The 109,996-nt window shown below is 43.9% G+C and overlaps 12 protein-coding genes, 1 long non-coding RNA gene and 1 pseudogene across 19 annotated transcripts; 10 read left to right on the forward strand and 4 right to left on the reverse strand.

Moving 5' to 3' along the window:
- The first annotated feature begins 6,977 nt into the window (after window positions 1-6,977).
- LOC4335803 (transcription repressor OFP13) lies at window positions 6,978-8,390 on the forward strand. The gene is made up of 2 exons (XM_015779688.3): window positions 6,978-7,647; window positions 7,736-8,390. Exons 1-2 carry the CDS (start codon window positions 7,048-7,050, stop codon window positions 8,168-8,170), a joined length of 1,035 nt encoding a protein of 344 aa, XP_015635174.1. The 5' UTR covers window positions 6,978-7,047; the 3' UTR covers window positions 8,171-8,390.
- Window positions 8,391-13,985: 5,595 nt separating this feature from the next.
- Window positions 13,986-16,138, forward strand: LOC4335804 (putative HVA22-like protein g). Its single transcript, XM_015777949.3, has 6 exons — window positions 13,986-14,156; window positions 14,293-14,391; window positions 14,734-14,790; window positions 14,878-14,941; window positions 15,213-15,419; window positions 15,820-16,138. Exons 1-6 carry the CDS (start codon window positions 14,125-14,127, stop codon window positions 15,937-15,939), a joined length of 579 nt encoding a protein of 192 aa, XP_015633435.1. The 5' UTR covers window positions 13,986-14,124; the 3' UTR covers window positions 15,940-16,138.
- Window positions 16,139-21,750: 5,612 nt separating this feature from the next.
- On the forward strand, window positions 21,751-22,776 carry LOC9269583 (copper transporter 6-like). The gene has a single exon (NM_001424301.1). It carries the CDS (start codon window positions 21,971-21,973, stop codon window positions 22,523-22,525), a length of 555 nt encoding a protein of 184 aa, NP_001411230.1. The 5' UTR covers window positions 21,751-21,970; the 3' UTR covers window positions 22,526-22,776.
- Window positions 22,777-31,325: 8,549 nt separating this feature from the next.
- Window positions 31,326-32,363, forward strand: LOC4335805 (non-specific lipid-transfer protein). The gene is made up of 2 exons (XM_015779563.3): window positions 31,326-31,758; window positions 32,049-32,363. The coding sequence occupies exons 1-2, from the start codon at window positions 31,425-31,427 to the stop codon at window positions 32,063-32,065; spliced, it is 351 nt and encodes a 116-aa protein (XP_015635049.1). The 5' UTR covers window positions 31,326-31,424; the 3' UTR covers window positions 32,066-32,363.
- Window positions 32,364-35,026: 2,663 nt separating this feature from the next.
- On the forward strand, window positions 35,027-36,185 carry LOC4335806 (non-specific lipid-transfer protein 4.1). Its single transcript, XM_015779768.2, has 2 exons — window positions 35,027-35,467; window positions 35,887-36,185. Exons 1-2 carry the CDS (start codon window positions 35,125-35,127, stop codon window positions 35,913-35,915), a joined length of 372 nt encoding a protein of 123 aa, XP_015635254.1. The 5' UTR covers window positions 35,027-35,124; the 3' UTR covers window positions 35,916-36,185.
- A 554-nt stretch (window positions 36,186-36,739) lies between these two features.
- Window positions 36,740-37,807, forward strand: LOC4335807 (uncharacterized). The gene is made up of 3 exons (XM_015781624.3): window positions 36,740-37,073; window positions 37,152-37,343; window positions 37,435-37,807. The coding sequence occupies exons 1-3, from the start codon at window positions 36,861-36,863 to the stop codon at window positions 37,591-37,593; spliced, it is 564 nt and encodes a 187-aa protein (XP_015637110.1). The 5' UTR covers window positions 36,740-36,860; the 3' UTR covers window positions 37,594-37,807.
- Window positions 37,808-37,826: 19 nt separating this feature from the next.
- Window positions 37,827-43,024, reverse strand: LOC4335808 (transcription factor E2FA). 4 transcript variants are annotated; one of them, XM_015781623.3, is made up of 14 exons: window positions 42,663-43,024; window positions 41,367-41,556; window positions 41,186-41,239; window positions 40,932-41,023; window positions 40,755-40,843; window positions 40,631-40,682; window positions 40,456-40,508; window positions 40,329-40,379; window positions 39,859-39,907; window positions 39,670-39,735; window positions 39,390-39,466; window positions 39,104-39,314; window positions 38,561-38,627; window positions 37,827-38,449 (listed from the first exon to the last, which is right to left on the reverse strand). In XM_015781623.3, coding segments are annotated over exons 1-14 (1,242 nt in total). In that variant the 5' UTR covers window positions 42,852-43,024; the 3' UTR covers window positions 37,827-38,447. The 4 variants fall into 4 exon arrangements, with proteins under 4 accessions (XP_015637109.1, XP_015637107.1, XP_025880640.1 ...); XM_015781621.3 differs by having other exon boundaries at window positions 37,882-38,452; window positions 40,938-41,023; XM_026024855.2 differs by having other exon boundaries at window positions 37,882-38,452.
- A 4,810-nt stretch (window positions 43,025-47,834) lies between these two features.
- LOC4335809 (2-Cys peroxiredoxin BAS1, chloroplastic-like) lies at window positions 47,835-51,524 on the forward strand (annotated as a pseudogene).
- Window positions 51,525-51,692: 168 nt separating this feature from the next.
- Window positions 51,693-52,650, forward strand: LOC136356274 (uncharacterized). The gene is made up of 3 exons (XR_010740973.1): window positions 51,693-51,832; window positions 51,965-52,087; window positions 52,293-52,650. It is a non-coding gene; the product is annotated as an uncharacterized lncRNA (long non-coding RNA).
- A 2,912-nt stretch (window positions 52,651-55,562) lies between these two features.
- On the forward strand, window positions 55,563-59,121 carry LOC4335810 (protein SMAX1-LIKE 3). The gene is made up of 3 exons (XM_015781160.3): window positions 55,563-57,007; window positions 57,451-57,694; window positions 57,778-59,121. The coding sequence occupies exons 1-3, from the start codon at window positions 55,731-55,733 to the stop codon at window positions 58,888-58,890; spliced, it is 2,634 nt and encodes an 877-aa protein (XP_015636646.1). The 5' UTR covers window positions 55,563-55,730; the 3' UTR covers window positions 58,891-59,121.
- An 8,093-nt stretch (window positions 59,122-67,214) lies between these two features.
- On the reverse strand, window positions 67,215-68,382 carry LOC4335811 (NDR1/HIN1-like protein 12). The gene is made up of 2 exons (XM_015778444.3): window positions 68,078-68,382; window positions 67,215-67,990 (listed from the first exon to the last, which is right to left on the reverse strand). Exons 1-2 carry the CDS (start codon window positions 68,285-68,287, stop codon window positions 67,538-67,540), a joined length of 663 nt encoding a protein of 220 aa, XP_015633930.1. The 5' UTR covers window positions 68,288-68,382; the 3' UTR covers window positions 67,215-67,537.
- Window positions 68,383-74,894: 6,512 nt separating this feature from the next.
- LOC4335812 (digalactosyldiacylglycerol synthase 1, chloroplastic) lies at window positions 74,895-81,849 on the forward strand. 4 transcript variants are annotated; one of them, XR_003242028.2, is made up of 9 exons: window positions 74,895-75,572; window positions 76,109-76,141; window positions 76,684-76,771; window positions 76,856-77,337; window positions 77,435-77,701; window positions 77,771-78,120; window positions 78,220-78,807; window positions 80,846-81,267; window positions 81,334-81,849. XR_003242028.2 is itself a non-coding variant. In XM_015778075.3 (7 exons), the coding sequence occupies exons 1-7, from the start codon at window positions 74,997-74,999 to the stop codon at window positions 78,749-78,751; spliced, it is 2,328 nt and encodes a 775-aa protein (XP_015633561.1). In that variant the 5' UTR covers window positions 74,895-74,996; the 3' UTR covers window positions 78,752-79,041. The 4 variants fall into 4 exon arrangements, 1 of the variants encoding a protein (XP_015633561.1); XR_010741037.1 differs by having other exon boundaries at window positions 80,942-81,267; XR_001544915.3 differs by having other exon boundaries at window positions 80,942-81,267; window positions 81,373-81,849.
- Window positions 80,691-84,024, reverse strand: LOC4335813 (aluminum-activated malate transporter 1). Its single transcript, XM_015778076.3, has 6 exons — window positions 83,528-84,024; window positions 82,636-82,776; window positions 81,995-82,267; window positions 81,613-81,725; window positions 81,345-81,494; window positions 80,691-81,251 (listed from the first exon to the last, which is right to left on the reverse strand). Exons 1-6 carry the CDS (start codon window positions 83,862-83,864, stop codon window positions 80,898-80,900), a joined length of 1,368 nt encoding a protein of 455 aa, XP_015633562.1. The 5' UTR covers window positions 83,865-84,024; the 3' UTR covers window positions 80,691-80,897.
- A 12,614-nt stretch (window positions 84,025-96,638) lies between these two features.
- LOC4335814 (E3 ubiquitin-protein ligase PUB23-like) lies at window positions 96,639-98,408 on the reverse strand. Its single transcript, XM_066309308.1, has one exon. The coding sequence runs from the start codon at window positions 98,311-98,313 to the stop codon at window positions 96,961-96,963; it is 1,353 nt and encodes a 450-aa protein (XP_066165405.1). The 5' UTR covers window positions 98,314-98,408; the 3' UTR covers window positions 96,639-96,960.
- Between the last annotated feature and the right edge of the window lie 11,588 nt (window positions 98,409-109,996).

A 109,996-nucleotide genomic window follows, 5' to 3' on the forward strand; every position in this document is an offset into this window, starting at 1 on the left:
CGTTGCAACGGGTGAAAAAATGTAATGATAATATACATTTTTCATGCATAACCATGTTGATGACAATCAAAATATTAGAAAATTGGAATATCATAAATATAATAGCCCAACCTCGATGATGGCAACTTTACGATATTTGCTTTACCAAAAATAATTGGATTATTCATATGACAACATTCATATAATCTAAAATATTTTTTTAATTTCATTATTGCAAATAATCAAAATCCTATACTGCCTCACATGGTCAAGTCTACACAAAATAGAGTCACCGTGCACTCTTCTCTAAATAACAATTAAAATATGTTTATTTTCTAATATTATTTCCATATAATATAACAAAACAAAAGCCGTGTAGGAGATGGAAAAAAAATCGATGGATCCTATTTGACCAAGCGTTCATCAATTTAGCATTTTTTTTTCTGACAGTTTTTTCCTCGTATGATTTTTTTTATAGACGATGGAAATATTTTTTTCTCGCATGTTTTTTTACAAACTACTAAAACCTTTTTTTCTAGCGCGTTTCTTTTTGCGCTTTTTTTTTTACATTTTTTTCCTCATGCGTTTTTTTAAACTGTTTTTGTTTTCTCGCGCATTTTTTCTTTTTTAATATACGATGGAAACTTCTCTTTTTAGTTAGATTAGATTAGATTAGATTTGAGATAGAGAAGAGATATATATATGGAAAACTAAAACGACGAATAGAAATTAGACTTTTTTGCCGCGCTTTTTCCGTCCTTTTTTTTTCTCGTGCGTTTTTTTACGAACTGTTTTTTTCGCTACTTTCTTATAGAGTCGGACCTTTCTAGATGTTTTTTTGGGTTTTTTTTTATTTTTTACCGATTTTTTTTTGTTTTTCACTTTACAGGAATCAGACTTTTTTCCCTGTTGTGGGAATCGGATCTACGTTTCTTTTTTGTTTTTTTTTGCCAGGAAATGGACCTTTTTTTTGTTTTTCCTGTTTTAGGTGGGAATCGGATCTGTTTTTTTAATCTACATTTCTTTTTTTTCGCCAGTTATCGGATTTTTTTTTGCTTTTTCCCGTTTTAGGTGGGAATCGGATCTATATTTTTTGCCAGGGAATCGGATTTTTTAGGTTGTTTTTTCGCTGTTTTTTTTATATTGACGGACGGTGGAAACAAGTTAAATTTTTTAAGAGAAAAAAAAGTAGTCTGAACATAACTAGGTAGAAATATTTTTCTTAGCAAGTCTATTGATGCTGCTTGCACATATAAAATCTTATTGCTCCTATATATATTGGTGATTCAAGATTTTTAAGTTGAACGTGTGATTCCAAAACATGACGTCCGAACAAAAATATTTTTATATGAACGATATTCCCACTGGTCATAAATATTTAAGTTTAGGATGAAACTTGGTTACATTTTAAACTTTGACCATTAGTAACTTCTCAAATTATTAGTTTAAAAGAAAAGGCAAAAAATTGTTTAGATTTATCTTGAAAAGTACTATATAAACTTATAAGATTTTAGAAACTTACTATGATATAAAACTGATGGTTATTTTTTAAAAAAAATTGATCAGATCATGTCTTAAATGTCAAATATTCATTTATTTTCCAAGGACAAACATAAACTGAAGTTTTTTTAAGAAAAACGAAACGAAAGATCAAAATGCACCGAAGTTATAAACTAACTTATATTCTTGAAAGAGTTGAGAATGCTAAAACGCCTTGCACTTGTACAGCAAGGCCTTCTGTTGAATCCTTTGAACAATCACCAAATCCTCTGCCATTCCTCTATATTTGTACTATCGCCGTGTTTAGGTTTCAAAGTTGTTCTTTAAACTTCCAACTTTTTCATCACATCAAAACTTTTCTACACACACAAACTTCTAACTTTTCCGTCACATCATTTCAATTTTAACCAAACTTCTAATTTTTGTGTGAAAGCCTATATTCAAAAGAAGCATATGCAGGAGTCACAGGGACTGAAGGAGTATATAGGAGTCGAAAGGAGAGAGTGTGTATGGCAGTATTGTCCTCTTCCGGCCAATCCACACACCTATCAGCGACCTGTCAACTCGTAGCACATTCACACGTGGCAGATCAAATGACACGTCAACTTCGCAGCAATACCATCGTTCCCGGAAAATAACAAAATGTAATCATAGACAATATCTCACAGTGAAGAAAATGATTCTCGACAGGATCAGTTAGCTACAGGGCAAGCAGGTCGTCTCACTCTCCCTGCAACATGTGAAGGTTCGCCATGAAAAAACAATCAAGCTATCATTGACATGCAAAAGACAGGAAAGAGAAAAAAAACAATCGCTCACAAACCTACAGCTACAACCACCGTTGATTTGTTTAAGTCACACCTGTCGGGTTAAGTTCTTCGTGTACATTTCTCACGGTGATCAATCACGCAGCTCCCTATGTATATGTATGACAAGTTCAGTGTTCATCCAGGCCAAAGAGTAGATAATTAGGCAGTTATTTGATGGTGATCATGCACGCATGCCTCCTGTTTCGATCATGGATTGGCTCTAAATTCCAGCCACTGTCTTGAGCGATTAAACATTTCTCGAAGGTGATGATCAATGGGAATCCCAGGGTGATACATTGATGCTACTAGAATTAGTATGCTGTCAAGTGTCCACGCAAGAAACAAGCAAGGAGTCAACTTCGCATGTGCTGATGGAGAATTACTGAATCAGTTGCTAATTTACTCTGTTCTTCCGTAGAAATTCTAGCTGCAGTGGAGAAATGGTAATTTGGTATAGAACCAAAAGTTGCTGTTACATATGTCAAGAGATGTCTGAATCTTCTGCTCCCCATGCTCCAAATCTGCTTCCCATAACTATGTGCAGCATAAAAGGGAACCACCTGCTCTTTGTCCTTTTGCGTTAAGTAAATTCAGGCATTCTGCTGATGCCTGATGCATCTTCTTCGACATGAGAGGTTAATGATCAAAATGCCAACAAAAGTCTCAATTATTAGCTCTGTTTTTTTTACTCTTTTAATAAGATGCCATCGATCCAACAACACACGCATTATAAGGCTCTTTGCTCCTGACCCTCCATAACATGAACAAGAACTACACAATCAAGAAGAAGAGCAGTCGCTACAAGAGAACAAGAAGATGGCTTCCAAACACAACCAAGAACCTGGAAGAAATTAAGGATTAAAGCAAGATGGCCATGTAGGCCATTTTTATTGTCGGTTTATAATTTGCCTCAGCCTTTCTTTCCCCCTTTTTTTTAAGGGGACAGATCATTAGGCCCTGAAAAGTGCAGGCACTGCCTCCCTTTAAGCACTAACACTTTAGGTCAACCTTTATTAGCCTTTAGGATCCACTTTTTGTTGAAACAAGTTGATGCATATTCCAACCTTTTCTTGTCCTAAGGTACAGGAGAACCTGATAGGGGACATCATGTCACATTAGGGGGAATTCATAGCCATTGGCCCCTCTATTTTGTTTCTGTTTGGACACAAGTTATCTCTCAAAGTTTTGTTCTCTTGTCAAAGGATAATCTTAAATTTGCATAACCTAACATTGCCACATGTGGGCGTTGGATAACTGGCAAACTACAAGTTTTATTTATAATCTACTATTCAATGATAGAAAAAAAGGATGATCCAGATCAACCGAATGGTAGAACAATAATGCCAACATATGCGCTTCATTGTAGTACGTTGGACTCTCAATCTAGACCATCGAATGCACGATCTGACGGTCGTCTACGCCCCATGAAGCTAGCTTCTCCACGTGCAGTTCTCCATCTTTCACACGACACGAAACTTACTCCGAATCGAAAACAAATACTCTTCCATGTATTTTAAGTTCTAACCAAGGCACGAACAGACAAAGGCTTTTCCTTCTCAAAAGATGCAACGGTCGATGCTTAATTAAGCAATCAAGCTTAAGCGTTCGGTCTTGAGAACGGTGACACGCTCGCGCGCGTGGAGGTTAAGCTCGTCTCGAGGGGAGCTAAGCTTAAGCCACCAAAAACTGCAGCAACCCAAGAAACTCGCATGGTTATTTGCGAATGATAGTACAGGACAGGGAGTGTGGCAACTATGCGTTGTTTATTTAAATCAGCAGAGAGAGAGAGAGAGAGAGAGAGAGATTCTTGTTTTTTCATATGACATGTTTCAAATTTGTCACATTGCCCAACCCATGATTGTCTGTGATCCCTTCTCACTCCTCCCTCACTCACCAGGTGATTTGAAACCCATCCAGTTTTGATCAACAGAAAGATACATCCATGCTGCACTTCCAGCTCGTCTTCTTTCTTCAGATGAATGTTTTTCTGGCTGCAAGTCTTGGCCATACCAGGGTCTTTGCAGTCTCCCAGAGCAGAGCAGAAAAACATAAATGTGACATCTTACAACCTGCTACCTCGCATTCAATAGCTTGCAGATTGTGCCAGGCACATCTACTAGTATAGATTTTCTTTTTTTTTATCTCTATTTTCAAAAATCCGGCAGGGAACAGTGACTGTTCAGAATGAAAGTGAGGTTCAGAAAGTGATTTGATCAGTTTCCAATTAAAAAAAAAAGAGAGGATACTGCGAGCAAAATTCGGAAGAGATATAAATGTAAGTGCTCCAATAAGAAACGGAGTGCAATCCAAAAATAAACAATGAACCCAATGTGCATTAGACTTATGATAACAACACTGCACCAGCACAGTGCACAGCTATTAGATTTGATGCTGTTTTCTTTTCAAGTATTTGCTTATAGCACAAAGCCAGAAACAGCTATCAGATAAAATATCAGAAAGTGGCTTTGCAAGACATAAAAAATAATCAGGAAAGCTGTTGATCCAGCCAGAGAGCAAGGAACATGATGAGCATACCACAATCCTCGCAGCAGACATGGCTATCTAAAAAATGTCAGTTGTTAATAAGCTTTCCTCCAAGGACTTCTAAATTTTAAAATCTTCTATATATAACTGAAGATTAAATTGCAACGTTAGGTGGAAGCCATGCTTTTGGCAAGTTATAGCATACAAATGTTGCGGTGGTTCACAGGTTGTTAGCACCAAACTCTAATTTTCTTCTGTTTAAGGTTATGATACAGTATTACAGTGCATAACAGTATGCAAACTTTGAACAGAGACGGCATATGTGTTGTTTTCTGAACTCGATTTTGTTTTCTTCATAAATGGACACTGCAGATAATAAATATTTAACATTCATAGATAAGATTTAGTTCAATTTACGGAACTTTGACCATCAACGACTTCCCAAATGCTTAATTTGAAAAAAAAAAGGTATACGTATATTTGAAATGTACGACTATCATAATGACAAAAATTCTTTATATTTTGTACACTCAATATAATAAATTATTAGATTTTGTAAACCTATTATAACAAAAGTAGTGATTACAGTTTTTAAAGTTTTGAATTTTATCCTAAATATCCGAGAGGAGTACCTAAAACGCCTATTTTATTTTCAACGGCAATTAATGGAATGAGGGGTATGTTTCTAGATCAAAATCTTGTTTCAAAAACCATTAGTTCAAGGTGTTCTGATCTCTTTTTTTTTTAGCAGCGGCCACAAAATTCCTAACTTATATCCCAATGATGTGTACGTAGTTAATACTCCTTTCGTCTACAAATATAAGGAATTATGGATTCAATTTTATCTGCAAATCCTATATTTCTATAAAGTTCATCCTCACCAAGTGTAGTTAATGCTATTTTTTTCTCATTGAGCCACATCATCTTAATTATTTCTAACCCTTGAATGATTGATCTATGGTTCAAATTATGTCCCTCCTTTCCTTCTTCTAGGAAATCATATCATCTTTCTTTTGTCTTTGGATGATTATTCTATATCATTTCCCTTCTTTTCATTCCGTCATTGAGGTATATCACCTTAGTTTTGCTTTTGAATAATCTATTTATATATGATTTACATTGTTATAAACCATATCATTTTAATTGTTTATAACTTTTTTTCTTCCATGGTTGATCACAGATGAAAATTATATAAAGTATATAAAGTGATGTCGTGTAGCTATATGCATGTTATTTATACTATTATCATATATAACTCCCACAGCAACTCGCGGGGTTTCATTTTGAAGTGGAGTACTATTTTCCCATTTCATCCAACCATTGCATTTATTGCTACTAGGCATGACCTTTCCATTCAATTAAACTCACATGGAAATTACTTCGAAAGTAATTTCACCTCAACACTTAACTTTGCTAACCAATCTAGAGTCTACTCCTTATATTTGTAGATGGAAGGAGTATCATCAGTGATGATGAGTAGAAACACTCCTTTCAAGTAAATATTACAGTACTATTTTTTAGCCTTTTAATGGTCATGATAATACCATTTTTTTTCTACTCTCTCTATCCACAAAAGTTACACATATTACTTTTGACACCAAGACCAATAAGAAATTAAATCACATTGGATGTTAATCAAAGAGCGAATATAAACATGCAACTAATAAGTATTTAGATGACTCCTTGAGTTTTAATGAAGCATGTAATTTATCTCTTCATTTAAATCTTGAATATATAAAGACTATAAATAGGAACAATTTATTTAGAAAAACTTAAATGTAAAATATGTGTAACTTTTATGGATGGAGAAAGTAACTTTCACAGAAGGTGCAGTAAGCAGGTACAGGGACCATCACTCCTCAGTCAAATAAAAAAGAACTAAAATTGATGCTGAGAAAATGAAGCAAATAGTGGATGGGGGAGTGAAAGGCCAAGTTTAGTTCCAAAATTTTTCTTCAAACTTTCAACTTTTTCATCGTATCCAAACTTTTCTACACACACAAACTTTTAACTTTTCTGTCACATCGTTTTAATTTCAACTAAACTTCTAATTTTAACGTGAACTAAACACACCCAAAGACACACCACATCAAATCTTGTGCTAGTCATTGGCCAATAGACCATTCAATGGCGGTATTCAATTCCTCTACTGAAACCCTCTCCAACCCTCTCGTAAATGTGCTGCAACCTCCTCTTTCTCTTCTCCCTCTCTATAAAACACAAGCGAAAATAAACGCCACGCCACGCCACCGCCTCCGTCAAACACGGCGGCGCAATGCCTCCCCTGAACCCTCCCCACCTCCACTTTGGAAAGCTCAGGAAGCGGGCGCGCGCCGTGGCCGCCGGCGGCGGACGCCAGCCGGCTGCTGCCATGGCCAAGAAGGGGCTCGTTGGTATCCTGTACAAGCTCCGCGACGTGCACCATCGCGCGCCGCCGACGCCGACGTCGCCCTCGTCGTCGTCGTCCCCGCACTGCCACGGCCGGCATCAGCTCTGCTACCCGCCGGCGCCGTCGTCGTGGCCGTGGCCGTCGTGCCGGCACCCGCGCACCAGCTCGTTCAGGTGGCCGACGGCGCCGCAGCAGGGGCAGGCGGACGACGACGCCGCCGCCGCCGCCGGCTCCGTGTACCGCACCGTGAACACTGTCTACGACACGTCGTCGCTGGAGCACTTCAACCCGCGGCGCTCCTCCCTGGACGAGGCGTCGTCCTGCATTGCTGACCGGAGCTTCTTCGCCGTGGAGTCGGAGGTGGAGGTGGAGGAGGAGAAGGAGAAGGAGAAGGAGCTGCAGCTGCGTGAGACGGCCGTCGTGCGCGGCGTCCGCTCGGAGCGGCTCTTTTTCGAGCCCGCCGGCGCGGAGTTCTTGCCCAAGCAGGTAATGCGGCGCACGTCGCGCACTACGATTAAGACGCGCGACGACGCGAGAGCAATCGATCTTGTTATAACACGAGAGAGGATTTCAGGAAATGGCGCGAGGCAAGAACGACGACGAGGCGACAGCCATGGACGTCGTCGCTCGCAAGAACGACGACGTCGACGAGGCGACGCCGATGACCACGCCGCAGACCGGCAAGAACGAAGCGGAAGCGGCGGAGGCCGCCGCGCTGAAGGGCGGCGCGGTGGTGCTGACGGTGGAGTCGGAGGACCCCTACGGCGACTTCAGGTCGTCGATGGCGGACATGGTGGCGGCGCACGGGCTGCGGGACTGGGAGGGCCTGGAGGAGCTCCTGGCGTGGTACCTCAAGCTGAACGCCAAGGGCGTCCATGGCGTCATCGTGGGGGCCTTCATCGACATGCTCGTGAGCCTCGCGTCCTCGCCGATCCCGTCGCAGTCGCCCTCGTCGTCGTGCATCACCTTCGAGGACTACTCGTCGGCGACCATGGAGGAGGAGAGCTAATTAAGCTGTTCTCGAGGAAGACGACGACCACGTTTTGTTTTTCTTTAGCCTCATCAAGAGATGACAATCTCTTTTTCTCTTTTTTTGGGTGCTAATTCTTTTGTGTTTCCACGAAGGAATGGCAAGTGAGGGAATTATTGTACAGTTGCTAAAAACTAATTGATGCTGATCATTAGTGTAGATTAATTAATTAATTAATGCTGAGATGGCTAATTGATCACTTTGCTCTGCTGTGATCTCTCTTCCTAGCGTAGTGTGGGTCAAGATGTCAAATTTTCAATGGCTGACAATTTTTATCACAATTTTGTGAAGATTTTGATGACAAGATTCAGAGGAATGATGGGTCAAACCCTGTTCCTTGGTCTGCAGGTCCATGAAGGCAATGCAGGTTATCTGGGATATATTAATGAGTCACCAACAGCTCATAAATATGTGGCCTTCATGCCATTGGTTTCTTTGGAGTAATGCGGTACCAGATGATTTTAATCCAAGAGATTGCAATGTTATCAAGCTGTCACGTACTCTACCCTGCGGCAAGTATTAGTAATTATTTTGGTCACATTGACAGGGGGCTGTGTGTTTAGTTCTTTTCAAACTTCCAAAAATTCTGTTACATCAAATGTTTATGTCTTTGGACACATGCATAGAACATTAAATGCAAACGAAAAAAACCAATTACACAGTTTATATGTAAATTGCGAGACGAATCTTTTGAGTCTAATTACGCCATAATTTGACAATGTGATGTTACAGTAAATATTTGCTAATGACGAATTAATTAGGCTTAATAAATTTGTCTCGCAGTTTACAGACGGAATCTGTAATTTATTTTGTTATTAGTCTACGTTTAATACTTCAAATGTGTGTCTATATATTTTAAAAAAATTTGGACAGGGAACTAAACACGGCTAGGGTCAAGAAGGCACTATTTGACCACTAATTCCCATTTTCTACATAATAACATAATATGTTGATAAATATCAGATTTTAAAAAACGCACACTACATAATTTTATAACGAATGTAGGAATGCTATTGTCGTGCAGCCAAGCTAGACACGGTTTATATACTATGGTCAAACCTAAAAAGCTGTTAAACCACATTTAATTTTCGAGATGTTTTACAATGGTTTTTAATGAAAGTAGAATTAAGTTAGACCGTTTATTTTTTTTCTAATTCAACAGATCATATATATTTATACTACCATCTCTATGTAGAATTTTTTTTACTGCTACTAGAACTCATATATCAACGACTGAGATAATTTTATTGGTGATTATACTGGTAGTAAAATGCTATAGTAGAAACCGCTTCAAAGATTCTGGTATTTTGGCTGAAATTATTGGTGTTTAGTTGGAAGTTCCTTCCAAATACCAGTTGATGAAAGTTGGATTTCTGTTCAGTTTGAGTAAAAACATGTTGAAATTTGCCTCGAAATTCTACAAGAAAATGTCTGTTTCATGAGAAATGTTTGGCCTTGGATTCTTATCTAGGATATCCACACATTAATCCACGCACATATTGCAAGCATGATACTTCCATTTTCGCGAGCATAGTCAGTACAAACACTACTAGGACTGTTTAAGTTTTGTCCATGAATAAGCCTTACCCACAGTCCTCCACGATCATAAGTCCCTTTCAGTGTTTTCGACTTGAATGCGTCGAGTAATAACACAGTGGGTCCATGAATTTATCAGTGCTTATCATGAAGCTTAACTCTTACGGAACAGGACAGACTAGTAATATCAGCTAGGCCCCGGCAGAGTCCTTTTAAATCTACTACTAAATGACTACTTACTCTAATCAAGCCTCATGTTCAGCAGTCTTCAGGAGTTACCAGGACAGTCTAATCAAGGGACAAGAGTTTTTCACTGCCTGGAGTAGAGACTGCAAATTTGGTCGGTAAAGTTTATGTAAAATGGAGTAGTAACTGGGTTATGAACCTTGCAGAATTCAGAAGCCATTTGTGCCATTTGTAGGTTAGATCAAGCAGAAACATAGTGGAACTGAGTGCCATATCTTATCTTAGCTTAGACAACACTCGTAGTAGTAGCTCCTAAGGCTAGCTTAAGCTTTGTCCCTAACCACCTTGTGAAACTTAATTTATGATGCTTAAAGGTTCAAGCATTCCAAGTTGTTCTTTTACCCTGCAACACTGCAAGTTTGCAGCTTCTAGACTGCTCGCTGAGACATGTTCGTTCAATCCCAGTAAACTGTAGGCTCACAACGAGCGATCTTTGCGTCTCTATTCTTAGGTCAGATTGACATCCAACGCTGGATCATGCAACGCATGGATACCACCAAACAGGAACACATTGTGCAATGCAGAGCACTTGATCGATGAGACGTACTACTCCAGAGTCCAGACAGATTTAAGATCGAACAGGGTATTAATTACTTCTGCAATTCTGCATCCTCTTCACTGCTACTCCTACGTCCGGGACAGCGATCGATCGATCGATCATGCATGCGGCTGATGCATCACATCTCGCCAACATGCAGATGCAAACACATCAGGCGTAGCCCAACCAACCGGCAACTACAAGCATCGCATGCATGCCAATCCATCTGATCACTGATGATTTACATGGTTCGCGTATCTTTGGGATCACAGGCTTCGACTGTTTTTTCGCAGCATCTTCAGTGGGTGCCGTTTTTTCTGTAGTTCAGAGATGATAAGCACAGTAAACAGGATGTGCCGTGTTCCTGTTCAAGAGATCCGGGCATGTTTTGCGCTAGTGGAGTGGATGATGATTGTGATGCACAACATCTTTGACTATGAATTGCAGATTTGCAGGTTGGTGATGCGTGATGTACATACATGTGGTTGTGGACGGCATAAATTGGAACTTCTCTGTTGTGGATTTGTATGATCAGTCTTGTCTTGTGGAATCATATGCTTTGTGTTTTGTTTGAAAGTTGTGTTGTTATTGGAAAGTTGATCTCCCTGGTATTTCTCTTTTAGATTTTGTTTAAGAGAGTCAGAGTGAAAGAAAGTTAAGACTCACCGTTTTCTTTCTTTCTTTCTTTCTTTCCTTTTGTTTGACTGAAGACAAACCTTCTTTTTTAACTGAAGACTCACCGGTTTGTTCTTTCTTGGTTTGCCTATAGTGCGATCTTCAACACTGAAAATAAATCATTTCTTCACTAGCTGGAGAGATAAAATGAACTTGCTCCTTCTTCTCTATCCATAGTAAAATTCAATCCTTAAATATGAAGTGCTAATAGTAAATATACAGATGGAGCTGAAACATGTAGTGCATTTCTGACGGAGGTTTCTGAAGATCGCTCTAAGGAGTAAGGAGTGCATCATCGATTTCAGGCCAAATTGCCAAGGCATGCTCGTTCCAACAATGTTTTGACCGTTTTTATTTTCAGATCAACGAAAATTGTGCCGGATTTGTCACGTTGTTCATTAGCCTCGCTTCTCACGAACCTGACGGAAGTTTCAGTGACAGGGGGCAATTATCTAAGCCTCCCGAGCCCAGCGCCGAGATCAAATTGACTAACTAGTTAATTTCCCCTGCTTCCTTAGCAGAGACGGTCAGACTTGCCAAACCCAATGCACAATGCAAGCTGCAATATTGCAACACACGAGTCACAAGATGTTACAGCATAGTTGAAACTCTCATCAGGATTTTTAGAGCTAAAAGATATCTAGTGGTTCCTGCTGCAACTTTGACAGGGTTAAGTTAAGAAGATAGGAGCAAGTAGTAGTTTGGATTTGCTAATTTAGTCGCCTGATGCAGCACATACTTGCAAACTCTGCAATCGTTAGAGATCTGAGGAAAGAAAAAACAATGCATTATACTCCGGTTCTCCTTAAATCTACAACAAATCGATAACTCCGTAGATTTTTTTTTGACAGTTTTAGTGCTGCTCTCTGTCTCCGGATTATTACTGTGGATTATTTTATTTATCTATTCTTTACTATTATAAAAATTGAAGATATTTTTGCCGGTATTTTGGTACGTCATCCGTGTATGAATTGATTTTTAAGTTTGTTTGCTTTTGGAAATACATATATGTATTTCAGCCGGTTTTTAAGATCGTTCACTTTCGGTAATACAGAGGGAATCACATAAGAATTTTGTTTAAAAAAAACTCATATGCTAACTTGACATTATCGGACTCCTAACTGTAGTTCATGATTTTATATATATATATATATATATATATCCAAGCGAACTCCCACAGTAAATTTCATCTTAACTAAACCATATAATAATAATAAGATTAAAATAGACTTTACCCATTGCAACGCACAAGCATTTTTTCTGGTTATAAAATAAATTAAATATGTTGAAAAATAAATTTAATATATATAGCTTAGAACATATCATCTAAGTAATACAGTAGAAGATTGTGTTTTAAGAAAACATATTTTTAGAGATGATGAACAAGTAATTTGCAACGGCATTAATCTAGGGAAATGATATCTAAGCGAAAAAAAATAAATAGCATTAATTGTTTGTTGTAGCTATAGCGGACTTCTACCACTACCACTATAAGGTAGGGGATCAAAGATAGTCTATTAGATCTTAGCGGTCGCTATAGCTTAGTGACTGTTATAGCAGTAAACTATTAGCTTTGTTGGGTTGTTACTGTACTTAAACTACGTTCTCTATCTATGGATAAGAGAATTTAACGCCATGTGCCTTTTTATCATATTCATTAATATGTTATTTATAAATTTTATGCTATGAAATGTATAGGTAACTAGATATGCTAAATTTTTAAATTTTAAGTGAATTTTGACACTAGTATTAATATATAATCTAAATGTATAGTAATTTTTAAAATTCCGCTATTGGAACTTAGCGCCTAGAAGGCTACAATAGCACCCTTTATCAGCAACCATCTACTCATACATTAATCCGTGACCATTTGCTATTCTATATTTATTACCTTAGGTGTAAGCATATTTATATTTGTGTATATTAGTTTATGCATCTTCTATTTAAATAAAATATCCTATGCTAGCTTTTTTTTTCCTTTGGAAACTTATTCCGATACTAGTATTTTGTTGAATCCAAGCTAGGTAGAATTATTGAGATGCACAACCAACAAGCCAAAACAGAGGACATTCGGAGTATCAGCCCAATAATTATCATCTCACCGTCACCTTTTAGCAGGTTTAGTGTCACATCTCCTCCCAGATAAAACCAAACTAACCCTAAATTATTGATCCTAACAAAGCTCACTTTTTTTTAGGCTTTATTGCTACTAGTATATTCGCAAATCGCTTGCTCGATCCAGTTCATCACGAGTCCTTAATTCGGTGGGCCCCACTCGTCATTGACCATCAAACGCAACCGGACAAGGGCAAAGCCGTAATTACCCCCTCCCAAAACCGCCACGCGAGATACCTACCGCCAGAGAGCGGCGGAGAAGCAGCCGAGCATAGCAGTCTGAACCCTCCACCGAAGATGATGTCTATGGCATTAGCTATATTGTCACTTTTAACTTATTTGGCACTATATTAATTAAGAGAGAGAGTGAAGGAAGGAAGAAACTGGGTCTCATGCAAGACACAGCTTCAACACGAGAATATATGCACTAGACACTATCAATTTTTGTATTAGAAGAGAATAGTGTCTTCATAATAGATGAAGAATAAATATGATTGGTAGAGAAGAGAAATGATGTATTTATTAATGGTCCACTTTAAGAAACCATGGGTTGTAGAGTGTAGTTTCTATTGTGATGTCTTATTGACATGGCACCATAGACACTACTTATATATACTATGGGTTGGGATTGCCCTAACCACCTGATTTGCCTTGTCCTCAGCTAACCACCTTGGGCAAGTAAGCGAGCAAGTCAGAAAGCCACCGAACAGAGCAAGGTCACTTCACGCCATTACCTTCTTCTCTCCAAGAACTCGAGTAGATTGGGCAGGAGATTAAGATCCTGGCCAGCTTCGTCTCCAAGAATTCGACGCTCTGGTTCAGGATGTCGGTGGAATTCCTGACGAAAGCGCTCACGTGAGTGTGCCCCCCCTCTTCCCGCTCGCCAATTCTCCCAATTCTGGTGGGGATTTCCGGTGCCGCCTCGCCGGCGCCATGGCCCATGTGCTATGGAGATTATTGATTCATCTGCTTGATTGTTGGGTGGGTGCAGGGCGCTGTTCGGGTATGCTATGCCGGCGTTGGAGTGCTTCAAGGCGATCGAGCAGCGGCCTGGTCGGACGGACCATCTCCGGTTTTGGTGCCAATATTGGTACTGACTACTGACTCAGAAACCCCTTAGCTTGGAGTAATTAGTTCATTTGGTGTGTTCAATTTGATCTCTGGGTGATAGGCTGATGCTTAGAATTCGTCGTAATTGAGTGAATTGGGTAAACCATACGGGGATTAATTTCTGCTATCTGGGTACAGTTAGCTGGATTAGAGCATTAGAATTGGTGCTAATATGTTACTGCATTGCTGTGGAATTCAGTACCAAATCCTCACTTTCACCTTTCTGAAGTGCTTTGAATATTGGGGATCTGAAACACCGTATCTACTGTTTGGAGATCTGAAACACCTTGCAAGAGTTGACCAATTTCAGCAAATCTTGCAGGATCATACTAGTAATCCTCGTCATATTCGATGATATCGCTGGTGTCCTCACCTCCAAGTAAGTAATAATCACACAACCACAACTCATCAGCTGTTCCTGTAATCTGCTCCCTGTAACCTGGCAATCCCCTTCATTGAATGACAGGATACCAATGTACTCTGAACTCAGACTCGCCTTCCTCGTCTACCTGTGGTACCCCCAGACAAGGGTATGTAATGCTATGTCTGCAACGCTTGGTCCAGCAACAAAGCTGCAGCTAACTGCATGTCCTGATCATTGTCTGAACTAAACAAGATTTGCCACAAAACTGCAGCTGCACATAACTGCATCTCCTAATCATATCTGAAATTCTGAACTAAAAACGAGATTTAATCTAATTTGCAACACTGAGTCCAGCAACAAATCTGCAGCTGCACAAAAAGTGCATCTCCTGACCACGTCTGAATTAAATAAGATTTTGCTTTGTCACTCTGAACCAGGGAACTGACATCGTGTACGACACCTTCCTGCGGCCGCTGGTGATGCAGTACCAGCCCAACATCGAGGAGCGGCTGCGCTACCTGCGTGCCAATGCCGGCGACATTCTCATCTTCTACCTCAAGAACTTCACCGATAGGGGCTACGATCTCTTCCTCCGGGGGATGGAGTACATCCGGTCCCAGACGTCACGAGGCTCAAGAACGAGGGTATGTTACCAGTTACTCTCTGTCCCATATCGTAAGGTGTTTTAGTTTTGTTCTAAGTTAAAATTCTCTAACTTTGATCAAATCTATAAGAAAATATATTAACATCTACTCTACCAAAGAACACTATCAAGACATATTTCATAGTGTATTTTAATGAAACTAATATGATATTGTAGATGTTAGCACTTTTTCTTTTACAATCTTGGTAAAGTTAGAAAAGTTTACCTAGCACAAAAGTAAAACACCTTACAATATGAAAACAGAGGAAGTAGTAGTACACATGTTGGGAACCATGGTCATCACAGGATTCCGGAAATGTAACAGTGCAGTCAAAGAATTCAGGATATGTAACAGTGCAGGTGTGTAACTATGTTGGCAATGGTTTGTTTCTGCTGTGCAGCGGTGGTTCTCGTTCGGAGGCGACCGGGCAGAGAGGTCGAGCTACGTTGATGATTATGTCGCCGGCGGTGGCGATCGGAGGAGCACGGCGAGGCACCGGCGACCCCGCGACGATTACTAACGGGCTGGACCGGCGCCATAGGGATTCAGTAGAGAGAGGTGCACAGGATTGGAAACTAGTTGATTAGGAGTGACAAAATTTAAAAGGCCCAAAGCAAAACTTCTCAAAAACATGATGTGTATATATATATAGACAGGTGATCACTGATCCATACTCTGGTATATATAGCTCCTCACAATTTGGCGTTGCAGGTTGGCTAGTTTGTTGGTTTTCCTGTTGTGATTTGTGCACCCGTCTTCGATAGACTACATGATTCATTTTTTGAAACCTAAGGCGAAACTTTGTTCCACTTTTATATTTAGAAGAAGAGAATTAACCCAGTTTATAAGGAAAACCGGGCCCAAAAACCACACAATTGCACGGTTAATTATAGGAAAACCGGCTGAAACCCACCGCTACACAACTGACAACGACGGCGGAGCCCAAAAGCAGGATGTCACCGCCAAGCTAAACACAAAAGCGATATAACAGCTCCCACATCGCAGAAGAGGTGTTATCGTTGCCGAGCTAGCCGCCCAAGCGACCCAACAGCGCCGACTTCACAACTGCAGCGACACTGAAGACACGAAAGTCGCCAAAGCGAAAAGCAGCTCCGACATCCAACAATAGACATCAGCCAAGCCATCGAGAAGCCACTTCCTTCACGCGGCCAGCACCCCACCAGAAGGAACGAAGTGGACCCAAGAAGACAAAGGCCTCACCGAGCACAAGGTATGAAAGCTTTTGAACCGAAAAAGACCATCAACGGTCGTCGATGCATTGGAACTTCTCCGAAGCGACGCCCCCAAGGAGGACACGACGTGTAACGCCGCCGTCGCTCGTCTGAAAGCCGGAACAAGGTTTTCATCTGGAGATTGTGGGGGATATGAAAGAATGCCATGACAATGCCTCCAAGAAGGGAAATGACGCCCACGAGCGCCGCCGTCGTCGAACCGGCCAAAGGCACGGCAAGGCTTTCGCCAGCATCTTCACATCACCCACACAAGCACCCCCACATTGACGGCCACAGAATAGTCCATGACGTCTCACAAGCACCCATACCTCAACCGTAACCAACGGCAAAGACGGACCCTTGGCCACCAACTCCTACAGCAAGCCGAAGCCTCCGCCCTCCCCCTAGCGTTCCCCACGACCAGAACAAGGTCCGGCCAAAGAAGGGAGGGAAACCGAAATGAGGGAGAAGACTCGGTCGGCAACGAGGAAGTCGCCACCGCGGACGTCAAGCCCAATTCCTGCTTCACGCCAGCATAAGCCATCGTCCCGCCAACTCCACATCCGCACATCGCCGCCCATCCGACGCGGAGGGGACGGATCCAGCCGCGGACGGCCAGATCCAGCTAGGACAGCGCAAGCCGGCTCGACGTAAGCGCCGCCGCAGCACCGTTGTCGTTGCGACCACCACGCCGCCACAGCCTCTGCCTGCGCAGCGCTAGCGCCGTGGCCCCGCGCGGACGACGCCGAGGCCAACGCCGCGACAGGCGCGAGCGAGCCGCCGCTGCCCGCCCACCGCGACGCCGCCCCTGCCTGTCGCCATCTCGAGCCCCGTCGCCGACTTCTCCCTGCCGCCAGCCGCCACCTCACCAGTGTTGTCCTCCGCTGCTCCTCGTTGCGCTGCACCGCTCTCCGCCGTCGCCGGCTGCCCCTCGCGCGCGAGCCAGCCTCCGCCGTCGCCGGCCACACCTCCGGGAACGCGGCCTCCCCCGCTGCCAGCCGTGCCTCCGCGAGCGCTGGCCTCCACCGCCGCGGCCGCGCCTCTGCGAGCGCCGGCGTCCACAGCCGCCGGCCGCCCCTCCGCGCTCCTTGCGCGCGCCGCATCCGCTCCTCTCCCCTCCGACTGCCGTCTCCGGCCGGATCCGGCGGGGGCAGCGCCGGATCCGCCGCCTCCACGCCGGGATGAGTCGCCGCCGCCGCGTCCTAGCCGAAGACGACGCGCCGCCCCATCGCCACCGTCGCCACCACCTCCCTCCCGCGGCCATCCTCCACCGCCGCCTATGCATCGCCGCGTCCCCTCGCCGGATCCGCTTCCAGGGGCGTCGGATCCGCCGCGCCCTTGCCGTCGCCGGCCGCCGGAGCCCCCCACCGTCGCGCGCCGCTCCGTCCTCCCGCGCTGAGGAAGAGCTTTGCCAGTTCTCTTGGCCCCGCCGCCGCCTTCCCGACTGGCCGCACGGCTTTCCGGCGGCGAGCTCCGGTGGCGGCGAGGTGGTTAGGGTGGGCGGGGGTGGCGGCGCGGGCGGCTAGGGTTTTGCCCCCGAGCCGCACGCGCGAGAGCGACGCGGAGGACCCCACTAACAAACTAGACTACATGATTCATGCGATGCAACCCCCACTAACAAACCTTTTGATCATTGTGATGAATACATAATGGAAACAAACCAAAGAATATTATACTGTTGATGATGGATAAAAAAATCAATACCATACTTGACGATGGATAAAAAAAGGGGATTTTTTTTTCATGAGACTCCACACAAGTGGCAAGCCATCCAATAAGACTCTCCACGAGTGACAGGTCATACAACTAGTTGGAGCAACCAGCTGCTATTTATAGATTTCGCATGCAAATCTATTCATCAAGAATACGCATGCAAATCTATTTGAAAGAATTATGGGAATAATAGATTTCGCATGCAAATCTATTCAAGAATTATGAGAATCAGTAACTAACTAGTGCTATTTATAGATTTCGCATGCGAATCTATGCAAGAACTCATAGGAATATTTGACTAACTAATTAATAAGTTAACGCTGGATATTCCTCCTCGACCTGATCAACCTGTTTCACGCCGATGATGCCGGCCACGAACCCTAGGCAAGGGCAGACGTACCTCTTGACGAAGCGGTATACCGCGCCGCCGCGCCGGGTCCCGAGCGGCCCCGGCGATCGCCGGCGGTGGAGCGCGGGGTGGGGCCTCGCGTACAGCCGCGACGTCGCGCGCAGGAGCGGGTCGCTGATGCCGGCCTTCGGCGGCCGGCGGGAGCTCTCCTCGAACTCCTGCGAGCCGATCACGTCCTCGAAGCTCACGTAGCCGGGCGTCGTGTGGCACCGCTTGAAGTAGGCGTCGTGCGCGGCGGCGGCGGCGGCGTGCACCAGGTCGTCGTAGGAGTGCAGCCGCCGCGAGATGGGCGGCAACCGCGCCTCCGCCCCCGCCGGCGCGGCCCCGGAGGAGGAGAAGTTGTCGCTGCCATTGCTGTCGCTGGTGGCGGCGGCGCTGGTGGAGTGGTGGGAGAGGAGGGGCTGCGAGTAGGATGCGCGCATGGAGAAAACTGGGGCGACGTACGAGACTTACGAGTAGCCGATCGAGGGAGAGATTATAAGAAAGAAAGTGGTTAAAAGATGGAGGGCGGTATTAGGGTTTGATTATGAGAGAGCATCACACCCAACTCGTATTCGGTGAAGGGGGCGTAGAAACGTATTCGGTAAAGGGGCCGTAGAAATAGTGTATACAGTTATACGCACCCGGTTTGCCGCGCGCCGTCCAGAGAAGATTGAAACTCAAAATCGATTGAACTCACTCAACTCAACCCAAAAGATGATTGTAAATAGATGTCAAATCGAAATAGCTAGGTTTCACCAATCATCCGCGGACGGTTTGAGGAAGCATCGATCTCCATCGAGGACTCGTGCGGAGCTCGCCGCCGTCGAGCCGTCCAGGTGCTCAGTTTGCTGCTGCCGCGGTTGACGAGGTCGCGCTAGGATTGGGAGTTTGAGAGGCTGGCTGGAGAGCCCGGATGGCCGGATCTAACTAATGAATTGTTATGGGCTTTGGGGCTGAGAGATACATGGGCTGCAGGCCGAACCAACCTGTGGGCTGAGCAGCTAGCGGAGGCGCTTCCGCTTCGGTTCGTTTGCGGCCTGGAAACCGCGCCGAACAGGCTACTGGGCGAAGTGGCCAACACCTAAAACTGGATTTAAAAGAAAAATAAAGCCAAGCATAACAATACTAGTATTTAGATTCGGTGTAATGGATCAATTTACGGTGAATTTTGGATTTTTACTCTGTTCGGTAGAAACTGGTAGTAATATACCTTAGGATTTAATTTGTCAAATACTTTTACTTATGTTATGGTGGGTTTACACTCGTCCCTTGCTAATATCTTCCATAGTTGGCTTGGTGGTTTACAACGTAGAATAAATGTTAACTTTTTATAGGTGCCGTAGCTTTGTGTTGGACGGTAAGACTTTGTAGTAATGATATAATCTTCAATGGCTTAAGTACTAACTCCCCTCTTTGTAGGTAATTTTCAGGTGAACCCACTGCGCTAGTGGTCATTGTTGCTTAACGAGGAGAATAGCGATGTGGTTAAACACATGCACAAGTTACCGGAGGCTAGAGTTTGGGATTTCTTTTCCAGATTTGCGTGGAACTTGAGTAAGCGGTTGGAGACCTAGTATCCACTTTTGTCATCTTTTGTTAGTTGGCTTCTATTCACGAGACGACTTCGTTGTGAGGTGTTGTAGTCTAAGTACCCTTGTTTTATTTGGTCGGTGGTGTTGTTCTTATGCAAGGTGTGATGCTAAGTACTATTGACAATGTATGTTTGGCTATGTACGTATAGTTTGGATGTAGAGGATAGGTTTTTAATCATTTTTTTAAAAATAAATTGACATTTTCTCCCTCTACATGTTTATCTATGTTTTGTTAGTATTGTTGTATTGCTCTCACTAAGCCTAGATGCTCGCTAGATATAATGTATTTTTGCTTACTTGTACTCCCCTCCGTACGTTCAAATTTTTTTTATGAGATAGAACACAACCTATATACAATAGGATGTGTTCCATCCAATCGAACAATTATATTTTGAAACGGAGAAATTGTAAGAATTACAAGTTGTCCTAGCATATCTGCACTCTTCCATCCATCCCAAAATAAATAAAAGAAAACTTTTGCAAAACCATAAACAGAGTAAAACGGACCGAGACGAGAATAAGCCAGCGGAGCACACGCGCAACAAGACAATTTTTTTGTTTGGCATTCCTATCAAAATATTCCCAACATAGCATAGCTTCTAGTGGAAACTGTGAACCACTGAACCACCACCATAGACGATAGCGTTTGTAGCTTGCTTGCAACGGACAAACCAATTAAATACCCCCTCCGTAACCGCGAGATTCTAAGTTTTCAACGAAGGCTGTATTTAGTTCCATGTCAAAATTAAAAGTTTGAAAAAATTAGAACGATGTGACAGAAAAGTTGGAAGTTTGTGTGTAGAAAAGTTCGATGTGACGAAAAAGTTAAAAATTCGAAGAAAAAAGTTAGAATCTAAATAGGGCCAAAGCGAGAAAGCTTCCTTGCAAATCCTGGCTGTGTGCATATGTATCAGTACTTCCTTCGTCTCAGTAAGTTAATTTTTTTTTATTTTTTTTATTTATTCCAAAATAAATTTATTTTAAAAGTAATAATTGTATCAAAATTGATGAAAGTAGAAAATAATTATATTGAAAATAGATAAATGAGAAATAGTTGCATTGACATTGATAAAACAAAGGTATTTTAGTTTTTTATTGATGATATGTGAAAGAAGATACTTTCTCCGTTAAAAAAATAAATCTAAAACGGGATGTGACACATTCTGTACAATAAATATGAACAAAGATATATATTTAGATTTATACTAGCACACTGCACACGACACACACACCAGCAACGGGGGCACACGACACACACACACCAGCAACGGGGATTAGAAGTTGACACGACTGTCTATCTGGAATCCTAGCTGTGCTGCGGTAGCAACTGTCCTCAGATGCTGATACTCCCTGATAGCCATAGCCACGACGCGATGGGGTCCCCATCCATCCTCCCCTCCTGCTCGGTTGTTTTCGCTTCAGGTTCAGTGCAGTCACGAGCGCGGACGCCCCCAAAAAACTCGCCACGCTGTGTGCGCGCGCGCCCACCGCGATCCCCCTGATCCCATTAACGTTTCACCCGCGCGCGCCCACCTGCCGCTGCAATATATTTCGCCGCGCCCCGCGCCACGCCACGCCACGCCACCTTGCGCGCGCGCGCGCACACACACCCCAGCAGCAGAGATGAGGGGGATGGGCGACGACGGGATGGGGCCGATGGCGATGGCGCCGCCGCGTTCCGGCCACGCCACGGCGGCGGCACCGCCGCCGCCGCAGCACAAGATGGCGATGATGATGCACATGACCTTCTTCTGGAGCGACCGCGCGGTGGTCCTGATCCGGGGCTGGCCCGGGGAGCGCGGCGCCGGGATGTACGCCCTCTGCCTCCTCTTCGTGCTCGCGCTCGCCGCGCTCACCGAGGGGCTCTCCGTGCTCTCGCGCCGCCTCGCCCGCCGCGGCGGCGGCGCCGCCTCCTCGGATGGCGGCCGCCCGGCGCCGGCGCCGGCGTCGTCCGCGGCGCTGCTGACCGCGGTGCACGCGGCCAGGATGGGGATGGCGTACCTGGTGATGCTGGCCGTCATGTCGTTCAACGTCGGGGTGCTCCTCGCCGCTGTCGCCGGCCACGCCCTCGGGTTCCTCCTCGCGCGGAGCAGGGTGCGGCCGGCCGCCCGTGACGGCGGCGGCGGCGTGGCCTGTGAGCACGGTGGCCTCCCTCCCGCGGATGGATCCAAGACTTAGTCCCCATCGATTCCGTTAAACGAGTATGTCCAAGCGCCTTAGCCAGTAGACACTATGCACTGTATCGGATCCAATGTGAAAATTTACCTTGGATATCTCGCTAAAATAATTGTATTTTGTCGACTTGCTTGATATCTGTTCCCGTGCAGTCTTCTCTAGTCGTTTTTCGTTTGTACTCCTATGTTTCAAGATGGAATGATACTACTACTAGCTAGTATTGATGTGAGTTCTCTACTATGCTAACTTTAGATGAACCAATGATTTGTTAGTACTCTCCTTCCAAAAATATCCTTTTTTTAAATGGAATCCTTCCAAAAATATTAGATTTATTTCATATTTTGAATTAGCTACATTTGTAGTTTTCATGTATTTAAAACTTAAATGAATAGATAAATTAAATGATTAATCGGAACCCGATGAGTCATCTTAATATTCATTGGCTGCGTACATGCATACACTAATTGATCTTTGTTACACCTTATCTCCACTTAAATTATTATTATTTAAATCCTTCACCCTTAAGATTTCTAATTGTATTGGGTGCATATATTGTATTTATTAGAGTGATAAAGATGATAATAATTGTTTTTGTTCTTTCGATTAAATGTAGCTGTGTCTTATATTCGTTTCATATGTTGATGAAACCAACCCTCTAGTATATGTTTCATGCTCATGGTAACATATACTAGGGTATTCTTTTTAAATTCCTATTTTGTGATAGTGTTGTCATCAATCACCAAAAAGGGGGAGATTGAAAGATCTATGCACTAGAATTGCCTTGTAAGGGGAGATTGGAATATCTATGATCCTAAGAGCGCGGTGATTGTTTTGGTGATTAATGACAACCCATTGTTGGAACTAACTATTTCCATGAGTTGGTGAGATTAGGTTAAGTTTCAGCATCAAGTTAAAAGATTGAAGCTAGAAGATGGACATTATACCTTGATGAGGAGCAAGTGAAGGCATTGATGATGCGGGGTATGAAATGGCTATCTATGGCAAACCGGTGAAGAGAAAGCAAGGCTCGGCTAGAAGATGGACATTATACCTTGATGAGGAGCAAGTGAAGACATTGATGATGCGGGGTATGAAGTGGCTATTTATGGCAAAACGGTGAAGGGCAAGCAAGGCTCGGCTACAATGGACCATGTGGGGGGTGAAGGGCAAGCAAGAGGCTTGGCGCCGATGGACTGAATCCGGTGGTGAAGGGCGAGTGAAGGCTTTGTCATGATGGTCATGATGGACCGTATGAGGCCATTTGAAGCTATGAGTAATCCGTATCAATTATAAGAAGACCGCAAGATGGAATGCCGAGGATCAAGAGGATGTGGTTCTTCGATGAACATCAAGTCAAAATCCAAAGTGGGCATTGATCAAGGCAAAGGTATAATTGATTTGGGACTAATATGCTTAATGAGTGTAGGTGAGAATAGTCCCAATAGTGAAATGGTGTTGACATAGACAACCCTCAAGGTGAAGCAAGAAGATGTTCCTAGTGGTGTATTAGTCCCAGGTTGCTTAGGAGTGGGCTAGGATGCTTGGAGATCCCCCAAAACATCAAAATCAAAGTGGCGAGAAGACTCGGAGCCGAGTTAGACTAGTTTACTTTTTCGCTTTGAGTTTAGGAAAAACCGTACTATTAAAAGGGGTTCCAAGTATGGTTCTAAGATAACACAAGTGCTCTTAGTGGTGTCCAAGTGTTGAAATATTTTTAGGAGCTGTTTTTGAAAATGACTCTACTCGGGACAGAGAGTCCCACCCGGAGGTTCTGTCCGGAACTTCCTGGCGCCGAGGTGAGGTTGAAAATTTTCCTAAGTGTTGCCCGGAAGTTCCTGGCACCCAGGTCCGGAACCTCCTGGCAACCCTCCAGTTCAAATATGTGAGTAACGGCTAGATGACGTCACCTAACCGTTATATATAGCCAACTCGACCCCAGCTCATTCTTTGGCCATTCCACTTTAGTTCTTGTGTTCCCTAGCTTGTTCTAGCCTCTCCCAATGTGATTTTGCTTCCTCCACCCAAATCTTGTGCACTTATTGAGTGAGAGAGTGAATTTGAGGGTGGTGGTGAGGATTGGAGAAGGTTTTGAAGGCTAGGATGACTTGAGCACTTGGTGTATCTCGTTGGGCTATCACTTGAAGCTTGTTACTCTTGGAGGGTGACCTCCTAGACGGTTAGGTGTCGCCCGCAAGTTTCCAACAAGGTTGTGGATTGACCCGGGCAAGTTTGTGAGAGCGTTATTCCACCTCCGAAAGAAAACAGAGGTGAGGTTTAGGAGGTCGTCTTGGTAGAGCAAGCCTCACTTGTGGTGTTCTTTTGGTGTTTAAGTTGGGGATCTTAGTGGTCACTTGAAACCAAAGAGAAGTACCTAGGGGTGTTGGCTTGAAGACCGGAGACCTCTTCCTAGGCCTTTTCTTGGCGAGGCAAGGTGTTAATCAAGACCCGGCTCTTTGGAGCTCCTCAACAGAGACATAGGATTCTCGGTGGAGAATCCGAACTTCGGGAAACAAATCATTTGTCTCCTCTCACTCTCTTTATCTTTGTGATTGTGATGCTTATCTCCTTATTTGCCTAGTTGTGCTATCATGTCTCCCATTGTATGATCACTTGTGATATCTTGTGTATTTTCATGTGTATTACTCTTGTTTGAGACATGTTGTACCTCTCTATGGTTTAGGCTTCCTTGTGATTTAATTTACTTGTTGTGAGGTGCTTGAAATAGCAATTCACAACTGCCCGGAAGTTCCTTGGAAGAAAGAGAGGAAGTTGAGCAAGAATGAGGATCTTGCTCATAAGTTCTTCAAATCCACCAAAGAGGGACACTTTGCCTCAAGTTGTCCTTGCAAGATTGATGATGAAGCCACACTTCCAAGAAAGACATCAAGAATCAACAAAAGGAAGTGCTACGGTTGCAATGAGAAGGGGCATGAAATCGGATTTTGTCCGCACAAGAAGGATGATCATTGCAATCAATCAAGCAAGAGGCAAACCGGTAACAAGCAAGTCAAGAAGCAAGATAAAAGCAAAACTCAACTTTCCTACAATTGCCGGGTAAAGAGACATATTGGTAAAAATTGTCCCATTGGTAACATTCCTAAGCCAAACCTCTCATTTCATCACAATTTGCTTAGGAAGGCCAAAAATGGCACTTGTGCCACTAGGGTGATTAGTTCGCTACATGCTAGCACAAAGGCCATTTGGGTGCCGAAATCTCTTGTGACTAACTTCCATGGACCCAACATTATTTGGTGAGGCAAGGTGTTAATCAAGACCCGGCTCTTTGGAGCTCCTCAACGGAGATATAGGATTCTCGGTGGAGAATCCGAACTTCGGGAAACAAATCGTTTGTCTCCTCTCACTCTCTTTATCTTTGTGATTGTGATGCTTATCTCTTTATTTGCCTAGTTGTTCTATCATGTCTCCCATTGTATGATCACTTGTGCTATCTTGTGTATCTTCATGTGTATTACTCTTGTTTGAGACATGTTGTACCTCTCTATAGTTTAGGCTTCCTTGTGATTTAATTTACTTGTTGTGAGGTGTTTGAAATAGCAATTTACAACTGCCCGGAAGTTCCTAGGAAGAACCCCGGAAGTTCCGGGCAGCTTTCTCTGCTTGTGAGAAAAAGCTGCCAGGAAGTTCCGGACCTTTTGCCAAGAAGTTCTGGGCCCTGATTTTAACCGCTACGATTTGAAGTAAATTTTAGGTGCGCCTATTCACCTCCCCTCTAGGCGACATCAAGGCCCTTTCGGTAAGCAACTATTGTATGATTGGCTATTAGAGCAAGGTTAATAGTATAGCCAACTACTAGCTCAAATTCATCTATAGCCAATCTAATAGCTAATTTATACAATAGTTGCTTACTATACTATTAGTATATGGTCCTACTTGTCATACACACATTGCGTCTTGGAGTCCGTGCTGCAGCTGGCTACATCTCTCTCATCTTTTATCTCATTAAAATATGTTTGTAGCTGGCTAATAGTTTGTTATTGTACCTGCTCTTATATTGACTATATATGATTTGGAGTTAGTAGTGTGCTATACTATTAAACTTGCTCAAATTGTTTTTCGGGTCAGAAAAGAAGCTTCGGATCATTAATCTTTCATGTAAAAATCATGTAAAGAAATACCGCTAAGGTCTATTCAACCGGGCATCAACCATGTGGAGGTCTGAAAATATGAAAACGACCTTGCAGGGTGGCACCGTGGCATGTGTGGAGGTAGCACTGTGGCAGCGGCAACTACCTGTGCTGTGCATCTCTCTGACTCTGTGTGGTGGCGAAGATTTGGAAAGGCAGCAGGAAGAATCTTGCAAGATCATTGGGTCCCGTTCTTTTCTCTAAGCAAAAGTTGAAAAGATTTTCGTGGCACGCTTTTTATATGAAAGTTAAACCGTATACTTCGTACAAAAATTTTATATATGAAAGTTGTTTTAAAATATCATATAAATCTAGTTTTCAAGTTTGTAATAATTAAAACTCAATCATACGTTAATACCACCTTATTTTGCATATAAAACTTAATTTTTATTTTTATTTTTATCTTCAGAAGAAAAAAAACACCATCTAAAAATCGAGCGTCCAGAACCTCTTATTAAAAAAAGGGGACGAAACAGAGGGTTAAAAAAAAAAGCTTATCAGGCCTATTAGCAGTGGCAGCAGGGATGAAAAAGGGATGCTTACAAGAAACAGTAGCATCTTTCATCTCTTCTGAAACGACGGATTGTCAGGACCATATTTATCAATTTAGCTATTTAGTAAAAATAGCAATATGATGTTAAATAGAAAATTAAAAATTTATAAATAGGTAGAACCAGAAACGGTAAAAAATAATACCACTCATATGGAAATGGTGCTCGGTCGACCCGGAATTTCCGTGACTGTTTTCATCCCCAGTGGCAAAAAGGGAACAAGAAAAAAAATTAATTTGATTTTTTTCATATAGTTTGTAGATTAGCAATTGAAAAAAAAAATACTACAGTTTTAGTTGAACTGAGCAGATTATTGGCTATGTATTGGTCGCAAACTTGCTTCTCATTTACCATTCTTAAGAGCCCCACCGACCGCTCCCTTCTCCATCTCTGATGAGTATGTCGCTATTGATGCATCTTCTCCAATTGTCTCCAAGTACGACACAATCCCCCTTCTCCTTCGTCTCCGATGGTTCATGCCATTGCCGCCTGCTTCCTAACAACATGACCTTCTTTGTTTCCGCGGTTGATCCTATGCACTACTCTCGTTCATCCCTAAGCCTCTGGTGCTAACGCTTCTGTCTTTCCCTCACCGGCCCACCGTCTCTGCCACTCATTGCTATTCCTCCATCCCTCTAAACCTGCTCTCATCGAAGTCCTCGCCATCTCCCTCATTGACGCCTCCACCTCTTGGCAGGCCATGGATTTTGATCCAATGACATCCATTAGTGGATTCAGAATAGCAAAGCATAAAATTAAAACCGTTTATCATGTTGTCTATTCGTAAACTTATGCGTGAAGATTGATGAACTGAACCAAATGTGAAAACCCCATATACAAGACTACAAATTACAGCACTATTTTTTTTTTTTGAAAATCCCTGATATGACTATGCCTATAGAAAATCCTATGACGTAAATATGAGGTGGCTTTGCAGTATTGAGACTCTGAACAGAACCTCTCTCAAAGAAAGAACTAAAATACGTACTTCAAGAGAACTCGATTGAATCATGGCCCAAGGCCCAAAGCCCAGTCGACGCACATAAAATCCAATCTCTCCCGGTTGACGGACCGATCCCCAGTGGAAAAAGTCTTTGACTGCTTCCACTATCGCCCGAGTATGATTTATTTCCTCCAACCACAAAACCGGTATATCGACTTCTCTAACTATTAAAACCGGTGCAAACAATATCCCTCGGTAGTTTTGGAGGTGGGTTTGGCTGATGTGGTGGTATTGACTAAGTCTTTCTCCTACGTGGCGCTTACGTGGCATTAAAATAAAAACAAAAATAAAAAATATGTGGGATCCATATGTCATTAAAAAACAATTATAGGACCCACTGATATGTGGGACCCACCTGTCATCCTCCCTCTTCTTCCCTCTTCCTGCCCCTCTCTCCCTTGTCTCTCTCTCCTCCCCGGCCTTTCTCTCCTCGGGAAGACGACGGTGTGGAGAGGCGGTGGGGAGCGGCGGCGAACGAGGGCGGCGCGGGAGAGGAGGTGGACGAGGAGGTAGTAGGCGCGGAGGGAGTGGGGGATCGACGACGACGGCGACGAGGAGGCGGCCCAGTAGAAGAAGGTGAGCGCATTCCTAGCAACGAGCTCCGGGGAGGAGGAGGAGTGGCGGTGCTTGGCAAGGGAGAGGAGGACGACGTCGACTTGGTCGGCAGTGGGGAAGGCGGTGGAGAGCGCCTCCCATGTCGCTCTCGGATGGTGCGCGAGGTAATGGGAGATGCGCTGAGGCGTCGTGGCGGCGGCGACAACGATAGCGCACGGGGGAGGAACTCACCGGCCGTCCGCGCGCGGGGGAGTGGCTCGCCGGCCGTCCGCGCGCAGGGGAGGTGCTCTCCGGCCGTTGGCGCATGGGGAAGGCGCTCGCTGGCCGTCCGCGCATGGGGAGGGGCTCGCCAACCGTCCACGCACGGGAGATAGGCTCGCCGGCCGTCCACGAACTGGGGAGAGGCTCGCCAGCCATCCGCGCGTGGGGGAGAGGCTCGCCGGGCGTCTGTGCGCAGGGGAGGGGTTGGAGCTCGCCGGTGGTAGGGAGCGGCGGTGGGGGCGGCTGTCGGGAGCGGCGGCGGCGTCCGTGGCCATGGGCAACAGCGACCACGACACCACCAGCAAGGCCGGCCTACACGAGCAGACCACTGGCTGCTTCCCGTCGACCAGGCCGCTGCCGCTCCCTTCCTCTGTCCCCACCGCCACCGCCGCCACTCCCCACCGCCGCTCCGGCCGGGGTGAAGAGAAACGCTGGGGGAGAGAGGGAAGGAGGGAGGAGGAAGAAGGGAAGCCGGGAAGGAGCTAGAGGGAGGATGACATGTGGGTCTCACATATCAATGGATCCCACAATATAATTTTTTGTGTGAGTGACATGTAGGTCCTACCTTTTTTTTATTTTTATTCTAATGCCACATAAGCGCCACGTAGAACAAAGACTTGGTCAATACCGCCACGTAGGCGCCACGTCAGCTAAAATCACCGAGGGATATAATTTGCACCGGTTTTGATAGTTGGAGGAGTCAATTTACCTGGTTTTGTGGTTAAAGGATATGAATCATACTCGGAGCTATAGTTGAGGGAGTCAAAGTATATTTTTCCATCCCAATTGTCCCACCCACCTGATACTACCATCACGCGACGCGACGCCCCACGGCCGGCGGCGGCGCGAATCGCCTACCGCCCGCTGCACAGGGGCACTAGACACACATGGGCTGATGGGCACATGACTTAGCCCAGCATTCTCGCTTACATATCTTATGTTGTTTTTTTTATTAAGACGTGGATTTTACCAAGGATTTTATTAGTATGTTTTCTAAACCGCTAAACAATATGTTTTTCAAAAAATTATATAAAAATAATTTTAAAATATCAAATAAATTTATTTTTAAGTTTGTAACAATTAAAACTTAATTAATCATGTGACTTTTTCATTTTACGTATGCTAACTTAATCTATATCCAACTCTATTTTAATTATATGTTAATGGCTTTTTTATTTTAGGTAGACTATCTTAATCTTCGTCCAACTCTATTTTTTAATTTTTAAGTTTGTAATAATACTGCCCAACACGGCCAGGATGAAGCGTCGATCTGAATTTCTTTTTCAATTTTGAGGGCACTCTCCTTCTAGAGACACTCCCTTATGAACGGAGCATCGAATTTGGGATTGTGGCAAATGGCAATGCACCGTTGCTGTGCACAGGTGCCGGCCGGGCGCGCTTACACGGCTACACCTAACACGCCTACACTCTTTTTTCTCATCAGTCATCAGAATACTTACACGTTTACATTTGTGCTTTTGACAATCCTAGTAGGTTATAATTAGTACTAAGTGCTTAGCCGATGAACGAAATGATGACCAACACCACCGACACACCACCAAAACTCTTGTATGGATGTTTTTCTGTTGTTTGCATATCATTTAAATAGTTACAAATAAATTAATAAAAACTAGAAGATATATTAATATGTGATATATCACTTCATAAACACGTAACTTAACATTTAATTTCTACTTGTAAGTTTAATTTATTTTTTGTTGTCATATACAGAAGTTAAATTTTAAGTTGTATGTTTGTAGAGTGATATATCACATGTTAATATATTTTTTAAAAGCTTTTTATAACTATTTGAGTAGTATGCAAGTAAGGAGTGGAAGTAAGGAGTGGACGTTCAAAACTAGTACTCGCTAAACTAGTCGAGATCTCTTTTTCTCTACCGCTGCGCAACAACATTTGATTGAACCATCTTACGATGCTTTTTCTCAGGCTCATGCAGCCATGCTTGGATGCTTGCGTTGTTGAGACTTGAGAGCACGGCACGTATGCGAACTTGATCAGGTAGGTCGTCACAAACGCGGCGCGCGTCGACGAGAGGCCGAGACAACCACCCACCCACTAGCGCGCGCACCGAGCGAGCTATCTCTCCGCTCGGTCTCGGTCGATCGCCGCGCGCGCGCGTGGCCGAGCTTGCACGGCGCCATTGGCCGACGCGAGCCGGTGAGGCGATAGTGCTCGCTCCACCACTCTCCCCGACCATCATGGGGGTGTCACCTCACCTGCTACGCCTGTATATATATAAAGCACCAGCAGCCATGAAGCCCATCAACGAAAAACTACGTGACAGCGTGACACAGGGGGTAGTTAATTACTAGTTATTCGCAGTGCGTGCGTGTGTGTGTGTGAGCGATCGATTGATCGAGATCGACATGGCGGTGATCAGGGGTGTCGTGGTGGTGGTGCTCGCGCTGGTGGTGGTGGCGGCGGCGGCGGCGGACGGTGCAGGGGAGTGCGGGGCGACGCCGCCGGACAAGATGGCGCTGAAGCTGGCGCCGTGCGCGTCGGCGGCCAAGGACCCCAAGTCGACGCCGTCGAGCGGGTGCTGCACGGCGGTGCACACCATCGGGAAGCAGAGCCCCAAGTGCCTCTGCGCCGTCATGCTGTCCAGCACGACCAGGAACGCCGGGATCAAGCCCGAGGTCGCCATCACCATCCCCAAGCGCTGCAACATCGCCGACCGCCCCGTCGGCTACAAGTGCGGAGGTAAGCTGAGATCGGGAGCAGCAAAGAAAACGGTGTTAGTCATTAACGCATGGTAATTAAGTATTAATTAAAAAAACTTAAAAAATAGTAACAGTTTTTATAAAAAATCACATCATTTAATAATTTGAAAAGGAGGAATAGAGTTGAAAAAAAAAAGGGAAGAAGACAGCCTAATCAACATGTCAAACTGTCAACTCTTGCCACGAACAATCTATGATTATTTCATCATTTTCAGTTGGTTGGCGCTAACAATCTAACATGATCGATTCCTTCTCAATTCTCTTTCACAGATTACACTCTGCCATGAGCAACAAAGAGTACTGCATGCAGTGCCGGTGCCGTGTCTGTCATCCGCTTAATTTATCGAGTTTATGTCGTGTTACTTACTAAAGCTGTATGCTGTTGTGCGTTCGTGCAGTTTAGTGTCAGTGTCAAACACCAAATAAAAGGGTTCCATCTTCCGTGGGACTTCGTGATTTCAGTCCGTAGAGTTGTTTCTCCAAGTCCAGGATAGTGTGTACTTGATCATATTATCTCGGAGGGATGCAGAGACGCTCCCCTGAATTCTCTGAATAATAGTACAACTTGGTTTGTTCATCGATTCACACTTTTAGTTCAAAAAACTTGCTATACATTTTTACATCTTGTATGCTCGCTTATGCCTTATGCCCGCAGAGGAGAAACAGAGGAAACATGCAACTAGTAACAGTGAAGAAATTCAGAGGTTGTGTGCTCTGCTTAAACGAAACCAAATCCTCTCACATTAGTGTACAGCGCGCACATGGTCACTGATATATGAGACTCATCATTTATGGACCCATATATCAGCCACCATGCCTCTCTGATTTAACGTCAGAAGATCTCTCCATAGACCCACATGTAAGAGGCGCACTCTCACATGTAAGAGGCGCACTTCTCTCTCTGACTATATTAGAGGAGCATCATCGACGGTTGTGCATGCTGCTCGCCTGCAGGCTGATACTAGTGCTTGCAAGCTTAGCAAGGGGCGCAGCCACGGTACTAGCCTACTAGGTACGTTCACACGTGTGATCCTTGTTATGAGCCAACGATCGCTCCAATTGACAACGTCGGATGTGCGCCACATGCACAATGAGCCAATGATTTTACCCGAATCACAATATTGAACATACACAACATCGGATGTGCGTTAGACGCATCCATGTGAGCCAACGATTTTCACTCTATTAGAGCACGAGAAATTGAGTGTTTCTTATCAAAAATCGTTTTTTTTTCAAAGGTTTTTATCGGAGCCGAGAGTGCCTACCTCCGAGCCGAGAGTGCCCGCCCTTTCTGTCAAGTAGGCTACTTTTTCCGGAACGCACACTTTTTTTTAGGTTTCAAAAAAGCATATTTAGGTCCACACGTGAAAGAACCTCATGAATATCGAAGACTGCTACTGAGTTGACACCATTCCAAGAATTGAATTCATTCCGCAAACCAGGACCTATATCATTACCAACTCCAGACAGTCTTGCAGAAACTATTAGGGGATTTCAACTAATCCTCACAATATCGGTTGTGCCCCACGCGCCCATATGATATCGATATAGGAGATCGTTTTAAATCTAATCGGAGCCACAACTTAATAAGATTGACTAGTCTTTTAGGTAAGTTATATTCTACTTTCTCCGTTTTTAATAGATGACACCGTTAAATTTTGAACATGACCACTCGTTTTATTCAAAAATTTATACAAATATATAAGATATATATCATACTTAAAATACTTTGAGTGATAAAACAACTCACAACAAAATAAAGTATAATTACGTAATTTTTTTAATAAGATGAACGATCAAACGTGTGATAAAAAATTAACAATGTTATCTATTAAAAAAACAGATATAATATTTTTAAGTTGTGCTCTCCATAATAAGACATCTTTTGCTTGATGTATTACAATGACGATGTTGCTACACGTGGACACTGGTGCACCATCTTCTAGTAGATGTATCGTTCATCGCAGAGGGCACAAATTTCTCTATCACATATAGGAGGTGCAGAGCAAAATGATGGATCCACCAGGCCCCGCGTTTGCTGCTTCCGCTGAAAAACACCGTGAAAACAAACTAAAATGGGGCGCATTGTTCACAAAATTTCGCTGCTTTGGCTTCAAACGAAATATAGGGCGATACTCCTACAAAATCGCAAACTTGTTGTGTGGTGTACGTATACCACTCTTAGACCTTGTTCGGTTTAGAGAGGTTTAAAGAGGATTGGAGGGGGAATAATTTCAAATCCCCTCAAATTCTTTCCTCATAGGGATTAACCGAATAGGCCTTATGATTATTCTTTTCCCCAATTCCGGAGGCCATTTTGTACTAACATTGCTAACTAATATCTCCGTACCTTATATGTGGTTAAATTATGAGAACGTTCGACTCGCATGCAACAAAGTATCATGTGCATTAGCCATTTGGCCTGCAGGTCATCACATAAGGCATACTTGTTAGGGTGCACAGTACACACGCTACTAATTAAGCGAAGGTGTGTCACACCCTCACACGTTCCTTGTGTTAAACATAGCACACGCCACGACCTGCCACACTTATTTTGTGCACATAAATGGCTTGTCCTAATTTTAAGTCAAATTAATGTTGTGTTTACTGTTAAACTCTCGAGTATTAGGGACTGAACTAAAAAACGTGTGATTAGACGAATTGTGAAAGCTAAAACACAAAATATAATAAAGTTTGATTTTTGAAGTTCACAAATCCTAGTGACAAAAAAATAGACAGTAGATAATATGTGGGAGGATAAATGACACAATCACTAACAAGTCGGATAGGAGTGCTATGACTTTAGAGAATATGGAGACTAGAGTAGGGAGCCCCTAAATTTAGGGATCTTAGATAGGAGTTTCTTGAAACAGTGTTTTAGTAACTTTACATAGTGGGATAGCGAGACAATTCGTGTAACCATTCTATCCACTAAACCAAACATGTTATAATCGTAAGCACATCTGACACTATGCAGAGAGTATCATCTATTGTCAGGTTGAGTTTGCAGAATGACTTCTGAGATAATATATTTACACATCGTTTTAAGAATCATCTCTATACATGTATCGTCCTGATATTTCTGCACGTACGTAGTGCTACTTTGCTAGCCTATTCCATTAATTGACCGGGATTGCCAAGTGTCCCCGGTATCCATATATGTTCATCTCGTTTTTGTGTCATAACCGTCATAACGTTTCCGCTCCTGATCGATCGGCTTCACGCACGCCCAGCACTATATAACCAGCTCCCAAGCGAGCCGGGAGTAGTAGCCAACGAGCTTATAGAACACAAGTACAAGAAGCTATCAGAAATCAGAAACGCTAGCTAGCAGTAGGAACAAACAATGAGGTCGTCCCCGATCATCTTCCTGCTCCTGGCCGCCGCCGCCGCCATCGCCGCTCCGTGGCAGGTTGCGCACGCCGCGGGCAAGTGCGGCAAGACGCCGGCGGAGAAGGTGGCGCTGAAGCTGGCGCCGTGCGCGAAGGCGGCGCAGGACCCCGGGGCCCGGCCGCCGGCCGCGTGCTGCGCGGCCGTGCGCGACATCGGCACGCACCAGAGCCACGCGTGCCTGTGCGCCGTGCTGCTGTCCAGCACCGTGAGGCGCTCCGGCGTCAAGCCGGAGGTGGCCATCACCATCCCCAAGCGCTGCAAACTCGCCAACCGCCCCGTCGGCTACAAGTGCGGCGGTACGTACGTATTGCGTGCGAAGAGCTTTGGTTAGCTTCATATTATACCGTTTCATATTACAAGTCAGACTTTTTAAAAGTTTGATTAAATTTATAGAAAGATTACAATTATATCATTAAATTAGTTTTATTAAATCTAATATTGAATATGTTTTGATAATTTATTCATTTTATATTAAAAATATTACTATATTTTTTATAAACTCGATCGAAGCTAAATAAATTTGATTTTTAAAAAAATCAAAGTGATAACAGATGTAGTATATAATATCTCTGTCGTAGAATATAAACATTTTTGCGTATTTTTCGAAACATATTTGGACATCTATATATCCGGATACAGTTCAAGAAACACATAGAAATGATTATATTTTAAAACCAAGTATATGACAAGTGTGATGGTTCTCTGCCTTTTGTAGCTTACACGCTGCCCAGCCTGCAGGGCTGATGACGACGTACGACGGCCTTGTTTAGGCTCTGGCGCCACTAAAAGCTACCTACAGATCGCTTACAGCATACTACTCCTATAATACTGTTGCTTAAGTGTGCTAGCTATACCCTGCACTGCTGATGAATAAGTATGATCGAGCTAGCAAAGCAACTCTACATGGTTGGGACGTCAACACTGGTTAATCTCGTGCGCTGCAAATGGTCTGCTAGTGTAATCCTGTCCGCATATGCTGCTTGAGGTTGTAATGAGAATGGACAAAGTTTACTATCCGCCCGACTGATACGTATACCGAACATTTACGTAGCAATGAGCGTATGCAGATACGCCACACAAAACTATAGACTGGCATGGCATGGCATGTTGTCTGTGTTGTTGTCACACTGTTGCGTGTGTCAGATGCAGGAAAATACATAGTGAAAACCTAAAAATTACTAATTGAAAACTAAAAGTCCAAGATTTATTACGTCACCATAGAGTGAAATTTTCTCTCAATAAAAGTTTTACTCATGAGTAAATCTACGAGTGAAATTCTTACTCGTGATGATGTGTACGAATCTCAAACATTCATTTTTCAATTCAACGGTAGTTCTCTAGTTTCTGCCGTATATTTTCCCATCAGACGCCGGTGCTCCCTGCTCCGTGGCGCCGCAACGGGCTACTTGTCACGTGCTCCCGCCTCACGTTTGCCACCTCATGGGCTGGGCTTCCTCCCGCAACCAAGCCCAGAAACTCACCAACGCCGTGGCAAACGCTCAATCTCAGCCGTCCATCACGAGCATATCGCCCGTGAATACCACCACCACCAGCAAACCAGGCGGCTCGATCTCCCTATCCCCTGATTCCCCTCCAGCCTCTGCGTCCCCATTCACCTCTCCTCCTCCTCTTCTTCTACCTCGCGCTCGCTCGCTTCCCTCGTAAACCATCCGCGCGCGTGGTCCTTCCATGGCGGCCGGGGCTCTCCTCCTCGCCAACCCCGCCGCGCCCACGGCGAGGCACCAGCACCGGTTGCTGCAGCAGCGGAGGCAGCCGCGGCTCCTCGCCTCCTCTCGGCCTCCCCGGTGGCGGCTCTCCGCCGTGCAGGAGACCAAGGAGGGGGAGGCCCAGACGGCCGAGGAGATCACCGAGAAGTACGGCCTCGAGTTCGGCCTCTGGAAAGTAAGCACGCGGCGCAGGCAGCTATATTTGTCGAGTTGGAGAGCAAATCGATCGTGAGCGCAATCGAATTTGCCGCAGGTGTTCAGCTCCAAGGAAGGGGAGGAGGAGGAGGGGAAGACGAGGAAGTCGAGGACGGAGCAGGCGAAGGAGCTCCTGGCCAAGTACGGCGGCGCGTACCTGGCGACCTCGATCACGCTCTCGCTCATCTCCTTCACGCTCTGCTACCTCCTCGTCAGCGCCGGCGTCGACGTGCAGGACCTCCTCGGCAAGGTGAGCTGTCTTCCTGCTCTGCTCGCACGGGCTGCGGCGGCTCACCGGCCGGCGGCGGTGGCTCACGTGGCTCCCCTGCTTTTTGCCGCAGGTTGGGATCGCGACGGGGGAGACGGGAGGGAAGGTGGGGACGTTCGCGCTGGCCTACGCGGCGCACAAGGCGGCGTCGCCGATCAGGTTCCCGCCGACGGTGGCGCTGACGCCGGTGGTGGCCAGCTGGATTGGGAGGATCAAGAAGGGGGGCGACTGATCCATCAAGTATACTTTGATCTTTGAATGCGTGAATTCGTTTTGATCTTGGCTCGTTCGTACTGAATCATGACAAGTATATATACTAGTGGTATGTGAATCATGTATGTAAGCTTAGATGTTCAAGTAGAGGGCTACCCAGTAAATCTGCTGCTACTTTTGTACAAACACATGCTAAAACAGTATAATGATCTAGTGTATCCCGAATTAAACTACTACTAGCAGAAATGGGTGTTGTGCAGATTCAAACACTCATTAAGTTATTAATCATAGGTACACAGCCAGAACATTCAGAAGCCTTTTTTTAAAACATTTTCTGCATGAAACTTGCATAGAACAATGGTTGCTCATATGCTGTACACCCTAGTCGAACTATTTACAGACTGACCCTACCAAGTAGCTTAAGCTGGGAGAAAGAACCTGAGTGAGCTATAAAAATAACACAACGAAGCAACGCCTCTATGTACAATCATATCGATCACCATTGGAACAGGAGGGTAATCAAATCATAAGTGGAGTGATAAGCAAATATGTTTTCAGATCCATACCGCCAATCCAGAAAAAAATGGCTATCTGACTATCTCAGTATGTACATCTTCACGCTGCGCCTGCACTTCCTGTTCTCTGGGAAAGGATGCAGACTCCCATGGAAACCACCGGAGGAATTAAGTCATACCGAATAACCTCAATCGACACCAGTAGATCTGGTCTAGCAGTAAACCTTACTGGTTATCCATGGTTGAAGCCCACGCCTGTAGGTTCACTGGCTGCAGCAGACGGCTGGTTGAGTGCACATGGGGTGTCACTTATTTCTTCAGCTAAGAAGTCGTTGGTGTCAATCTGATCCCACTGCATTTCTGCTGGTTATCATGTTAAAGTACTTCAAAGTTCAATGCACAGTGCAACTTGTAAGCTCTTATAGTATATGAGAAAAAAAAAACCCAATGACTATATTTCATCAAGGATACATGCTGTTGTCCACATATGAGTAATGCTGATATCATCATCGGTGAGAAGCCAGTAATCAGCATCAGTCTGCAAAGGTGTAGAAGGATATCATGGGTTAGAGTCTACCACATAAGTAATTTGTCTATTATTGAGTGCTATAGCAGTGTAAGATAACTGAACTATAAGAATGAGCTTGTAATTTTTTGTTATTGGTTCCAGAAATTTAGCTGTTTATTATTTTAAACAAGAATTATGTCAAGCACATGATCAGCAATTTAAGATATTTTTGCACTTCTGCTATACTAAATCGTCCATATGTGAAGTTCTGTAACATTGAGCTTTCAACTAAAGCTGCTGACTAAAAATCAAGATACTAGGGGAGTTCAAAATTATGCAGCTAGTGCAGCATCAAAATTTTCAAATGTGTGAATTGGGATGCTGTTTTTAGCTCAATGACATGATCATGAGTTCTGCCACCCTGCACAGGAATTTATTTTTATAAAACGCAAAATCCATATAATTCTAATTTAAATTGCATAAAAATGTTTTAGAACATAACTTACATCAACATCTGAAGGAGTAATCTTCTTCATCCTTCCAAAAGCACGTGAAGCATTAAGCTCCGGAGTTTCCTGGATATCCTGCTGAACATTCAACGGCATGGTCTGCTTGCTGCTATGTCCAGCTTCTGTTGCTATGGAGGGAGGCTCTACAACACTTGCATGCCTTGGAGGTGTTGCAGTTTCACCTAGCTCCTCCATTTTCTTATATTGACTGATAATATAGTAAGGGTGTTCATCAGATAATTTCTTTTGAGGCAAAAGCTTCAAGAGAAGAATGAAGTGTTACCTAACCAAGTAAATATCTATTGGGCCCATTGTACTCCTTAATAATATTCTATATCTCCGTTGGAGATAATCACCAGCCTGCTTATGGAAAGAAAAAAAATGAAATAATTAATACTCCCTCCATTTCATATTATAAGTCACTTTGAGTTTATCCTAACTTACGCAAACTTGAAAATGTTTGACTTAGGACAAACCCAAAGTGACTTACAATATGAAATGGAGGGAGTAGCAGTTGATCATCAAGTATTGTTTATATGGAGAAGTCATTTAGTGTTTATTACCTCGTCAGGATCTGGAACTTCAACTGTAGTACCACGAGGTCCTTTTATTGCGATTAATGCTTCATTCTGCAGAATGAGAAAAGCCAAATAAGTTACATCAAAATTTTAATTCAGCACAGCCCCCATAATTTTATGTTAAACAAAATTAGATCAATAACAATATTGCCTTCCTTAATAACATAGACAAACCTGAAAGCAGGGCAGTCCCTTGATGTCATCTTCAGTAACAAATAGCCACCTAAAAACAGGAACAAAAAATATAGCTCAGTACATGATTGCACAGTATAAGCATATTACAATTTGCAACAGGTAAATTGTCACGAGTTTAACTTTCCACCAGGCTTTGCCAATACTTCCATTTTGCACCGGTTCTAGAGAAGATATGTTGCAGAAAACACCAGCTTTGACGCTGCAGTCTTGACGAATGGTGGAAATTTGTGCATGATAAGTCTATGATGTCAGATGGTTGACTGGTGGTTGATCTAGATCAAGTAGAAGCAAGCAGGGAGGATGATGGTTGTAAGGTGTAATGGGATATGGTGAAAGGATTCACAAAACCCAGTGCAAAGTGAAACTTGGGTCAATTCACTCGGTGCAAAGTGAAAATTATTAAAAAAAAATGGCATGCTAGCATGCCCAACAAACAGGAACATCACTACCTATGGTTGCTTTCGTCTTCAGTTAACTCCTCCATCTTTTCCCGTATTTCACTGCAACAAATAATCAGGAACATAAGAAATTACTGTCGATAATTTTCAGATTTTGGAACCTCCAAAAGCTACCAACCTTATACTTCTATCTAAAGCTTGCTCCTGGATGTAAAGGTTTTCAACTTCGGTCTGCAAGAACACTGAAGGCAGCTTAGACTCAGAACTTCTTTTACAAACATTCAGATAAATTTGCCATGAGTATATAGATTTTAACATGATTGCGTAAATGAGAAAAGTAGACCGGCAGGTACCTTGAGACATGAAATATCACTATCAAGGTTAGTTCCTGAGTCATCCGAACCCCTGTGATGCCATGAGGTTAGCATCTCACACCATAAATACAAGCATACAAGGGAAACAGAAGATAAAGATTACCTCCAACGGATTCTGTTCTTAAGCTTCTTTTCTATCAAACCTGTTCCTTCCAGTACATTTGTTATGTCATATATGCGCCGTTTCCGAACCTGTTTTTGTTGGAAACCATATATAAACCTGTAGCAAAACTAACGAAAAGAAATGACTGTTAAAATGAGAGAGAGGGGGGGGGTTTACCCATACATCTAATATCTTTGCAGCATCATTCAAATCTAGAATGCCATCTTGAGTCTGCTTGAGCAAATTAATGAATTTTCTGGTCAATAGTCCTGAACAAACATCACATGAATAGCTGTCAGTTAAAAAGAGAGTAAACTGTATCAAATGAGATGATGTGACTACATTTATAAAGCACCAAAAATTCATAATGGTACATTTAACATTTAGATTTCCACAATTGAAAGTTCTAGGTGAGGGACTGCTATGATCACCTAATGAATTGTCATAGCGAGAACTGGCAGGAGTGGATGGATTTCCAGGTGAACCTGCAGATACAAATGTGTGTGCATTGCATTAGTCACAGGAAACAAGTATAAAGAAAACAGAACAAAGCTGTGATAAACAAATACTGTTAACTTAATTAATGTCACTGATGAGGAAGTTTCTACTTGCCAGCATTGGATATAGGCGTCTGAGGTCCAGCTTTATTGAATTTAGCCATTGATTTGGTTGTCCTAGAAGTTTTTCCAGAAACTGGGGTCATAAGTGGGCTGCCAACTCCTTCAGTAAACCCAGGGCTAGTCATCATACGTTCACTTGACTCAGCAGCCTCACTTTCTCCACATGGAGTTTTTCTTTTCAGCTATGCACATAAAGGGGGATCATGCATTCGTAAAATGGGCAATAGTATTATGTAGTGGTCAACTCAAGCGAATTGAAAACTTAACAAGTTAACACATGAATCATAATAAGCTAGATAAAAATAAATAGCAACACCTACATTACAATCTCATGATCCAAGAAAACACTTGCAAGGGTACAAGCAATGGCAGGCATAGGTGTATAACTGCTTTGGTGAAATGATTGGTGGTCATTGAATTTGGAAGATAACTATCAGCAATATCCATTTCATAATCCTGTGAAATGATATGTGTTTCTGCACCAGCACACCTGTTTGCCGCTACAACCGCCTTGTGCATTTCCACATGGAGGAGAGTATTTCCCCAATGTGATCCATGAGGACCCCCAATAACTAACATACTCTCAATCACGAGTAAATAAAACTGCTTCCTAGCAAATGCACTGAAGATGACTAGATGAACACAACTTCTAGCAGAATACGCATTTCAGACGTCATTCAGATACATTGTCCTCCAATTTAGAATCATGACAGAAGCATCTTTCCGAATTGCTGACATTATCTTCCAAGCTGCTAGCGACTAAGGTAAAACAGCAGTGGACACATCTACATGTCCTAGAAAGTACCAAATCCTATTATAGTACCATCATACTATCCAAGCCGACGGAATGCAATTTTCAAGTTTCAAGTGGGTGGCTTGGATAAGTGAAGAGCTATTACCCAGTAACCCAAAACAAAAATATACCAGAAGACAGACATTTCACAAAGCCTTCCACTTTGGCGTCAATACCACATGACTGAATAGATAGATTCATAGACAGTAGTAATTCTAATCTTCCCCCAAAGTATTTGGCGACTGTAACAAGCCGCCCACGAATTCACCCAAATCCACATGTTAATCTACACCAACACCCCCAAATAAAATAACTGGAAATGCCGTTTAATTGAACCGCCATGTCACCTTGTACCGCCAAATAGCTGCCGCACAAAACCTCAGAAACCCGCACAGAAACCATCCCCGAGAAGGAAAAAAAACAAAAACTAGCCAATCAATTGGTGCACACAGTAAAAAAACCTCTTCGGTAATAAGCTCAAAAACGGCAACTCACGGGTGTCCTCCTGATGACAATCCCCTCCTCGATCTCGCCGCCCCGGGACGCCGCCGCGAAGCGGTGGTAATCGCCGGGGGCCGCCGCGAAGGGCGCCCGCGCCAGCGGCGGCGGCAGCGGCACGAACCGCTGCCGCACCGACCGCACGATGTGCTGCGCCGCCGGCGGACGGCCTCCTCCCGACGACATGCCTCCGATCCGCGAGAAGCGCCCAATCGGGCGGGCGCGCCGCGATCACCACCCCCGGACGCGTCCGACGGAGCTAGGGTCCCGGCAAGGCGGGCGGCGACGAGGCGGGGAGGTGGGGGGAGTGGGGCGGCGGGGTTAAGGCGAAAAGCGCGAGGTTGTGCGAGCGAGAATGCGAGGAGGAAACGAGGGTGGGGGGAAGGGAGGGAAATTTTTAGCCGCGTTCGCGAGTCGAGTCGCGGACGTGTAGGGGGGAAGATGTGGATGGATGTGGATGTGGACTGGAAGACCGGAACTGGAAGGGAAGGCAGCGGGGAGGGGCGCGGGTTTGAGACACGGCTTCTTCATGGAGGGGCTGCGTGCAAAATATCGCGGGCGTGGTAGTTGGTGTTATCCTACGCCCGCGGCTTTGTTGTTGGCGGTCTAGGCTGCGTTAGGAGGAAATTTCACCATCCCCCATGTAAAATAAAACGATTCCGTATAAACATACACACGCACATCTAAGTGCTGTTTTGGGAGCTTAAACATGTACTCCATCTGTTTCACTAAGTCATTCTAGTATTCCCATAAAAAAATTCATTAACATCAATATAAATATGAAAAATACTAAAATGACTTGCATTATGAAACGGAGGAAATATTTGGTTCTAGAATTAGATGTATTTGGTTCTAAAACTAGATGGGATGGGATGATTTTTCACACGTATGTTTGGTTCATAGGATAGGATCATTCTTTGTTTGGTTGAAAAGATGAGGGAGTGATGGGATGGACGCTATTTGTGGCTACCGTCAACCCACGTCCGATCCCAATAGGCGCGGCCTAGCAACTCGGCGAGCGAGCAAGCGGAGTAGGGACGGCGCGGCCGACGACTCGACAAGCGAACGAGCGAGCAGGCAGAAGGAGGAGCAGCGGCGACCAACAGGCGGACAGACGAGCGAGAAGGCGGCGGAGGCGAGGCGGCAGCCGCTTCTCGCGGAGCAGAGGTGGTGGCGGATCGCGGAGGACGCCAGCCGCTCGTGGAGGAGAGGCGGTGGGTCGCAGAGGGGTGGTCGCCGCACGTGGAGGAGACCGATGAGGCACAGCTGCGGCCGCTGCTCGCGAAGGAGATGGAGAAGCCGAGGCTGCGGTCGCCGCTCACGGAGGAGAGGCAGCTGCTGCTCACAGAGGAGAGGCGACGGAGGCGAGGTTGCGGCTGTCGCTCGCAGAGGAGAGGCGGTAGCCGCTCGCGTAGGAGACGGAGGAGCGGCAACGGGTCGTGGAGGTGGCGGCGTCTGGTCATGGCGGAGTGCCGGCGGTCGCGGAGGTGGCAGCAGGTGTGAACAACGATGGCGGATGCAGAGGCAAGTTGACGCCGTGTGCTACATCCAAGTGGGATGAGTTCGTCCGGCCGATTTTGCCGGATGGCTTGGTCCCAAATTTGAGAGGAATATTCATCTATATGGATCAACCCAACCCACTCGAACCTCAACCAAACACTCCTAAAAAGTGGGTTCATCACATCCCGTCCTTGCAACCAAACACCATCGATTATAAGAAGCGGCTGGTATGTAGTCAGCTTTTGAGAATCTGAAAAAGTCAGGCTTCCCAGCTTCTGGCCTCTAGTTTATTTTGGATTCTACAACTACATCTTCTCAGAATTTGTACCAAAAGTTGTATTGTTTAGGGGGCTTCTGATTTTGGGAGAAACTGCAACAGCTAGAAGCTTCCCCAAATAGGTCCTTAGTATCTTTGGAAAAATTGGCCAGGTATATTTTGAGATTAGTGAAGTCATTAGAAAACTAGACCGACATATCTTGAAATTGATGAAGTCATCACAAGCATCTCGCTATCGACGGATACGTATATACCTATCATATAAGCACTCGTATAAAATCTATAATTTGAACCCGTGTGAATTATTTCAACCACAAGAAACCTAACTAATTGAGCTACGTTCACTTCGCCACAAAAATAATTATTTTGTGTATATATTAGTGTCACAGCAAATTATTGTACAATTTCAATAATTATAAAAAAGGTGACTGCAAATATCAAATTTATGTGCAATTCTGCATAATAGTGCAAACAAAAGATGATCTCTATAGGTTCATCATTTTATCATGCATGATGCCGATCACGCATCCACAGTTCCACACTACACACCACTGTTCACTAAGCTGTAAGTGGGTTCCAACGTCTCGTAGATGGCACCTTGAATTCCTAAATTAGATTCATCCAGGATTGATTTCTGTTTAGACTTGTAGTATTAGGCCATTTCCAACCCAATGACTAGGATGATGTCCATAGCATTAAATAAGCTGTCACATAGGATGAAAAATGATGTGGTAAGTAAATAAATGAGGAAAGAGAAGGAAACTATGTCTTGCATGAGACATGGTTTTTACACAAACATCCAAGACATTATGTGAGATAAGTAGCATTAAATTTAAGTATGAAATAGTGGTGTTTGCATTGGAAGAGTAGTGTCTAGTACTAATTTCTTAATGATGTGGAGTTTATGAAAACTACGTCTAGTATTTTGGGTTGAGAATAGCCTTAATATATATCATATACCGTTGTAGATTTGTTTTTTTACGTGACAATGAGTACCGGACAGACATGCGACAATTAGTTGATACAATCGATCTGGTCAAACAACAGAATCGAGCATCCCGTAGAGTCCCCAACAGAGGTTGGGGGGGGGGGGGGGGTTTAAACACCGCCTCCGGTTTATAGGACACCAGTGCGCCACCGCCCGTAGGTGACGTGCATAGGACGCTCCGACCGCTGCCTCCAATTAAACTTGTTTCACCGACTCATCGCTGCCCCCGCTAGGTTCAGCATTCAGAGAACACCCATCTTCGTCTTCGTCGAGGGCACCTAGGAGTCTAGGACCAGGCGAAGCAAAGATATCGATGGCGCCGCCACCGGCGTTAGAGAGAGCAATCCGGATTCCGGCCGACGGCGAGCGTCAAGTCCTGCCCGAACCAATTCACCGACTCCATCGGCCGTACATGCAAGGAGGACTTGAATGGGCCGCATTTACGCCGCAGCACAGCTCCGGCTGACATCAATCAAATGAGGAATAAGTTCACTATCGTCCCTCAACTTTACATTGAGTGTGTATGATGTCTCTAATCTCCAATACCAGAAATGTCTAACCCCTCATCTGTTCAAAATCATACTAAGTAAGTCTCTCGACAGTATGGATGTCTGGTTTTGTTGACGCGGCATCCTAGTCAGAAAAAAAGTTTAAAAATAAGTGGGGGCCACATGTCAGCCCTATCATCCTTATTCTCTTTTTTTTCTAGCCTGGGAGAGAGGGGAAGGCAGCCCGACGCCGGTGGGGGAAGAGGCGGCCGGCGTGGGAATGGGAGGGGGCGGCGGGAGCGGCCGACGGGAGAGGGGGGAGAGGCGGCCGGCCTCGTCAGTGGGAGCAGCCACCGTCCCACCGGCCATGGCCATCACCGGCGGCGGGAGGGTTGCTGCTCGGCTTGCGGTGCTCGTTAGAGGAGTCGGCAAGATATGCGGTAGTATTGAGTCAAGGCGACACCGCAATGACAAGCGCCCGCCGCGATAGGGAGATGCTACCGTTGGTCGCGCACGCCGTCTCGGTCAATCAGTCCTTGTAGGTGGGGCGCCGTGGCGGCTTTTGGTCGCCTATTTCACTTTCTTTTGCCTCTCCCCCCTCTCCCCCCAGTCATGTTGGCCACCTCTTCTCCCGCCGGCGTTGGGCTACCTCCCCCTATCTCCTAGGTTGGGGAAAAAAAGAGAAGAAGGATGATGGGGCTGACATGTAGGCCTAACGTATTTCTTTTAATTTTTGTTGCTAAATAGGATGCCACGTCAACTAAATCAGGCATTCGTACTGTCGAGGGATTTACTTTGCATGGTATTGAACAGTTGAGGGGTTAACATATCTAGTATTGGGGATTGGGGATGTAGCCTCGATGTAAAGTTGAGGGATGACAAGTGAACTTATTCCTATCATTTATCCTCACGTCCTATAAAATGCAACCTAGGTTGAGCTTCTGTTGGGGCCAAGAAGTAGTAGGATCCAAACCTCTCGAATCCATGGATCGTCAAAGCATCAGAATCCCCAACAAAAAAAAGCCGAGCTGGACCGAACCACCCAATCCACGTGGCACTGGCTGTGGCCACTGAGAGGGCGGCACGTCACCCGTTTAAACATCTTCCTCCATTTCGCAAACGTTACCAGATCCTCTGACGTAGAATGGTTCTACGTCAGAGGAAAGTCTGAGACTAGATTCCCGTTCGTCTTGCATCCTAAGGCAGCATCTGTTCCAGCCTTCGTTGTTTGATCTGGAGGTGATGTCTAACCCGCTCCATTCGGCCCATTAGTATACCAAGGAGAAAAACAACACCGCAATAGCTAATCGACTCTGTCGTCGGCGATGCGAGAATGAACAAAAAGAGCAGAGGTCAGAAAAAAGCATGAGGAACTGCAGTGGAGGAGGGGACGGAATCAATAACGTTCAGATGGATATCCAACCTACGCTACGGTTCCACCCGCTCCCGCCATCCCGCGCCTGGGGAGATGACGAGAGCGGCGTGCGGTCAGGTCGATGGCCATGGCCGACGAGCGACAGCGTTTCTCTTCCACCTTCACTCGAGTAGCTAGTTCCCAACTCCCTCCACCCTGATTTCCACACGCACGCTTCCTAAACTGTTAAACGGTGTGTTTTTTTCACAAGGTTTATATACAAAAGCTACTTAAATTAGTAAATATTAAATTAATCATAAGAAAATGTTTCACTCTATTTTTCGTGCGGAGGGAACATAATGCCTCGCTCTATTTTCCGTGCGGAGAAAATATGTTCCGTACTCAAGAGAACAAACGCAGTCTTCTGCAAATGGGCTGAAAGGAGCAGTCTGGACCTCGTCTCTAGGCCGAACGACGAGGGCTGAAACAGATTGCGGCACCAAATCAGCGCCCGCCCGCGCCCCCCCCACCGCATCCCCCCCCCCCCCCCCCCCCAAGGCCCAAACCCCCGCCCGCCTCGACCTCGACAAGCCACGGCCATGGCGTGCGCCTTCTCCGTCTCCTCTGCCGCGGCGCCTCTCGCCTCCCCGAAGGTGCCCGTCTCCGCGCCGTCGCAGCCGTCCCTGCCGTTCCCCCGCTCCCTTCTCCGCCGGGAAGTCCCTGCGCCTCTCCGCCGCCGCCGCCTCGAGATCGGCTAGGGCCCGCAGCTTCGTCGCCCGGGCCGGAGGCGAGGTTCGGCGCGATTTGATGTTTGATTTTTTTGGGGTGGTATTGGTGCCTCTGTGAGAGTTGGGATTGACGCGCGGCCGCGTGTGTGCGTGCGCAGGGGGACCTGCCGTTGGTCGGGAACAAGGCGCCGGACTTCGAGGCGGAGGCCATGTTCGACCAGGGGTTCATCAAGGTATGGCGGTAATCCGGTAACCACATGCACAGCTACATTGCGCCACGCACGCACGCGCGGCAGTGTTATTCGACATAGGGGATTAATTGGCCCAGGAAAAAATGGGGCCTATTTGATTGGCAGTGTAATTCACCGTGAGATTTGATAATTTAACACTCTTTTCAATGGGTTTCGATAAATTGACATCCTAGCCCACTTTCATTCACTCATATGGTCCCACATGTCATCCTCACAAATGTCAATTAAAGTAATTGGGCAACGAAAAAAGTGTGAAATTATCAAATTTTTTTTACATTCATCATAGGGGATTAATTGGCTTGGGCCAGGCCAAAAGAAAAAAAAAGTGGTCTATTCGATTGGTAGTCTAGATTAGATGTTAAGTCCATATCCACGGCTGTTTAATGTAGAAGCTGTATGGTTGATCGTGCTTCCAATTGATATCTTCGTTGGTCGTGTCCTTCACTCCTTCTGTATATGCAGGTCAGGTCAAGCTGTCTGAGTATATTGGGGAAAAAATATGTGGTTCTGTTCTTCTACCCCCTGGACTTCACGTTCGTCTGTCCAACAGATGCGTTGACCTTGTCGTGCTCTGTCATGGAAATGCCTTTTTTTTCAGTTTTTTTTCATTCCTAAAGTCTAAATGCATGTTTGTAAGCTCTGCAGAGATCACTGCTTTCAGCGACAGATATGAGGAGTTTGAGAAGATAAATACTGAAGTTCTCGGTGTTTCGATTGACAGTGTGGTATGCTAACTTTTACCCGCATGACTTTAGATGTTGTTACGGTGTCGTTACCTGGTCTGTTGCTCTATTGAGAATTTCGTATTTCCATTCCATCTGGACATGTAGCTTTTCTCTTGACAATATTTGTGGTTTCTTGAATGCCTTAAGGTTGTGATCAATATTTTAGCTTTCCTCTTTATGTGATCAATATTCTATTTGTTCTTAACGTCTGAATATAGAGCATTAGATGAACCCTTGCATTAGGCCATAAGTTTTAACATAAGATTGCCACGTGTTGAACTTTCATTCTGTATTATAATGAAATGTGTGGTGTTTGTTATGCCTTATGGAAATATTGAATGGAAGTAAAAACCGATGCTCTCTAATATTTAGACAATAGCGTTATAAACATTCAATTCAGTTATTTTGAAACAACTTTGAGAAATGAGACTGATGTAACGTCTTAATACTCTGGTTTGCTTCTGCCAAGGAGATTCATTGCATACTCAAATAATTATCACAAATTATATCCAGTAAAAGTATTGATTTTGCTACTATTACAGTGAGTAGTTTGTAGGCAGTAGTGGTACTGTAATTTATTTTTTACTATCCTCTCTTTCTGCTTCTGCATTAAGCATTTCATTTTTTTTATCTTATAGGTATCATTCACTGTTACTCTGTCGACTATAAATATTTAATAAGTGGCCACAACCTATGCTTCATAAGTGTCGCATACTAATTTGGCTTTGAAATATCTTTTGTTTGCAGTTTTCCCATCTTGCATGGATTCAGACAGATAGGAAATCCGGTGGTCTTGGTGATCTAAATACCAACTGATTTCCGATGTCACCAAATCAACTAGCATAGTGGCCCGCGCAGATTGCGCGGCTAGCATCATTATATTTTTTTCTCTTATAATAGCATATATGTTTTCTCAATGTATTATTAAAATATATTAAAATAACAACATAATTTTGTGTGTGTTCATGAGAGCGAACTTCCAATATTCCTTTGAATTTTAGTTATTTGTAAATTGTATTTCTATATGTACTCTAAATTCTACTTTAATTTTATTAGTTTTATTCTGAATTTTAAATTCTTATATGGATTCTATACTCTTCTTCTAATATTCCTTATTTTAATTCCTAATTTATATTATTTGTAAATTTTATTTCTATATATGGATTCTAAACTTATCTTTCAATATTTTTTAATTCTTAATTTTAATTATTTTTAAATTATATTTCTATATGGACTCTATATTCTTCATCCAATATATTTTTTTAATTTCGAATTTTTTATTTCTAAATTGTATTTCTAGATGGACTCTAACCTCTATATTTAATTTTTCTTATTTTTTAATTCCGAATTTTCATTAGTTCTATTGCCCCTAATTTCTATTATTTCTAAATTGTATTTCTATATATGGATTCTAAACTTATCTTTCAATATTTTTTAATTCTGAATTTTAATTATTTTTAAATTATATTTCTATATGGACTCTATATTCTTCATCCAATATATATTTTTTTATTTCGAATTTTTTTATTTCTAAATTGTATTTCTAGATGGACTCTAACCTCTATATTTAATTTTTCTTATTTTTTAATTCCGAATTTCCATTAGTTCTATTGTATACCGACATGGACTCTAGTCTTACCTTCCTATATTCCTTATTTTTAATTCCGAATTTCAGCTATTATTAAAATTGTATTTCTATATGGACTCTGTTTTTTCTTTTTCTTAGATTAATGTGAGAATTTCTAGACCATGAGAGCGAACGTGGAGGCTTCTTTTTCTATTCCTTTAATAATATAATAGATTTCAAAGTCTTTTGGTGTACTAATCCCTGATCAGGTATACTTCAGTTATGACTGCCTGTTGGCTATATATACAATATATGTCTTTCTTCTGGATATTTACTTGTTTGTATTCAAAGTCTTTTGTCATGTATTCCTTGTTCTTAATCTCATAAGAGCTCATACTTTCTGCTGTCAGGGGATTGCTCTGAGAGGATTATTCATCATTGACAAGGAGGGTGTGATTCAGCATTCTACCATTAACAACCTTGCTATTGGCCGTAGCGTGGATGAGACGCTTAGGACCCTTCAGGTAGAATAGCAAGATAATAAAATTGCATCTGCAAACATGCATTTCTTTTCAATATACATGGCATCTTGGCAGTTTTTTCGTCTTGAATTTACCATAGTCTAGTGTCTATAACATCAAAAATTGCTCAACTAGTTATAACTGTGAGTGACAAAGTCAGATAGGAAAATTTTTTGCAAATATGCAAGTTCGTAATTTGTTTTCCTATGGTGACAGGCCCTACAGTATGTCCAAGAAAACCCGGATGAGGTTTGCCCAGCTGGATGGAAACCTGGGGAGAAGTCAATGAAGCCTGACCCCAAGGACAGCAAGGAGTACTTTGCTTCTATTTAGACATTTTATTTACATTCATGGTCAAGTTTTGCCATAGCCTTTGTTGGGTCACACATTGCTCTTATGATCGAAATTGCAGTTATGTGGACACATTGACTTTCTGCAAATAAAGTTTTGTTGTGTTTCATTTTGGATTTGTTCTGCTCCCATTTAAAAAGGAAAATTCAACCATTGAAAAATAATCTTATTTGATTCTAGTCACCTTTTTTAAGAAATGCTAGTTAAGGTTTTATGCAAGAAGTTACTTGAAGCTGTGTAATGTTTAATAAAATGTTATTGGCTCTTTTGTACCTGGAAGCGTTTCAATCTAAATGGCAAGCACATTGCTTATAAAGTGGAACAAGAAGTCCTCCATTTTGCGCTCTTGAGGACGGCCCAGTATGCCAGCCTAGGAAGGCATGAACACCCTGGCCCATATGTGTCTTAACTCTTACTGTAAGTATCACCTACTTTTTTTTCCCTTCCCACTGTTATTGTATCTTTTGCATGTTGAATACATATGTCTGATCTATGTTCTAACTTTTCAAAATAAACTTTTGCTCATGCGCAATTGCTTCTTTTTAGCAGGAAGTCATGAGAAAACAAAGTTAGGTAAATTAACAAAATGGAACCCCAGCACAGAGTGGACAGCACAGGGCTGGAAGCAATCATCTTCACCGGATTTCTGCCGCTCCAAACCATCTGAATATGGTTTAAGAGTACTCCTTTCCCCTAACTTTATGAATGACTTCTTTTTTTTTCTTAATAATAAACATGATATTCCTCCTGTTCTTATCTCAATAAGCTGATCAATGGCACTGTGGCACATATTTAATCTCATATAAAAAGAATAAATCAAGATAATAGTAGCACTAGTACTGCATATCCTAAGCCACGCTTATAATTACACTGGCAGAACCACAAGCACTTTTTCTTCACCTTGGAGGCCCCTGGAGTGGTAGTGTAGTGCTCCTGCCGCAGCTTCTGTGCTGCACCCATTACCAGTGCGCCAGGGATATTAAAATTGGGAAGCTTTTCTGCAGATAATGCCACTCATGCACTTTTTAGCATCCCCTCTTGCTCCACTTTAAAAAGCTGCTTGCAGCAACACAATGCTTAGGGTTAGTTTAATTCCTGGGCATACCACAACTCCTTTGCCATGTACAGATCTAATACAGCAGCCTAACTGCCTTATGTAACTAGAGAAAGAAAAAGAAAAGGAAAGAAAGGATCAAAAGAAGAGTATGCAGTGATTACGGTTTCTTTTCTGCTTTCCTCTTTGTGTTTTCTTTTGCGGTATTTTGCTCCTCTCTGTTCCGGGGTCGATCCTCAAACTGTGTATATACTTTCCTCCTTGAAGCGCTCCTTTTGGGGCAATGGCTTTGTGATGATTAGGGCTTGGCCTTTTCCTCCCCTTTTGGGCCATATGTGACCAAAGCTTTATTTGACTGACCACTTACCACTGCCTCGGATTAGTTTGAACAGACCATGCTTTGCATATGTAGCGTGTAACACATTGATACCAGAATCCTATAAAGAAGGTGAAAGTTTATCTGTGCAGAAACTATATAAGAGTTTCGAAGTAGTCAGTAATCACTACTAGTCGCTATATATTGGTTTTGTGAAAACTCAACGACATCAATGCGAGGCCCAGTTCTGATTGTTGTGAAGAGGCACATACACCATTGCACTTCACTAGCTCGTACAAGATGATTGAGAAATGAATGGGGATCTGTTGGGAAGGCTTGAGGGGGAAGTCATTTTTGATACTTTGTTTTTGCTGGCTGTTTAATCGACCCCTTTTCCCTGTTCGTATCCCCATAAAGAACTATGTTCTTGCACGACTTTTGATGCAAATGCACGCAGTAATGACCGGTCAATGATGCTGTAAACGTGCTTTTAACTACATACTTTGGCTTTTGCCTGACAGTTAATTCTGCTTGTAGTAACACTGCAGTACAACAGAATATTTGAGCGGCGCTTATATATGTCAATAATCATGCAATTAATAATGATGCAAATATATTCATGTTGATCTTGATCAGTGCTATCTTTGCCATATATTAGTAGTAAACATTTGTTCTGTTCACTCGTAGATTCGGCACATTGGCACTGAACCTTCAGCAGTTGCCTAAACTTAATTAGTGAATGTTTCAATTTTTGTGTCTAGTAATGTAGTCTGCTTTTTAGGGAACAAGAATGCTGAAAAGCCCCGGCTTTGCTGAACAGCATGTGGCTGTTTTATGCATTACTGCTCCTAGTAATTGTGAGCGATTCTAATCTTTCCATGCATACACACATACAGTCTACAGAGAGCATATGGGCAATAAGGGGACGCTTTATTCCATATACTTTGAGTCTAGAGAGAAAGAGGCCGTACACAGTTCCCGATTCTTTTAGGGCACAAAGATCTCTCTCTCTCAGAAAAGAAAACCAATTTAAATGGGCCCTCTTAAAAGATGAGAGGTCACTGCAGGCCACATCAGATCGTATCGATCACATAAAGCATCATATGTTGTATCGTCATCATTGCAACATCAGCCCCATTTCCCTGTTAGTAATGTGATCAATCGTATCAGTATACGACGAGCAGTGAACAGGTATAAAAGTATGTATGTACTTCCTTCATGATGAATATATTGATTGCCCTCTCTTAAAACAAAGGCTATGCGGACGTACTATACCTGTGCTACATTATATGCATCTTTTCAATTTGATGTATTTTCAGCTAGTGGCTGTTTAGTTAGATGCATGGGTCCTAGACAGACGTGCTTCTATATATGTACATGTGTGATAGAACAAAACTGTACATATGTACTCAATTCATTATGTTGCTTGGGGTAAATTTAGTTCTCATCTAGATACCTACGCCAATAATTCGGTTTACCAACAATTATCCCATACCATTGTTTCTTTCATTCTCATCATTTTCTCATGAATTTCTTGTGCATGTATCCTTATCATTTTATCATGAATACCACTTGTCACATATGTCCAATCGGGGAATAATGAAGTTGTGGTATGAAGTATAAATTTAGATATTATACTGATGGGTAAGGGAAGAGAATACACTGAGATAGGTAACCTGTCCCACCTGAACAATGTATGAGAAAAGGAGAAATAACCTGCAAAAGATAAGTGGCAAAAGCTGTTACTTGTAGTTTTGCTATGGATCGTTCCTTTCGTTTTGTTTTATTTTTGCACTAATAGGTTTGGTGGGAGATGTATTGGTGTTTACATATGGTGACATGCATGGAGCCATGGAGAGGTAGGGAAGGCATAAATTCTATCAGGTAAGAGTTGCAGCAAAGGTTTGTCTCTTATTACTAAATATAGTATCCCAAAGTATATATGGATTCTTCAATTTGCCATTTTACTATCTAGTTGCATAAAGATTAGAAAGGAAGATTCCACAACTATATATTATAGTGACAACTCACCAAACATGGTTGTGAGTTAATTGTGCTGCATGTCATGATATTTTTCCCTGAGAAAATGGAGACCCTCTGAAATAATGAAAAAAATTTCAGGGGTTATGACATTATGTTTACCTTATATTCACACTTTACTGCGCTTACTTTGTTACATGGAACAATTATTCTTGAAAAATATCATTACTAAGGCACCTTGTCTGCTCCAATGACCAATGCACACTTGTCATTTCACCAAATCCTTCTAGATCAGGTTCTAAATTTTATGGTCGCCCGGCTTTGCGCACTTTGATGCAGGAACGCATAGAATTTAGCTCAGGTCATTCTTTAGAGGCAGCTGATCATATACAGAAGACTAGTCACAAAGATACTGTGCACAATCCATATGATCTCCTAGCTAGCTACCCTCTGCATGAGAATGTGAGAACGCCTTGCTTGAAACTTGAGACTTGAGAGAGATAGAGGGGAAAGCTGGGGGGCCTTTGTATCTGCTTTGTCAGCACATGCATTCTACCTAGCCAACTTTTTCTTTCCCACCACAAAATCCACTTTGGACCCTAAAAATTATAGCCCAAAGAGAAAGAAAAAACAACTATGCAGCCCTCCCTAACAAGAAAAGCACAAATCCACACACCATAATCTCCTCCTTCCTTCAACCTCTGTACCTTCTCACCCCCCCTCTAGCTACTCAAAAGATGAACATTCACCAACATATAAAGCAGCACTGCATCCTCCCACCACTTGCAGGTTGCAGCTGAAGCAGCAGTGACCTCCGTCCCCCTTCTATATCTGCACATCTCATTCCTTCTCCTTTTTCTTCTCCTCACACACTACCGTTGCCACATCAAATCGATAGATTACTAGATTAGCTAGGTTCTTGTAGTATACGTAGCTAGCTAGGTGGTGTGGTGTACGTGTGAGAGATGAGGGCCGGGGGGTGCACGGTGCAGCAGGCGCTGACGGCGGAGGCGGCCGCCGTGGTGAAGCAGGCGGTGACCCTTGCGCGGCGGAGGGGCAACGCGCAGGTGACGCCGCTGCACGTGGCGAGCGCGATGCTGGCGCCGCCGGGGGGGCTCCTCCGCGCGGCGTGCCTCCGGTCGCACTCCCACCCGCTGCAGTGCAAGGCCCTGGAGCTCTGCTTCAACGTGGCGCTCAACCGCCTCCCGGCCTCCGCCGCCGTCGCCTCGTCGCCGCTGCTCGGCGGCCACGGGCACGGCCACCACGGCCACTACTACCCGCCGTCGCTCTCCAACGCGCTCGTCGCGGCGTTCAAGCGGGCGCAGGCGCACCAGCGGCGCGGGTCCGTGGAGACCCAGCAGCAGCCGGTGCTCGCCGTGAAGATCGAGCTGGAGCAGCTCGTCGTCTCCATCCTCGACGACCCCAGCGTCAGCCGCGTCATGCGGGAGGCCGGCTTCTCCAGCACCCAGGTCAAGGCCAACGTGGAGCAGGCGTGCAGCACCACCACGGCCACCAGCGCGCCACCGAACCAAAACCCTAACCCTAGCTGCACCGGCGCCGCAGCCACCGCCACCGCCACCACCAGCCCGGCTCATCCTCCGGAGATCAAAGCCAAACTGCCACTGCTCGACATGCTGGCGCGCGACGAGGACATCGCCGCGGTGCTCGACTGCCTTGCCCCGGCAGCGGCTGGCGGCCGGGGCGGCGGCGGCAGCAGGAGGAGGGTCGTCGTCGTCGCCGAGAGCACGGCCGCCGCGGAGGCCACGGCGCGCGCCGCCGTGGACAGGGTCAGGAGAGGGGAGGCGAAGCAGCACGACGCGCTGCGTGGCGCGCAGGTGGTCAGCCTCCGCGTGTCGTCGTTCCGCGACATGCCGAGGGAGGAGGCGGAGCGGCGGCTCGCCGAGCTCCGGTGCCTCGTGAAGAGCCGCGGCGCGCGGGTGCTCCTCGTCGTCGAGGACCTCAAGTGGGCGGCCGACTTCTGGGCCGCCGCGCACGCCGGCGCCAGGAGGGTCGGCAGCGGCGGCGGCGGCGGCTACTACTGCTCTGTCGAGCACGTCGTCACCGAGGTGCGCGCCCTGGCGTCGTGCGACGGCGGCATCTGGCTCGTCGGGTTCGGGACGTACCAGACGTACATGAAGTGCAGGGCGGGGCATCCGTCGCTGGAGAGCATGTGGGGGCTCCAGACGCTCGCCGTCCCCGCCGGCAGCCTCGCGCTGAGCCTCACCTGCGCCTTCGACGACAGGTAAAAAATCATCCGATCGATCTAAAAAAAGTTTGTTAAGTTCTCGCGGCGCAGCGTGTCACGTCAGGTGAACGAATCATGCACCCGCGCCGGCCTTGCAGAAACGAAATGCCTCTGGTCTCTGTGATCTGACCCCTTCGTTACTGAGCAATCAGTAAGCATCAGTAGTTCAGTACCATGCGGGTGAAAGCTTTTGCATCTTTTGCGTGCTTTCTGGGCAAAAGCTTTAGGTCAATCTATAGCTCCTCATCAGCTTCACATTCTCTTTTTCTAATATCGCATTATTTGAACATTCACGAGAGCATGATATATCGACAATACAATTTCAGAGGTACAGCGGCTGACAAAGATGATCAGTTTAGCTGATCTTGTGGAGACATGTCGATCGGTGAGGTGACAGTGTGTGCAGGAATCTAATTTCCGTTTTGTTATTCTTTCTGCAGCGCGCTGGGCGCAGTCAATCAGTCCATGAAAGCGAGCCCTCACACCACCGATGGGAACCGCCCGGCGCCGTCTTGCGGGCCGCTTTTGGGCGGCAGCCACCTCCTCTCCAGATGCTGCGGCGGCGACTGCTCCGCCGCGACGACGACGCACGAGCACGACACCAAGGCGTCGTTGCCCCGCTCCTTCGTGTCGTCGTCGAGCCTCCCTTCTTGGCTCCAGCATTGCCGCGACCAGCAGCTGCAGGTGCCACTCGATCGAATGCTAATCTTTTTATCTTAATTAATCGGTCAATCATTGCTGATTTTTTTTTTGTCTTCTCGTGATAGGAGTCGACACATTTCGCGGATCTTGGCAAGACATGGGGATCCATCTGCGGCAAGCCGTCTCAGCGGATGACGCTGCATTTCTCGGCGCCGGTGTCGCCGGCGTCCTCCATCTCCTCCTACGAGCACGGCCACGGCCACCAGCAGCAGCAGCACCAGCCTCACCACTCGTGGCTTCTCGCCGACCTCGACGCCAAGCACCCATGGAAGCCCAAGCGCGAGGACGACGACGACGAGAAGGCCAAGTCGCACGACGACTGCTCCGGCGCCTCCAATGGCTCGGTGGAGGTGGAGTGCCGTTCCAGGTTCAAGGAGCTCAACGCCGAGAACCTGAAGCTCCTGTGCGCCGCGCTGGAGAAGGAGGTGCCGTGGCAGAAGGAGATCGTCCCGGAGGTGGCGAGCGCCGTCCTCCAGTGCAGGTCCGGGATCGCCAAGCGGCGGGACAGGTCGAGGTCGACGGAGGCGAAGGAGGAGACGTGGCTCTTCTTCCTCGGAGGCGACGGGCACGGCAAGGAGAGGGTGGCGAGGGAGCTCGCCGGCCTCGTCTTCGGGTCACGCAAGAGCTTCCTCTCCGTCAAGCTCGGCGCCTCCTCCTCCTCGCCGTCCGCGTCGGGCTCCACCGAGGATCACCACCGGAGCAAGCGGCCGCGGACGACGACGACGTCGTCGGCGAGCGAGGCCTACCTCGAGCGGCTCTACGACGCCGTCTCGGAGAACCCGCACCGCGTCATCCTCATCGAGGACGTCGAGCAGGGCGACCATCGCTGGCAGGTGGGCGTCAAGGAGGCCATCGACAGAGGGGTTCTCCGGAGCCAGGCCGGCGACGAGGTCGGCGTGGGCGACGCCATCATCATCCTGAGCTGCGAGAGCTTCGAGGCGAGGTCTAGAGCTGGCTCGCCGCTGATGAACAAGAAGATGAAGGTGGAGAAAGAGGAAGCCAACACAAGTGATCATGATCACAAATTAGAAATCGAATCAGGCGCCCCCTCTTCTTGCTTCGATTTGAACCTTGACATGGAGAGCGATCAAGCAGCAGATGAGCTCAGCTCCGGTGATGTCTGTCTGCTCACGGCGGTCGACCGGGTGCTGCTCTTCAGAAGGCAGGATGAAATGTAACACTAGTGTACATGAAGGATCCATGTTTATCAGCTAGGGTAGCTAGCTCATTGCTCGTCTAATTAGATTTTCCTTTCATTTGTTTTGATGGTTTTTTTTGTTTCTAGTATTAACTTTGGCTTTAGAGGATCATGGCATTGGTGCGGTTGGACAATGGCATATTATGAGCTTCGTTAAGATGGAGCTCTGTTATATATTTGTGGTGGTGGTGATCAAATATATTTTCATCTACACAGCGGTTTGGATAATGGGTATAACTATATTTTGAACATGTGTGCTGAATTCACTGTTTGAGGCGACAAAGGTTCTGAGAAGCATATCCAACTGAAAAGGCTTGTGAATATTCAACTAGTGAGAATTAATATGAAGACGCTAGAAGTTATATATCGAACTTGGAGCTTTCATATTTTGGATTTTGCAGCTGCTGAGTTGGGAAACTATTTTCATCCCCCGAGGGGATATCCCCTCGTTGTTTGCATATCACCCAAATAGTTATGAAAAAAATCGAAAAAATTTGAGAAGATGTATTAAATGTGATATATCACTCTACAAACATACAAGTTTAAATTCAACTATTACACCCCGCAACGAAAAAAACAAATTTGACTGTGAATATATGTTAACTAGTTGTAGTTTAATTTGTTTTTTTCGTTACGAGATGTAGAAGTTGAACTTGAACTTACATATTTGTGGAGTGATATATCACATGTTAATATATCTTCTCAATTATTTTTAAATTTTTTCATAACTATTTGGGTGACATGCAAACAACGAGGGGATATCCCCTCGAGGGATGAAAATCCACTCCCCTGCTGAGTTTCACAATCAAGTGTGAATTTGAACTCTTCGGGGCCATTGGAGATTTTGAAGTAGCTACAGCTACTAAAAGCACCTCAAGCGGTGGCTAGCTAGGGTACTGATGATTTCCTGTGAATTAATACATCAGATTGTTTACATGTGAACCTTTTTTCATAATAGAAAAATAATTTGGACCCAACATTTCATATCGTCCAATCATCTCCACAGGTTTGTGCTACCCAATAGGATCGTTGGGCCCACATGTATTGTCACAAAGGCATGCCATTTCTGCAAACTTTTTTAACCTACTTGGAGTATAACATACTCCCTCCGTCCTAAAAAAAGACAAACCCTGGTTTCCGTGTCCAACGTTTGACCGTCCGTCTTATTTGAAAAAATTATAAAAAAATTAAAAAGACAAGTCACGCGTAAAATATTAACCATGTTTTATCATCTAACCACAATGAAAATACGAATTATAAAAAAATTTCATATAAGACGGACAGTCAAAGTTGGACACGGAAACCCAGGGCTTGCCTTTTATTTGGATGGAGGGAGTAGAAGCTAGAGGAAAAACACAAACACGCAAAAAAGGGTTTTGTGATCGATCATTATACTTGCCAATTGGGAGTTTTTTTTTTAACGAACTGAAGAGGGAAGAACTGCATGTCTTCCAACACAAAGTGATATTGTGTCTAAACTACATCACTTAACGGTGTCTATACCAAGCCATGTCACATAGACATTACTCTCAAAACTACTTCCCCAATATATTATTTATGGAAATAGGTATATAACATTCTATTTTTTTTGGAAGAAAACTTTTAAATATAACTAATTAGTTTCGTTGTAACTTGATTGTATCTACAATGTAATTTATTTTTAAATTACGTACGTAAATATGTCAGAAAAACTGTGCTAGCGCAGCAGCAAACCTACAGATTGTGGGTTCCAACCTCTCCCCCGCGCTCATAAGCAATTTTTTTCCCAGCCAGCACAAATCTCACGGTCCAAAAATCACAAATTCCTACCATGGTTCCTTTTGCGATATAGAAATAATATAGAAGAACAATGTGCCGTTTCAATGAAATAGTTTATGTATTCTAACATCATTATGTTATTAGCATAGTACCTTACGGGTATTGCGTCTAGTATCCTTCCAGTATCAAATCTAGTATATAAGATAATGTATTAACGTCGGCGTGGTATCTATATATGTACGAAACCCTTTTTTTATGAGTATCGTATCTGAGATATCCTTAGTATTAGATCTGATACCTAAGGCACTACGCTTATGTCAGCATAACTTCATCACATAAAGTGTTCCATTGGACCACACACCATCATCTAGTGATCCGCTTAGCGATAACATGCAAGCTCCACCACTGTTCTCACTAAAAGCAAGATTAATTATAAAGGGCAACTCCCCGTTAATTTTAGTATATCCGACCAATTTCCTCCGCTATTGTTCCCATGTGATCTAGATTTCGGTCTAGAACTTATTTGACGGAACTATTTTTTTTGAAAAACAACTACCCAGTTTCTTTTTAAAATATACTTTCTCCATTTCACAACGTAAGACTTTCTAGCATTGCCCACATTCATATAGATTTTGATGAATCTAGATATATATGTGTGTCTAGATTTATTAACATTTATATGTGTGTGGACAATGCTAGAAAATCTTACATTATTATATTATGGAACGGAGGGAGTAATATGTAATATTTGAAATGAAGTAGCTACCGATGATGGTATCCAGTCCAGATTTGACATGGACCATCCTTGATGTTGATCAACTAATAATTATAATAAGGAAAAAGTCCAAATACTCTCCTAAATTTAGATAGAAATCCATCTAGCACCTTAAACTTTAAAACCGGACATCTAATCCCCTGAACTTTGCCATACCATCTATATTACCCCCTAATTAAGGTGGTTTCAGATGATGGTTTTGCATATTTTGAAAGCTTAAATGAACAATTCCGAATAACTAATATAACATATTTGCATATCATCAGTTATAAATCATCAATTTATTCCTATACAATGATATCATACTATTACTATGTTGGTACTTATTTGTAAGTGAGAGCTAATAAGGAGAAAAAAGAAAGATTTAAGTCAAAATTTTAATATATACATATATGTTCAAAGTGTATGACATGTGATCAAACTCATCCAACTTATATACAAATTAGATAAAAAAAAAACCAATATGTAAAACCATCTTAGAGGGTTGTATAAATGGTATTGTACCAATTTAGGGAGTTCAATGTGAGAATGTCCGGTTTCAAAGTTCAGGATGCTAGACGGACTTCCATCCAAAGTTTAGGGGGTTATATGGACTTTTTCCTTATAATATTTTGAATGGATTGTAATACTGAAGGCCTGGAAGACAAGTTCCCTCTTTTCCTCGTCGTGTCTCATATATATGAACTTTTGAGAAGAAATTAAACAGCACTGATGCTTATGTATGTACGTACTGCCTACTACGTACCTGTGTATTCATCAGTTGTACGTGTCTAGCTCGTGTGGGACTTAGTACAAGCAGTTCTTGGATCCTTCAAATTAAAGCCTACTTGCAGCTCAGCTACTACTTGCTACAGTTGCTATGGTGCATGCACGGCAAATTAAGTAATTACTTAACCTACATATACACAAAAAGATGTGTTTAGTAATTACTTAACCTACATATGTAGCTCAAGTACTAGTTGGGGATCCAAGGATACAGTCATACAGAGAGAGCTTTGAGCCTTTGATCTCTTTTACAATCTAGGCGCATCATGTTCTACTATCGGAGGTATATATGACTAGCTACGTACATGGCAGAAAAAGGTCTGGATCAACCCACATATATCATGGCATGCATTTGCTCTCTTTTAACTCTCTCTTTTTTTCACCCTTCTTTTGGAACGTCTTTCTTCGGTAGAAACATGAAAAAAAAAGGGGGAAACAAATCATTTTATCAAGTTGTTTTTGCATGGAACTAAGAATGTGGACTGGTCAAAAAAGATGGAGGCAGTGATATAGCTTTGTTTCACGTTGTAAGAACAGAAGAGCATGATAGCATGCTACGTCTGAGCTTTATTTGTATGACCCAGAAGAAATGTTATTTGACAATCCCGAGGCAAGCCTAGCTAGATACCGGGAAGATCAGCAGGGTCTTGCATAATTCTAGACTTGAAGGATGACTTTGCCCAACTACGAATGCATTATGCATATGGCTGTTTTGTTTCCATACTTCTTCACAACTTGGGTGAAAATTCTCACCAACTTTATTTTGAAGCAATTACAAATCGGGCACCTGAATTATTTTTGACTCGATTGCCCTCTCCTCATGTACTACTTCACAACACATATGCAATTCTCTCGAGTGAGTATGTAAAATTTGTGCTCCCGCCTCTCTAGTTGTGCTCTCTCTACCTTTCTCTTAGATGGGCCTGTAGTGTAGTACTACACAGCACACACACACACACACGATTTTTTCTCTCTCATAATTTGCATATGTAAGTCTCTTACATGCACGTATAAACAACTTTTTGACAAGTTTCAAATTATTTTTAAACAACTTTTCTCCTAAATTACTTATCTAATATATGATCCGATTACACCATCATATCCATTGTAATTAAATCTTTAAAATAATATAATATATTATTATTTTTCTAATTGAGATATTTTTATATTATATATGAAACATTTACTGGTAACTGCTGAAACATTCAAAGAATATAACATGCAATATTTGAAATGAACTAGTTACATTTTTTTTGTTTCATTTGTGGTTGACGGTGTTGTAGTTAGTATATTTTGAATGTTGCATCTATGACATGTATATTATATAGTGAATTAAAACAATTTTTAAAACTGGCCAAAAAACATTTGATTTTTTCATCAAAATATAATCGTGTGAGATCTTGTTATAAATATTTAATTGTAAGAAATACAACAATGTAATCGGATGGTAAATCAAAAAAAAATGTTTTAGAAGAAAATTCGTTTAAAGATTATTTTTACAAGATGAACTCTAATGAATCTAGCTTTAGAGTTGTTTTTTTTCATCATAGCTTATTTTTCAATATTTGCTCTTAAACTATAAATAACATGGATATAAAAAAAACACTCAAACTATTTTTTTCTTATATGTCGTTTTACGGCTTATTATCTATTTTTTATAAGATCAGGCCTCAAGTTGTTTTGCGGGTACTAGCATCGTTTGAGTACATGGTTGCTAGAAGACTGGGATCTTTTCTTAGGTAGAGAACTACCGTATCTATGATACTATAGTGATATACTACTTTCTCTGTTCTAAAATATAATTATTTATAGCTGCACACTTGGACAAATATTTATCGCATAGCCTAAACTAAATGTATTCTTTTTAGACATATGTGATATATTTCAACTTCTCCAGGTGTATATGTAAAAATTGTTTTATTTTGGAAAAGAACTATATATGTGGGTGTTGGAGTATTTCATGTGTTCTCACTTGGTTAAAAAGAACTTTGATATATAAAATGATAAGATAGAGTTGGAGAATGCTTCTAATCAACCGTCCGGGCGGAAGGAAAAAATCGAACGCTTCTTAGGCTAAGAGAACAGTAGGGATATGGGTGTAGGTGCATGCAATCAGATTTAGGAAAGATGTCCATATTGATTGAAAATTCAAATGTTTTTTCTCTCTGACTATTTATCCAAACTACGAATAAATTTTATCATTTGATTCGCTACAACTAAATCTTCGTAACACGATCTCACATCACTCTGTGCTGATGACTTTTTTTAACGTCTTTTTTTGTGTTGCACTCAGTGTTATTGTGATGTTTCAACAAATATTGGTTCATATTTCACATAGTTATTTGCAATGTTGTACGTGGTGTTTTTCTATGTTCTAGCAAGATCTCATATGATTATATTTTAGATAAAAAAAAGTTTTTATATACACGCGCGCGCGCACACACACTGTGTGTGTGCAGTGTGTGTGCGCGTGCGTGCGTGTATTTAAGCAGGTGCAATTGGATGTTTCACGTGTAAGAAAAAAACATTTCAAATGAAATTTCACTTTGTAACTAATTTTAAGTTTTTTCTTGCAACATTTTACTCATAGTATCAATGTTTTTTGAAAGAGGCTCATAGCATTATTTAGATGTTTCAATAGATATTTTCTGGTGTTTCACTAATTCTTTATAACTGTTGCACACAATATACTTGTTGAAACATTCAAATACAACATGTAAAACATTCGCAAATAAAGTAATGAAATATCATAACATATTTATTGATTTCGCGTGTAACATTAAAACAACATCTATTTTATTAAAAACATAAATTACGCAACATAGTCAAATTCTAACTGAAATATTTACTTCTTACACGTGAAACATTAAATTTTAATGATTGAAACATATATCATTTTTCAATTATGATATAATCGTGCGAGATTTTGTTGTAAAAATTTAATTATAGCGAATACAACGATATAATCAGAATGACAAATGGATAAATGGTTTGGAAAATAAATCATCTCAAAGGTTACTAGTATCGTATTAATCAATGCAAGCACATCATATAGTATCATCACGTAGCAATTATGTGATTAGCTTGTTGATGTAGTACACTGGTAGCGTCCAATATTTTGCATTATGTGATTAGCTTGCTGATGTAGTACATTGGTAGCATCCCATATTTTACATTGCATGGGATGTCTGGGCGGTAGTCTCCTCTAAAGTTAGGTGGTATATTGGTTTCACGCCTTCTCAAATTTTGGTACTCCCTCCGTTTCAAAATATTTGACACTGTTGACTTTTCAGTACGTGTTTGACCATTCGTCTTATTTAAATTTTAAGTAATTATTTATTCTTTTCATATCATTTGATTCATTGTTAAATATACTTTCATGTACACATATAGTTTTACATATTTCACAAACTTTTTTGAATAAGACGAACGGTCAAACATGTGCTAAAAAGTCAACGGTGTCAAACATTTTGAAATGGAGGGAGTATAATTTTACGATGAGTCAAAAGTTTTATAGCAACAAAACTAAATACTCTCTCCTTCCTAAATTGAGCATCATATATGTTTATGCACCAAGACTAAGAATAATTTCAATCACATCAATCATGACACCATGCACATATTCTCCCACAATTAATACATCGATTAAAACGCCATGCCAATTACTCCCTCTGTCCCAAAAAACTAACTTCTAGAGTTTGAATTTTGTCCCATAAAAAAACAACTTCTACCATACTACCTACCCTCAGCACGTAAAATGAGAAGTTTTATCCCTTCAATACCCTTTAACTACATATCACTCTTACTACTTTTTTCAATAATGAAGGGCATTTTAGTTATTCTCCATATCCACTAATTTCACCTCGGGATGCTAGGAATGTATTTTTTTTTGGGACGGAGGGAGTATACCTTAGCATGCGTACATTCTCCCATACTGTATTAATTATATTCTGATGAAATCTATGTCCACGCGGTTATATGATGATAAATTTGAGAAATTTTAAATTTCATTATATGATGATCAATTTGGGAAGAGGGAGTAATAAGATTGGATCGGGACCAGTGTGTTTGGTTTGTCAGTGGATCCACCAAATTTAATAAAGTGGTGGGCTGTATTGGCTCTACCGTCTACCACGAGGCCACTGGTACCACATCCATGGACCATCATGCATGGGCCATGAAAATCTATGGCCCATTTTCCCCCGCGCTTCTCCGTTCTTCGGCCCACATAAACACACTGGCGGCCCGCGCGCACGGCGCACCGCGAGCCCTCGCAAAGCAAAGCATGGCCTCGCTCGCTCGCTCGCCCGCGCCTCCAGCGATTGTCGTCGAGACGTCTCGCCGTCTCGCGATGAAGCGAAAGGCTTTTTGTCCGCTGCGCGGCTGCGCGCGGGCGTCGGTTTCAGCCGCGGTGTCGCCGCGCGCGCCGCGGCCGGCCGGTGTGTCGGTGCGCGGCCGGATTTTTCCGGCTCATAAAACCCCGGGGTTGGCTATCAGCTACGTCGTCGTCGCCGAGGCGATGATTGATGTCGGGTGTCACGATTGATCAGCCTCAGCTATAGTTCTCCCATCGACTCTGCAGTGTCATCACTCGTCAGCTCTCCTCTCCTCCTGCCCGTTTGATGTAAGTGTAAGTACGTACTCGGGGACGACCGTGACGCGCTGCCGAATGCCACTCCCAACTCCCGCTAGCTAGGTACGTTGGTGGGTCACTCTCCATCCGCCCTAGCGCACTTCATTTCATTTCATTTCCTCTGCCTTCTCTTCGCTTTCGTTGGATCATCTCGTCTGTACTATACTGTACGGCGTGAGAAAATTGCCCACGTACGTACCTGTATCTCATGAAGACTCTTGCTCTCGTAATTTATGGTACTCGCACAAAGTTTGAATGAACGGCATGTGTCTCCGTTGAAACGCGAACAGGTACGCTAGTGTCGTTGTGGGGATGGAAGGCAGGCAGGGCAAATACTCTGTTTTTTTATACATTGTTGATTCTTCAAAAGGCATGCAAAAACGATCGATCGACTGTATTGTAAAGCTTTGATGCATAAATGTTGTTTCGACAATGACAAATGATACTAAGCGGATGTATACATATAAAAGTGGCCTTTTATTCTGCACAGATTCAGAATTGGGGGGGGGGGGGGAGGGGGGGAAGACGCGCTGACTCGATAAGCTTACACTGTTACAATTGCTAATCCGATACTAATTACTTCGGCGAGGTGCGCCGTTGCCGTTGCGTCTGTAGCTCTCATGGCGCCGCCGTGCGTGCGTTCTCCCGCGACAAGCTAGCGTACACGCTCACTGGGGGTTGCACGGTGATTTCGCGTCACACGTCGACGGTGCAGTCCGCCGCCTGCGCGAACTTGAGCGAGACGGTGGCGTTGCCGCCGGCGCCGCCGCCCGCCGTGGCGCTCATGGCGAAGGCGCCGCCGACGTTGCCGCCGCTGGCGGCGAGCAGGGCCGGGCACGTGACGAAGAGGTGGTAGCCGCCGGAGACCCAGCTGCCGACCTTCCACTTGACGCGGCCGTCCACCTTGACGTGCAGCAGCACGTAGCCCGCCGCGATGTCCTGCCTCATGGCGTCCGCCACGTACTGCCCCACGGGCACCGACTCGCCGGACATCACCGGCGACCACACCGACACGTCCTTGTGCCCCTGGTAGATCGCCGGCAGCTCCACCGGCACCGTGATCGGCTCCTCCCTGTACGTCGTGAACACGTGCAGCGTCTTGTAGTACACCCCCACCCTGTCGTTCGGGTTCCTCGACGCGATCGTCACCTACACGCACACACAGAAGCAAACGATTTTTCAGTCCCCCCAAGAACAAGAACAAACTGTACAATTTTTAGCCAGAATTTGATTAACCTGGAGGTTGAGGGAGATGGCAGGGTCGGAGAGGTCGATGTTGCGGAGCTGGACGTCCTGGAGGTAGAAAGAAGGCTTGGAGGGGTGAATCGCGAGGTAGATGACGAGCACGATGAAGCCGACGAGGACGGCGAGCGTGAGGATGCAGGCGGCGATGGAGCCGCAGCACCGCCGGAGGATCCAGTCGCGGTGGTGCTTGTCCTTGCCCATCTCGCCGGCGGCCGGGCCAGAAACCCAACTAGCTAATAATCAACTGTGTACAGTGCGTTGTAGTGGAGCGTGAGCGTGAGTGTGTGTGTGATACTGAGGACTGTGTGCGTGTGAGTAGAAGGAAAGTGTGCTGCGAGGAGTGGGGGTGGCCTTTTATTAAAAGGTCCTAACTCCTAAGCTTGATAGGAGGACAGGTAAGTGTGGTGGTGCGTGTTTCAAAGGGGATTTTAATTTCTTTTGGGTGTAGGGAGGTGACGAAAGCTACAGCTCAACTCACCGAGATTCTTCTGCTTCTTCTTTCCCCTGGACCCCCTTGCACTGTTGCACAGGAGGCTGCCCTGTGTATTAGTGTACCACTAGTAATTAAGTACATAACTCCATCAACTTAGCTTAAATTGAGATTGGTTTGTCGAGCACACATGAGCCAGGCAGACTGGTGTCCCTCTGGAGCTCTGCTGCTTGAGGATCACTCCATCTCCAGATGGTCAACAGGAGATGATTACCATTGCGGTTGGTGTTTTGCATGTGCACGTTGAGGCTGAGTTGACCTGCGGCTATGGTACCCACAACCCAGTAGTAGTGCCCACCATTTTACCCCTGTCCACTGAACTAATATTAATCTCCTTCATGTACGCAGTACATTCTCCTACACTAGTATTACTGATCAGGATAGGATATCCAGATGATAAACGATTCACAACATATATAACAACAATCAGCAGCGTTACGTGTACGTGTGCGGGCGATCAATCATCAATGGCACTCCATACACATGGCGTGGTCGGTGGCGCGCGCGCGCGTGGCTGGCGCCGGAGACGGGCCAAACTGCCAATCTGGCTAGGGATTACGCGCGCGATCTCACCCATGTCGATCTGAGCGGCCTCGAACGGCGGCCTCCGCGACCATCACCCGAGGGCCGAGGAGAGCGTCGATCGGTGCACGGCCACTACATCACATCGCCCGTGCGCCGCGCCGTCCATCGATCGATCGCCTCACGCACGCGAGATAGTACGCCGGTTGGTGGAGCGTAGCACGCGAGAGGCAGGCCGGCCGTTCCGGCGTCGCCTCAGGCGAACAGGGCCAAAGAAAACCCCACCCAAAATAAAGAAAATATGGCAGCCATCATCAGCAGATCAGCTGCACAAGCGGACGCGCGCATGACGCGCCCGCCGCGTGCAGAGGCGTGTGCGTCCATCCGGCATCGTGCCGGTGCCCTTCATTCCTTATCCCCCTCCTCCACCGACTGCGGTGCCCTGTGCCCTATGGCAGCATCTGTTCCAGAAGCACCATGCTACCTGCTACGACCCTGTCTCTTAACTAATCATCAACGATCATTTGCCTCCTCCCGTGAATTATCAGCGTCCAGAACGATCTTGCACACGCCACTGCCTCGCCCAAAAAAGAAGCTTTTTTTTCCAATACATACAGTGGCTTGATCTGGTCATCAATCATCATACACCGGATATGCATACTACTATATACCATTTCTATCCATTATTCTAAAAAAAATGAATACTACTAGACCGGAAAAAAAACTGTAGACATTTTTCTTTCTGTTGCTGTTGGATAAATTTGTGGAATATTTGCTTTTATGTAGCAGAGTAGCAGGATCGCTGTCTTACAGTATATTCAAATCAGGCTTTCGGATAAAAAGCGCCGACGAGAAAAGTTGTGGAAGGGCTTGAAGAGCTTTTGTGTCATTTGATCCATTTCCATGTAGTGTTCTGAGTCAGGATGGCTAGCATAGTGCGATCGAGGTCGTCTCTTTTGACAAAAAAGGGGGGAATTTAGCATGTAATCAATCTCAATAGTTAAACATGCGCATTGCAAAAGAAGTGAGGGTAATTTACTTTCATCTCTTCCATAAAGGATGGGGAAAGAGACTCTAAAAGGGGGCTGCAAAAAGGATGGTTATTCACACAAACTTAGCCTGGAAGTAAAATGAAAAATATGACTGTTCTACGCAGACACGTCGAACCTACTAAGGTTTGGAACTAGTGATGCACACATGCACCCAAATCACTCTAGAGTAATCAATCAGACACTTCAGATATAGCAATTGCCAGGTCATATAAAAGAACTTTGTTTCTATTAGCAATTTTGCAACGGGTTCGGCACACAATAATTCACACGCACACATTGCAGAACAGATCCACAGATGCAGGCACCATGCAAAAATACAAGCATACAGGATGTAAGTAGTACATACGGCCAGGGACCATTGGGACTTCGAAGTACAGAGCTTAGCTAGAAGACGGTCGACCTAATACCCTGCTGTGCTTATATCAGAAAAAATGGAGGCAAGTGCACCATCCTGCCCGTTCTTGGACATGTCACCTACCATCCGATCTTCTTTGTTCCGTTTGGTGCATCCGGTAGCAGTAGCAAATTGGAGGCAAGTGAAGCACGCATGCGATTCACGGTTGGTGTGTAAAGTAGTAGTAGTACTATATACCTAAGGAGAATTATTGACGTGTCCCTGTTTTTCTCCGCTATTTTGCTCGGGAAAAGGTAGGGTTGGGTCACCATATGTGCTATAACTAATCGTTCCAAGTAGTGCTAGTAACTGAAGTGAGAAATGCTGTATTAGTATATAAGTGAGGAGCGTCTGTCGCGGTGGACTTCTGTGACGTGAGATGATCGGTTACTCTATTTTGGTCGAAACATGTCCTAGAAAGTTTCAAATTCTATTATAACTTATTAAAGAAATAGAAAAAATAGCCTTCACGTTCGCTCTCACGGCCTAGAAATTCTCATATTAATCAGAGAAAAAAAACAGAGTCTATATAGAAATATAATCTATGAATAGTTGAAATTCAGAATTAAAAAATAAGAGATATTGGAAGAGGAGACCAGAGCCCATGTTGTTATACAATTTAGAACTAATGGAAATTCAGAATTAAATAAGAAAACTAAAATTTGTTTAGAATTAATATAGAAATAAAATTTGGAATAACTAAAATTCGGAATTAAAATAATATAGAGTACAGAGTTCATATAGAAATACAATTTAGAAATAACTGAAATTTTGAGTTAAAAAATAAATAATATTAGCAGAAAAGTGTCAGCGTTATGGATACCACATACCTAATAGTAGTCGACTAAATCTCGGCAGGACCCACCACATACCATGTCTTATACGGAAACAACATGTGGATATAGGAGGAGTTTCGGATAAGGAAATACAACCAGAGTTCTACATGGAAACGACAAGGACTACTCGGATTGTATCCATAATGGTTTCCCTAGTTCTACTTGGACAAGGAGACACCTATGGGTATAAATACAAGGCCCCCTAGGAGGAGAGGGGACACACTCAACATAGACGGAACAACAGAAGCCACAAGACAACATACGCCAAGAAAAAATGCTGGATATCGACTTCATGGATAAGCACGGCTAGTCCCCTACGGTGTCTCCGGATACTGTCAGGAGAGACGAAAGCGCTATCTCTGATCTCGCCGGGCACGGATTCGAGGAGGAAGACTACCCTGTTGTTGACTACGAGTAGACTTTCATACCGCCAAGTCGACAACAGTTAGATAGACTACCCCAAATATTGTACTGGTGTGATTATGGTGAATAAGAGCAATACCGGCTTCGGCCAACAGGATATAGGGTTATTACCTAACAATTCAGGGGCCCGAACCTGTATAAAAATCCTCGTCTCTATCTCTTTTACCTCAGTCTCGCGCATATACTAGTACCAACGATCCCCATACTATGCAAATACCGGAATCGCGACATCAAACGTCGACAAAAAGTATAAGGTCCATATAGAAACACAATTAAGAAAAATAACTGAAATTCAGAATTAAAAATAAATAATATTAGAAGAAAAGTGTAGAGTCCATATAGAAATATAATTAATAAATAATAGAAATTTAGAATTAAAAAAAGGAATATTATAAGAAGATATAGAGTCCCTATAGGAATTTAGAATTAACTAAAATCAGGAATAAAAATAATAAAAATTAAAAGTAGAGTTTAGATTCCATATAAAAATATAATTTACAAATAACTAAAATTCAAAATTAAAAAAATATGGGAAGAATAGCCTAGAGTCTATATACGAATACAATCTAGAAGGAACTAAAATTCGAAATAAAAAAATAAAAAACATTGAAAGATGAGTTTAGAGTCCACATAGAAATACAATTAGAAATAATAAAAATTCAAAATTAAAAATAAATAATATTAGAAGAAGTGCCTAGAGTCTATATAGAAATAAATTTTACAAATAACGAAGATTTGAAATTAAAAAATAATGAATATTGAAAAACAAGTCTAGAGTCCATATAGGAATACAATTTAGAAATAACTAAAATTTGATATTAAAAATAATTAATGACTATCACATTGGTAGTTTGGTAAATTTAGTACAAAATTTGAAATTATGTTGTCATTTTAATATTTTTAATAATAAATTGGGAATATATATATATATATGTATATATATATATATGTATATATATATGCTATTATATGAGAAAAATATAATGATACTAACTGCGCAATCTGCGCGGATCATTCGATGGAAAAAATAGTAAAAGTGGGGGTCTTTTTTTTTTAGATTTTTAGTGACAGTTATGAATAAAGGGACAGTTTAAGAAAGCCCATGGTTCCTGTACAGGAGTCCTACGCAACTTAATTGGGCCGTAACCTTGGCGTTGAGGTGCTATTGGGCCGTAACTCAGATACCCGAGCGAAGCCCATGTGTTATTGGGCCGACTCACGCTGGACTAGCGGCCGGTTTGGCCGGCCCGCAGCCCGTTCACAGCCGAGCTTCTGGGATTGTAATAAGTTCACTTATGTCCCTTAATTTGTCGCCAAGTTTTAAATTCATTACTGTATAACAATACTAATATGATGTATCCCTCGACTTCCAAAATCAGTGCAAAGAAGGTTCTAAAGTAGTTTGGATGGTGGTTTCGGCTGCGTGGCATCTACGAGTGGTGTTGACGTGACACTTCAAGTTAAAAGAAACCATAGGACTCACATGTCAGTAACTGACCGGTTAAAAATAAAAAATTATAGTTGGACCCACGTCATCACCCATATGTTTCTCATCTTCTCTCCCTTCCTCCTCTATCTCTCTTATGGTTCGAGCACGGCGTCGTCGCTAAGGAGCGTGGGGGATGGGTCCCCTTTCTTCCCCTCGAATCTCCCCGTCGCCTCCTCCTCCACGGCCGCATGGATCCCACCGCCAAGTCACCAAATATGTGAAAAGTCCTTCTCCTCTCTCATCTCCACACCTCTTTTGTTGCCTGTCCACCATATCGCTTGCTGGAGTTACATCGCCGACGCCATGAACTGGTACACTGGCACGACGACGGCTAGGGATGAGGCGCCACCGCCGGTAGAGGAGAGAGACGAGCGAAGCTCACGGAGGTGGGGGAGGTGGCCATTGCCGTCATCAACGAAGACGAGGTCGGATGCATGGTGTGGGAAGAAGGACTCTCCCCAACTTTGGCCGCTCCATTTCATTCCTTCTCAGCCCGACAAGGTCGTTCAAGCCTAGGGCGGCGGTGGCGTGCCACACGCGCTCCATTAGCCTACCACGCTACTCCCACCTGCTCCTCTCCCACCTCCCGAGCCACATTTGCTGCCATTTGCTCCTAAGCCTCCTAGCTTGTCCATGACGCCTTCTCCATCCTCGCCGACCTCCTCCTCCTCCTCGTCCTGCAGGACACGCTCTACCACGCCATCGTCGACGCCTTCCTCCTCCTCATTGTCGCCCACCAGGGCTTCCACGAGGCCCTCCTCGACCTCAACTAGGACATCGACACGTCATCCCTCTTCCACCCCTTCTCCAGTGTCGTCCGCGCCCTCCCACCGCTCTCCGTATTCTTCGCCGAGATGAACATCCTGTCCTAGGACTGGTTGTTGCATGACGTCATGGCATCGTGCGGCTAGGTGACCGCTCAAGCTCGTGATGCCGCCACCACCCAAATCCTCTCCTACTGGCGGCCGACCGCCGCGCAACTCCTCTCCCGCTAGTTACCGACTGGACGAGAATCAGAAGCAATTGAAAGCAAAGAGGGTGAGTACTGAACTGAAGGAAGTGGGGCCCACCGAGATAGATACGTCGTTGGCTTATGTCTCTTTAATCGTGTGTTAGAAGATACAACCATTAGTATGTAAGTTTAGTGTCACGCGTATAGTGGTGTATAAGCGTGCCATTGTATTTTGTAAAAACATTTGTGGATGTGTGAGTATAGTGTTGCATATACGTGTACGCGCGTGTAATGGGAAAAAGAAAAAAAAGGTCACTTCCTGTCAAATGTGTGAAGAAGAAGGGTACTCGTACTCGTTAAATCCAGAACCATCTGCAGACGCAAACTGCAAAAGCACAAGCGGCGAACCGCGAAGCTAGGCCGTACGTCCACTGGGCATCCACGCAAGCATATTCCCACTCGGATACGCGGGCCCCACATCATTTCAAAGTTCAAACCGCCCCGTGCCAAGTCACCACCCCCACCACAGGTCAAGATTGACAGGGACCACATCCCACGTGGCAGCATCCCACTCCTCTGACACCTCGGTCCCACCTGTCAGTATCACACGCTTCCCACCTTCTCTTTCCCCCCAAGCCTCTCACACCGTCGTCGTCGTCGTCGTCCTCGTCTTCCTCTTCCCCACCACCATCTCCCGCCTCCACTCGCCTCCTCTACGCGTCTCTAGAATTCAAACCCTAGCCAACCAGGTCATGGGCGGAGAGAGGCCGCCGCCGATCAGCGGCGGCGGCGCCTTCGCGTTCATCTCCAAGGGGTGGCGCGAGGTGCGGGACTCGGCGAGTGCCGACCTGAGGCAGATGCGGGCGCGCGCCGACCGGGAGCTGGAGCACCTCCTCGCGTCGGCGTCGGCGCTCGCGGGCCCGCCGCTGCCGCCGGTCGCGGCGGGGGCGCCCATCGCGGAGGTGGAGTTCGTGCGGAAGCGGATCCAGCCCAAGATCATGGAGCTGCGGAGGCAGTACTCGTCGACGGTGCGCGACGCGGGGTGGGCCCCCAAGGCCGCCGGGGCCAGCCTCCGCGTCGACCTCTCGGGGATTACGGCGATCCGCAACGCCATTGTGGCCGAGGGGGGCGGCGGCGGCGGCGGCGGCGGGAGGTGGGGGCTCGTGCGGTGGAAGGGCCACGCGGACGACGAGGGGAGGAAGGAGTGGGAGGTGGTGAGGATGATACGCAGCGGGCTGAAGGAGTTCGAGCGCCGGAGCTTGTCGAGTGAGGTGTTTGGTGGATTTCGTGGCCGCGGCGAGTTCGTGGAGAAATTCAAGTTGAGCTTGGTAATTCGAAAGTTCCATCTTAAATCATGATATGCTCCTACTTGGTTAGGACGATAAACCTTTCCACTTGCTTAGGTACATTTTCTGTAAGTTACTGATAAATGAATGGAGCAATTGAGTCTTACACATTAGTAGAACTTTGGCATCCATGAAAAGGAATCTAAGGGAGTTACATATTGATTGATACATGTTCCAATGCTTCATCAAATAGAAGGATTGTGTATTTGCAAAAAATAAGTAACATGGCATTGCTCCATTTTTGTTCATATATTGTTTAATATTTTGTCTAACTCTATATGACTAATCCATCATTTAAAAATATTGAAATGCTTCCCTGAAATAAAGTACTTTTAAGGACTGCCAAAAAGTAGCAATTCCAGTTGCTCATAAAGCCATATCATTTACATCAGGTGACAACTGACGGCCTGATGCATTTTTTGCAGAATTATGCTTTTGAGAACACTAAGTGTATTATATGATCATCAATTTTTGTGTGTTAAGTGGAGCACTGATTCATGTTTCTCATTTTGTTGCAGAAATCTCTGAACAAAGAGTCACAAGAATCCAAGGTAATGTCAGAACAAACTAAGCATAACTGTTGGAAATCTTCTGCTATTTAGGGCAAATAGTTAGTAACTTCAGATGAAGAAATGCTTCTGGATCACTTTCCTAATTAACTTGAATTTGGTTTACTTGATTTTATTTTTTCGCTGCCTAGTTCAGTCCAGCTAGATTCTCAGAACATTTATGCTCTACTATTTTGCAAAATGCAACATATTAGATTAACCTTTAAACTTTCAGTTGTTTCAGAACATTTTTCGTTATAGCCAGTTGTAGGTCAGAATTAGATGCTTATCGCTTTGTAATGGCATAGTGAAATACTGAAATTGTAACAATGACTACTTGAGTTATATGGCGGTTGAATTTCTTTAAGTCCAAGTTTTAAGATTCTTAGACACTGCATTATTGAGTATAACTAAATCATATCTTTTAATAAAGCATTTTTCCGAAAGCAGTTGATTATAATGATAATGCAATCTTCATTGTTATGTCATCTTATTAATTTCACAGAGTGCGTGTTTTCTAAACTGAATATTTGCATACAATCCAGGAGGTTCTCCCACTGGATCTTACTGAAATTCTGGCATATCTTGTGCGGCAATCTGGACCATTTCTGGACCAACTTGGTATTAGAAGAGGTACGGCGTGTTTTATTTGCCTGCACTTTCCCAACTCTTGTCACTTTGGTGCTGACCATCGTTAAATCTTTCTATATTATGCAGATTTATGTGACAAAATTGTGGAGACATTGTACAGTAAACACAATGGCCGGCTCATTTATCATTCTCTTTCAGCTGATAGATCTTTAATTGGAAATGAGAACATGACTGATGAGCTTGATCTGAGAATAGCAAGGGTGCTAGAAAGTACTGGGCATCACACAGAGGAAAGTTTTTGGAAGGATCATGCAAAGTACAAGCTCTCGGACAACCGGCGGCATGTTGCAATTGTCACAACAGCAAGTCTTCCATGGATGACTGGGACAGCAATCAATCCATTATTCCGTGCTGCGTATCTAGCAAGAAGTACAAAACAGAAGGTGACACTGGTGGTTCCTTGGCTCTGTAAGTCAGATCAAGAGCTAGTTTACCCCAATAATATCACCTTCAGTTCACCAGAAGAACAAGAAAATTACATAAGGAACTGGCTACAGGAAAGACTTGGCTTTGAAGCAAATTTTAAGATATCATTTTATCCTGGCAAGGTAAAAATCCAATTATCATCTGATTTTGATGTATTCAACCATACATTATTCTTCCCCAATGATTTAATTTCTTTATTTAAAATTTCATGCTATACAGTTTTCGAAGGAGCGACGTAGTATTATTCCTGCTGGAGATACTTCACAATTCATTTCCTCGAGTGAAGCTGATATAGCAATTTTGGAAGAACCAGAGCATCTCAACTGGTATCATCATGGAAAGCGTTGGACCGACAAGTTTAAACATGTCATTGGTGTAGTTCACACAAATTACCTAGAGTATATCAAGAGAGAGAAGAATGGAGCTCTTCAAGCTTTCCTTGTTAAGCATATCAACAACTGGGTGACTAGAGCATACTGTCATAAGGTATTGTGTTTGCTTGTCTCGTGTAAAAGCCCTGATTGCTAGGGTGAAACTTATAATGGGTGCATGCAGGTTTTACGTCTTTCTGCAGCAACTCAAGATCTACCTAGGTCTGTTGTCTGCAACGTTCATGGTGTAAATCCAAAGTTCCTCAAGGTTGGTGAAAAAATAGCAGCTGATAAGGAGCATGGGCAGCAGAGCTTTACAAAGGGAGCATATTTCCTTGGGAAGATGGTTTGGGCTAAAGGATATAGAGAACTTATAGATTTGTTATCCAAACACAAAAGTGACTTGGAGGGCTTTAATGTAGATGTATATGGGAATGGTGAGGACTCACAAGCAGTGCAGATGGCTGCTAGGAAATTGAATTTGAGCCTCAATTTTTTCAAAGGAAGGGACCATGCAGATTCTTCGCTTCATGGGTGAGTATCATTTTAGCAAGCTGCTAAAATGAACCCTCATTCTCTGGCTTATCATTTACTATTTATTGACAATGGCCTTTTTTCTTTTCTTAATTTTAGGTATAAGGTTTTCATTAATCCAAGTGTCAGTGATGTTCTATGCACAGCGACAGCTGAGGCTCTTGCAATGGGGAAATTTGTTATCTGTGCAGATCATCCATCAAACGAATTTTTCAAGTCATTCCCCAACTGCTTAACATACAAAACTTCCGAAGAATTTGTTGCCCGAGTGAAAGAGGCCATGGCTAGTGAACCTTCACCTTTGACCCCTGAGCAAAGGTACAGTTTGTCATGGGAGGCAGCAACTGAAAGATTCATGGAGTACTCAGAGCTTGACAAAGTTCTGAATAACAAAATTGGTTATTCTGGACAAGATGGGAAGAGAAGTAAAGTGAGAAAGATACCTTTACTTCCTAGACTTTCAGAAGTTGTGGATGGGGGACTGGCCTTTGCTCATCACTGCTTAACTGGCAATGAGATCCTCAGATTGGCGACAGGAGCAATTCCCGGTACACGTGACTATGATAAACAGCAATGCATGGATTTGAATTTATTGCCTCCCCAAGTTCAACACCCTGTATATGGCTGGTGATGTCAAGACGCTTTTATTAAACTAATATATATATAGTTGAAGGATGTTCTCATTAGGTATGTGCCTATTAAGTGTTATGCAGTTCACACACTGACTAGATCCTGTACTTCTGCAGTGTCCTTTTAGGGTCTGTATGGAATTAATTTTGTTTAGACTCTTTGCTTGTAAATACTACATCCATTTTTGTTACCCAAATAGGTTAGGTGTATTAATGGCAGTATGCGTGTATGATGTTTCCTTTTTTCTGACATAAACGAATTTAATGAAAGTTAAGTCCTGGAGTTTAAATTCTTTTTGTGTGCCTTTTGTTTTTGCCTATCCTATCTGTGATAAAAAAAATTGAACAGGCAATTTCATTTTGTGCTAGGAAGTCGCACCCAGCTTACAAATTGTCTTAATATGGTTTCTAATCCTTAAATGTCTCAGATTATAGATAACAAAAATGTCATTAGTTTCTCAAAGACATGTAGACTTGGTTCCTTTTAATAGTTTTAATGTCAATGGTTTCTCATATTTATATACTTCATACTGGATGAGCACCAAGGACATAAAAGAAAAGCTTAATTATGACACTACGAAAAAGAATAATAGATGGCAACATCTAAAAGTAGAACTAACATGGGATTAAGAATAAGCCACCAACTCCGGCACCATTAAAATAAGTGCTTGGTCTCCAATTGGCAATGTTTTGTTTTTGTTTTTTTGTAATCCATTAATCCTTCACTGTTCATAAGGAGGTTTATTATAGTAATTTACTTTGCATAAGGGGCTGGGATGCTTTGCTTCACTGCAGTCGGTTTGGTGATGATTGTTGATTAGTAGGTATTATTCCAATTATGTGTAGTTCAAATTGTTGTATTTCTGCTATATTCATGGTAACAAAATGGTAACATGGGAAGGATAAAGAACCTTGCTTGTTATATTACCTCTTCTTGATCCCTAAAGTAGCACACAGTTGGAACATATTAGTTATGACTTGTTATCTCCATTTCAAAATTCTGTCCTCAAAGGTAAGTCCGTACCTTTTCCCATGCAACTTGGTTCCCAGTAGTGGTTGACAGTGCAAAAGATCAACTAACTAATCGCTCCATCTATCACCAATCACTGTTATCCAATAACTTGTGGTTGATGATGATTTGCATCTATGGAGTCGGGTCAACTTTATCACCTATAAGCGGATCATCTTCCAATTCAGCTGTTTATCTTACTTCTACAAGAATATCTTTACTATATTAAAAGGAGTTGGAGGTGAGAATGTGCTCTACCCCATTCCACACTCCACAAGGCTTTTGTGGCCACATATATGAGTTTATTGATGTACTTGCATATATATAGGCTGTTTATTGATCTCATGTAGTATTGTATATACAATTTTGTAATTTAAAGATAATTATTTTTTACATGCCATGTAAATCTATGTTACATTTATTTGCATTTGTCACAATGCGTGGACACTATGCAATTTGTCCTACTTAAAAACAGGTGTTGGTGGTGATTATAGCAGGCTTTATGCTCATCTTCTGTGTTCATCTATGTATAGAGGTGTATGCCATCTGTAGGATGTTTTAAAATAACTGCACCGTATACGTATACATACGTAGATAGCTGGTTGGTATGGTTTTATTTAGTTTTGGATTTGAATATGTGACGTGTATGAATCTGAAAACTGTATGAGCTCACGGGCCTGTGCTGTAATATTTGGCAAAAATGATTAAAGAAAGGACAGTCTTATTTTACTAGATAAATATCACCATTAAAATATGTTTGTTATATCAATATCACATTTTTTCTGCTTCAATAGTTTCTGAAAAAAAATCTGTTACTTTACCATCACAAATTTTGAAATGATCTGAATGGATATTGTGAAACCATAATTGTCGTCCAGTTATTTTCTTTGGCGCAGCAACACATAGGGAGCGGTTCACTCATTCCCCAAAAATAAGAAGAAAACTGTTCATTTATATTTAGCTGCTTATAAGTAGTCTTTGTTGTACGGAAGGCTGCAACGTTTTATTTTTACAGTTCAGCATCATAATTACTTCTAGCATCGAAGAATTAGTCACTTGCTAATACTCCTACACAATAAAATTGCAGGCCGTACTAGTTTGTCCCATTTGGTGTTGATGCTCTCGACGTAGTCAGTTTGTCAACTCATGATGTTGATAGCCACTTCTTTCTGAGATTTTTCAGGGACTTTGAAGCAGGCAAGTCGTGCCAGGTTATCGACAGATTCTGCAATTTTCTTTACTTGTGTAACCAAGTCTGAAAGAAGTGATGCAGTAACTGCCACATGCATCACTTGCAGCAGAGCTTTATCCTCTGATAGCTCGCTCCTGAGTGTTTTGGCAGCTTTGATGGCTGCAGACATGGAGGTTGTAGATGGTACGGTCATTGTTCGAAGTGCTGCCGAGAGCTCTCTGAGTGCCTGAGCAGAGTGTGAGCTCATCTCACTGCATGCTGTTCGTACTTTGAAGGACAGCTCAGGATTGGCTTCAGGATACTGTCATCAGGGAAAGGTACGAGCTATTGGTCAATAAACTGGGTTCCAGTGTCTAGATCATGAAAATTATTATGATTTGTAGGTTGTAAGTACCTGAGATTTTGTGAGTGTGATGACATAGGAAGCCATAGCCTCCATGGAAGAAGCGCACTGGCGAGAAAGAGCTCCAATCTTCTGGTATTGGCTCCATGGGTGTTTGAAACTGAATTTTCCATGACCAGGCTCCCATCTGGCAAAGTTGCACTGCAGTTTTGGGAATAATGTCACATTGCATCATTTTCACCACCTTGCTTGAAGATGTCTGTAGGACTTCGCCTCTCGGCACGGGGTATGTATATATATAACTGCATAGTATGCTTACCAGAGAGTCTTCAGTGGCCTTCGAATTAAGTATGCTCTTGTACGCTTGGAGAAAGGCTTTGCCCTCCAAACTCTCACTCGTAGCGCTTTCTCCAAAGCATTCGGTTTCCATTCCTGCATTCATGTATAAAAGTTTAGGCCCCACTCTGGAATTAATCTGCCTGTAGCATATTACTTCTATAGCTCTATGTGAGTAACAAGTTTACTATTAGTAATTTAATACATGATATAGTTGTAATTCTGCCTTCAGTTGTATTGTGCACAAGCAGGGCATAGTTAATTAGAAACATAAGTGAAACCAGAATAACATGAAAGGGCACACTATTCTTCTGTGACATATCGGCCACAAGCTGCCATTTCAGCTTGCAGCAGTGCGTACGCACCTTCAAGGAAGTCGGCCAGCTTGTCGAGGTTGCCGGCGGCGAGCTTGTGGAGGTCCTCGCCGGCCCAGACGGGCATGACGAAGATGGTGGTGCAGAGGCAGGTGGCGACGCCGACGACGATGGTGGAGAAGCGCTGGTGCGCGAGCTGGATGAGCTCCTCTACCCGGTAGCTCGACACGGCCACCAGGCTGAAGGTCAGGATGAAGATGGTCACCCCGTAGTCGTACCTCGCCTTTATCTCCGGTATGAACCGCGAGAACGTCGCCGCCGACGCTGCCATCAACAAATTAACATGAATGCCACTGGTAAGTACATGCTACTAGCTACCTACTGCTTCTCTCCTCGTCTAAAAAAGTTAGTGCATGACAACATATGAACTATTATAGCCATCGTTTCGCCGGTATATTTATAAAAGAAAAGTAATTTATGAATAAAACTTTTATATAAGTATTTTTGGTGATCTAAGAGCAAATGCTGAAAAATAAACTACAATGAAAAAACTTTAAAATCAGTACAAATTTAATGTTGAAAATTTAAATTTTAGCTGATAAGTATAAACATAAACGAAAAGATAAGACCCTAAACATTGAATAGTCAATGAAGAACAACAAACACACATGCATGCATGCATACACACATACCTAGTAGGAAGACGAAGACGGCGAGGAGTATGGGCTCTCCCTGTGCGCCGCACCGGTTAGCCACCTGATGCGCCCCGACGGCGATGAACCCAGCCACCAGCGTCGCGAAGGCCCTGTTCAACCCTTTGCTCAGCGTGCCACCTGTCGCGTACGTACGTACGTACGTCCAAAACACAAACACGTCACTGAGATATGTACTAATAGCGTACTGCGTACGTAGTTACGTACGTAGAGCGTGGTAGGTACCAAGGATATATAGCTAGCGTATATATATCGTCGCCTAGCTACGACGATACGTACGCCCGCGTGTATACATATACGTATCGTCATCTGCGGCAACGACGACTTTCTGGGGATGGAATTTTGTCCCTCAACCTCATTTATCCAAAGCTACTATTTTTTTTTATTTTGACAAATAGATTGATATAGTATATATTACTTCACAAACATATAAGATTAAATTCGATTTCTACAAATTATAAAAGTAAATTAAACTCTAATCAGTATACATACATTTGTAATTCTTTTTTTACAATTTGTATAAATCAAATTTAAGCGTGTTTATAACTTATGTATCATATACTAAGGATCAACTTATCACATTTTCTCAAGAATGTTTTGTAACTATTCAAGTGATGATGATCAGTAAGAAACTCAATGAGTAAGAAACTCAATAAGGCCTTGCTCGGTTTAGAGAGGATTGAAGGGAATTAGAGAGGATTGAGGGGAATAATTCCACACCATCATAGGTGTAGAATAAATCTCCTTCAACTCCTCCCTCAAAGGGATTAACCGAATAAGGCCTCAACGAGAATACTTTCCCCCGTGAGACCCCGACGTACTTGGCATGCATTAGCGCTAGCTAGCTTGGTACACAGAGAAAATTACATACCGACGGTGTACTCCATGACGACGACGACGGTGAGCACGGCCCAGAGCGTGGAGACCCCGAACCCCTTGAAAAGCGGCGTCACGTAGTAGAGCACGGACACCAGCGTCAGCGCCAGCCCGACCTTGAGCGAGTGCGCCACCCTCCTCGGGTCGTCCGCCGCGATCCCGCCCACCTTCCTCGCCAGCCCGCCCACCCACCTCCCGGCCACCTCCACCGCCGCTCGCACCCGCGCCCAGCATCCATCCACCCACCCCCCGCCGACGACGACGACCACTTGGCCGCCGTTCTCCGCCGCCGCCGCCGCCGCCGGCGTCGTCTCCACGGCAGCAGATTGCATGATCGCCTTGAAGTACGATGATAAGTTATCGATCGAGCTAGCTATAGCTAGTGATCGATGTAGCTAATTAGTATATATAGCTAGCGCCGCGTACGTACGTCTTTGAGCTGGGGGCTTGATAGATGGAGTAGATAGCTACAAGTGAAGCACGGGAGACGATGGCTGGGTGCAGGGGAGAGGGGACGCTTATATAGACGTGCTCGCGCGCTCCGGTGCAGAGAACGCGCGGGCCAGCTGCATACATGCATGAGCGCGCGCGGCGCCTTTTTGCAGACAGGATCAACAACTTTTTCGGAGAATGACTTGGGATATTGTTGTTGTTGCTGCTGTTTCATTTTATTTTACTCCATCCGTTTCAGTTTACATGACGTTTTGACTTTGGTCAAAGTCAATCTATTTTAAGTTTGACGAACTTTATAGAAAAAAGTAGTAATATCTACAACATCACCATAGTTTTATTAAATCTATAATTGAATAAATTTTCATAATATATTTGTCTTGGTTAAAAATATTACTACTTTTCTCTACAAAATTATTTAAATTTAGAGTAGTTTAATTTTAACCAAAGTTAAAACGTCTTATAACCTAAAACGGAGGGAGTATTTATTATCGAGAACTGAGATATATATTGTGCTACGTTTGTTGTTTCTCGTTTCGACTCGTCTTCGTTTAGTTGCTCTCGTTGTCGTTGATATGCCATCGGTATTGCCAGCTCATGATCATGTCACTGGTCCGAGGAAATGTGAAGTACTCCTACTAGACTATTTTGGCCGGGTTAAGTTTAATTAGCCTTGTATCACTGGGTACAAATCAACAATTGTTGGTTTGTTTTATTTGTGGTATATATAATCTCATAATTAACATTTGCTATAGTACAGTAGCTCTCAACACATCAGTTGTAATTGTGCACCTTTATGACTTGTACATTCACTTGGAAACATTGTTGTTGGTTGAGGTAGAATGCAACTTGTCCTTTGCCTTACAAATATATGGGTGCGGCTTTATACTTAGCTGACTCATGGCCTGTAAATAAATTAAGCAAGCTACATCTTTCCACTCTCTGACTTTTTTTTAATGAACCGACCAAGTCGAGCCGTACTGAAGCATTTTTCACAAAAAGAAGCACTTTTTTTGGCATTTGTGATAAGTAAAGCAACTCTTATGCATCATTTGAAAACAGAAAAAAAAAGGGGGATCGATGACCTTTTTGTATGTGCTCCATTTCATGTCCGTAGTCTCTCTACTACGTACCATCACTAGTGGCTATCAAGATGTGGCCTGACTTATCAATAAAAATTTCTGAAATTTAGGTGGATCTCAACCCATAGCTTATCACATTGAATTCCATAAAAGCTTCGATCTAGTCCAAGCACGCACTTCTATTTCCTGACAGCACGAAATTTATGAGCTTTTTGTTCAATGCATGTGGACAAATTGTTAATCGTTGTCATCCTTTAGTCAAAACTCTTTTTCTCCACCGTTCAGAGCTGACCACCACTAACTACAAAACCCACTATTACTGTTTACTTGCTTCTGTACCACGTAATTTCCGTAGCATTCAGAGCTCTCATGAATTCTGTGAGCAGACACAGTGGCAGTCGTACTCCCAGGTGATCCACAGTATTTGCAGACGTTGATCAGTGGTTCAGAGTTCAGACTTTACTGTCTGTCTGCCTGTCGCTAGCTACGTATGTACAGGCACAGCTCATACAGCAATACATATACTTGACTACTGCAAATATGCAATTGAGTGGTTCTTCATTTTCCTGCAATATTCTTGGTATATATACGTTAACGTTACGTACTCAGCTAGCAGCTAGAATCAAATTCATTCCAAGTGAAGTAGTGAACCCAAAGTACAATCCATCTATCCATCCATCGCCCAAAAGGCTCAGCTTTATTTCTTTTTTTTTTTTGAAAAGAAGGCTCAGCTTTATTTCATCAAGAACACGATATGATACGCATATATACATGAAATGGCTGAGTACACACATGCACAAAGCTAGCTAGCTAGCACAGAGTGATCTGAATCTTGGTGCCGATCGATTCACAGGCAGGAGAGCAACGCTACGCCGCTTATTTCGCCTTTAAATTCTTCTCTCCCTGTCCAATCCTCTCTCTGTAAATATTCGCGCCTTATCCTGCTGCATAATGCAATCGCCAACCTCAATATGTACAGTATCAAAGCCACGAAATCTAGCTCTCGCGTTGTACTAGAAATGAGTCGGATAACAACAGCATCGATATGATTCAGAGAACAAAGAAGGGAACATGTGAATAACTGTTTCGTCAGTAAAACCGGAACGGCACAGCATAGCATAATCCAGAGAATATGTGCTCATATGCTGCTTCCAGAGGTTCTCCCTCTAGTGCTAGCTCTTGCATTGCTAGCCTGTGGCCTCTGTGGATCCCTGAAATCCCACTAGTAGCCTACATGTCTAAAGGAAAATCATTACCACATTATCTCTCGACCATTCAGTCGTAAAATTTCCGCTAAAGCGAAGGACAGATAACTCTGAATTAATGTAAAGCATCGTTTCTGCCTTGCATGTGCCGTTGCCAAAATGCATGGAGCTAGCTAGGGTAGTGACCCTAGATCATAGTCATATAGATGCAATATATATGTGGTGACAATTTGTAATGGGATTACCAGTCAAAAAAAAATTGTAATGGGATTATGGAAGGTGCTGCGAAGCTGAAGAAAAATGGGTTTAGTGGGATTGCCTTTGTCGTCAGGAAAAAAAGGAACCTTTTGGACACTGGTAGATCGATAGTGGTGTTCTCAGACTTAATTAAGCTTTAGCATCATTTGATCACGCCGTCATGGTATGTATGACTTCTCTTTGCACTTTATTTTGCACTTTAATTTCGCACTCGTCCTGTCGACCACCGTACATCTCTGTCCTGTGAAGTTGGTCGTACTACGTACTTCTAGGACCATTTTTCTTTGTGGCAGAATTAATTGAGAATTCTGCACTATCAAGTATCAACTAGCTGACCTTCTTGCTCATGCTTGTCTCTTTCTACCTGTTGCTTCATTGATCTTCTAGTTGGGAGCGTCTCTGCTTTCTTCAGGGAGAAGAGCGTTAATTGTATCAATTAAGGATTTGAGCTGAAAAAAGAAGGGTTTTTTCTCGAGTCTGACGGCTGCATTTGGCGTTTGTTAGGTCAGGATGAGGTTAGTACAAATATACCATGGCATCATGAAGTGTACTTTGGAAAAAGAAAATGACGATCTAGGGGGATCAAAGGACGAACTAGATGCCATGATCATTCTCCTCCCCTGATTTTTCTTATCCGGGCGAAAAAAATTAAAGCCGAAATCGCCGTCGAATTTTGTGTCTGTGTTTCATACCAAGAATCGCGCAGCTTTAATTAATTTGCCTGTTCTTGCAACCGCACTAGCTAGCGTGTAGCGATCGACGAGAACCGTGAGTGGTACGGAAAACACACAACTTGACCGGAAAAAAAGAAGAACTCAAATTAAAGGTGTCCGACAAGAACACGTCGCAATTGGACTCCACTTATAATTTTCTCATCGATCGCCACCAGACAGACGCCACAGGCCGGAGAGCTGGATTATATTCATGACAGGGTATTCGAATTCTATCTCTCTCTCTCTCTCTCTCTCTCTCTCTCTCAAAATTCAGTCACATTTCACCTTTCAATCCTCCAGATCGATCGATCGAGCTTTGTTGGATCGATCGGTGCATGCGATATATACGAGCATAATATCGATCGATCGGCCCAATTTCCTTGCAGCAGGATCGAGTTAAACAGTAGAAAGGACACGCACAGGCTAATAGAAGGCTTCGATCGATACCACACTGCAGGAACAACAAGTTGGTAAAGAGAAACAGTTTACTGCTGCCATCGGCAGCCACAGGCGTCACGTCCTTGGTGAGTTGGTGTACGTCTGAATCGAGCTTGTTGCAAGCATGCTTGCAGTGCTAGCTTGCGGCAGATCTTGGGCAAGTAGCTAGCACAATCGATCGATCAGTAAGTGACCGACCGATCGAGATCGACGTCGACCGGAAACATAGAGGCGAGGCTACACAGCCACCTCATCCAGGGAATAGAACAGATTTTGCCTCTTTTGCTGCGATACTTGTGAGCAGCTGATGAGCTCGTTGGGAATAAAGGCGACCGCGGTTTTCGAGGCAGCAAAACCGGCCTGCAGGTTTCTGGAGATGCGAGAATCGAGATCAGGTTCGTGTCGTGTATGTATGTGCTACGTACAAAGGTGATCGATCAGAAGCTAGAAAAGGAGACGATATATATGATCAAAATAGTCAAGCACGATGATGAGAACCATATCTGCATGAGTGCATGGGCACGGCATGGACAAACGGAGTCTAAACATTGGATGGCGTAATATTTAGACTTAGTGGAGGTACAATATAGCAGACTATTAGCTAACTACAAACATATTATAATGAGATAAAAGATGAGAGAGAAGAGCATCGGGCTACAGATCTGTAGCTAGCTGCAGCACGGACTCCAAAGCGCAGTGTGTGTATGACAGGTGGGACCATATATTAATAGTATAGTAAGCAACTATTATATGAATTAACTATTAGATTGGCTATAGATGAATTGGAGCTAATAGTGGGCTATACTATTAAACTTGCTCTTAGGGTGTGTTCGGAACCCCTGGTTCCCAACACTAAGTGCTCGCACGGAAAACGGAGCAACGATTAGCGGGTGATTAATTAAGCATTTGCTTTTTTTCAAAAATGGATTAAATTGATTTTTTAAGCAACTTTCGTATAGAAACTTTTTACAAAAAACGCACCGTTTAGCCGTTTGAAAAGCGTGCACGCGGAAAACGAGGGAGATGGGTTGGGAAGAGGGGCTGCCGAACACAGCCTTAGACACCCCATGGACGGATTTCTCTGGGCTGTGCTTGTGTACATATTTTAGGCTATTCCCAACCCAATGACTAGGATGATGTCCATAGCATTAAATAAACTGTCACCTAGAATGAAGAATGATGTGGCAAGTGAATAAATGAGGAAAGAGAAGGAAACCATGTCTTGTATGAGACATGGTTTCTACACAACATTCAAGATATTATGTGAGATAAATAGCATTAAATTTAAGTATGGAATAATGGTGTTTGCATTAAAAGAGTAATATCTAGTACTAGTTTCTTAATAATGGAAAGTTTATGAAAACTATATCTAGTGTCTTGGATTAGGAATGACCTTATATATGTTTCCTAGCTAGATACTCCTCCCGTTCCCATGTTGCTAGTACTAGTATAAAGCAGTACGGACATGCATGGTGTCATGGTGGTGTATCGTGCGTACATGTGCATCTTGGTCTTGGCGAGGCTCATCTGCCGCTGGAATGGATGCATCCATCGACCATCGGCGCCGGCGGCGTGGTCCAGATTGTCGGCCACACGTACGTACGTGTTTATTTCGGAGACGGTACCTCGTACAAGTTGAAGGATCGTAAAGTGCGCTCTGTGTAAAATGCATGCACCCTTTCTTTTTTTTTTTTAGCACGAGGTGTCATGTGGTACACTTACACCAACATGAACCGTGACATCTGGTTGATCACTTGATCGATACATGGATATACAGCTAGTGCCTAGTCACGCATGCATCGAGTAGTAGTGCAATTTTTTTTTCCTTTTTAACGAGCGCAGTGCAGTCTTCGGCGGTGAGGGTTGAGAACCCTTTCAAAGATAAAGTATAGAGACCTAACTCTTAAACTGGGTTTGTCAAAAAGTTAACGATGTTATTATATACTCCCTCCGTATTTTAATATATGACACCGTTGACTTTTTTATCAATGTTTAACCATTCGTTTTATTACAAATTTTTGTGCAAATATGAAAATATTTATGTCATACTTAAAGTATATTTGATGACGAATCAAGTCACAATAAAATAAATAATAATTACATAAATTTTTTGAATAAGACGAATGGTCAAACGTTTAATTAAAAATCAACGGTGTCATATGTAGTATTAAAATAGGCTTTGGTAGCGCAAACACGTTAACACCATGCCCCTTTTTTTCCCCTAGTCTTTACTCCCTTCGTTCTCATTTACTTTTTCTTTTTTTACCACAAATTGTTTGTAGATACTTGTCACAACACGAATTCTAATATAAAAATTTTAATTTTATACCCTTGTAATTAATTAAAAAAATTCACCCCCATCCACTCACTCATGTTGCTTGTTTGTTCTACAGTTTTTTTTTCTTCCTCATTTTTAAAATATACGACGTTTTTTTACTTCTCGCATAATGCTTTACTATTCGTCTTATTAAAAATTAGTATAAATACGTAAAAGTATTAGTGAAGATTATATATCATCTGATGATAAAACAAATCATAACGAAATAAATGAAATTCATGCAAACTTTTTAAATAAAAAGAATGGTCAAACGGCTCAAATATTATGCGAAAAGTTAATAGCGTCATACATTTTAAAATGAAGGGAGCATATACTAGCTTAAATATAATTAACACACTTTGGGGTTGTTTAGAATGTAGCCAAAATAAACCTTATCATACTAAAATTTTATCAAGTTTGGTAATATTACCAAAATTTTGACAGGATTCGTTATGTATTTAGCAAAGTTTGGCAACAAAATAAATATAGATACTTTTTTAACTTAAAAAAAATATGGTTGAAAATAACATTAATCTGAACAGCCCCTTCATCAACAATAGGAAAAAGTACGAATTATACCCCCGAACTATCGCGGTCGTCCGAATTACCCCCCGAACCACAAAACCAGACATTCTTCACCCCCAACTATGAATACCGGACGAATTACCCCCCTCGACTCAATCCGCGGTGGTTTTGGTCTACGTGGCGTACACGTGGCAGTCCAGTCAGCATTCTATTTATAAAAAAATTGTGGTCCCCACCTGTCATACACAACTCTCTCTTCTCTCTCACACACACTCTCTCTCACTTCTCTATCTCTCACTCTTCCTCTCTATCCCTCTCTCTCACGGGGTCAGCGGTGGCGGGGGACACGGAGCGGCGGCGGCGCGTGGCACGGAGGCCGCGGCGGTGGTGGCTGCCGGGAGGCGGAGGCGGTAGCAGCCGACGCGTGGAGGAGCGGCGGCGGACGGCGGCGTCGCGGCGACGGCCGAGCGGAGGAGGAGGGCGGCGGCTGCGGGCGCTGCGCACGAGGGCGGGCGGCGAACGGCGGCTGCGGGCGCGGCGCACGGGGGCGGGCGGCGGACGGCTGCTGCGGGCGCGGAGCGCGAGGTCGGCTACGACGCCATGCTCCCTCACGTCACCACGCCGCGCCCGCGCCTCCTCCCCGTCGCCGTCGCCGCCGCTGCCCTCCTCCTCGCCTCCTCCTACCTCGCTCTCACCCGCCTCCGAGCCGCCGTGCCGCTCGCCGCCCTTATCGCCCCTGCTACTGCACGCGTCGACGGGGACAGGGACAGCTGCGCGGGGTTCTACCGCGGGGGGTCGGGGCGGCGCGCGGTGTCGGCGTCGGCGTCGGTGGAGGAGTTCGGGGCCGTGGGGGACGGGGTCACGTCCAACACGGCGGCGCGGCGGCGGGGAGGCGGGTGAGGGCGAGGTAGGAGGAGGCGAGGAGGAGGGCGGCGGCGGCGACGGGGAGGAGGCGCGGGCGTGGCGTGGTAGCGTTAGGGGGGCATGGCGTCGCAGCCGCCCCCGTGCTCCGCGCCCGCGCCCGCATCCGCAGCCGCCGTCCGCCGCCCGCCCCCGTGCGCCGCGCCGGCAGCCGCCGCCGCAGTCACCTCAGCTCGGCCGTCGCCGCGACGCCGCCGTCCGCCGCCCGCCGCCCGCCCCCGTGCCCGCTGCAGACAGAGAGAGATTGAGAGGAAGAGGGGAAGAGAGAGAGAGATTGAGGAAAGTGGGGAAGAGAGGGTGAGAGAGTATGATAGGTGGGTCCCACCATTTTTTAATTAAAAAACGTTGACTGGGATGCCACGTGTATGTCACGTAGACTAAAACCACCGCGGATTAGGTCGATGGGGTAATTCGTCCAGTTTGCATAGTTGGGGGTGAAGAATATCCGGTTTTATGGCTCAGGGAGTAATTCGGACGACCGCGATAGTTTAGGGGGTAATTCGTACTTTTTCCTCAACAATATGGTATTATTTCTGAGTCTGGTTGCTATGATGCACGACGCATACGTGCAGTCGTGCAGCATATCGATGGACCGAAACCTCCTGGGCCTCCATGGCACTCCGCGCGATCGAGCGGCTTGCCGCGGGGCGGGGCCAGTGCGGAACGATGGGGCTGAGGCCTGCAGCCTCGGACACCGCACGGCCCGCGCATGCAGACACCCCCTCCCGTCGCCCGCTTCCGCGGCCCGGTCCACCTCCCAGCTAGGCCAGCAGCCGGCGAGGCCCAATGGGACCCTGACTCTATTTGGGCCGTTAGCTGCACCGACAATACACGCGTAACGAGCAATAAGTCGTCCTTTTTCTGATTTTAGTTCTGGGAAAACGTCGTGCTCGTCTGCAGAAAAGGGACAGAAGTGTATAAACCGCGGGACAAGCACGTTCTTTCTCCAGTCTAATCTCTTACACAGAATTCAGGGCGAATTCTCGAACGGTTAGCCCCAACACGTGGCACTTCCGGATTCCTGGATTTGGTTTCCCACCAGCCAATGCGCAGATCGTACGAGTTGCCTCCGCGCGTTCGTGCTTGTGCCCGCAAGGCAGCTGGGCGCCTGGTCCCTGGGCCATGCTGCAGCTGCACATTGACTAGGGAGGTGATGGCCCAAGCTGATGTCCGAAAACGGGTGGAAACCTTCCAAAGAAATACAAATACAAGTTAGGCTTGTCTTCGGCAGCCCCTCTTCCCAACCCATCTCCCTCTTTTTCCACTGTTAAACGGTGTGTTTTTTGTAAAAAGTTTCTATACGAAAATTGCTTAGAAAATCAAATTAATCCATTTTTTTTAAAAAATAGCAAATACTTAATTAATCACCCGCTAATCGCTGCTCCGTTTTCCATGCGGTCACTTTGGGTTGGAAAGGGGTTCCGAATACACCTTTCCTAACATGTAGTAGTAGATAATTGTATCAGAAGATGGAAATTAGACCATCTTAAAATGAAAATGTACAGATTAGCAAACCAAGGAACCATTTCTGAAGAAAAAAAGCAAAAACAGATTTAGGCACCTGTCGGTGACATGGGGCCGGGGGTATCGTGACTAGAGGCTTGGGTAGCCGCGGTCACCCACGTGGCCTGACCCCCTCGGGGGGGTCGGGCCCGAGGGTGACGTGGCCACCCCTCCTTCTGTCTCCCCGAGGGATCGGGCCGCTCCCGTTTCGGCCCCGAGGGCTGGGGCGCCCCGACCCCCTGTGGTTTTGGCGCCACGTGTGTGGGTTAGGTGAGCACAGCGGGCTCACCTAACCGCATTTATAGCAGGTTGGATGAGCGCGCCACGCCGCATTTAATGCGGCGCAGCGCACGCTTATCCGGTCCGTGACCAGTCGCGGTGTGTGACCGGTCACAGACCGGTCAGATCGCGGGTTAGGTGGCAACAGGCGGCCTGTCACACGCCTCGCCCCGTCCCGTCGGAATGATGAGAGCTTCCTGGCTCTCGTCCCTAGCCGGAGCCGGCGTGCTAACTCCTGGAGTTGGTATGTCAGTCCCGGTCAGATCCATTCCAGGCTTCAGCGCAAGTATGGCGAGGAAGTCGCTGGCCATTAAATGAAGGTTGAAATGGGCGTCCACCGGAAAAGCGGGCGAGCGGGGCAGGAGGCGTGTGCTTTGCTTGTCAGAGGTCACTTCCGGCTGTAGACTAGCCCTCATTGTAAAAAGCATGTTTCCCTTCTCAGGCAGCAGGAGGCCCATGTGGTGACCCCTGACCAGATAAAAAGGAGGCCCAGGCCTAGGAAGAAAAAGGGGGGAGAAAGAGGAAGGAGGGTTGGGACTCTGGCGAATGGGTTCTAGAGCCTGAACTCTCTCTCGCTCTCCGGCTCTCTGTATTCCTTCACGCACAGATCCACCAGAACACAGGAGTAGGGTGTTACGCTTCTCAGCGGCCCGAACCTGTCTACGTCGCCCGTGTCTTGTGCACTTCCTCTCTCGCTGACGTTCCTCAGATCGAGGGCGAAGAACCTCACTTAGCGCCCCCGGCCGAACCTGCAAAGGGGGGCCTGCGCGGTCTCCCGGTGAGGAGCCCCACGCTCCGTCAGCACCATATATAGATTCCATATGCCTCCATACTATACTAGATTACGTCACAAATCCCACCGTAAAATTTTGGCATCAAAGAAAACATCACGTGACTTTTATTTCCTTCAAAATTTTATCATTACAATAGGGTAGGTAATTGAACCAACGGAAAATATTTATTGGTGAAAAAAATGCTACTACTCAACCAAGAAAAAAATACAAATCAAATGACCATACTAAAGAAATTTCACAAATCAGTAGAGATACTTTCTTTTTACCATTTAGACAAATGATGATGTGCTCAATGAGCTTTGGCATTATCAAATATTGGCGGCAGATAATTGAACCAACTGAAAAGATTTATCCATACAAAACTGCTACTAGAATAAATAATGAAAACAATAAATCAAATGACAGTAAAAACAAATTTTAATCAGAAATTAATATTGAAATCAAAATAGAAAGACAGTCTTTTACAATTTATACAGATGGTTGTGTGCTCTATGAGCTGAGTTGCATGTTCTCAAAATTCTGTCATGCCCTAAACAATGTTGAAAAAAAATGGATTTATAATTATCTACTAGGGGTTAAAAATATTTAATTTTCTTCACTTACACAAATGGGCTAACTACAAGGTGTGCCAAATGGCGCACCATTTTTCTAGTTAGAGGTAATTAAGGCAATATTTTTTAAACCAAAGAATGGCATTTGGACCAGAAAAATGTCTAACGATAGTACCCACTTTTGCGGCTCCGAAAGTCGGAAAGCACGCAAAATCGTCGTCGGCCTAAAATTTAAAACCGTGATCAGCCGACCGATCTAGCAAACGAGTATTATAATATCAAACCGTTGAACGGTCAACTAGAGCTTCAATGATTGGTGCTAAGCTTCATATTTATAATTAACCACCTCTCATACATATAACAAATACCATAGCCTAGCTACTAACGAGTTTGTATATACAAGATCGATCATCCAGTAGACCAGTACAGTGTACATTTCTGTTCAATCGGTTTCACTTTCAGCAGCTGCCTTGGATACTTCGTATGCTAGCTACTAATTTTTTTTACTTGTATTGTTTGACCACTCATCTTATTTAAAAAAATTGTGCAAATATAAAAAACAAAAAGTTATGCTTAAAGTGCTTTGGATAATGAAGTAAGTCATAAATAAAATAAAGAATAATTTCAAAAGTTTTTTTAATAAGACGAATGATCAAACAGTAAGAAAAAGTCAAAATCCATTATATAATTATGGGACGGAGGGAGTACTTGGAATCTTGGATACGATCATGAAGCCCACATTGGCCTGCATCCATGCCAAAAGCTCCCAGTCTACCGGCCAACTAATCTGAACATACTGAATTTCACACATGCATGGGCCTGCAGGGGCACGATCGAGACCTGGTCACCCTCGACCAGCGGCGCACACATGCAACAAGTGACAAGTCTCATCGCCTTCCAACCAATCAACCTGCTCCCGTACTATTTTATGCGCCAAGTTTCTTCGGCTCCGGATTATACTATTGACCTAGTAGTATATGTAATATGTGGCTCCATATTGGACACATGTGAATTGCAATATAAATGCTTTGCAAGCGCTCGATTATTTTCCGGTTGGATTCTCCCCTAATTAAACCATGGGCAAGATATGTTTATTCATGTGTGTACCTCCACTGCAAATTGAAAGACTTGAACACTCGCGATCTTTAAAGATGGTCATACTTGCCAATTGATGATCTCCTACCATCTAACTTTTTTCTTCGCAGAACTATCGATCGAAATTTTGAAGCGGATTCATCATTCTAAAGTATGCAATTGATTATGAGATTATTGGCACTCAGCTGATAATTTTTAACAGATCAACGTTGAAGATCAGATTTTGCAGCCATTGGACAGAAATTAATGGATGCCTCTTCATGTTCCTCCTCTCCATTGCCATCTCTGGTGCTTCCACGGTCGACCATTTCCCCCAGCCTTTCCTATTCTAATTCCCTTCTCCCATATAACACATACCGCCTTTCATTTTGCTTAGATAATGTATAAAATTCGACCTCTATATATACAAGTGGATATACACATACCATGCACAGTCTAGCTCCATGGCCCAATCGGTATATCGCTTTTGGCCTTCTTCTAAGAGCAAGTTTAATAGTATAGTCAACTATTAGCTCTAAACCATATAGAGCCAATGTAAATAGCTAATCTATACAATAGTTGCTTACTATACTATTAATACCCGATCCCACATGTCATACACTCGTTATGTCTTGGAGTCCGTGCTACAGCTGGCTACAGATCTGTAGCCCGCTGCTCTTCTCTTTTCCTTTATCTCTTTAAAATATATTTATAGCTAGCTTATAGCCTGCTATTGTACCTGCTCTAAACCTAAAGATCCCCTTGTTCCCCCTTCCACCTCACGCTTATCCTACTCTAGCCATTTCATTGTAGACGATTAGTTCCTCCGAATTGAAGCAAAGGGAATCTCCATGGCCAAACTAAGGTTAGAAAATTGATTATACTGAAAAAATGGTAAAATTTAGCAATGGATAAAAAATGGATCATCATACAAACTGTTGACAAGTTGAAGATCATACTACTCACTTTTAGGAGTTGGGATCCTTTCAGGTATCAAATCTTTCAGTGAGGGCAAATGATCTTATTTCTTTTCAGAATCATCATCCAAACTAATGTTGTTTTCCAAATTGTACACTTGCTTTTGCAAGCCTCTATTGATTTTGTTCTCTCCAATAATTTCAGAGAACGAGCTACTAGTCGTTATACACGTCAAAACCCTTCGGCCGATTGTAACAAATAATAGTCTTAATTTACATCCAAAAATCGTAGGAGAAGACCTAAGGAATAAAAGGTTAATTGAACCTTAAACTCACTGTATATCAAATCATGAAGAAGCCAAGATCGAAGAGAAATTAATCTCTTGCATGTGATGAAGATCTCAGCGAGGGTAGGAAGCATTCAAGTGCGAGGCCAAGCATGGCGAGTCCCTCCACACCCTGGCGTGCATCTTGAGCATCTCCCTCGCCCTCGCCCTCGTCCGCTCGCCGGAGGCGCCGACCTGCACCAGGAAGAGCAGCCTCGCCACCACGCCGACGGCCAGCATCTCCTGCAGCACCGCCGACGTCGCCGAGTGCCTCGCCACGGCGTGCAGCGCGCGCACGGCGCTCTCGGCGCCCGCCGCGGCGGGCAGCCGCGTCGCCGCGCACGCCACCGCCGCGAGCCCCGCCGGGTGCGCCACCAGAGCCAGGCGCCCCTCCGCGCAGCCGCAGATGTGGTCGATCGCCACGGCGGCGAGCTCGCACGCGCGCCGGTCGCCGCCGCCGCCGCCGCAGCCCTCGTCGAGGAGGAGGCGCACGAGCGCCGACACGGCGCCGGCGTCGACCGCCTTGACGCGGTTCCGGCCCCACGGGCAGAGCCGGCAGAGCACGTGGAGCGCCACCTTGACCGCCTTCGCCGACGGCCTGTCCGCCACCACCCCCACCACGCCGTCGACCAGCGCGGCTCTCGCCGACGTCAGCCGCGCGGGGGCCATCGCCGGGAGCGCCGATTTCAGCAGGTGGATTCCCTGCATCCGCGAGAGGTAGCTCGGTCGCCGCAGCACGCACGCCATGGTTTCCAAGAAATCCTCACCGCCGCTGCCCTCCAAGACCCTCTTGAAGCTCTCCTCGGAGAGCTTGAGCGAATGCAGGATGCTCAGGGCCGCCTCCTCCGGCGAGCTCGCCTTCGCCGGATCATGCACGCCGCCGCACGTCGTCTCTTCCGGCTTGGCCGACGTCGCGTCGTCCACGCCCGCCACGGAGGCGCGCTCCTTGACGACGGACAGGAGGAACTCCACGGCGCCGGAGGCGCCCTGGACGCACCGCCGGTTGCGGTCGCTCTCGGCAACGATGTCGGCGAGCTCCCTCAGCGAAGCCATCAGCTCCTCCCGCTGACGACGCCGGCGCAGCAGCGGCCGCGCGGCGTCCACGATGGCGGCGACGCGGGCGGCGTCGACGGGGGGGCGCGGGGTGGGGAAGCGCTCGACGGCGTGGACGGCGCACCACCCCTGTATGAGGCGGCGGAGCGTGTGGTTGGGCGTGGGCTCCCGGTCCGCCGGCGCCAGCCGCTGCTTGGTCACCGGGCACTCGCCGTGGCCGTCGGTGAACACCCACCGCTCGATGCTCTCCCGGTCGTAGGTGATCCCCGTCGACAGCGTCACCGGGTCCCGCATGATCTCCAGCGAGATCGGGCACACGAAGTAGGACAGCACCTCCACCGCCGGCGCCGCCGCCGGCGACGACTCCTCACCCATGCAAGCCTAGTAGCCTAGCCTAGCTGGCCTAGGAGAAGCAAGAAATGCACTAGTGGTCGATCGAAACAGGAAAGCTTGTGGAGCTAGCTTATATAAGGGACAGAAGAGAGAGACGATGACACCTGAAGTCCACGCCAAGATGGATAGTTCCAGCGAGTAAGGCGCAAGTCTTCGTTTGTTTTTTTTTATGCGACTGTATCAACCGAAAAAAGCCATATACATGCTTGTCTAGTACTCCCTCCGTTTAATGTTACAAGATATTTTGATTTTTAGTTAAAATCAATTTATTTCATATCTAACTATATTTATAGATAAATATAGTAATATTTATAATACTAAATTAGTTTTATCAAATAATTAATTGAATGCATTTTCATAATAAATTTGTTCTGGATTGAAAATGTTAATATTTTTTTTACAAACTTAATGCACTTTAACTTTGACCAAAGTCAGAATGTCTTGTAACCTGAAACGGAGGGAGTAGGCTTCTAAATTGAACCCTGAGGGTTATGTTTAAAGTGGAGTTATGGAATAGCTTGGGTCATGCTCCATCTCTTCCAAGTTTTATTTTGTGACAGTACTTTAGTCTACTCCAATCATTTTTTATACGTGAAGCTGAAACTATTCGGTTGAGCAGGAGAGGTGAAGCTAGAGTTCTACCAAATAGGGATGAAAACGGCTCGAAAACGGATGGAAACCATCTCTATTGTATTCTTTTTCATATTTTTTTAGAATCGAAAATCTTGGATATGCAAACGGAATCAAATATTATCGAATACGAAAATAAAACGCATCGGATCCAATACAAAATGAATAGTTATCGGAATATAAAAATCTCTCAAACTGAACTTCTCAAATCAACGGAAAGATGTAGCTCGTTATATTACCTAAAATAGTAAATCGACATTTATAATTTTACCAGTTTCAATAATAATACAACTAATAGTATGCTTTACTTTTCACGAGAACGAGATCTATATTCACATAATGTAATTAGTATGGCTCAGCCTAATAAAAAAATAATTAGACCAAAGAAAACCTTAAAAGAAACATCTTCATCTAACTAAACACCTCAATAATCATAAGCAATCTGAACATTTTAGAGTGGAGAAGATTGAAACCACTTGTATATGAAGAGTTTCCGAATTCGTTTTTGACCGATTCCGGTTTCCAATGGATGGTAGCCTTACCATATTCGTTTCCGTTATTTATATAACAATTCTAAATTTGTTTCAAAAATTCTCCAAAAAAAAACTAATCGGCACTTTCCGTTTCCAAAAACACATCTGGAAACTGTAAATTTTTTGAACTGAACCATTATCATCCCTACTACTCTATCCGTTCTATTTTAAGTACAGGAGTACTCTAAATACAGTTGTGGGTCTCTGTATCCAATGTTTGATAATCCTTTTTATTTGAAAATTTTATGATAAAATTTTCTAAAAATAAATCACTCATAAGTAATATTTATGTTCTATCATCTAACAACAATAAAAATAATAATCATAAAAGAATTTCGAATAAGATGAACGATGAAGCGTTGGACACACAAACCCACGATTACACTTAAAATGGGACGTAGAAAGCATCAAATAGACCTAATCCCATATAGTTTCGAAAAGTCGGCGCGCTGATCAATTTAATATGAGGATGAATTGAAGTTAGTTGTTTCTCAAAAAATTGAAGTTGGTTGGTGTGGAAGGGAGCTGCGTGAGGCGGGCGGTGGAATTATAATATGCATGGGAGGAGAGGGCTTTGATCGAACGCTAATTCGCTATGGCGCGCACGGCCGATCGTTGGGTCGGTCGGTGGATGGATCGATCGGGTCGTGTTTGTCGGACGGGCGCGCGGGGGCGGCCACCGCGCGCGCCCTCATGACCACGGAAACGTTCTGCTTCCAGCTTTGACCTCGCGCGGGGTGGGGGTTTTTTCTTAATCAATTTTTCAACGGTTACTGTGCCGTTCCTCGCGTCTACTCTTCTCGCGCGTCGTTTCTCAGGTTTGCTCGCTCTCGTTTGGCTTTGAAAATTCGTGATTTCAGCTCGATCGAGTGTAGAATTTTCAAGCCGCAATTAATTTTCTGCCGTTGTTTTTCTACCCCAAATCAACGTTTTATTACTGTGAGGACGTACGTATGTTGTCCCTTCCGATCGATCAGCAGCCAGCAGCTGATCGAGCTTATATACTCCCCACTTACCATAATATAAGGGATTTTAAGTTTTTACTTATAATGTTTGACCACTCATCTTATTCAAAAATTTTGTGCAAATATAAAAAACAAAAAGTTATGTTTAAAGTACTTTGGATAATAAAGTAAGTAAAAAAATAAATAATAATTCTATTTTTTTTAATAAGACGAGTAGTCAAACAGTGCAAACAAAAACTCAAAATTTCTTACTCTCTCCGTTTCGAAATGTTTGATACCGTTGACTTTTTAGCACATGTTTGACCGTTCGTCTTATTCAAAAACTTTTGTGAGATATGTAAAATTATATGCCTACATAAAAATATATTTAACAATGAATCAAATGATAGGAAAAGAATTAATAATTACTTAATTTTTTTGAATAAGACAAACGGTCAAACATGTGATAAAAAGTCAATGGCATCAAACATTTCGAAACGGAGGGAGTATATTATACGACGGATGGAGTATGCTGGTATTTCATGTTTGACCGTTCGTCTTATTCAAAAACTTTTGTGAGATATGTAAAATTATATGCCTACATAAAAATATATTTAACAATAAATCAAATGATAGGAAAAGAATTAATAATTACTTAAATTTTTTGAATAAGACAAACGGTCAAACATGTGATAAAAAGTCAATGGCGTCAAACATTTCGAAACGGAGGGAGTATATTATAGGACGGATGGAGTATGCTGGTATTTCATGTTTGACCGTTCGTCTTATTCAAAAACTTTTGTGAGATATGTAAAATTATATGCCTACATAAAAATATATTTAACAATGAATCAAATGATAGGAAAAAAATTAATAATTACTTAAATTTTTTGAATAAGATAAACGGTCAAACATGTGATAAAAAGTCAACGGTGTTAAACATTTCAAAACAGAGAAGATATATTATAGGACGGATGGAGTATGCTGGTATGTCGTGCGCTGAACTGGAATAGTAGCGATAGTATAGGCCGCCGCGGAGAGCGTGGAATAATGATGTTTTCAGTGTACGTCTGCTCTGACACACAACGATCTAGAATCCATGTATTTTTGTGTAAAATACAATAAAGGTGCAGAGTACATTATTTATTTTGCAATCACATAGTATCATCTTTTAAGTGTAGGAGGCCAATTATGCCCTACACGTTTTTGTTAGTTTAAGTTATTTGTTCAAGTTTAAAGGCCTATTTAGGGAAGCTTTTGGCAGCTCAAGAAGAATCTTCTAGAAGCTGTAGCTACTATAAGCCCCCCCCCCCCCCAAACAATCTAAATTTTCACTCAGATTTTGAAAAGCTGTAGTTGTAGATACCAGAAAATGAAGTAGAAATCAGGAGCTAGGTTTCCCAACTTCATCAGATTCTCATCAGCTATTTCTTATGATTTTAAGCTCTCTAAACATAGCCTAAGTTTATTTTAACTGGTTGGTACATATTAACTTATTACGTTATCAAGATCTCAAATTTGAATCTAATTAACTTACGCAATTACTTTTCGCTATGAAAATAAGAATGTCCAGACTTATAAGTAAAAGTTTTTATATTTTATCATGGAGTTAGTACTTACAACTTATTTTCATTTCATGCCCTGTCGGTGAAGTATAAGTGAATTAATTACTCGTGCTAATTTTATTGTCAATTTATTTATTTATTTTCTTAAATTGGTTGGTGCAGCTAATTAACTAAATTAGTTTTTTGTGTAGCTTCAATTAGGAAATGCATAGTATGGAGTCACATCATTTTCTACATGCCCACATGTGGCCAACGATACGCCTTTGACCCGTCTCACGTCTTAACGCACGCGAGCATTTCTTAGTGGACTAAATTTTTGCTAATCAATATACAAATAACGTCACTTGCATTGTTGTCATCTCGTCCACTATTCTGCATTTACCATGTGTTGCTGACAGTAGACTAGCAGTTCCATTCCAACTTATATTATTAATTCTGACGGTATAGTATACATGCATCTAACCTAACCTGTGGCCGCGATTAATTATCGTGACGGTGCAGTCGTCGCACGACTGCAACACGTCTCGAACCGTCTATCGATCTATGCTTGACAAACTCGTTCATCTCCAAATTAATTCGTTGCAAAAAAAAAAACACATTGCTACTCATGTGCGTAATCTTGAAGAAGTGAAAAAACCATAAGATATACATTCATGCGTATGTATTCATTCGTACAAATTGAATATGCAAACCGTTCAACACGTATTTGCGCGTAGCTAAGGCCTGGTACTACGTACAAATCCATGAGGACTGTCAGGTTGATTTTCACAGTGTAAAGAAAAAAAAACCATAGCTTTTTGCCTTATTATACACTCCCTCCGTTTTAGGTTATAAGACGTTTTAACTTTGGTCAAAGTTAAACTACTCTAAGCTTAACTAATTTTGTAGAAAAAAAGTAGTAATATTTTTAACCAAGAGTAATATATTATGAAAAAATATTTAATTATAGATTTAATGAAACTGTATATGTTGGTGTTGTAAATATTACTACTTTTTTCTATATAGTTAGTTAAACTTAGAGTACCAAAATCAAAACGTTTTATAACAGTAAACGGAGAGAGTATATATTTCCACAGTTGGTTTTATCCCGCAACAATAAAAAAAATTCAAAAGATTTATATAGCTAATGAGGTAAGAATTAGGATAGATAAGGGGATTAAGCAAAAGCTCGGGGGTATACATACATTAGAAGTGCGTACGACCGTACGTACGTGTATGTAGTAGGTTTCACAAGCCAAATTAAGCCACGATTTGATTAGGCAAAGCAAAAAAAAGGTTCAATATATTCTCCGCATGGAAAAAAAGAGAAAAAATTGTAAAAACCAGTCATAAATCACTTAAAATTTGACATTCCATCCATATACCATTTTTTGTAAATATCGACCTACCTATTTAGTTTTATTGTAAAAACCACCTCAGTACGCATATGCTTAAACGAATCAACATGTTTTCATAAAGAGCGAGCCATTAGTGTGGTATTTATCAAAATTCAATTCTTCCGAAGTATTGTCTTGACACTTTTTTGGAGATTCCAAAAATAGAATTGTTGATGAGGGTTTAAATGTTGTCGCACTGAGTTTCGCTATATACGTACACACAAAAGTTCAATCAAATGCGAAAAAATAAGTCTAATACAAACACTTAGATAATATTGACTCCACTAACTTAGTATGTAGTAACTCTAACTCTACGATAACGGGCTGATTGATTAAGCACATGTGTACTGTGATGGTTTTTGCAACAAAACTAAGTATGGAATGAATATTTGCAACAAAATGACTTACGAGATAAAATATCAATCTTCAAATGATTTGTCGGGTGATTTTTGCACTTTTCAAATGAAATGAAAAAGGCAGTGTAAACGTATGCCACTGTATTTGAGCACGTGCCACATGCATGAACCCAACATATCGTCTACGCCAGTGGGTAACAATCCATATGTTTTTGGCTTGTGCGCGCGTCCCTTTCGTTTCTGCCCCAGACGCACGCACGCATGCATTCCTCCAGGTGATGCAACTACTTTTTAAAAAAAATATTCTTTTCTTTTCTTTTCTTTTCTTTTCTCTTCTCTTTTTTTTTCTTCTGGCCGGCCACATGAGAAAAAGAACAGCATGCGCACTAGGGATGAAAACGGTACGAAAATTTCCGAGAATTCCAGCTACCGTTTCCGGTTTGTACCGACCGTTTCAATCGGTATCGGTAATTGTCGGTATCGGAAATGGAAACGATAATCTCTTTCGGAAATGGGACGGGGTTTTTTCCGACCATTTTGTCGGTTACCATATTTGATCGGTAATTTCCGTTAAATTTCCGATAAAATTCTGAAGAAGAAGCCTAAGCGGCTGGGTGCCTGGGCCTGGCTAGCAGGAGCAGCCCATTTGGCCGGGAAGAAAAACCCTAGGGCATGGGCATCAGCCGGCTTGTCGCTTCTCATCCTATCCCTGTATCGCGACTCTCGCACAGCTCTTCGCCACCTCTACCTCCGCCGACCGCTGCCGCCGTAACCACGCCGCCACGCCGCTGCCACCGCAACCACGCCGCCACGCCGCTGCTTGCTAGTCCTAGCCATCGTACCCTCACGCCTCGCCACGTCCCTTGCCGGAGAAGCACGATGGCACCTGTTGGAAGAAAACGCCACATCCATCTGGATCCATCCGACGGCAACAACGGAGCAATATTGAGTTTGCCACCGTTGCCAGGTCCACCAGGTATAGCCGTATAGGTGTATAGCTTGAATGCTTGAGCATGATTAGCCTTGATATGTTTGAGCACGATTTTCTGTTGATGCGCAAGCACCATTTTCCCATGATATGAGAGCCTTGATCTGTCAACTCATTAATTATCATACAACGGTGTTATGTGGCAGCATGATGATGCAAGGGTAAAATTATAAGGTCATCTTTATGCATAGTTAAATGTGGGATGATGCCACGGTTCGATGTTTCCGATATGAATTTTTGACTTCCGACCGATATCGGTAGATTTCTGTTCCGACGGTTCCGTTTCCAATATACCGACATTATCGATATCGTTACCGTTTCCGAGTACACCGTTCCGATTCCGTTTTCGAGAAAATAAAATGAAAATGAAAATGGTAGAGGGTTTTTCCGACCGTTTTCATCCCTAATGCGCACGAGGTAATTAGGTAGAGGTATCTGGATATTTGACACAACGATCGATGTGGCAAAGGCCAAAGGGGAAAGCTAATTTTGACATTTTATTTACCAAGTTTTTCTCACGGCGTTGTGGGATCCGAATGTCCGATCCAGGGCTATAGGCCGTTCGGTCAGAGCTAGCGTGTGTGCCGGCGCGAGTCAGCAACAGCGGCGGCGTTTAATTTTGCCGGTGCTGCGTGCATGCGACCGACCGATCGATCGAGACAACGTATATGTAATTAAAGTCTACGAACAGATCGATCTGATCGTGTTATTTATATACCTGGGCTTCGACCGTATAATCTGGCATGCATATGCATGTCAAAGTTCGTTCGGCGTAACGTGCAGGGTTCATCAGATCGGGGTCCAAGGCCAGGAGATCTTGTGGTGATCATCGTGTCTATCTAACTTAATTAATTAATTTGGTCGTCATTCCGGTTGATCGACAATTCGACAGTCTAGCTAGGAGAAAACAGCTTTTGACAGGAATAATTTATGCTGCATTTGATTTGATTTTATTTGAACATGTACCCCTCAGTCCCATTATAAATGCACTCATAAATTTTCGTACCCAACGTTTGATCATCCGTCTTATTTAAAAAAATTATAAATTTTTTTTTAAAAGTTAAGTCAAACATAAATTACTATTAATATTCTACCATCTTATAACAATGAAAATACTAATCATAAAAAATATTTTAAATAAGACGGATTGTTAAAGTTAGAGACTAAAACCTACCGCGGTGCTTATTATGAGATGGAGAGAGTAGTATCTCTGCGTAGGGGCCCCACATGGAAGTCGGCTGCTGCTTGCGTTTGACAAAATTAATTGGAATCGCTACGCGTTCTCGCTAGCTTGGGTTCTGCTTGGTGTGAGATGTACGTGCATGCATGGCGGCGGGCCGGCGGCGGTGGTGGTGGCCGGTCGCCGTGGTCGGTGATGAGAGGGCGCTCAGGGTTGACTCCAATTAACCGAATCGTGCTGCTACTTACGAAAGCTAGCTTCCTAGTACTAAGTTTTAGCTTGTCCTTTGCGTGTTTAGCCAGTTTCCACTCTTCTTTTCTTTGAACTCGGGACCTATATATTATCCACAAATCAACGTGTATTAATAACTGCTAGTACTTCTTCCATCCCTAAATATTTGACGCCGTTGACTTTTTCAAACATGTTTAACCGTTCGTCTTATTTCAAAATTTTAAGTAATTATTAATTCTTTTCCTATTATTTGATTCATTCATTGTGAAATATACTTTTATGTATATATATAGTTTTACATATTTTACAAAAGTTTTTGAATAAGATGAACGGTCAAATATGTTTTAAAAGAGTATTTGCGTACGTTTACTGCCACCACCAATTGATATCCCCTCGTAAGATAGGACTTGATACAGTAGTCAAATAGAGCTCTCATCGATCAGAAAAAAGGGGAAAAAGAAGTCCACTAGAGCTCTAGATATATACTCCCTCTATCCAAAATATAATTATTTTTAAACTTTAACACGGTCTTCGAGATGTTATTTTGACCAACAATATCTATGTTTTAAATAAAAAGAGTTAGATATTATGATAGTTTGTTTAATGATAAATTTAGAAACATCAATTTTACATGATTGATTTTTTTTATTATTTTGCTATCAATAGTCAAAATTTAAAATATTTGATTTGGCATTATTGTAAAAATATTTATATTTTGTAACAGATGGAGTAGCCATATACTCCCTGTACGTATATACAATAATCAGACTTCCATTATATACATGCTGTAGTTGCTATATCTCTGAGGTTTTGGAATTATATATGAATCTCTGCACCATATGATCGAGACAACTCTATCCGTTCCAAAGAAAACCAACCTAGATATAGATTTAACACAACAACAATAAATTTGAACATAATCGTTGTTTTAGGTGGTGTCAACTCCTCATATAGACATTTTTTTAGACAGAATAAGTAGCTAAGCTACTCCCTCCGTCTCAAAAAAAGTGAATCTAAGACTGGATGTGACATATTATAGTACAGTAAATCTGGACAGATATATGTCAGATTCGATATACTAGAATATGTTACATATATAGTATTAAGTTAGTTTTTTATAGGACGTAGAGAGTATAGTTTGAACAAATCAACAGTACCTCAACTGTGATCGGCAGTACAAGAGAGGGAGAGATACGGAATCGCATGGATCCAGCACTAACCAGAAAGTTGCACAAAATTCAGAACACACAAGAGATTACCGCAGCAAGGCCAAATGGGCAATCCATTCCGTCCGCCCTGCGTTTTGTCGGGTCATTAGCCCGTTCCACGCGGAGTAGCCGCCGTGGCGCCGGCTGCCGGGGCGCTGGCCATTGGCCACTTACATCCGACCCGGGCCACCCGGCCTGCCGCCATTTGTCAGCTAGCCCACCAAAAAAGCAAGCCGTGCCGCCTGCATGCGCCGGCCCGGCGTGGGAAAAAACAAAGGCCGCAAATCCGCGTGAAACAGTCCATTTTGACTCCCTCGACTGTAACTCCAATCCGATTTATATCACTAGACCACAAAACCGGATATTTTTATATCACTGAACCACAAAACCGGATATCTTGACCCCACAGCTATTAAAATTGGTGCAATATAACTTTCTCGGTAATTTTAGAGGACGGTTTTATTGATGTGGTGCTTTGACTTAGTTTGACGGACTGACTGAACTTGTGGGACCCACATGTCAGTGCCGCCTCATCTTTTCCTTCTCTTTCTTTCTCTCTCTCTTCCTGGCACGGGCGACATAGGTGGGTGGCGCTGAGCCGGTCCATACCTCCCTTGACTGTACGGTGTGTGCAGTCGTCAGGGCGCACGAAGAGGGCTCCCTATGGTGGCGTCGAAGTCAGGTGTGGACAAGACAATGTAGCGCTGTGATGGCGAGGTAGGCGGTGGCCACAGCGGGAAGGGAATGAGAACGGGAGTGAGTCGGGCGCCGTAGTGACACCCACCTCCTTGGCTTGATGGTCGTATCCTCCTCGTTAGTTGCCATGGCTCGCACCTCTCTCCCGAGGACCTCACCTCCACGCTTCTCCTCCTCGGCGCGCTCGGTGTCCTCCTCCGCCGCCTAGCTCTGTGAGGCCGTTCACCGCGCTATGTACCCCACTCCCCTGCTATACCGACAAGAAAACATTTTGGGAGGAAGGAGTATGACATGTGGACCAAACTTTATTTTTATTTTCTTTGATGACTAGTGACGGAGCGTGGGGCTCCTCACCGGGAGACCGCGCAGGCCCCCCTTTGCCGGTTCGGCCGGGGGCCCTGGGTGAGGTTCTAAGCTCTTGATTTGTGGAAAGTTCGCGAGAGTAAAAACACACAAGACACGGGCGATGTATACAGGTTCGGGCCGCTGAGAAGCGTAATACCCTACTCCTGTGTTTTGGTGGATCTGTGTATGAAGAAGCTACAAAGTGCGAGCCAGCCCCCGATCGTTCTGGGATCCTTTTTCCTTCCCCCCCTTTCTCTAAGTGGGCAAGGTCCTCCTTTTATATCTCAAGGGGATACCACATGCACCATCTCTCCCTCTCTTTCTTACTTGACTTCTCTTCATTAATGGACGGAGATTTGTATGGCTGCCGTCCGAATGACCTTCTGATGGGACGGCCCATACCTACCTCCACTTCCGCCGGAAGCAGGCGCGACGTGGGAACATGGCTGTCTGCTGACGACATGACCATTGTCAGACCGGTCACAAATCGGTCATTCTTGTCCACCACGTGTCAGTTTAACAATCTGCATGTTCGCCCTTCTTCATACAATATCTTGCCTGTAATGGTTAGGATGAAGCCTGGCATATATCTGACCGGAACCAACGTGCCATCTCTAGGAGCTAACACGCCGGTTCCGGCTAGGGACGAGTGCTTGGAGGCTCTCGTCCTGACGGGATGGGGCGAGGCGTGCGTCAGACCGCCTGTCGCCACCTAACCCACGATCTGATCGGTCTGTGACTGGTCACTGACCGGATAAACGAGCGCGCTGCACTGCGCTACATGCGGCGTGACGCGCTTGTCCAAACCGCAATAAATGTGGTTAGGTGAGCCCCGCTATGCTCACCTACCCCATATACGCGGCGCAAAACCCACAAGGGGTCGGGGCGCCTCGGCCCTCGGGGCCGAGACGGGAGCGGTCCGACCCCTCGGGGAGACAAAGAGAAGGGCGACCGTATCACCCTCGGGCCCGACCCCCCCGAGGGGGTTAGGCCACGTGGGTGATCGTGTCTGCCTCAAGTCTCTAAGTCATGATACTCCCGGTCCCATGTCACCGACAACTAGGATGTCATGTGGACATCACGTTAGCAAATTGTTAACGACCTTCCCGCATCAACACAAATACCACTGTCAATATTATTTTGGGAAGTTAAATTACACTGATTTTAACAGTTAAGTGTGGTCAACATATCTGTTGTTGCGGACGAGGGTCCTGCATTAGATTCGGTCCATATTTAGGGACTCAAAGTAAACTTATTCCTTATTCTCCCCAGCTCTGGCTCTCCTGGGCCAAAGTGCCAAACCACCAGGCCGGCCTCTTTGGCGACCGCGACGCAGAACCACCGGGCATCTTTCCTTCTGCAGCGTTGGCTGTCAATTGGCACCACGTCGGTCGAGCTAGGCTGCTTTGCTTACTAGTCTAGCAGCCGAGGGAGACGTACGACGCGGCGGACCAGGGAGATGCATGCACCCATGGACCAATGCCTCCGGCGGTCAGGCCTCAAAAGGAGAAAAAAGATGATCGGCACTACCAGCCGCCGTTCCCTGTCCAATTTTCTTCGACGTGTCATTGTTTGAATGTTCAGCTAGTACGCACATCTGGAGTACTGGTTGA

Source organism: Oryza sativa, chromosome 4, assembly GCF_034140825.1.
Source record: "Oryza sativa Japonica Group chromosome 4, ASM3414082v1".
NCBI lineage: Eukaryota > Viridiplantae > Streptophyta > Magnoliopsida > Poales > Poaceae > Oryza > Oryza sativa.

Coding starts and splice junctions, on each gene's coding strand:
- LOC4335810 (XM_015781160.3), top strand. CDS start 55,731: ATGAGGGCCGGGGGGTGCACGGTGCAGCAGGCGCTGACGGCGGAGGCG. Junction 57,008..57,450: donor ACCTGCGCCTTCGACGACAG/GTAAAAAATCAT, acceptor TTCTTTCTGCAG/CGCGCTGGGCGCAGTCAATC. Junction 57,695..57,777: donor GCCGCGACCAGCAGCTGCAG/GTGCCACTCGAT, acceptor TTCTCGTGATAG/GAGTCGACACATTTCGCGGA.
- LOC4335807 (XM_015781624.3), top strand. CDS start 36,861: ATGGCGGCCGGGGCTCTCCTCCTCGCCAACCCCGCCGCGCCCACGGCG. Junction 37,074..37,151: donor TCGAGTTCGGCCTCTGGAAA/GTAAGCACGCGG, acceptor AATTTGCCGCAG/GTGTTCAGCTCCAAGGAAGG. Junction 37,344..37,434: donor TGCAGGACCTCCTCGGCAAG/GTGAGCTGTCTT, acceptor TTTTTGCCGCAG/GTTGGGATCGCGACGGGGGA.
- LOC4335808 (XM_026024855.2), bottom strand. CDS start 42,851: ATGTCGTCGGGAGGAGGCCGTCCGCCGGCGGCGCAGCACATCGTGCGG. Junction 41,557..42,662: donor TTGTCATCAGGAGGACACCC/GTGAGTTGCCGT, acceptor TTATGTGCATAG/CTGAAAAGAAAAACTCCATG. Junction 38,628..39,103: donor TTACTCCTTCAGATGTTGAT/GTAAGTTATGTT, acceptor ACACCTTTGCAG/ACTGATGCTGATTACTGGCT.
- LOC4335813 (XM_015778076.3), bottom strand. CDS start 83,864: ATGCAATCTGCTGCCGTGGAGACGACGCCGGCGGCGGCGGCGGCGGCG. Junction 82,777..83,527: donor CGTCATGGAGTACACCGTCG/GTATGTAATTTT, acceptor CGTACGCGACAG/GTGGCACGCTGAGCAAAGGG. Junction 81,495..81,612: donor AGGCCACTGAAGACTCTCTG/GTAAGCATACTA, acceptor CCAAAACTGCAG/TGCAACTTTGCCAGATGGGA.
- LOC4335806 (XM_015779768.2), top strand. CDS start 35,125: ATGAGGTCGTCCCCGATCATCTTCCTGCTCCTGGCCGCCGCCGCCGCC. Junction 35,468..35,886: donor CGTCGGCTACAAGTGCGGCG/GTACGTACGTAT, acceptor TGCCTTTTGTAG/CTTACACGCTGCCCAGCCTG.
- LOC4335812 (XM_015778075.3), top strand. CDS start 74,997: ATGGGCGGAGAGAGGCCGCCGCCGATCAGCGGCGGCGGCGCCTTCGCG. Junction 76,772..76,855: donor CCAACTTGGTATTAGAAGAG/GTACGGCGTGTT, acceptor TATATTATGCAG/ATTTATGTGACAAAATTGTG. Junction 78,121..78,219: donor GCAGATTCTTCGCTTCATGG/GTGAGTATCATT, acceptor TCTTAATTTTAG/GTATAAGGTTTTCATTAATC.
- LOC4335803 (XM_015779688.3), top strand. CDS start 7,048: ATGCCTCCCCTGAACCCTCCCCACCTCCACTTTGGAAAGCTCAGGAAG. Junction 7,648..7,735: donor CGGAGTTCTTGCCCAAGCAG/GTAATGCGGCGC, acceptor AGAGGATTTCAG/GAAATGGCGCGAGGCAAGAA.
- LOC9269583 (NM_001424301.1), top strand. CDS start 21,971: ATGAGGGGGATGGGCGACGACGGGATGGGGCCGATGGCGATGGCGCCG.
- LOC4335805 (XM_015779563.3), top strand. CDS start 31,425: ATGGCGGTGATCAGGGGTGTCGTGGTGGTGGTGCTCGCGCTGGTGGTG.
- LOC4335804 (XM_015777949.3), top strand. CDS start 14,125: ATGTCGGTGGAATTCCTGACGAAAGCGCTCAC. Junction 14,392..14,733: donor CGGTTTTGGTGCCAATATTG/GTACTGACTACT, acceptor CAAATCTTGCAG/GATCATACTAGTAATCCTCG. Junction 15,420..15,819: donor CACGAGGCTCAAGAACGAGG/GTATGTTACCAG, acceptor TCTGCTGTGCAG/CGGTGGTTCTCGTTCGGAGG.
- LOC4335814 (XM_066309308.1), bottom strand. CDS start 98,313: ATGGGTGAGGAGTCGTCGCCGGCGGCGGCGCCGGCGGTGGAGGTGCTG.
- LOC4335811 (XM_015778444.3), bottom strand. CDS start 68,287: ATGGGCAAGGACAAGCACCACCGCGACTGGATCCTCCGGCGGTGCTGC. Junction 67,991..68,077: donor CCATCTCCCTCAACCTCCAG/GTTAATCAAATT, acceptor GTGTGCGTGTAG/GTGACGATCGCGTCGAGGAA.